General features: G+C 34.1%; 2 protein-coding genes across 2 annotated transcripts; one reads left to right on the plus strand and one right to left on the minus strand.

The window, feature by feature from the left end:
- Positions 1 to 38,580: 38,580 nt before the first annotated feature.
- LOC129216154 (reticulocyte-binding protein homolog 2a-like) lies at positions 38,581 to 48,369 on the minus strand. Its single transcript, XM_054850318.1, has 4 exons — positions 47,808 to 48,369; positions 47,480 to 47,615; positions 38,940 to 39,471; positions 38,581 to 38,592 (listed from the first exon to the last, which is right to left on the minus strand). Exons 1-4 carry the CDS (start codon positions 48,367 to 48,369, stop codon positions 38,581 to 38,583), a joined length of 1,242 nt encoding a protein of 413 aa, XP_054706293.1.
- Positions 48,370 to 50,100: 1,731 nt separating this feature from the next.
- LOC129221918 (tyrosine-protein phosphatase non-receptor type 4-like) lies at positions 50,101 to 119,824 on the plus strand. Its single transcript, XM_054856301.1, has 13 exons — positions 50,101 to 50,178; positions 93,136 to 93,219; positions 95,260 to 95,403; positions 95,625 to 95,697; positions 96,710 to 96,864; positions 102,066 to 102,156; positions 105,252 to 105,319; positions 107,817 to 107,900; positions 109,028 to 109,219; positions 111,008 to 111,156; positions 117,169 to 117,304; positions 117,390 to 117,435; positions 119,302 to 119,824. The coding sequence occupies exons 1-13, from the start codon at positions 50,125 to 50,127 to the stop codon at positions 119,337 to 119,339; spliced, it is 1,314 nt and encodes a 437-aa protein (XP_054712276.1). The 5' UTR covers positions 50,101 to 50,124; the 3' UTR covers positions 119,340 to 119,824.
- Positions 119,825 to 144,179: the final 24,355 nt, after the last annotated feature.

A 144,179-nucleotide genomic window follows, 5' to 3' on the forward strand; every position in this document is an offset into this window, starting at 1 on the left:
AAGACTTCAATAGAAACGTACAAAGGACTAGACAGCAGAGCCTTTAGGCCCTGCTGTTAAAAGGGCTCGTTGGCGAAGGGTCATAAACATGCCGCATCTTAGTGGGTTTTGTACCCTGTAGGTGTCATTGACAGGAACGCGTCCCCAAGTTGGATTGATCATCAATTTTCCTTTTCATTTGTGAATGATAGACAAACAAGCGGAGCTACCGCCTCGGAAAGAGAACAATATCAACAGTGCTGTACGAACACATGTTTTCGTTTCGACAAAGTTCTAAAAAAACAGTTTTATGCCTTTGGTGTTTTTTTTTTTACTTTCATTGGCAGAAGAGGAGTAATTTTGTCAAAAGAAGAGCGAATTTGGATTTGCACTTCAGTGCTCATTCACACGCACTATCTTAGCGGTTCTTTGATTTTTGTGATGACATCACTCTGGTAAGTCATTTTTCAAAATATTTTCACATCTAATTTAATCTTAAATTTATGCTTTATATTTCAATGCTGATACTTTTTAATAGGTATATAAGAGAAAAAAGTTTGCATTTAAAGATTTTAAAAACATTAGTTTTAACCTTTGTAAAAACACTTGTTTTTGAAACGGAGAGATAAAAATATCATTATAAAATGCTTATGCATGTGGGGGGAAAAATAATGCCTGGAAATCATAGCAAAACTTATTATACTCATTTTTACTTTTAAAAGTGTTTTCCAATTATATTGCTTTAAGAGTGTTCAAGCACCATCTTGAGGACCTCCTGACCAAAAATTTGCAATACTTCAATACGACAGTAAAAAGCTGTTGTCAGCACTAACTTCTAGAATGAGCCACTATGAAGAAACGGAAGCATTTCAAGTGGCTTCATTTTTAGACCCAAGGCTCAAATGCAACTGGTACGATTCAAGCACAAAAAATAAAATAAAAGAAATTATCAAGGAAGAAATAATGTCAACAAAGACTGTCATAACATTTGCACTGAATTAGAAGATAAGGACACAAAAGATGTGTCATCAAAACAGCCTGCAAAAAAAGGGAAATTGTTCGCATTTTTAGAAAAACCAGCCAGCACTTACAAAAATAATAATTCCTTAATACAGGAGAAAATCGAAAGCGAAATAAATGCGTATGAAACTAGCGCACCAAATGAGCATAATATTGATCCCCTAGAATACTGGGGATCCAATATTCATGTATACCCATTACTGAGCAAAATTGCTCCCAAGTACTTGCCAATTTGTGCATCATCTGCACCTGTTGAGCGGTTATTCAGTATTGCCTGAAAGTTTTATACCTCACAGAGAATGAGGATGAAACATGATACATTTAAAGCATTGGTATTAAAATGCAATAAAAAATTGTCTTGATTGCAGTATTTATTATGAACATTTATTTTCCTATCATTTATTTATATTATTTGAATATATTTTAATACTATGCATGTTTTGCAAAATTAAATACAAAGGTTTTTTTTTTTTTTTTTTTTAATAGGTTGAATTAAATAATATTATAGCAAATTGTAGAGAATAGAATGTAGAAATGTAGTACATAAATTTTAGAAACTGTATTGGTTGCATGAAAAATAATAATGAAAATTTAAATCATGTACAAAATGCATTATAATGTGGCAAGTCATTTGGATATAGGACACCTAATTACCTGTGCAGGATATATGGTCAAAATAGTTATGTAGCATTTAAAAGCACAATAAAAAATCATAATTTTTTAACTATGACATTGTTGCCGCAAAATAATAATGAGAATAATATAGTATATGTGTGCATGTCATTTCCTCTCACGAGTCTGTAATCGTAATCAAAATCGTAATCGGCACATCGTAATTGTAATCGATTACATTTTTGACATAATCTAATCGTTGCTGTAATCGTAATTACGTTTTCGCAGAGTATTATAATCGTAATCATAATTGTAATCTCCTATTTTTCAAGCTGGTAATCATAATCGTAATCGATTACATTTTCTCGTAATCAACTCCAAGCCTGGATGGTATAAATTACCTAATTTAGAGACATTTCAAAACAATTTATGGCTACTGTTAGGGGAAAAAATCGAATTTCCAATCGTGTTTGTTGTTTTCTACGCATACCTGCCGTTTTAAAATAAGCAGAATATTACGGAATAAATAGACAAAAAATTAACGGCAAATGACTGTACAGTGTCATTATAATGCAAAAATAATAAAAAACCCACATATGATAATTTTAATCATGAATTTTTTCGCAACTCCAACGAACTATAGGGAGCACTGAAGTCACTGTCTAATGGCGGACTAAAACAAACGCACATGGTAACGAAGAAAATGCTAAAAGTGTTGTGATTTTTGTTCGTACGTATGATTTTTTTCGCTTTATTCTTTTTAAATTAATTTTCAAAGTCTTGTGGATATTCTGGCCCACGTAGAAAGAAATGAGATTTCAAGAAGCATTACTAAACGTCAAAGATTAATGCAAACTACGTAGTTCGTAGTTCTAAGCAGCTATTTCCACGATGTTGAATTCGATATTTATCAATTCTTGATAAAACTAAATAATAATTGTGGCCTGACAAGAATAACAATTAATGCTAGAAAATTCAATATGACATTACAAATTGTTATCGAAAGAAGATGATACTTTTTTGCCTTGCTTGGCTAGTGCTTATTGTTTTCCATTTATAGCTAAATTATTTCTCTCGAATTCCCGAATCGGTTAATTTAAAAATTTACTGTTTCGATTTTTCTAATTTCTGAGTTACGATTTAATTGTGTCATGTTATGCAAATCATCAACAAAATTCTCATGGATATATGGTGGTAGTTTTCTTTTCAGTTGATTGACCATTATTTCTTTTCACTTATCGAATTCTGTAATCTTACTACCATTTTATTCCACTCATGATAAAAATTAAAAATGGTTTGGAATAAAGTAAATTCTTTCTCGGTTATTCATTTTGTTCTACGATAATATATTCAAGAAAATATTTTGCATCCTGTCCATTCCAACTAAATGCTGCTGTAAAATATGGTAAGTTTAATTAATTTGAGATTTAAAAAAACCCCATATTCTTACAAATTCATACAAAACAATAAAATTTTTTACCTTGTATAACGTTATCCAAGTTTGTTTATCCAGAATTTTCGCTTTCACCAATTATTAAGGAAATAATGAAAACTAACATTATTTTGAAAAGCTCGAGAATACTACTAAGGGACGAATTAATTTCTGTAGCTGAAAGCAAACTAAGACACATCGATTGCGTTAATAAATCCTCAGAACAAACTGCCTGTGTTTACGTCAACAGACACACGTGGAACGCAACGGCAATGTTTTAGTTTCATTTGCAGTTTTGTAAATCACCGCAAGGTAGCGTATTCGAGCGCTAGAGTTCCGAATTAGAAAATATTTCAGTGTACGATGACTTTTGTGGTCTACTTTTTCTCTTTCTCTTCGTTTTTTGACAAATTTCAAAAATAAAATCTGGCAATATTTTGAAAGAAACTACTGGGTTTTATTCAGAATGGCATAGGAATGGTGTGAAAAAAAATTGGACTTCTTATTCGAATTCAGTTTTGCGTTATTTTGGTTTTACTACAAAACTTCAAGTTGTACGAACACTTTTGGGAGCCACTGTAAGTAAATATTTTTTATTATTTTTTAATGGTTAAAATGCTGTATTCATTCATTAAAACCTAATAAGCCTAGTAAATTTTGTTCGTATGCATGATTTTTTCGCTTTATTCTTTTTAAATTAATTTTCAAGTCTTGTTGATTTTCTGGCCCACGTAGAAAGAAATGAGAATTCAAGAAGCATTACTAAACGTTAGAAATTAATGCAAATTACGCAGTTCGTAGTTCTAAGCAGCCATTTCCACGATGTTGAATTCGATATTTATCAATTCTTGATAAAACTAAATAATAATTGTGGCCTGACAAGAATAAAAATTAATGCTAGAAAATTTAATATGACATTACGAATTATTATCAAAAGAAGATGATACTTATCTTTGCCTTGCTTGGCTAGCGCTTATTGTTATTTCTTTCAAATTCCCGAATCGGTTAATTTAAAATTTTTCTGTTTCGATGTTTCCAATTTCTGATTTATGATTTAATTATGTCATGCTATGCAAATCATCAACAAAATTCTCACGGATATATGGTGGTAGTTTTCTTTTCAGTTGATCTACCATTATTTCTTTTTACTTATCGAATTCTGTAATCTTTCTACCATTTTATTCCACTCATAATAAAAATTAAAAATGGTTTAACCAACATGTGTAATCTCGCCAAGGCTACTTTGCTCCCACAATACTAAAACTATAACCCTAAACAAATTTGGCGAAATCTTTCAGCTTAGAATAAAAGCAAAAAAGTAAATTCTTTCTCGATTAAACATTTTTTATTTTGTTCTACGGTAATATATTCAAGAAAATATTTTCCGTACTGTCCATTCCAACTAAATGCTGCTGTAAAATATGGTTAGTTAAATCAATTTAAGATTAAAAAAAAAAACCATATTCTTACAAATTCACACAAAACAATAAAAAAATTTACCTGGCATAAAGTTATCCAAGTTTGTTAATTCAGAGTTTTCTTGTGTTTTCGCTTTCACCATTTCTCAATCAACTCAGTTTTTAGAAGGAAATAAGGAAAACTATCATTATTTTGAGAAGCTCGAGAATACTACTAAGGGACGAAACAATTTCTGTAGCTGAAAGCAATCTAAGACACATAGATTGCGTTAATAAATACTCAGAACAAACTGCCTGTGTTTACGTCAACAGACACATGTGGAACGCAATATGTGGCAATGTTTTAGTTTTTCCGCAATTTTGTAAATCACCGCAAGGTAGCGTATTCAAGCGCTGGAGTTGCGAATTGCAAAAAACATAATTTGAATTCAAGATGTCAAAAGTCAAATTATTATTATTTTTTTTTTTTAATCGCGGACAAATGTAGTCGTTAATATCTTTGCATTTGCAAGATATGAAGTGTCAAGTTGCAATTTACTAGCTTGGTAAAATGATTCTGATTATTTTCGGATAGTATTTCAAAAGATTGCTGCTGCATTTCAAGAGGTAGATTTTTAGCATTATTTACTCATTTACGTTGCACGGTAGGCAGAGAGCGTTTGACCTAATTCACACATTTCATTTCAGTCAATTCTAACACCTAAAATGGCAAGTGTGAATTTTAACCAAGTGCAAATTGAAAGTTTCATCATTTGTTTTATAAACGAAGAAACATTTATTCTTATTGCAATCTTACATAGTACGTATCCTATTTGGGTAAGGAAATCTAAACTTCAAACTCAATCCGGAGGCAAAAAAGACTTATCAGAATGGAATAAATTATCACACATGGTAGTTTGAGACCATTTAGCACCTTTTAATTCGCAACTCCAGCGCTCGAATACGCTGCCTTCTGGTGATTTACAAAATTAAAGAAAAATGTAAAACATTGCGTTCCACATGTGTCTGTTGGTAAACATAGGCAGTTTGTTATGAGTATTGTTACGAATTCTGTAAATAGTAATTATTGTAGTAACGTAACCTGTAAATAGTTTCTTGTAATGAATATACACCCCCTTTACATTCGGCTGAAGTATACGACCCCTATTTCCTTTTTTTTTTCATTGATAAAATTTGATAACGGTCTACGCATTTTGAGAAGCAGTAAGAATGTTGTGGAAACATTTCAATGTTTATAAAAGCGTCCCGCGTGATAAAAAGTTGAGTTTCGATTGAGAATTCAAACTGAGAGTGTATTTGCTCTGTTTATTGCGAGGCATTTCGCTGTGTTGTTTTTCGTATTTGGAAGTAAATACATGTGTAACCGTTGAGTTTACGGTGTTGAGTGATACTTGTTTAATTGCTGATGATTAATTTAGCAGTTGTTAACGATTTCTCCTGTACATAGTGTAAATAAAGCTCCTGTGTTTTTATCAAGAACTGTGTCGTCCTTTCAAGAAAGTTGGAAGTCTCGCCGGATCCGTTACAATTGACGCCCAACGTGGGGCTTCTTGTGGACTTTCTTGGAGTAAGTTTGACTTTGGACATTTTTTTCATAAAGACTTTGAATTTATAGACTTCGTTTTTTTTATGGTGATTACTCACGTAATGGATGATCAATTAAAACAACTTCTGGAAGCAATTAATGCTGTGAAAAATGATATGGCGGCTAATCAAGAACAATTGAAAAATTAATTGGCGACTAACCAGGAACAGTTAAATAGTGATTTAACTGCTAAAATTACTACTAGTCAAGATGAAATAAAAAGTGACCTAACGCCGATGAAAACCATGATGGAGAATTAACTAACCGCCGTGGGAGATAAAGTTGATGCTCTGGAAGAAAAATTTGATATTGTGGAAGAGCGCATCGCCAATGTGGAAAATAAGTTAGAAGAAGACAAGAAATTTACTTCATTTAAGGAAGAAATAATTAAGGACATAAAAAGGAGATTGGCGACCGTAGAAAGCAGCTCTGTACAGTTTGACGCACCCACATCGGTTGCTCGACCGTCCATTAAACTTGCCACATTCGATGGGAAAATTCCGTGGCAGGTTTACAAAACTCAATTCATGATAGTGGCGGAAGCGAACGGATGGGACTCTGCTACCAAGGCCTGCCACCTTGCAGCATCCCTGAAAGGTGACGCAGCGGACATTCTTCAGACTCTTCCGGACGGCCAGCGCCTGGATTTCGCCGCCCTCACATCTGCGTTGGAGCTTCGCTTCGGTGAGAAGTGCCAGAAAGATTTCAGCCGACTCGAGTTGAAGTCCCGTTTCCAAGAAACGGGGAAACCCTGCTACCCTGCAAGAGCTTGCAGCGGACATCGAGAGACTGTCTCATCTTGCTTTTTGCGACTGCCCTGCGGATGTTCGAGACAACCTGGCACTCAACTACTACATCGACGGGGTTCGAGATCCGGAAATCCAGAAAGCTCTACGGATGGCGGATGTCAAAGACCTGAATTCTGCTGTTGTGTATGCGATGAAGTTGGAGGTCGCCCAGCAAGCAACCCGTGTGGATTGCCATCCCATCCGAACTCTGGAAGCTGATGAGTTTGATTCCTGGTCGTCCCATCTCGCTGAACTTGAGAGACAACTCGGTGACTTGGCAAGACATCTGAACAGCATAACAGCCCAAAAGAAACAAGAGCAGAAGTGCTGGAAATGCGTAGTGAAGGGCACCTGCGAAGGAGTTGTCCGGCTCGCCAAGCTACGCGAGGGAAAGAAATCACCTCCACCAGAGCTCTGCTGATTTCCTCTGCTAGTAGTGGCAGTGATGGACTTTTCATTTACGCACATGTAAATGGGAATCCTTGCAAACTGATTGTCGACACTGGACCCAATGTGACAATCGTTAGGACAGATGTGGCTCGTGAATTTGGATTGAAACTGTTGTGGACATCGCCACGCGTATGTCTCCAGACTGTGACAGGTGACAAAATTGAGATTGAGGGTAAAGTGGACTTGGAAATAGTGTTTGGGAATGCCACCTACCATCATACGGCATTGGTCGCTAATATCACGGACCCCTTCATTCTCGGATTGGACTTTTTGAAGAAATATGACTTCACTCTCAGCTTCAAGACTAACGAGCTGCACTCGACGAGAGAAGACATAGCCGTTTTCCCTGCAGAAAGTGATGTAAAATCCGCTCATCAAATAATAGCCCAAACAGATTTATCGATTCCCTCAAGGTCAGAATCATTAATACCTGGCTCCCTTGAAGAAAGCAATAGTTTTCGATTTGGACTCATTGAATACCCTAACCTAAGCAATAACCTAAAAGGAGTGCTGGTAGCATCTACGCTTGTGGACCTTTCTAAGGATGTAATTCCCGTGAGAGTCGCCAACGTGAGTGAAAGGCCAAGGAATATCCGGAAAGGTGAAGTGTTAGCAACTTGTACTCCAGTAAGCTGCATCATTAGAAGAATCAATTCCCCCGAGACTGTGTCTTCTGAGTCCTTAACATCGTAGTTAATTGGGAGTGCGCCATTATCGAAAGATCAAAGATGTGCTGCGGAACAATTGGTGGATGACTTCAAGCATCTGTTTTCATCTACATCGGAGGATGTGGGCCGGACGAATTTAACGCAGCATAGGATCTACACTGGAGAACACCTCTGCAATGCACCAGCTACGTTCGAGCGTCTTATGGAGACAGTGTTAAGAGGACTTTCCTACGAATCCTGTCTGGTCTACTTAGACGATATCATCATCGTGGGACGCAGTGTCGAAGAACATCTGGCAAATCTTAGGAAGGTGCTGCAAAAGCTTAAGGAAGCCAATCTGAAGTTAAGCCCGTCCAAATGTAATTTGTTCCGCCGGGAAGTGAACTACCTTGGTCACATAATCTCTTCTGAAGTTGTACAAACCGATTCAGAAAAGGTATCTGCGGTCAAGAGTTGGAGTCGTCCCGAAAACATCCATCAGCTGCGAAGTTTCCTGGGGCTCTGCACGTAGTACAGGAAGTTTGTGAAGGGTTTTTCCAACATTGCACGACCTTTGCATAAGCTGACGGGGAGAGCAAGCAAAAGTTTGAATGGTCCAAAGAATGCGAAGATGCATTTCTACGACTGAAGGAGGCTTTAACATCAACGCCTATCCTCGCCTATCCTCAGCCTGAAAAATCCTTCATCCTGGACACTGATGCGAGCAACGACGGCATCGGAGCTGTTTTAGCCCAAGAAATTGACGGCAATGAACATGTCATCGCTTACTGGAGCAAATGCTTATCAAAGTCGGAGCGAAATTACTGCGTCACCAGAAAGGAGTTACTGGCCATAGTGAAAGCTGTAGAACACTTCCATCATTACCTCTACGGCCGAAAATTTCTGCTTCGGACAGATCATGCCTCGTTAACTTGGCTTTTGAACTTCAAGAATCCAAAAGGCCAGATAGCCAGGTGGATACAGCGGCTCCAGGAATATGACATGGAGATCAAGCACCGAAAAGGGTTGTCTCACGGTAATGCAGACGCTTTATCAAGGAGACCCTGTCCTGAGAACTGCAATTATTGTTCCCGAATCGAGAAACAGTATGGAACGACTAGCCCTACCGCCTATCAGGTGACAGTGACTCCAACATCACCAGAACGTGATCCATGGAGTGACGACCAAGTTCGAAAAAATCAACTTGAAGACCCCGACATAAAACCAATTTTGGTGTTCATGGAGAGTGACAGTCGGTGACCTAGCTGGCAGGACGTTTCCATCTTCAGTCCTGCATCAAAAAGATACTGGGCTTTATGGAACTCACTCCATTTACGGAACGGCGTACTGTACCGAAAATGGGAATCTGATGACGGGAAAACATCTAGGTGGCAGTTACTACTTCCCCGATCAAGGATTTCAGATGTTCTGAAAGAAATACATAGTAGTGCGACTGGAGGACATTTTGGTGTCTTGAAAACCCTCAATAAAGTTCGGGAGCGCTCCTTCTGGAGCAAGGCGAAGGATGACGTGGAGAAGTGGTGCCATTCTTGTGACGCCTGTGCTGCTCGTAAAGGACCGAAGAAGAGAAGCAGAGGGAAGCTACATCTGTACAACGTTGGAGCTCCTTTCGAACGAATTGGGATCGACATCCTGGGTCCTCTACCAAGAACTGCTGATGGGAACAAATACATTCTTGTTTCCATCGACTATTTCACCAAATGGCCCGAAGCGTATCCCATTCCAGATCAAGAAGCTACCACCGTAGCAGAGACTCTAGTCCAACATTGGATCTCGAGATATGGAACACCTTTGCAGATTCATTCCGATCAAGGGAGGAATTTCATCTCTGCGGTGTTTAACGGCCTATGTCAAATTTTCGGAATTGAGAAAACTAGGACAACACCACTACACCCAAAATAGGACGGCATGGTGGAGAGATTTAACCGCACAATCCTGAATAATCTCTCGCTTATGGTATCCAGAAATCAACAGGATTGGGACAAGAAGCTACTTTTGTTCCTGCTGGCCTACCGCAGTGCTGTACACGAGACTACCGGATTTGCCCCATCTCAGATGCTCTTCGGACGAGAGCTTCCGCTACCCTGTGATCTCGTCTTCGGTCGTCCTCCGGATGCGCCTTCATCGCCTGAGGAGTACATCCGGGATCTCCAGGCCCGGTTGGAAGACGTTCATAACTTCGCACGAGAGCGAATCAACATCGCGGCGGAGAAGATGAAGACCCGATACGACACAAGGTCTCAGGGGCGTAGCTAAGGGGGGGGTTTTGGGGACAAAACCCCCCCCCCCGAAAAGTTAGTCTCAAAAAAAAAAAAAAAAAGAGAAAAAGAAGAGAGAAGAGAAAGAAAAAAAAAGAAGGAAAAGGAAAAAATTCCAAGCGATTATATATATATATATATATATATATATATATATATATATATATATATATATATATATATATAAAAGAAGTAACCCCCCCCGAAAGTCGGGTCTAGCTACGCCACTGCAAGGTCTACTGGACATGATTTCAACGAAGGCGACAGGGTTTGGTTTTGGAATCCCATCCGACGGAAAGGTCTTTTACCCAAATTGCAGTCGCATTGGGATGGACCCTACGAAGTCCTTAACCGACTGAATGACGTCGTAGTGAGGATCCAGAAATCACCTAATGCAAAACCTAGGATTGTACATTATGATCAGTTAGCCCCATACTATGGCCATAGTTCATGAGTATTACGTAAACAACCATGGTTGATAATATAAAAGTTGTAGATAATTTTTTTTTTTTTTTTTTTTTTTTTTTTTTTTTTTTGCGTTTAATGTTTAGTAATATTTCTTGTTATTATTGTGTTGCCTATGCATTATTGGTTATTATTTAATGTGTGTATTTGTGAACTTGTGATAGAAGTTTGGCACCTTTTCTGGGGATTGTACTGCCCGGGACGTGCAGTCCTTAGGAAGGGGGCAATGTTAAGAATTCTGTAAATAGTAATTATTGTAGTAACGTAACCTGTAAATAGTTTCTTGTAATGAATATACAACCCCTTTACATTCGGCTGAAGTATACGACCCCCTATTTCCTTTTTTTTCATTGATAAAATTTGATAACGGTCTACGCATTTCGAGAAGCAGTAAGAATGTGGTGGAAACTTTTCGATGTTTATAAAAGCGTCCCGCGTGATAAAAAGTTGAGTTTCGATTGAGAATTCGAACTGAGAGTGTATTTGCTCTGTTTATTGCGAGGCATTTCGCTGTGTTGTTTTTCGTATTTGGAAGTAAATACGTGTGTAACCGTTGAGTTTACCGTGTTGAGTGATACTTGTTTAATTGCTGATGATTAATTTAGCAGTTGTTAACGATTTCTCTTGTACATAGTGTAAATAAAGCTCCTGTGTTTTTATCAAGAACTGTGTCGTCCTTTCAAGAAAGTTGGAAGTCACGCCGGATCCGTTACAGTATTTATTCACACATTCAATGTATCTTAGATTGCTTTCAGCAACAGAAATTATTTCGTCCTTTAATGGCATTCTCGAGTTTCTAAAAATAATGTTAGTTCTCATATTTCCCTTTAAAAAGTGAGTTGATTTTCTTAAATGGCGAAAGCGTAATCCAAAAAACTCTGGATTAACAAACTTCGCATTATCAACGAAAATGCTCGTCTGTTCGACGCATTTTTTTTTTTTGAAAGAGGATAACTTTATATTAGGTTTTTTTTTTTTTATTATTGTTTTATGTGAATTTGTATTAATATGGGTTTTTTTTTTTTTTAAATCTTAAGCTCGAAGGATGGATTTGATAACATTAGCAGAAGAATTAGTGCTTTCATCTCCGCCTAGTTTAAAAATAATTAATTTAACTCATCTTATTTTACTGCAACATTTAGTTGAAATGGACACTATGCAAGATATTTTCTTGAATATATTATCGTAGAACGAAATGAAAAATGTTTAACGCTGAGAATTTTCATCGCCAACTTTACTTTATTGCTTACATTATCAGCTGAAGATTTTTGCCAAAAATGTTTAGGGTTATAGTTTTAAGTATTGTGCGAGCTAAGAACCCTTGGCGAGATATCGTGTGTCAGTTATAAACCATTTTTATTTTTTATCATGTGTGGATTAAAATGGTAGAATGATTAACAGAATTCGATAAGTTTAAACAAATAATGGTAGATCAATTAAAAAGAAAACTAACCACCATATATCCGTGAAAATTTTGTTAATGATTTGCATAGCATGACAGAATTAAATCGTAATCCAGAAATTAGAAACTACAAAACAGAAAAAAAATATAAAATTAACCAATTCGGCAATTTGAGAAATAACTCAGCTACAAATGTAAAACAATTAGCGCTAGCCAAACAAAACAAAAAACTATCATCTTCCTCTTTTGATAACACTGATAAACAAAGGTTTTGCTACACGAAAGATTTATAGTGTTCATATGGCCAGAATAAAAAGTTCCAATAGTTCCATCAAGAATTGATAAATTTCGAATTCAACATCGTGGAAATAGCTGCTTACAACTACGAACTACGAAATTTGTATTAATTTCTAATGTTTTGGCAATACTTCTTGAATTCTCATTTCTTTTCACATGGGCCAGAATATACACAAGACTTTAAAATCTAAATTTAAAAAGAATAAAACAAAAAAGTCATGCATACAAACAAAAATTACTAGCCTTATTAGCATTTTCTACCCTACGACGTGCGTTTGTTTTACCTTTTCCATCCGCCATTAGACGGTGGCTGCAGTGCCCCCTATAGTTTGTTGGACTTGCAAATCCCCTACACTGTTAAAAATTACGTCCACCGTTGCACCAAAGAAAGGAGCAAATCTGCTGCAACCTATATTCAGTGCACGAGTGAACCAAAACAGGGAGTTTTATATCACTCCCAAGTTTCGTGCGTAGTTGAACCATATTCGTCATTCCATCTTTCTCCAACCATAGGAGTTAATCTGAACCATGTATCGTGTTCTCCTTTTCCCCTATAACTGGAGCGGAGTAGAACCATAACTCACGTTTTCGTTCGTCGCATTCTTGGAGTGAAATTGAACCATAACTCGGGTTTTCGTTTCTTGCATTGCTGGGATGAAGTTGAACCATAACTAGCGTTTTCCGACTTTCATTTGTTGGTACGTGGTTGAACCGCTAACAATATTCTGATTTCCTCATTTAGGTGTTAAATTTAGCCATTTGCTTTACTTGATTTATATTTTGTTTTCGTGGAAAATAAGTAATTTTGTGAGGATTTTAAAAACTTCCCTTTTTTTCGATTTTCTTTAGAAAAGTTAATATTAGATGTACTCGAGAACCCTTTATAATATTTTCAGTCAAAATTTTACATTGTTCTCAAGAATAGATTACTTAAAATTAGCATCTTTCATCGTCAAAATGACCACAGGTTTATCATACTCTTTAGTGTTATAACATTAACGCAAAAGGTAGAATTTGCTATGCAGGCAGATATTAAACAACTATTTATTTATTTTTTGTGATTTTTGCTAAAACCATTAACTGCATTAAAAAATGAGCAATTGGAATAAATAAAGATAGATTAAAAAGATTTTTAACGTAAGTATGTGACAATTCCTAATTAAAAACTTAATTTAAAAAAATATACATTATTTAAAATAAGAAATTATCCTTTTTATACATTTCTTGATATTTTAAGAGTTGCATAGCTGGGAGGGAAAAAAGAGAAAATATTGCTATTGCAATTACAGTAAAACCTGTGTAAGTTGACCACTTGCACTTTGATGATCAACTAGACAGGTTGTCAACTTATAGAGGGTAGTAAGGAATTTTTTTTCTTTTTTTGTCATTTCTTGTCTCATGCATTCATTTTAACTAATTGGAATACTTTAAACTCACTTTCATTGTTTAACATTACTTTAAAACAATAAGAAAAAATGTTGTTTAAATATTTTTAGAGATTATTTACCAGAATGACTCGTAAAGTATCATACAAATTTAAAATTTCTGTGAATCAATCAAAAAAAAAAAAAAAAAAAGTGTCGTTACTGATGAAAAACAACTTACTTGATATTAACAATTCCAAAAAATTCATAAGTCGAAAGTTACTCAAATTCTTCATTTGATTTTTTCTTGAACATTTGTAACCATGGTAATAATCTACTTTTCAACAAAATAACTCCTTATTGAAGTTTGGCGCATTTTCTGGGACATAACATCAGGCCAATGTTTTTCGATGGAAACATAAATATTCATAGGATTTTCTAAAATGTCTGGTTATTTATTTGAGGCATAACTGATGAAACCTCTAGTACAATTTAATGCTTTTGCCTGTTGGTCAACTTACAAAGGGTTTTTTTTAGGGATGCACCAGATAGTGATTTTGCCGGATACCGGATATCAGATGCCCCCTTACCTGCCGGATTCGGATACCCGACGGATATCTCTCACATTTTTACCGGATAACTGCCCGATATCCTGCAAAAAACTGTCGGATATCCGGATCCGGAGTGGTTTGACGGATCGGATACCTCATAGTTCCGGATAGTTAAAAAATCAGCCGGATACCGGATATCCGGTGCATCCCTAGTTTTTTACATTTCTCCAAACCAAAGCTGGTGTATATTAGTGGTCAAGATAGAGAGGTTTTCCTTCATTATATAAGATAGGACTAATTCAGTTCCTGACAAAAGCGGTCAACTTAGACAAGTGGTCAACTTTACAGGTTTTACTGTATTCCTAATTGACATTCATTTTTTATCTTTATATTTTTTTCCTTAACATCAATCTAATTGTAATCTGAAAAAAAGTTAACTACATTTCGAACCATTTTGACAATCAAAATGCATTAATAAAGTAAAAAAGAAATTAATACCAATAAGGTACTACAGTTCTTAAAATAGGTTACGATTTATTGTTCTCAAAGGTTTTATAATTTCTGACTTAAGGAGCCAAAATTTTTAACTGATATGCTGTTTTTAGAAGATACCTAATTTTTATTATGTTAAAATTTCCAGTCAGTTATTAGTTGAGATACTATGCATACAGTGGCAAGAACATAAAATATTGATAATTACAGAACTCTGCTACTTATTTTCCTTTAGGAATGCAGGATATTGATTTTTACAGGATATCCAGCACTAGATGTTTTTATGGGGGCGTACATTTATTTTTCACTTTACGCCATCACACAGCAGTAAATTATAACTTATCTGACGTCATAAAAACCTTCTATATGTTTCGAAATATAATTTACAACAGCTGTCTCTTTCAATTATTTATATTAATAGTGTTGCATTAAAAGTAATTTACATAATAAAATATTCTGCTTTTTTGAAAAACAATTTATTAGTTGTCTTATCCCCTAACAAAAGAAAAATTGCAAGACTTGCTCCAAAGGAAAAAAAGTTCTTAATTTACTCTTTACTGTAGTTAGCTTTAAAAAATAGCAAGATTAGCATAGTTCTACCAATAAATTGCATTTTTCATCAAATTTGATAAATCTTTTTAATTTACATAAAGCATGTTTAAATAATGTCTAAATTCCAATAGTGAATTTTCCAGCTTCTGTCTTTGGTATCAGTTGGTTCTCTGTTTAACGACTTTCAAGTGACCACAAAAAATTGTCCTTAAATAGAATGCTTTTAACACTACATTGGACCATCTGGGAAGGTGAAAAGCGGTTGTTGAATAGAGAAAGTCGTTAAATAGAGTGTCGTTAAACAGAGAGCCAACTGTACTTTTCTTTTTCATCCAGAAAATTACCAGTAGTTGGATGATCCATACTTTTTTCCTATTAGTATTGTTTGTTTTAGTTTTTAATTAAGAATTATTTTTTAATTAATAAAAAATTTTCAGTAATGTTTATGAGGTACATCAAGAAAAATATCTAATTTCAAACTCTACTTATTCTTTTTCCTGAATTATTGTATTAGGGGCCGTCAAATGAAACCCAATCAGTGTGTCTAACTTTGCAAAACACGTAAGGGGATCCATGTAGCTGCATGTGTGGTGATTCCGTGTATTGGTAGAGAGACTGATGCAAGCACAAAGTTTGACTTTACATAGCGACAGTGTGGCTGTACGACTAAGAGAAGGTTGACACTCAACTTTTCGTCCACAACAGAACAGGCGAGTTCGCAGGGACATTCAACTGAAACTCGGTCAATGCGTCTAACTTGGGCATTAGATGTAAGGGGCAACGTCTACTGCAAAGTCTTATGTCTAATGCAAAGTTAGACACACTGACCGTGTTTGAGTTGAATTTTCCTGTGAACTTGCCTGTTCTGTTGTGAACGATAAGTTAAATGACAACCTTCCCTTCCTCATGTAGACATAGTCACTATGTAAAGTCAAACTTTGTGCTTGCATCAGTCTCTCTACCTATACATGGGGTCACCACACACACAGCTACATGGAGCCATAAACGTCTAATGCAAAGTTGGACGCACTGACCAGGTTTCAATTGAACAACCTAATACAATAACACAATTAAAGTTGTCTTTCATTAAATTTTTCATTCATCAAAAAATTTTCATAGCATGCATGTTAGTACAATACAAATTCAAACCAATAAAATGTAACCGAGTTACGACAAAGTGTATATAAAATGCTGAAAAAATGAGTTGAAATTGAGTTTGATACACACGAAACTCCTCAAACATAAATTGGAAAAACAAAATTTTACTAATTTAACCAGTAAAAAAAAATTTAACTATTAATCAGCAAAAAGTTATTGGAATTTCATTTCACTGGTTAATGGTAAAATAATCCTAGTAAAAAATATCTATCTTGCAATTTTTTTTTCATTTAACATGCATGTCATGTCAATTTTATCCAACTGCAACGAATTCTAAGGGTGGAACATTTCAACCAATACAAATTCAAATCAATAAAATGTAACACAATTATGACAAAGTCTATATGAAATGCTGAACAAAATTTATTGAAATTGAGTTCGATATACAAAAAACTTTTCAAACATGATTTGAAAAAACAAAATTTTACTAATTTTACCAGTCGATAAAAATTTACCTATTAAACAGCACCCTATATGGGCGCCCATGGTGAGGCTTACGGGAACTCTTCTCTGTCCTATTCATAAGTTTTGAGGTGGTTAAAGACCTCTAAAGAGGGCGGAGGGTTCAAGATAAACAACGCTCTAGGCGACTGTCAACCAGCAAAACCGACAACAATGTGGCTTGTGTTCCTCAATTGTTAGACTTTGACCCTCGATTGACTATCAAGATGGTTGCAAATGAACTGAACATGTCGTCTACTGCTGTGTTTCGCATTACTCAACATTTAGTGATGAGAAAAGTGTGAGGCAAGTTTGTGCCGAAGCACCGTACCATAATGAGCTGCGAGTCCACGAGTATTTGTCCAAACCCCAAGTGAAAATGCTGTCCCAGCCCCCTACAGTCTGACAGACTTCTTTCCTCGGATTAAGGTAGGCCTGAAATGAACCCATTTTTCACCCCTAGAAGAGATCCAATCAGCTATGAAGAAGACCTTATGGGGAATTCCCCAAAAATGCCTTTCAGGGCACTTACCAGTCATGGCAGAAGCTGAAGGACATTACTTTGAAGAATTTTAAATGTTTGTGCAAATCTGTTCAATAAATTACTTTTAAAAAAAATTGCGTTACTTTTGAAATAGACCCTGTATATATTCGTAGTGGAATACACAGAGAAAAGTATTTTAGTTGAATATAAATTTTTGAAATAAATACCCCGGTAAATACCCACTTTAGGTATTTACCCGGGTATATACCCTGGGTATTTACCTCTAAAAATAAATACCCAGGTATTTTACATCACTATTCTGAGGTGACGATATTTGGTAACCTTAGGACCTTTAAAAACTGAAACAAATCCGAAACCACGTTTAAGCGATTTTTGGATGCAATTTAAATGATGTTAGGTATTTGGGGCATTTTCTGGAAATTTAGCAAAACTGAAGATCTGAACGCAAAATTAGAGATGCTCCGTAATTTTATTGGCACAGCGAAGGGGGGGGGGGCATCTGGAGTAGTAGCATTTTGACGACTTAGTTTCAGACAAACTAGAAAAAAGAAAAAAATTGCTTCGAAACTTCAAAGAGAATGTTTTTTTTTTTTAAATGCTGTACACAAACTTTAACCTTAAAGTTAATTTTAAGTCAAATATGTACTTTTCTTTGGTTTTTTTATTATATTTTCCCCATTGGGAGGGGTTTAACCCCCAAAACCCTCCCCTTGGACACAACCCTGGACAAAGTGTATATGAAATGCTGATACAAAATATATTGAAATTGAGTTTGATGTACACAAAACTTCTGTAACGTAAAAAGGAAAAAGAAAATTTTACTAATTTAACCAGTCGAAAAAAATGTACTTATTAAACAGCAAAAAGTTACTGGAAATTTCATTGCATTGGTTGATGCTAAAAGAATCCCAACAAAAAATATCTAACTTTCAAAATGTTTTCATTTAACATCAGGGAAGAGAGTGGTCAGAGAGCAAAAAGCAGGAAATCCCAGAAAATTTCGTAAAAGGCATGACATCCAAAAAAATTTCATAAAAGTGCAATTCAAAACTGCATCAAAATAAAACCTAAAAGCCATGATATTTAAAAATTCAACAAAAGTGGCTAATTTACCGGTTTTTAAAGTAATACGTTTTTAATTAAGCATAAGTAATAATTTTGTACAATTTGCTGGATTGTACCATTTTTTGCAACATTGTTTATTCCTAAATACAGTAGAAGACCGTTATAACGCCAACCTATATAACGTAATTCTCTATAAAACGCACAACTTAGTAAACAATATGTTTTGAAGTTTAAAAAATCCCTCTGTTTTGCTTTGCAAGCACTAAACTTGTAAGGAAAATCAAATTTTGAAATAGTTTCTCATCTTTCCATCTTAATTCAAAGCTTTTAAGAGAAAATTAGTACTTACAGTAAATAGAAAATACCAGATGGCTCTTGAAAATGCAGTTGTTATGCAAACCATGAACCAACAGAAGTGCAGGATGATGCACTTTCTTTTGATTGTGAAACATATTTATTTGTGAATAACTAATTGTAATATTGGTGCTTTAATACTCATTGCAGATAAAACTCATTCTGAAGTGCTAATATATGATATATTCTGAATATTAGTTTCAAAATTTGTGAAATGATCTATATAACGCAAAAACCTGTATAACGCAAAAGCTCTGGTCCCAAGGTGTATGTTATAACGGTCTTCTACTGTAAATCACGGTCGGCCATGTTTATTTACTTACCGGGGCGCAGCGCTAAGTACGAAGTTACAATTCTTAGTTTTGTATTATTTTGATGCAGTTAATGCTGCTCATGATTACTTTTGGTTTTCACATTTAAAATAAAGGGTGTCCCAAAATTAACGCAAGATTTGAATTTGCCACAATTTTTGCTGTGAATTGTTGGCAGCCATGGAAAAAGAACAATTTGACAGCTGGGAGTTTAGGGTTAGTAAAAATGGAGTGTTATGCTATTATACAGCCAGCGAAACAATTCAATCACTGCATCAGGAATTTCTTGTTCCTGTACTCTCTCGTTTCGGTGATATGAATTATACCCTAGATCGTGTGATTTTACATCATTAGATTTCTCCCTATGGGGTTATTTGAAGTCAAACGTCTATGTCAGCAATCCCACAACCACCTGCACATTACCTAATTGCGATATCGAGCGCCAATAACAGTAAACTGCTTGACCCGCCCAAACTTTCATTATTTTTCAAACAATTGTTCGATAATGAAAACGCATTACAGAATCGAAAACGCTCGATTTGTAATAACCCTAGACCCTCAGCTGCCAAATTGTTCTTTTTTCAAGATTGCCCACAATTTATTGCAAAAATGGCGGCAAATTCAAATCTTGTGTTAATTTTGGGACACCCTTTATAACAAATGCAAATAATGTAGACTATAAAATTTTTGCATACCCATTAGGGTGGGCCGAAATAAGCCGAAAAAAATTTTTTTTCGAAATCAATTTTTGGATAGCGCGCAAAAGTTGCGTAGTGAGCTAGTTAGCACTCACAAAAAATTTCTTGGATATTAAAAAATATCTAGCCGGCGCTATTTGACATTGAAAAACCGTAAAAAAAGAGAAAAATGAATTTTTGTCGAAATTTTTTTAAGAAACTAAATTCCAAATATTTTGCTGGAATGCACCGAAAATGTTATATAATGAGCCAGTTCGAGCCCATAAAATGTTTCATTGATTTTAATGAGCATTTAACCGCTCCTTTCCAACATCAAAAATTGGAGAAAAATGAAAAAATATTGAATTTCTTTAAAAACCAATGTGAAAATTATTTTTCAAAATTAAATCATAGACTAATTAATTAAATAGCACTATCAATCATAGTAATTATTATCACGCAATAGTATCATACATTTTCTAGAATTACATATATAGATAATAAAATTTTAAAAAAGAAATCTTCAAATTTGATTTATAATACCTCATGCATAATGAATATTATTTTTTGGAATAATATTGTCCCTTGTTATCAAATGATGGAAGTTCTTTCCTAGCATGAAGTTTTGCACGAATGTATCCATCTCGTGCAGTTTCACCACGAACTTTTATTGCAGCTTCGGTTGTTAGTTTCACACAACGTTTCACAGCTTGCGTGTGACAGGGAAATTTCTCGAAAGTAAACTCTGTAGAATGTTCTTTGCACATTTCTTTCCATTGTTGGTCTTTTAGATGCATTGTAAGAGTTGGCTCTGTTACAACACAGTTTGCCCAATCAACTAAATCAACATAATCAACGGCTTCAAAATTGAGTTTAGGACACTCAAAAAATCGTACACCATCCGAGCTCTTCGTCTTCTTATTTCTAGAGTTCAGAATGCGCCTAACAGCTAATTCCCGAATGTATTTTCTTGAGTCAAACAACATTGTCAACAGTAGCTGTTCAGGATGAGCGAAATATGCATTACTTGAGAGAACTTTGAAAATTATCTCCTTAACGCTGTCTGGAAACTGCCTTCCAAGAGAAATCATTTTCCAAAAATGTTGGGCGCCGTACTGGCAGTTCGGTTTTATTTTTATTTCAAACCACATTGGAGCATAAACTAACATTACATACTTTACAAGTATTGTAAGATTTTCTGATGGAGTTGGAGTGCCTATATACAAGCGTAACAAATGGTTTGCAGTTGTCAGCCATCGCGCACGACTGGCTGAGTTTGCCTGGGCTACTGTCAGCCACGCTTGAAGGACAACTGACCATCTTTTACAGCAAGACAGATTCTATACAAATATTGTTAATCAATACTTAAATTTTTTATATCTTCCATGTCCAAAACCAGAAGATTGCAGTCAATTTTATCAAATTTGACCACCGGATTTTTTTATAATCTCTAAGAAGTTGTTCGATAGCTCCAGAATATGAATGTGACCACTTTGTGCAACCGTCCAATTCAGTATAAGATGCCTCAGTGGCAACTCATTGTGGACATTGGACGCAAGAGAGCACCCCTTTAATTGCTTAACTCCCAGCTGTGGAGGTGTAGAATTACAGCATTTCTTAAAGAAGAATACTTGCGTTCAATTCATTAATCAGTTTAAAGGACTTCAGAGGATTCACATTTTTTTAATACTCAAGGGCTCTATTTGTCAAATATATATAAATAGTTATAAAATAATCTTAGGAATAATAGAAGTAGTTGAGCACCGTTTATTATCCCGAAGAAACTACTGGAACCAAAGATTAAAAAATTAGCAACTATTTTTTATTTGAGTGTGTGCATTTTTTAAAATTGGCGTACAAATGTCGCATAAAATTGATTGAATTTTCACTGTTTTTTCTAGGTAACGTATTGCGTAACATTTCAGAACTTACTTATTTCGAAACTACTTTTAATTTTTTTTTTTTTTTTTTCGTTTTTCCAATGTTTCAGTATTAAAGGAGCGTAGCTAAATATTCTACGAAATGTATAAAAATCTTTGAGGATTTCAACTAATGCACTGACAGATACTTCTAATGTTTGTTGAAACTAGCTTCAAACTTTTATTTTTGCCTCCCCCCCCCCTCTTTTTTTTTTTTTTTTTTTTGAAAAAAGTGCATCTTTGTCCTTTTTTTCCGTTTTTCAATGTCAAATAGCGCCGGCTAAATATTAAACAAATTTAGCGAAATTTTTTATGGGTAATAACGGATCCATATAGCAACTTTTCCGCACTATCCAAAAACAGATTTCCAAAAAAAGTTTTTTCGGCCCACCCTAATACCCATGGTAATATCGACTTAAATAATGCATTTTGAGGTTCGCGTAGGCTTAGCTGTATTATATTTAGAGCTTATAGTAAATGTTCCAATTTGTGAACTAATGGTTTTAAAAGAGGTTTTTGATGATCAACTTAAGTACATGAAATACAACTTGTTCGATATTCCATGTTTACTTTTAATGAAGATTGAGGGTTTTTGGTTTGAAAATAAGTTTTAATCTGAACTTATCTTGCGGCTAGGTTCGAGTAAATTAGAATGCTACTTTGCGACATGCCTACGTCACAACCGATCACGTGAGCGAGAATCTCGATCTCGCAAGCTGACGAGCTTGGAATGACTGCCCAGATCACTGGGTGCCGCAGGAGGAGGTGAGAGGCGTGGCAAAGTGTCCATGGTAATAAGAATATGTACATAAAACTAGAGTAGGATGCCGTGAGAAAATTCTAATTCTTCAAAAGGTGCTGCAAATCGTTAAAGTTTGGGAATCCTGCGTTAGAAGGCACCAGGCGATGGCGTGGTGTTCAGAAGGAGTCAGGGGTTCCGAAACCCTTACTCAAGAAAAGAACGCATCTTGGGAAAGCGAAGTTATTTTAACAAAAAGAAAAGCAAATAATGTTGGGGGGAAAATTCGATTCCTTCAAAAAGAAATCTTTAAATTAAAAATATTTCACAGATGCAGTTTATTGCTTTGCAACTTAAGTTCCCCTCTCTTTCTTTCCACCCCCCCCCCTTCTTTTTCCCTAGTCAGTCTGAAAAGAACGGTCTTCAAAATTTTTCTCTCCTTAACTCTCGTCCCCTGCAAGAAATTGAAAATAAGTTTTAGTAGTTCGATTGGAGTAATAATGGAAATTGATGTCCTAAAAATGCATTTATTCAGGCGCTTTTCGACCATCAATTTCCAAACATTTCTGGAGGAAGGTCCCTGGATCAACATCCTTTCACTAAGGTAACGACCCTTTATTTTTAAATAATTTAAAAAAAGCAAAAGTAATTGGTCATATTTACATACGATTTCCTACCCAAACCAATAAATCAAATTTATTTTACAATTCCAATACAAGAATTACCCCAAACTAAACAACCAATTGTAAAATAAACACCGATTTTAAATATTATGCGACAAAGTATTTTAATGCCTAACTAATTATATACAATCTCTTAATTTTTATTCACCATTTGAAGTCTGTGCCTCCTATAAACTACTAGCTAACCTAACTGACAACCCACCTTTCGTGTTAGTCAAATTAGTGTTTAGCTCAGGATCCGGTGGGTTAACCCTGAGCTAAACACTAATTTTACTAACACGAAATTAATCTTTGAAACCAAACCTAGTGAGTTACAATAGGTAGTAGTTTATAGGATTTTAATTTTGAAAAACTTTGGAGGAAAATCCCTAACCTCTAATTACTTCGAAAAATCTCCAAAGATAACCTGAAATTGAGTTTTATCTTTCAGGAGAGGATTCTCTCTTCCTTTCCAAAAATTACCTAATGTTGTGGAAAAATCAGAATTGCTTTTGAAAAGAACATTAAAATAAAAAATTTCAAAAGTTGCCGACTATTCATTAGGTAATCATGCTAATGTTATCAAAACCGCTAACGTTTCCAAATATGGTCCGCAATCACGTTTTTCACAACTTCAATTATGAAAAAAATTTGGACGACGCTCCGACTGCTCTCGTATGAAATCTGAAAATGAAAAACCTACAATTTTGAAAAGTGGAGAGGGTTTAAATCCCACCACCTAGTATCACTGAATATCTCTTAAAAACTTTGACTTCGTTTTTTAAGACTTCAATTTCAAATTTGTTTTTGGACCAAAAACCAAAACCGCACTATCCATAACATCATCAAAGTTAGTCCGAAACTGCGTTTATTAAACTTCAATTTCGAAAAATTGAACAGAGGGGTGATGGATTTCTCTTTCTCTTTTTTTTTTTTTTTTTTTTTTTTTAAGAATTGAATTGGGCAAGCAATTTAAAGAAGTTTCGTTCCTTTCATTACCCTAGTGTCAACAAATAGTTCATAATAGCATTTTTAAAATTTTAATTTCTAAAAATTTTCGCAGAAAGCCCTCGAATTTTCCCTCACCGTAGCATTACCAGAATCTGTCTAAACCTGCGTTCTTTGCACTACAATATTTTGGACTAATCCCCCCCCCCCCCGCCCCCAAGTAAGAGTTTTTTAATAGTGCACTCCTTTTTCTTTGGTTGCGCCACTGGGTGACAGTGTGAAGTCCTTGCCCCACCTCGAAAAGAATGAAAAGATCATGGCATTGTTGCTCCCCCCCCCCCCAAGAAAAATGGAAATTGCAAAAAGGGGAAAGGGGGAGGAGGAGCTGATCTTGGTTTTGGGCCCCCTCTAAAATAAAAACATATATACGCCACCGATTCTAATAGCTCAGTATGCCGATGATACATGTTTCATCTCAAAAAATTATGGCCAATCGTTTGCCGCCCAATTAGGACTCTAAAAACAGACGTTCAAAATCAACAAATGGTTCAATACATGGAGAATACAGATTAATGCTAGCAAAACTACCGTCATCTTTTCGCTAGAAGAGTCCCCCTTCGCTCCCCACCCAAGCTTAGCTTAAAACTTATTTTCAAACCAAAAACCCTCAATCTTCATTAAAAGTAAACATGGAATATTGAACAAGTTGTATTTCATGTACTTAAGTTGATCATCAAAAACCTCTTTTAAAATCATTAGTTCACAAATTGGAACATTTACTATAAGCTCTAAATATATCTCTAAACATACAGCTAAGCCTACGCGAACTTCAAAATGCATTATTTAAGTCGATATTACCATGGGTATGCAAAAATTTTATAGTCTAAATTATTTGCGTTTCTTATATTTTAAATGTGAAAACTAAAAGTAATCATGAGCAGCATTAACTGCATCAAAATAATACAAAACTAAGGATTGTAACTTCGTACTTACCGCTGCGCCCCGGAAGGTAAATAAACATGGCCGACAGTGAGTAACTTCATTTCACTTCGTTGGTTGAACAGAAGCTCTGATTGGCTGACGATGAAAGCACCTAATTTTGGTGCTTTATGTTTTGATTCGAACCTACACGTGACACGCGGTGGTTGATGTGAACACAGTTGAACCAAACTATGGTTACATCAACAGTGGACTTTCAGTTTGAACCGTATTATGGTTAAAGGTTGAACAGATATTTTTTACAGTGTACCCCTTAACATTTCGGAGAAAAAAAAATTTTGACCCACCCTAGTGTGTTCGTAGTTATTTTACGAGAAGCAAATAATAAATGGATTTGGAACTTCAATGCAAAGAAACTTTAAATGTTCTTAATTAACTTTCTTTTTAATGGAACTTGAATGCAATTTAATGGCTTTTTCTAAAAAATTTCGCTAATTATACACTTAACTATTATCTAATCAAACAGGATTCCTGCCCAACTTTTTGCAGGAAGATTTCAATGGTTGAGGCCCTTGGCAAGTTTTTCAACTGTCACTGTTTTTGAAGCCAAAGATTACGTACGTGTTGTTTTTCGGCTTTCACGATGTAACCGAAATATCGCCATTAAAAGAATATTTAAACCATTTTATAATCCGCCGGCTAAATTAAGCAAACTTTAATCAACGCGAAAACTTCAACTAATTTGTCTTTTTGCTTCATTTCAAACAATCGCCAAATTTTATCACTAATTTTGGAAACATTTCGAATGAAAATTTTTAGCATCATTTTATTATCACCAAGAGTATCTCAGCATTTGGCGACAATGTCTCTTTGACAAAAATTTGTGACAGACCGTTTTTCAAAGTAGGGAGGGGCAGCATTATCCAAGGTATATCTCAAAACGATTACCGCAAATTTAGTGTCCTTTTAAATCGCACAAAGAAGCTACTATAATTGAAGTTTCCCAATATGACTAACGCTAGTACAGGGGGGTTACGGGTGGCTACATTTTTTAAAAACAGGTTGTACTTATAAATAGCCATATAGGGAAAGTTTTAGACTATGTTAAAAAATGATAATAATAATATATAACATAAATCTTTTTAAACAAGTGAAAGTGGGGTTAATACAACTTTTTTACGTCCATGTAGATAAATTCATGCATTTGATGATAGGTGAGATATGTTGCATTAATATACAACTCTTTAGCTCCGATTTAGGGACACACACTACAAATGCTGTCATGCTTTGAGGAGGAGGCGGTTTAGTGGATCATTGACTTTTTGAGGGGGGGGGGGGGGAGCAGTCAGTAATGTTTTTAAAAATTGTGACATCATTCATGGACAGCACCTCATAGTATTTAAAAACTCTTTCGTCGAGGAAAAAAAGTTATTTTTAACGAATTTCATAAAATTAAAAACTCAGTAATTATGAATTAAAGAATTCAGGCAATTTCCGCATAAGAAATAAATTGTAGAGACTGTATCCCAGGTAGCACACTTAACATTCAACCGTTTCATAAACGTTTTAAAATGGTTGTCAGAACGTCAGCAACAATTTAAATCGTTTGTTGGTATGGCTCCAGCAGTCCTTTTGTTAGAAATTAAGCCCTGATTGCACTCATCTTTTCAGCTCAAAGGACATTACGCTTCTCGCTCAACCTTCCATTGATTAATTTGGCTGAAAAGTCAACTCGGAATATTCAGAATCATTGATTCATGTCCTCCGTTTATTAAATCTGACCGCTTTTCTTCTAGCTCTTCATTCAGTTTCTTTCAAGCAAGCAGTGGCGGCCCGAGTGTATGCATACCACTTAATTTGCGATCTACCTACTTACGGTTTGAAGCGTGGCCGCCGATGTTGAGTAATCTTCGAGGACACACCCTTGTGAGGCTTCTTTTCGCCTTTTTTATGCATTGGCAATTATTTTAAAACACGGTCCGGTGAGATAGGTGTTGCTGAATGTCGTCACTCACAAATTGTTTGAAACAAGACAGAATACGAAGAAAGAAAATCTAGTGAAGTGTATATTATTGAATTGTGTGTGTGTGTGAAATTAATTTTCGTGCGACCCTTAGAAGGAACGTTTGCAATAATAATGCAAGTGAAACCGAACGTCTTTGAATATTCTGTATTTGCTAATGAGAACTCTCTGCAGTATGCAAATTTCTTTTGGTAAGTAATCTCGCTATTTTTTTTCCCTCGAGAATATAGCCATCCATATTTTGTTCCCTAATGACTGCATTGGACGGAAAAAAAAAAGTGTACATCATCCATAGTTTCTAAAATCGAGCGAAGCCCTTTTTGTGTTCAAGGAGAGGAGAGAGGGGAGCATTAACCATCGAACTATTACACATCGATGGGATGTAATTAAAAGAAAAACAAATATAGTGTATTGCCGTAGTAAAAGTACTTCATTTCATTTTCAATCTTATTTATATTTGTGGCAGTGAAAAGCAAAGGGATGGCCAAAATTAAAAATTTGGAGATAATCAGTACAAATGATAGGTGAGCAGGGGCGTGCACAAAAATTTTGGGGCCCGTCATAAATGACTTTTCCGGGCCCCCCTCCATATTGTTTACCTGTATATTGCACGCATGGTTTTAAAAATATTTGTCCCCCTTTAGGCTCAGGCCGGGCCAACAGGTGCCTCTTCTCTCTCCTCCCCCTGTGAACGCCCCTGTAGGGAAGCCACTCTGTTTTTGGGCAAGATATAGTACTAGTAGCCCTGACAGATGCTGCTATACAGCAGGGATGTCCACCCCCCTATACATCGAGAAGAGCCCCAAAAGCAAGAGCCCCCCCCCCCCCAAAAAAAAGTTAAAAGTAACCCTTAAAACACACCCCTTAAAAATTTCAATAACGCAATCTGCGCCATGACCCTTTTTCTAAGTGTGCACACCTTTATACAGCGTGATTTAGAAAAAAATTTCAATGAAAGCCTACCTAGGACCGAACCTAGTAACTCGTTTTACTCGACACTTGAAAATGTCCACCCTTTGCTTCTCACTTCCTCATTTGTGAACTAAAGTTCAAACAACATAATTCATACTGCATGTTTCTTCACTAGTTTTGCAGTGCGACTCATATGCTAGGTGCCGCCTCCAACCCCCCCCCCCCCCTCCCTTCCTGGGTATAATTTCGGATTCGAAACACACAAGTGATGCAGATACTTTGAATTTTACGTTAAAAAATGTTTGAAAAAGTTGAGATTTTTTTTTTTTTTTTTGCTGAGTTTTTTTTTTTTTTGAATTTATGTACAGGTATCCCTCGTACAACACAGTCAATTCGTTCCATGTAGTATCGAAACCGTGTTATGTGAGACTTTTTTATAAATGTTTTTTTACTCATTTTTTTAACCTAATGTACATATCATAAATCATGCCAATGTGTACCGTGATATATCGAAATCAAATCATAAGGTGCAAATGTAATAACAGCTGAAATTTCAGCTCAATAGAACATACAAACGAAAACTGGCAACCAGAACATACAAAGACCCACTGATTTAAAAGTAAGAGTTGTTATAAACGATAAAACTTAATTATTTTACATACCTCAAATTAAAACTGTTATGCACGAGAAAAAACTTTATCCGCTTTTCTTTCTGTAAGGACAAAACGCATTCCATAAAAAAAAAAAAATCTGAGCTTTTCTGTAGCATTAAAGTTTGTCTGAGCAACAACAACAAAACAAAATTTAAAGTAAAATAAATAGAATCATTTCTATTTATTTTATTTCATACTAGTGGTACCCGCACGGCTTTGTCCGTAATAGGAAAATTAAAAGATCTTTTGGTTCGCCTGTATATTTACAAATAATGTATGGTGAATTTTCTCGCCAAATTGGCTTGTGCCCATGTTACGGTTCCACGTTATGATAATTTCGTAATTTATTCGTCCATCTTATGATAATTGGAATAGAAAAACAACCACATCGAATTGTCGAAAAATCGCTTTGAGGTGCACACCCCTATGCTACAAACTATCTTTGTGCCAAATTTCATGAAAATCGGGCGAACAGTCTAGGCGCTATGCGCGTCACAAAGATCCTGACAGACAGAGAGAGATCCGGACAGACAGAGATCCTGACAGACATAGAGAGATCCGGATAGAGAGACTTTCAGCTTTGTTATTAGTAAAGATTTTGTTTCGACTACATTTTTTATTTATTGTTTGCCAGATTTAGCTTATGTGTAATCCTAATTCGCAACTCCAACGAACTATAGGGGGCACTGTAGCCACTTTCTAATGGCGGACGAGAAAGGTAAAACAAACGCACGTGGTAACGAAGAAAATGCTAATAAGCCTAGTAAATTTTGTTCATATGCATAATTTTTTCGCTTTATTCTTTTTAAATTAATTTTCAAAGTCTTGTTGATATTCTGGCCCACGTAGAAACAAATGAGAATTCAAGAAGCATTACTAAACGTCAAATGTTAAAGCAAACTACGTAGTTCGTAGTTCTAAGCAGCCATTTCCACGATGTTGGATTCGATATTATCAATTCTTGATAAAAACTAAATAATAATTGTGGCCTGACAAGAATAACAACTAATGCTAGAAAATGTAATGTGACATTACGAATTATTATGAAAAGAAGATTATACTTCTTTGCCTTGCTTGGCTAGCTCTTATTGTTTTGCATTTTTAGCTGAATTATTTCTCTCAAATTCCCGAATCGGTTAATTTAAAATTTTTCTGTTTCGCTGTTTCCAATTTCTGATTTATGATTTAATTATATCATGCTATGCAAATCATCAACAAAATTCTCACGGATATATGGTGGTAGTTTTCTTTTCAGTTGATCTACCATTATTTCTTTTTACTTATCGAATTCTGTAATCTTTCTACCATTTTATTCCACTCATAATAAAAATTAAAAATGGTTTAACCAACATGTGTAATCTCGCCAAGGCTACTTTGCTCCCACAATACTAAAACTATAACCCTAAACAAATTTGGCGAAATCTTTCAGCTTAGAATAAAAGCAAAAAAGTAAATTCTTTCTCGATTAAACATTTTTTATTTTGTTCTACGGTAATATATTCAAGAAAATATTTTGCATACTGTCCATTCCAACTAAATGCTGCTGTAAAATATGGTTAGTTAAATCAATTTAAGATTTAAAAAAAAAACCATATTCTTACAAATTCGCACAAAACAATAAAAAATTTTACCTGGTATAACGTTATCCAAGTTTGTTAATCCAGAGTTTTCTTGTGTTAACGCTGCTTTCACCATTTCTCAATCAACTCACTCTTTAGAAGGAAATAAGGAAAACTAACATTATTTTGAGAAGCTCTAGAATACTACTAAGGGACGAAACAATTTCTGTAGCTGAAAGCAATCTAAGGCACATCGATTGCGTTAATAAATACTCAGAACAAACTGCCTGTGTTTACGTCAACGGACACACGTGGAACGCAATGTGACAATGTTTTAGTTTTTTTGCAGTTTTGTAAATCATCGCAAGGTAGTGTATTCGAGCGCTGGAGTTGCGAATCTTATTTTCTTACAATGCATTGGAAACAAAATAATATTCATCTTTTTGCTTTTAGAACACTAATGCGAAAAATTAAGTATGTATTTAAAAGTTAAATGTTAGTGTTATACGGGGTAACCAAACCTTTGAGCCCAAGACAGACAATTTTTCGTAAAAGTTTCATAAAAACAAAGTAAAAACTTATTACAGATGTTAACATACATTTTATGACAGTGTATGGAACAAAAATTCTATATATCTTTATTTCTATACTAATAATAAAGTTGAAAGTCTCTCTGTCTGAATCTCTGTGACGCGCATAGCGCCTCCGGACAATTTTCATGAAATTTGGTACAAAGTTAGTTTGTAGCTTGGGGGTGTGCACCTCGAAGCGATTTTTCGAAAATTCGATTTTGTTCTTTTTTTGTGTCAATTTTAAGAACATTTTCCGGAACAAAATTATCATAAGATGGACGAGTAAATTACGAAATTATCATTACGTGGAACCATAACATGGGAAGAGCAAATGAACATAGCCAATTGGCGAGAAATTCATCATCCATGATTTGTAAATATACAGGCTAATCAAATGACATTTTAATTTTCTACTACGGGCAAATTCGTGCGGGTACCGCTAGTATTAAAGTATTTTTAGTGAGAAAAGTCTCCGAAATCTTACTACGAGTCTCTTAATCTTAATTTTTTGAACTTTTCACCTCTCTAATCGGTCTTTCAAAAGAACTGTCTCGGTTAAAACATTACTCCCCTCTTCTTGAAGTCAAACGAAATCATGGCCATGAAATGTTTGAAGAAAAAAGCAGGGGGGGGGGTGCTGGATTACTTTTATTATTACTAGTGGTACCCGCACTGCTTTGCCCGTAATAGAAAAAATAAAAGGTCTTTTGGTTCGCCTGTATATTTACAAATAATGTATGGTGAATTTTCCCGCAAATTGGCTTGTACCCATGTTACGGTTCCACGTTATGATAATTTCGTATCTCGCCAATTGGCTTGTGCCCATGTTACGGTTCCACTTTATGATAATTTCGTAATTTACTCGTCCACAGAGATGGGCAGATTCGTATTCGTAAATCCGAATCCGAATTTGATTTACAGCACCTTAACGTGTCAATCCGAATACGAATACGTTCGTATTCACAAGTGTGAATTCGAATAGATTCATGTTTGCTAGTGCGAATCCGAATACGAAATTCGGATTCATACCTATGAATCCGAATCCGAATCTATTCGGATTCAGACCTATGAATCCAAATCATTTCTGATTCACATCTATGAATACGAATCCATTTGGATTCACACTTGGATTCACTGAAAAATTCAATTTAAAATGCCAATATAAATAAATAAATGTTTGTCTGTACCTCGCTACAGTTCGAGTTTTGGGTGTTAGCGAGTTTTTGGGTGTATATTTATTTGCGTCAAACTAAGTAATTGACCCGAAAATGAACTACCTACTATTTGGAGCCCCAAGTCGAATATGACTGGACCCAGGTTTTAGAAGTCCATAAAAAGTTAAAAATCATGATTTTATGGTCATGAACACTAAAAGTTTTCGCTAATTTTTCGTACAGTGAAGTACCCATGCTTGGGACAGTTTTGAACTTTTACCTCTAGTAGCATATTAGTCATACGCTTTCCATTCGAACGAAGTATTCTATTTTCAGGATTTGCCTTACTACGTCCCTTCAAGACAAGAAATAAGTGTGTAGATTTGTCCCTTTAAAAATAAAACAAAAAAAAAAAATGTTCATTCTCCCAAGTTAGGGACCTCTCTAGGGGGTTCGTGATAACGAATTCTTCATTAGCAGATATAAGACTAGCTTTGAATTCTTCCACAGTATCAGTGGAGTGGTATCGCTGTAAATGGCGTATTAAATTCGAAGTATTCAAAATGTTCACCTGAACTTCTTTAGTTTTTGAGGGAACATTCGCATCACATTTTAAACATAAAGCTCGAATAGATTTATGAGAGGCTCTCTCTAGGGAAATAGCATCGGCATTATCACTCACCGGCTTGAAAAAATCACCACTTAGTGCTGATCTGAGCGAAAATCGCAATTTCTGAAAAGGGTTGCATTCCGAATTCAAATAATTGTTCTCGGAATAATAAGTAATCTTATTAAAAGAAACAAAAAAAAATCATATTATTATTAAATAAATGTAATTGAAACCGAAGAAAAATATAAAAAAATCATAGTAGCAATATACATTAAAAAAGAAAAAAAACTTGCAAAGTATATATATATGAAACGAGATTACCTTTCAATGAAATTAAAAATAATAAATTAAATTGGATACGTACCTATTAAGAGTTAAGCTTAGAGTGGTTCAAAAAAACTTTTTTTAGCTAGAGTCCAGGACACATTCTATTTTTTTTTTTTTTTTTTTTTCAGATTTACTAATAGTATTATGCTGTAAAAGTTTCAGTTTCTTACTCAAATTTTAAGAGGGTGATCAATTTAACATTAGTCGTAACATGGAAAATGTCACAAATTTGGAAACATTTAATTTTCCCAGCTGTGTTTTTGTAAATATTTTTTTTTTTTTTTTTGCAATGTATATTCATATTACTTTTGTATATTATAATATGTAGCATTGTTATTTCAATGCAATTTTTAACGCTCCTCCCCATACTTACGATGTTTGGGGGAGGGAGTTGAGCACTCTCTTTCAGTTGAAATAAGAAGTCAAAATTCTTCCGGTATATTACTGTCCACAAGTCTAAAAATATTGAGGGGTGTCCTGTTATCTATTAGAAACTTTTTTTACATGTATTTTTGAACCATCCTAGTTAAGCTATTTACTTATTCACTAAAAAATAAACATACAATCCTCCTCAACTCACAGTACGTCAAAACAGTGAGAAAAAAAATATGCATGCGTTTTATAAGATAAGAAATCTGAAAAACACTCTTCTTTTCAGTCCTTGATGAGTTTTATTGGGGAGTCAGTACCCCCTATACCATCAATGTTAATTTGCAAAGGTTCATGTACCTTATTCTGAAAATCTATTAAAGATACAATAATGAAATTTTTTCTGTACCTTAAGTAGACTCTTTTCTCTGTACTAAAGTAAAATTTTACAGAAAGGAATCTTAGTTTTTATTTAAAAAATTCTAATTTCGAGATATTGCAATTTAAGGGGGAAAATCATACCTTATCAACATATGTTTACCTTTTTTTGAATCACTTTTTAATTTTCTTCTAATATGAGCACGATCAAGAAATTTGTATCATTAAAAAGGTATTGAAATGGAGTTTCAAAATATATAAAAATCAAAAAATCAAATTTTTGAAAGTATTTAGGGTACTGACTCCCCTTAAAATACAAGAAGCATATGGTTTCCTTTTTTTCTTCGTGCATTTTATTTCAGGTGTTATTTTTCCAAAAAAAAAAAAAGGAAAATAATTCTATGTTCTACGCTATTTTTATTTTCTCAGTTTATGTACTTCCATATTATTTCCTTTTTTTTCCTTAGAAAAAAGAAAAGTGTTATTTATTTTGATTGTTAAAAAATTTCTGGGAAATACACCCATATGGATATGGGACTTTATATTGTAGCAAGATTTTATAAAGCTCAGATGTGTAATCATTTTTTACTGATTTCTGAATTACTCAAACTTAGATTTTATGAATTTTTAACCATATATAGGAAAAGAATGATCTAATTTAACATCTAACTTGAGCATTTTAACTTGTTAGTATCAAATACTATAATTAAATTTAAATTTCAAAAATTCTATTTAATTCAGAAAAATCAGGTTTAAATAAAAAAAAATCCGAGTTATATATATATATATATATATATATATATATATTTTAAAATCCTGATTTTTATCAACCCTGTTATGAAGTAAGATCCAACAATTTAAACACTATTCTATAATCTGCTTAGTAAAATATGTAGAGTTTTTGTTGTTCTTGAGTACTGATTAAAAACTTCCCGATTTATCTGTTGATAATCACTGTATTCTGTCAGTGCATTATGTTTTTATACATTATTCATTAAAACTTTTTGTACAGTTTAACCTCAAATTATTTCACAAAAATTCCCAGCAGATTCCATCGTTATTTCCATTTGAAATTGCATTTGAGGAAAAATATGAGCAATTTGACGCAGTAAAAAACATTTATCGCCGCTTGAATTTCATTACATTTCATAACGAAACTACCGTTCTTGCCACTCTAATAACTCTCAAACCGGTTTCCGTGCTTGATCATGGCGGCCAATGGAAGCAGTATACGAGTCGTTCCTCTACCCTATTATAGAACTCTTTGGTACAAACAAGAACGTTTTCGCATTAGTCAACGGTTGCGATAGTTGAAAATAAATGCGAAATACAAAATACAACCTAGCTTTCTTTTACGCATTTTCTGTTTTTTCGTGAGAAATTTGGTTAGTAGAACTATTAGTAAATAATTATCTTTGTGATCGATGGTTCCTTCCGGAGATGGAGTGGTTCAAATGTATGTTTGTATTATTGAATAAAAACCGTTTTCTTCCATCATAATACAGTAGAACCTCTCAATAAGGGACACTAAGGGGGCCAGACAGTTTGTCCCTTAAATAGAGGTGTCCCTTATTTGGAGGTGGATGAATTGATGTATGGCTGTGTACTTAGTAGTATAATATCACAATAAACATTAACACTAAGACATTTAACCCTTATGATTAAATACTGAAAATGTTAGTTATATGCTAAATAAAATTCATAATTATTCTAATTTCTAAGTTTATATTAATTTATTAATTAAAATTTAATCAAAAATTTTGTAAAGGCAAAGTTTTGTAGCATACAGAAATAATTTTGAAGTAATTCATTACATATATTTGCTTTATGTTATGTAAATTACAATGTAATACTATGTGAATTATAATTAATGTTCAATTTTTTTAAGTTTTATATACACAGCTAATTAGTTGCTGTGCACTCTCCGTCAGCCCTGAACCTACTTAAAAAAGTTGTTGAGCGGACAAACATGCATGTTAATTTCAGCAAGTTTTTTTACAATACATTACTTATTTCCTTCACATACTTATGTTTAAGTCCGACTTAACTCAAATTATATTTTTAGAGGAAAATTGAAACTTGAATTCCAGTAAATTCACTATTTCATATGCGCTTATATATTATTTTTTGCATTTTTTTTGCTTTGTAACTGTCCCTTAAACAGAGTGTCCCCTTAATTAGAGGTAAATACATGGAAGTCCCTATTCGGACTGGGACCAGGGGCGTAGCTAAGGGGGGGGGGTTTGGGGACAAACCCCCCCCCCCCGAAACGTTAGTCTCAAAAAAAAAAAGAGAAAAAGAAGAGAGACGAGAAAGAAAAAAAAAGAAGAAAAGGAAAAAATTCCAAGCGATTATATATATATATATATATATATATATATATATATATATATATATATATATATATATATATATATATATATATATATATATATATATATATAAAAGAAGTAACCCCCCCCCCCCGAAAGTCGGGTCTAGCTACGCCACTGACTGGGACCCAAAAAAATGTCCCTTAAATAGAGGTGTCCCTTAATGGAGGTTCTACTGTATATTTGTTCTTTTTTTTTTAAACGAAACGTTTCAAAGAGAATCTGCATTTTCAACGGTACAAATATCTGTAACATCAACAAATTTTTACAATCAAATTTGGTCCTTTGTAACATGAATCACTGTATATTCATTATATTTTAAAGTTGCGAAATTGAGATAAATTATCTGTGGTAAAATTGTATAAACAAATCAAGTTTCAATTTGCTTGACTTTGGCAGAATTCCACTTTTAAAATTTTTAGACCCATAACAATATCGTCACTTTTCTTCAGAAATTCACTAACACCGAAAACTCGACCTGTAGCGAGGTACAGACAGACATTTATTTATTTATATTGGGCTTTTGAATTGAATTTTTCAGTGAATCCAAGTGTGAATCCAAATGGATTCGTACTCATAGATGTAAATCAGAAATGATTTGGATTCATAGGTCTGAATCTGAATAGATTCCGATTCGGATTCATAGGTATGAATCCGAATTTCGTATTCGGATTCACACTTGTGAATACGAATGTATTCGTATTCGGATTGACACGTTAAGGTACTGTGAATCAAATTCGGATTCGGATTTACGAATACGAATCTGCCCATCTCTGCTCGTCCATCTTATGATAATTTCGTTCTTAAAATCGGAATACAAAAAAAATCACATCGATTTTTTGAAAACTCGTTTCGAGGTTCACACCCCCATGCTACAAACTAACTTTGTGCCGAATTTCATGAAAATCGGCCGAACGGTCTAGGCGCTATGCGCGTCACAGAGATCCGGACAGAGAGACTTTCAGCTTTATATTAGTAAAGTTAGTTTTATATTAGTGAAGATTATTATTTTAATTTTAGAGCTGCAGAAAAGAAACGGAACACTCGCCAGAGATTGATTAATTTATTGGATACATTAGAAATTTTAGATTGAAGGACATTTTTGTAGTTACTCAGTTCTATAATCCTTCCATTGCCTTTACGCAGAAGTTTTTGTTAGGGAGGAGGGGGAGGGGAGTGCAAAACTTGAATTCCAAATATTCCGACCAAAAAGTTCATTGGAAGTTGTAATTTACTGACATGCTTCAACTGTGGATCCAGAAAGGAGTTATGAATCCTCCCCCCCCCCTCTTAAGCGAACAAATATAGCCTAAAAGTGCATTTTGGAGACGAATATTTTGAAAAATTCTCCTAGACCCTCTCTTCCCTTCCTACAGAAATTCTGGCTTTTCTCTTTCAATTGAACCCAAAAGACAAGTTGTAGAATATCTTCTTTTTTTTTCTCTTTTTGTGACTTCATATTAATTATTCCTTTGTTCAGTCATTGTGTAAAACTTAAAGCTTTTATTCAATAACAACGTAAACATCAAAAACGTTACATCACTTAATCATCAAACGTAAATCTCTTTCTCAAACCCGATAATTCCGAAAAACATCAAACGTCTTACAAAAATCGTAGTTCCAATCCCCATCGTTGCCATTCTCAATAACCCAAGTTCTTGCTTACAATCGGCCATCCTACAATCTAGTCGTCCACGACCTAGAGTATATAGTCTTGCAAGTGAATAGGCAACTTCTTGGCTCTTTGCTTACGGAATGTATATACTTCGTCGTTCATATGCTGTGTAGTCTCATCAGTCTCGGGAAATGGGGAGATGAGTTCGCTCGACGGTAACGGTTCGCTAGCTTGTAATTCATCATCTGAATAGCTGCACGTCACATTGTCTAGTGTGCTATCTTCTTCGTTCACAATGTGAAATAGTTTGATTTGTGAAGCGTGTGCAGTAGTCGTATGTGGCCGCCTTTTTGCGCCCTTGCCCTTGTGTTCGGAAGTCCGCAACTTGATATACATCTGATGGTAGGACTTTAATTGTTGCAAAAGGACCTCGATACTTGACTTGAGTTTTAGTGCTACTTCCAGTACATTCTGGCGCTCGTTTTATCACAACCTCATCGCCAACTGAATACTTATAAGCTTCGCAATGACGTTTGTCAAAACCATGTTTCATTTTCTTCTGAGCTTTCAAAATGTTTTCCCGGGCTTCTCCTGAGTATTCATCGGAATCAGGCAACAAATCTTTTGGAAAATCTCCAAGCTTCACTGATTTAAAACCGTATAACAGTTCAAAGGGTGGTTTACCTGTCGATTTGCTTCGGGTCCAATTTATACACCGTTGAACATCAGACAGCGTTTTATCCCAATCTTAGTGAGAATCCTTTCGAACAGCTGACGATATCATTGGGATAAGAACACGATTTATTCTCTCTAGTCTTGACCGTTTGCTTGTGGTCTTTGACTGCAATTCAATGTATGTTTTATACCATACTTTGAACAAAACTCTTCAAAACTATCTGACTTGAAACATTGTGCACGATCTGTTACCACACGATTAGGACTTCCAAAATCATTTATCAATTCTTCAAAGTGTTTTAAAACACATTTAGATGAGCAGCTGGAACAAGGACGTAAACGTACAAATTTTGTCAAGTTATCAACAAATACCAAGAGTTCGTTATTGCGATTTGAATTTAGAACAAAAGGACCCAGAAAATCTAGATGAATTATGTCAAATGGTCGTTTTCCTGGTGGAATAGTGTTCAGTTTTCCTTGAACTTTTCCTGATAGAATTTTCGCAAAGGCACATGTTACGCATTGTCGTATATGTTGTCTAATGTAGCTGATCATCCGGGGAAACCAAAACTGTTGAGATATTAAAGAGACAGCTTTATCTACTCCAAAATGTCCAGTAAAATCATGAAATCGTATAGCAAGATACTTTCGCATCGACTTGGGCATTACGAATTGTTTTCTTTTCTTCCCATCTACAACTGGCACATGGTATAAAATGCCGTTGATAAGTTCAAATTTGGCATCAAGATTCTTCTGCTTGTTCAGTTTAGGGTTTTTCAACATTTCAATAATAGCTTGCAGTTCCTCATCTTGTGACTGTATCAGGGCTACTTTGTCCTCTTCCGTAGCAATGTATAACACTATAGGCTCCGACTGATTATCTTTTCCCTTGTCTTGCCTACACTGATTTTCATCATCAGCGTTTTCAATTGGAGCACGACTTAGGGCATCCACATGCAGCATTTGAGATCCAGGTCTTTGTTTTACTTCGTAGTCATATTCGCTCAATTGCTCAGCCCACCTGGCAATTTGTGGTTTTATATTTCTTTGACTGTTCAAATAAGCTACTGCAGAACAATCCGTAACTAGTGTGAATCTGAGATCAAGAAGCAAGGGTCGAAGTCTATTAACGGACCAAACTACAGCTAATAATTCTAATCTGCTAGAGTGATACTTTTCTTCATCTGTGGTTGTTCTCCGACTAACACAGTAAACAAGATGTAACAAATTATTTTCATCCCGTTGAAGTAACATACCCGCCAATCCCAAAGAACTTGCATCAGTATGAAGTTCAGTTTCATGACGTGGATCAAATAATTTCAAAACTGGCTTTGACGTTAATATTCTACGAAGCCTCTCAAATGCTTCTTGGTGCCTATAATTCCAGAGAAACGATTGGCCACTCTTCAATAATAGAGTAAGTGGAGCAGCAATGGAGGTATATCTTTTAATGAATCGTCGAAAGAATCCTGTCAGTCCTAAGAATCGGTGTACTTCTTCCTTAGACTTTGATACAGGAAATTCAGAAATTGCAGAGAGTTTTCTCGGTCCAGGTCGAATACCTTCTCTGGTCACAACAAATCCCAAGTACTCAACTTCAGACATTCCAAACTCACATTTTGATAATTTCAGAGTTAATCCTGCATTACTTAAACGTTTAAGCACTTCTCGCAGTTTAATCATTATGGTTTCAAAATCTAAGCATTCAAAAAAAATATCATCCACGAAACACGATACACCATTCCACAATAAATCTCCCAAAGCTAGCGACATACACCGTTGAAACACGGAAGGACCATTCGCTAGGCCGAAAAACATACGTGTTGGTTCAAAATGCCCATCGGGAGTCGTAAATGCTGCTTTTCGAGAGGATTCATTGTCCATTGGGATCTGGTTAAAACCTTGGCAAGTGTCAAGTATGCAAAACAAATTATAACCAGATAGTTGGTCGAGCAAATCATCAAGGCATGGTAAGGGGAATTTATCTTTGACTGTTTGAGAATTTAATTGCCTGTAATCGATTACCATCCGATATTCTCCCGTTTTTTTCTTTACTAGCAAAACTGGACTACTATATTCGGAAGAGCTGTCTCTAACTATTCCTTGTTTTTTTAATTCTTGAATAATATGGCGTAACACTTCCCGTTCATGATGAGAAGCACGATAAGGTGAGCGAGCTACAGGTGAGCTACCTGGTTTTTCAGAAATACACATCAATGTATTATTGACGCATCCAAGTTCATCCGGTTTTAGTGCTATGCATGCTCTGTATTCAGTCAATAAATTGCAAATTTCCTGTTGTTGTCGAATGTCTATACAAGGGCCGATTTTAATGTCTTTACGTGTAATCTTTTGCCTAATGACTTCTTTTGCCATCAAAATATTAATTTTTCTACTGTCTTCTACTGAATCAGTTTCATTAGAGATTTGGTCGATCTTGAGAGGCTCAGGTTGTAAAATCCCTCTTTTAATAACGTGATTTTTTTTGAGATGCATAGTTTGGTAACTGAAGTTGGCGACTGGTAGTATTGTTTTACCACCATCAAGGTAAACTGCTGTTTCAAGATCTTCACATAGTTCCTTAACTAACACAATTCCATTTTTCTGATCAACGTTGCTTACTACATGGCTTAATTGCACCGTACGGGGTTGTATTTGAACAGGTTCGGAAACTCTGAATACAACTTTTTCTGGGACTTCATCGACTTCGATATTGCACATCTTCTTAAACTCACTGATGTGAAACAGTTTAGACATTCCCTGCTTTCGAACCATGACTAAATTGGGAAAATCTATGTCATTTCCAATGAGAATATTAGGTCCCTCAAAAGTGCCATCGGACACCACATAAAGCTTGACATTTGTCAAATTTACATTGTCCACTGTTACTTGTGCTGTGACTATTTTAAAAGACTCCGTAACTCCACCGATACCCCGTACGTTGGTTGAAATTTTACTCAAGATGATCGCATTTATTTTAGTTACAAATGTTTCTTTAATCATTGATATGTCTGCTGCGGTATCCATAATTGCCTCCGTAGTGATGCCGTTAATAACGATAGTCTTAGTACTTACGTTTCTGTCCGAAGGATTCGAATGAGAAATGTTCACTAGAGGAGAAATAGAGGGTTTTTGTGGACAATCTTTTGTTCCATGACCTTCCATTCTACACCTGGTACACAACTTGGGTCGTCTCAATTTTAGACAGTCACGAGAAAAATGTTCCTTTTCATTGCAGATATAACATACTGTAACGGATCCGACGAGACTTCCAACTTTCTTGAAAGGATGACACAGTTCTTGATAAAAACACAGGAGTTTTATTTACACTATGTACAGGAGAAATCGTTAAAAACTGCTAAATTAATCATCAGCAATTAAACAAACATCACACAACACCGTAAACTCAACGGTTACACACGTATTTACTTCCAAATACCAAAACAACACAGCGAAATGCCTCGCAATAAACAGAGCTAATACACTCTCAGCACAAATTCTCAATCGAAACTCAACTCTTTATCCAGCGTAACCGTTTATATACACACCGAAAAGAGAGCTCTCAAAGATTCCAGAAAATGCTACAACGTTCTACAACTACACTTTCATTGATAAAATCAGTGAATGAAATAAGAAAAAAAGAATAGGGGATTGTATACTTTAGCCATATGTTAAGGGGTTGTATATTCATTACGGGAAACTATTAACAGGTTACGTTACTACAATAATTACTATTTACAGAATTTGTAACATTGCCCCCTTCCCAAGGACTGCACGTCCCGGGCAGTACAATCCCCAGAAAGGGTGCCAAACTTCTATCACATGTTCACAAATACACACATTAAATAATAACCAATAATGCATAGGAAACACAATAATAACAAGAAATATTACTAAAATTAAAAGCAAAAAAATTATCTACAACTTTTATGTTATCAACCATGGTTGTTTACGTAATACTCATGAACTATGGCCATAGTATGGGGCTAACCGATCATAATGTACAACCCTAGGTTTTGCATTAGGTGATTTTTGGATCCTCACTACGACGTCATTTAGTCGGTTAAGGACTTTGTAGGGTCCATCCCAATGCGACTGCAATTTGGGTGACAGACCTTTCCGTCGGATGGGATTCCATAACCAAACCTTGTCGCCTTCGTTGAATTCATGTCCAGTAGACCTTGTGTCGTATCGGGTCTTCATCTTCTCCGCCGCGATGTTGATTCGCTCTCGTGCGAAGTTATGAACGTCTTCCAACCGGTCCTGGAGATCCTGGATGTACTCCTCAGGCGATGCAGGCGCATCCGGAGGACGACCGAAGACGAGATCACAAGGTAGCCGAAGCTCTCGTCCGAAGAGCATCTGAGATGGGGCAAATCCAGTAGTCTCGTGGACAGCACTGCGGTAGGCCAGCAGGAACAAAGGTAGCTTCTTGTCCCAATCCTGTTGATTACTGGATACCATAAGCGAGAGATTATTCAGGATTGTGCGGTTAAATCTCTCCACCATGCCGTCCGATTGTGGGTGTAGTGGTGTTGTCCTAGTTTTCTCAATTCCGAAAATTTGACATAGGCCCTTAAACACAGCAGAGATGAAATTCCTCCCTTGATCGGAATGAATCTGCAAAGGTGTTCCATATCTCGAGATCCAATGTTGGACTAGAGTCCCTGCTACGGTGGTATCTTCTTGATCTGGAATGGGATACGCTTCGGGCCATTTGGTGAAATAGTCGATGGAAACAAGAATGTATTTGTTCCCATCAGCAGTTCTTGGTAGAGGACCCAGGATGTCGATCCCAATTCGTTCGAAAGGAGCTCCAACGTTGTACAGATGTAGCTTCCCTCTGCTTCTCTTCTTCGGTCCTTTACGAGCAGCACAGGCGTCACAAGAATGGCACCACTTCTCCACGTCATCCTTCGCCTTGCTCCAGAAGAAGCGCTCCCGAACTTTATTGAGGGTTTTCAAGACACCAAAATGTCCTCCAGTCGCACTACTATGTATTTCTTTCAGAACATCTGAAATCCTTGATCGGGGAAGTAGTAACTGCCACCTAGATGTTTTGCCGCCGTCAGATTCCCATTTTCGGTGTAGCACGCCGTTCCGTAAATGGAGCGAGTTCCATAAAGCCCAGTATCTTTTTGTTGCAGGACTGAAGATGGAAACGTCCTGCCAGCTAGGTCGCCGACTGTCACTTTCCATGAACTCCAAAATTGGTTTTATGTCGGGGTCTTCAAGTTGATCTTTTCGAACTTGGTCGTCACTCCATGGATCAGGTTCTGATGATATTGGAGTCACTGTCACCTGATAGGCGGTAGGGCTAGTCGTTCCATACTGTTTCTCGATTCGGGAACAATAGTGGCAGTTCACAGGACAGGGTCTTCTTGATAAAGCGTCAGCATTACCGTGAGATAACCCTTTTCGATGCTTGATCTCCATGTCATATTCCTGGAGCCGCTGTATCCATCTGGCTATCTGGCCTTCCGGATTTTTGAAGTTCAAAAGCCAAGTTAATGAGGCATGATCTGTCCGAAGCAGAAATTTTCGGCCGTAGAGGTAATGATGGAAGTGTTCTATAGCTTTCACTATGGCCAGTAACTCCTTTCTGGTGACGCAGTAATTTCGCTTCGACTTTGATAAGCATTTGCTCCAGTAAGCGATGACATGTTCATTTCTGTCAATTTCTTGGGATAAAACAACTCCGATGCCCTCGTTGCTCGCATCAGTGTCCAGGATGAAGGATTTTTCAGACTGAGGATAGGCGAGGATAGGCGTTGATGTTAAAGCCTCTTTCAGTCGTAGAAATGCATCTTCGCATTCTTTGGACCATTCAAACTTTTGCTTGCTCTCCGTCAGCTTATGCAAAGGTCGTGCAATGTTGGAAAAACCCTTCACAAACTTCCTGTAGTACGTGCAGAGCCCCAGGAAACTTCGCAGCTGATGGACGTTTTCGGGACGACTCCAACTCTTGACCGCGGATATCTTTTCTGCATCGGTTTGTACACCCTCAGAAGAGATGATGTTACCAAGATAGTTCACTTCCCGGCGGAACAAATTACATTTGGACGGGCTTAACTTCAGATTGGCTTCCTTAAGCTTTTGCAGCACCTTCCTAAGATTTGCCAGATGTTCTTCGACACTGCGTCCCACGATGATGATATCGTCTAAGTAGACCAGACAGGATTCGTAGGAAAGTCCTCTTAACACTGTCTCCATAAGACGCTCGAACGTAGCTGGTGCATTGCAGAGGCCGAAGGGCATCACTTTAAACCTCCATAAGCCTTGTCCAGTTGTAAACGCTGTGTTCTCTCGGTCATCAGGGTGTATCTCAACCTGCCAGTAGCCGCTCTTCAAGTCCAGGGTCGAAAACCACTTGTGTCCGGAAAGAGTGTCCAAGGTGTCGTCTATCCGTGGAAGAGGGTAACTGTCTTTCTTGGTGATTTCATTCAGCCGTCGGTAATCGACACAAAATCTGGTGGAGCCATCTTTCTTTCGGACTAAGACGATGGGAGAAGCCCAAGACTGGATGACGGTTCGATTACATCATTCTCCTTCATCTCTTTCAGGAGGATCTCAACTTCTTCCTTCTTGGCGAATGGTAGTCGTCTTGGATGCTGTTCAATAGGGGGGTGTTCTCCAGTGTAAATCCTATGCTGCGTTAAATTCGTATGGCCAACATCCTCCGATGCTGATGAAAACAGATGCTTGAAGTCATCCACAAATTGTTCCGCAGCAATTCTTTGATCTTTCGATAATGGTGCACTCCCAACTAACTTCGATGTCAAGGACTCAGAAGACACAGTCTCGGGGGAATTGATTCTTCTAATGATGCTGTTTACTGGAATACAGGTTGCTAACACTTCACCTTTCCGGACATTCCTTGGCCTTTCACTAACGTTGGCGACTCTCACAGGAATTACATCCTTAGAAAGGTTCACAAGCGTAGATGCTACCAGAACTCCTTTTAGGTTATTGCTTAGATTAGGGTATTCAATGAGTCCAAATCGAAAACTATTGCTTTCGTTAATGGAACCAGGTATTAATGATTCTGACCTTGAGGGAATCGATAAATCTGTTTGGGCTATTATTTGATGAGCGGATTTTACATCATTTTCAGCGTTGAAGATGGCTATGTCTTCTCTCATCGAGTGCAGCTCATTAGTCTTGAAGTCGAGGTTGAAGTCATACTTCTTTAAAAAGAGTCCTTTTGAGGATTCCTGCAATTTCTTTTATTTGCTTTTCCAGTTCAGCAAAGCGTGACGAAACCGGATCAGGCTCATCAGTTTTCACGTCGCGGATTGAATGGCGATCCTTGCGGGTTGCTTGCTGGGCGGCCTCCAACTTCATCGCATACACAACAGCAGAATTCAGGTCTTTGACATCCGCCATCCGTAGAGCTTTCTGGATTTCCGGATCTCGAACCCCGTCGATGTAGTAGTTGAGTGCCAGGTTGTCTCGAACATCCGCAGGACAGTCGCAAAAAGCAAGATGAGACAGTCTCTCGACGTCCGCCGCTAGCTCTTGCAAGGTTTCCCCGGTTTTCTGGAAACGGGACTTCAACTGGAGTCGGCTGAAATCTTTCTGGCACTTCTCCCCGAAGCGAAGCTCCAACGCAGGTGTGAGGGCGGCGAAATCCAGGCACTGGCTGTCCGGAAGGGTCTGAAGAATGTCCGCTGCGTCACCTCTCAGGGATGCAGCAAGATGGCAGGCCTTGGTAGCAGAGTCCCATCCGTTCGCTTCCGCCACTATCATGAATTGAGTTTTGTAAACCTGCCACGAAGTTTTCCCATCAAATGTGGCAAGTTTAATGGACGGTCGAGCAACCGATGTGGGAGCGCCAAACTGTACAGAGCTGCTTTCCGCGGTCGCCAATCTCCTTTCCATATCTTTAAAGATCTCTTCTTTAAATAGATGAAATCTTCTATCTTCTTCTTCAAATTTATTTTCTACAGCATTGAATCGGCTTTCAACGGTATCAACTTTTTCTTCAATAGCATCAACTCGATGCTCTATGTCATTAAATTTATTTTCCATCACAGTCTTTACCGAAATAAGGTCGTTTTTAATTTCTTCTTGGTTAGACGTTAAGTCCTTTTTCAGCACCGTTAAATCGCTTTTTAACTGGTCTTGATTTGCCAACATACTTGCAGTCAGATCACTTTTTAATCGTTCTTGATTAGCCGCCATATCATTTTTTAATTGTTCTTGATCAGCCACCATATCACCCTTCACAGAGTTGATTGCGTCAAGAAGTTGTTTTAATTGTTCATCCGTTGCGCGAGTAATCACCATTCAAATAAAGTCCAAATTCAAAAAGTTTTTATGAAAAAAATGTCCAATGTCACACTTACTCCAAGAAAGTCCAGAAGAAGCCCCACGTTGGGCGCCAATTGTAACGGATCCGGCGAGACTTCCAACTTTCTTGAAAGGATGACACAGTTCTTGATAAAAACACAGGAGTTTTATTTACACTATGTACAGGAGAAATCGTTAACAACTGCTAAATTAATCATCAGATTAAACAAGCATCACACAACACCGTAAACTCAACGGTTACACACGTATTTACTTCCAAATACGAAAACAACACAGCGAAATGCCTCGCAATAAACAGAGCTAATACACTCTCAGCACAAATTCTCAATCGAAACTCAACTCTTTATCCAGCGTAACCGTTTATATACACACCGAAAAGAGAGCTCTCAAAGATTCCAGAAAATGCTACAACGTTCTACAACTACACTTTCATGGATAAAATCAGTGAATGAAATAAGAAAAAAAGAATAGGGGGTTGTATACTTTAGCCATATGTTAAGGGGTTGTATATTCATTACGGGAAACTATTTACAGGTTACGTTACTACAATAATTACTATTTACAGAATTTGTAACAATACTATGGATTCTGTAGCTCTAACACGCGAAATGTCTTTATTCCAACTTTCGTTTGAAGTATGATTCTTTCTCAAAATAAACTCTGGACGGTCATTCACTTGAAGTTTACCCTTAAAAGAATTGTTCAGTTCTATGTATTCATCTATCTTATTAGTCAATTCAATTGGTGTGTTTAATGATGACCATGTGCTTAAATAGTAATCTCTTACTGCAGAAGGAGCCACCTCTTTGATACGATCAGAGATTATCAGTCCTTTTAAGTCGTTCACACTCTCAATTTTCAGTCCTGTAGTCCATCCGGTAAAATATGTTTCTAACTCATAATAATATTCACGCCAGCTCTTTCCATCCTTATGTGAGTAAAATAGTTGTCTGAACTTTTCGGGACTTAATTTATATCGCTTTAAAAGCAAATCTTTCACGTAAGCAAAATCTTCGGCATTTTTTTCTGGTTCTTACAGAATTAATTCAACAATATCACTTGGCAATACTCCAGTAAGACACGCCATCCACAATGTCGATTAAATTTTAACTCGCGTCATCACTCTTTCGAAATGGACAAGATACAACCCTATGTCGTCGTTAATTGAATCGAATTTTCTTAACTGAGCTTGCCAATCCACCTTTGGTAATTCTGACACTGCGCTGCTGGTCTTTGCTTCTGACTCTAATTTCTGTAACTGAAGTTCGTGTTGGCGCTTTTCGCGCTCAATTTCATTTTGGCGCTTTTCTCGCTCAATTTCCTTTTGGTACTGGAGCTGTTCCCTTTCAAATTCCTGTTGGCGTTGCAACTTTTCAATTTCCTGTTGGCGCTGTTCATTTTCATGTTGGCGCTTTTCCCGTTCGATTTCCTGTTGGCGCTTTTCCCGTTCGATTTCCTGTTGGCGCTTTTCCCGTTCGATTTCCTGTTGGCGCTTTTCCCTTTCAATTTCTTGTTGGCGCAGTTCATTTTCATGTTGGCGCTTTTCGCTTTCAATTTCTTGTTGGCGCTGTTCATTTTCGTGTTGGCGCTTTTCACGTTCTTCTTCACTGAGTCGTTCGACATCTAAGCTCGAAATGATGCCCTTAACTATTTCTTCTTCATAATTGTCATTACTTAAGATAACTTTGATCAAACGTATAACTGTTAGGTTTTTAACATCATCTTCTCCTAACTCAGTGGCAATATATTGCAAATCTCTCTTCCTGACTTTTGATAAATAGGACATTGCTTCAAAAAAAAAATTTCATCATCCCACTTCTGAAGTGTAAAACTTAAAGCTTTTATTCAATGACAACGTAAACATCAAAAACGTTAATCATCAAACCTAAATCTCTTTCTCAAACCCGATAATTCCGAAAAACATCAAACGTCTTACAGAAATCGTAATTCCAATCCCCATCGTTGCCATTCTCAATAACCCAAGTTCTTGCTTACAATTGATTAAACCTCTTTGCTAATAATAACATACTTCCTTCGTTCCTTACTCTAACTAGTATGTTGTGGCCATCACGAAACTTTCTTCTATATTTTTCTTTTTTTTTTTTCTGATCCCTCCCCATGCTTGACGAGGAAGCAATATTCCCAACAAAAACAAAATGACACATGCAAAAACTTGACGACTATCCCAATGTCTGAATTATTGCAAAAGCAAAGCAAAGAGCGAAAATTGAAAGTTATTTTAAAAGCCTTGCTTGAATGAATTACAAATATTTTATTTGTTAACAAACATAAGATGGCAACAGTTAAAAATTTTAAATCATTGAGATAATATTTCCTATCATTTCCATACAATTAAAATCACGAGAAATACGCAGACGACAATCTATTACGATTTATCTTTCTTATTGTTGCATTAATAAAAATATTTTTATTCGCAAAAAAAAAAAAAAAAAAAAAAAAATCAGCACCTCTTGGAGCGATCGGCGTCAAAATAGAACCAAAGCCTGTTTACATATGGATTCACATATATTCCAAATTTCAACCAGAACGTAGCATTACTTCTTGAGATAGGGCACTCAAAATGGAAAAAAAGAACGGGTGATTGCGCTACCTCCTTTTTAGCTGTTGACACAAAAATAAAATCAGTTCTTATACCCACTAAGGGCTACTTGCCGATAAATTTTTCTTTCATTCCGTTCATTATTTCTTGAGATACAGCAGTCACAATTGACGACAAAAACGTTCTATAGCTCAACCCCCGTTTGAGTTATTGACACCAAAATTGAATCAGCACCTGTTCCTGTTAATACCAACATATGGACCAAATTTTGTTTGATTCCGCCAGTAACTTCCTGAGGAATAGCAAGCACGCGTAACTCGAAAAACGTCCCATTGCTCCACCCCCCTTGGAGGAATTCGCGCCAAAAACTAATGGGCACAAGTTCACATAGGGGCACATATATGTACTAAATTTCGTTCGATTTCATGCGGTAGTTTTTGTTGTAGAGCGGCCACAAAAAACTGGTCACACACAGACGTGACACACATACATACACACACACACACACACACACACACACACATACATACACACACACAGACAGACAGACATTTTCCAAAAATGGTCGAAATGGACTCAGCACACCTCAAAACGTTCGAATCCGTCAAAATTCGAAATTCGAAAATTTGCACGAATCCAATACTTTCTTCTATATATTAGATATAGAAGAAAGTAAAAATAATGCGAAGTCCGGGTACAATTTTTCGTCTCGTGAATCTACGAGATGGTTCGTTCGAAACAAGAGTCATCAAGCGAATATCTGATCACCCTCCTTACTACTTCTCCAGTTCCCAACAATCATAATCCCTCCTCCATCTACGCTTATCGAATTCGCAACGTATCGTTTTCTTAAACGGTGTCTTTCTAAGTCGGTGATAAAATCGAGACGTAGGTTTGGTGCCAACTCGAATGTTATCTATTAACGCTTTAGTGGCTGGGAGTCTGCTCTACTAAACTCATCTTGTGTTTTAGGAACCTCCAATGGTGTGTAATTTGTGTGCATCGTTTCTCCGATGTGGGCACTACAGGGGAGAGGTAAAAATTCTCTGATGATACATTACTGACTTTTAAGATGAGGTGATTGTCAGAAATGATTTTATATGTCGACGTTCGTGTCTTCTAATATATGTACTGAAATTAAGGCCCTTATATATATGAGTCGCACATCAGCTTCAGATCAGCCTTTTTACTTTCTTCTATATCTAATATATAGAAGAAAGTATTGGATTCGTGCAAATTTTCGAATTTCGAATTTTGACGGATTCGAACGTTTTGAGGTGTGCTGAGTTCATTTCGACTATTTTTGGAAAATGTCTGTCTGTCTGTGTGTGTGTATGTATGTGTGTGTGTATGTATGTGTGTATGTGTGTGTGTCACGTCTGTGTGTGACCAGTTTTTTGTGGCCGCTCTACAGCAAAAACTACCGCATGAAATTGACCGAAATTTGGTACACATATGTGCCCCTATGTGAACTTGTGCCCATTAGTTTTTGGCGCGAATTCCTCCAAGGGGTGTGGAGCAATGGGACGTTTTTTGAGTTACGCGTGCTTGCTATTCCTCAGGAAGTAACTGGCGGAATCAAACAAAATTTGGTCCATATGTTGCCCCTAACAGGAGCAGGTGCTGATTCAATTTTGGTGTCAATAGCTCAAACGGGGGTTGAGTTATAGAACGTTTTTTATCGTCAATTGTGACTGCTGTATCTCAAGAAATAACGAACGGAATCAAACAAAATTTTTTTGACAAGTAGCCCTTAGTGGATATAAGAGCTGATTTTATTTTGGTGTCAACAGCTAAAAGGGGGGTAGCGCAATCGCTCGTTCTTTTTTTCCATTGTGAGTGCCCTATCTCAAGAAGTAATGCTACGTTCTGGTTGAAATTTGGAATATATGTGAATCCATACGTAAACAGGCTTTGGTTCAATTTTGACTCCAATCGCACCAAGAGGTGTTGATTTTTTTTTTGAATAAAAATAGTTTTATTAATGCAACAATAAGAAAGATAAATCGTAATAGATTGTCGTCTGCGTATTTCTCGTGATTTTAATTGTATGGAAATGATCGGAAATATTATCTCAATGATTTAAAATTTTTAACTGTTTCCATCTTATGTTTGTTAATAAATAAAATATTTGTAAATAATTGAAGTAAGGCTTTTAAAGTAACTTTCAATTTTTGCTCTTTGTTTTGTTATTACAAAAATTCAGACATTGGGATGGTCGTCAAGTTTTTGCATGTGTAATTTTGTTTTTGTTAGGAATATTGCTTCCTCGTCAAGCATGAGGAGGGATCAGAAAAAGGAAAAATATAGAACAAAATTTCGTGATGGCCACAACATACTAGTTTTGGATCGGAGTGCGTGTTTGAGTGGTTGTCCTTTCTGGCGAGTAATCGCGTTTAGTGATTGTTCGCTGCCATCGATTATTAGGGACACGTTTTTGTTTATTAAATAGGTGAAACTCGAAACTTTACTGTGGTAACCCTAGCAGCGCAAAAATGAAAAATCCGATCCAAAATGGCTAAACTTAAGCTGATGCGTCGGCCTATCTATATAGCGGCTCTAACTGAAATGAACCCGAATTTGTAACGGGTTTACATCACCATTTCTGTCTTTTTGAATTCCTTTCATTAGTATTATTATTTTTAGTAGTCAAAGAATATAGAATATTCAATAGGCGTACACGGAAGTCATGTAGTGTCCACATTATTTTTTTAATCCTAGTATAATTGATGTTTTGTCTTAACTTCGAGCATGATTTGTGTACACAGGTTTTTTATGCACCTTGTGCCATGTACTGTTTTCCAACCCATTTCTTTTCAAATCGATCACGAAACTGCTTTATTTATTTATTTGTTTATTTATTTAATTTTCATTTTTAATAATTTTGTTATTTATTTTTATCAAGTTCTTTTTGTCTTCGAGTTGGAGCAAGATTTTAATATTTTTCTAAATTTGATGAGCTTTTGCAAAAACTATTTTCTATGAGAAGGGGAGCGCGATTTTTTTTTTTTTTTTTTGTTCTAACCGTAGCGTGTATTTTAATCTGATTCTTTTAAATCTTCCCTAACCAAACAAGAGCAATCTTCGGGATGGGTGAACGGCAGCGAGCAGAGGGCGGAGCTTCTTAGTTGTAAATATAATACGAATGCAATATGAATTGGTTTCAAACCGGCTTTTCTTTTGGTGAGTCCCCCTAACCCGATGTTCGAAATGAATAAACATGTAAATGAATTAATTTTTGCAATAGTAGTTACAGAAGCTTTTATACGTTAATGATATATTAGTTCTTTTTTTTTTTTTGTCCATTCCAGCTTACAACGTTAATTACGTGTTAGAACGCAGTAGGAACCAATTGATCTTATTTCGTGATTCTGTAACGCAGGACCTGATTGCTGAATAGGCCACGGCCTTGGGCTCCCGCTTCTTAAAGGCCCCCAAGTAACTGAAATTGTTTTAGCCCGAGATAAAATTGTTTCAGCCTACTGTAAGGTTTGACGACATGAGAGATTTGTGTTGGTGATTATTGGCCATCGTGTGAGTTTTATGATAGTCGTTATTATTATTATTTTTTAATGTACTTCGATTAATTTATATAATTCTGCTTTCAACCGACAATCGTAAAATAAACTGACGAATTTTTTTATCTTTCCCTTCGCTTCCTTCATCGGCCTCTCGAACTATTATTTTTACTCGCAGCACGCTTATGTTTTGCTCGAATTGTGAAGACAGACTGAACAATCATGTTCTGGAAGAAAAGAAATGAAAAACAAGAGGGGGGAAAAATCTGAAGTATGTATGTGATTTAAAAAAAAACATAATGGAAGCATTCAGTCTCTTGAATGGTTGCGAGTAATAAGTGAAAGCTTTTGCTTAGAAAACAGGATCCTGCCTAAATTTGGCTCCACACTTAAGTGCCACTCATAAATTGTAACGTCAAGTCAATGGAAATTCAAAAGCCTGCTCAAAGTGTTGGAACACCAACTCCTTTCTTCTCCGGCATGTTTGGCTGCTGAATCTTTTGCTAAAATTTTTTAAAAAGTTGTTACTATTTCATTCATACATTTGTAGTTTTATTTTTCCAGCAATGTATGTAGTGTATTTTATCCCAATACTTTTTAAGTATTTTATAATTTTGATACATGGCAGTTCAACTTCACATCTAGTTGAAATTAATTAGTTCAACCAGGTGTGCTCCCCCTCAGTGGCGGATACAGGGGGAGGTCATGGGGGTCGCTACGAAGCACCTCCCAATACTCAAGAACGCCCCCTCCCCGATATGGAAGTTGTGATTTGCTCCTAACAAACTTTGTTGGAAAGCGCTCTTGGGAAGAACATGCTCATAAGCAAGTGTTCAAAATGAACGGGTATGTTCGTTAAAAGTCCTTTGAGTTGTACTTTCATGTTTGAATTTAGCTTTATCCAGTGATGTTTCCATCAATTTTTCTGAGCGTATACTCCCAGTAATCAGTTATACACAATATGTGTATGTGATCACATATATAATATGAAATTTTTTGAAACTTGAGGGTATACGCTATATGTCTAAAAAAAATTTGAGAGTATATGGCGTATTTATTTTTCCCCCTATGGGAACTACCACTAGCTTTATCTAGTTAGTAACAGAAGAAATAATTTTATCTCCAAGTGGAGTTCCAACGAAAATATAAATGTACTTGCAGATTTTTAATTCCTTTATTTTTTGTGACATCTGTGCACAAAAATAAAATAATGATGTGACTAATAAAACTTAGTCCTGCTGATATAAAGAGGACGTTTTGAAAATGCACTTTTTGTGATTAATTGAAAAATTACTGAAATTTAACGTTTAGTTTTAATATAACATTCATATACTTTTGCAGCTCTTCTCTCACCGAAAAAACAAAAAACTTTCAATATTTCTCATTTATATGAGTTAGGTCGAATCATATATTATTAGGCGACCCCTACCGAATCATTTTATTGAAGATCCACAGTTTTATTTATTTATTTTATTTTACTTTTTATCCTTGTGAGTATATATGACTCCAGTAATTACCTAATCGAATACATTTTATTTGCTAATATTTCAAAAGTTTTGTATTTTAATTTAAGTAATTTATGGCAATCAACGTTTGAAAAAGAGCTTTCATCGTGCAGAATTTTTCTTTGCATTACATCTACATTTTTTGTAACTCTCAAATCCGATAATTTTCAAGAATGTTACGATTACGAATCATTTCCCTGTGAGTTGCTCTTCGTCATGCATGTGATGTCATGCTTTCTGCATATCAGTCCGTTACGTAATCAAAAACACGTGTTTTGAGGTACGTTGGCGTAAGTTTTTAGGAGTTGTGGTTTGATTGTTTACACTTTCTCTGTTGTAGTTCTGTAGGCACGCTGACCAGGTTTTGAAGTAAACGAACTGATGTGTGCATCACATGACTTCCTCTTATGCCAATTTAATGCTTGGAGTAAACAAAGAAACACTTTAAATATTTTTGCTCCACGTTTGTTGCGAACTGAAGCAAAAAAACGTTTTATACAGATTAATTTTCCCAATATTTCACATTTTAATGTGATTCAATGGAAAACTCTCTAAATATCGCCAATAGTGACCAAAATGAAACCAAAAAAAAAAAAAATCCGCCAAAAATTTGACGTTAAGTTGGCGAAGAAACTTGGCGACCAAAAGCTTGGTGATATGTCGCCAAGTGTTTGCCAAATTATAACACCACTTGAGTTTGCATTGATATTAACAACGATTTCCCCCCCTCTCCCCCAAAAGGTGCAAAAGACCCTTTTAGGAACATCCGAATGCAACCAAAAGGGGAGGTGCACACTGCACAACTAGATCCCACTAGGAGTCTAGATATCAAATTTCAACTTTCTATGGCATACCGTTTTTGAGTTATGCGAGATACATACGCACATACGTACATACAGACGTCACGCGAAAACTCGTTGTAATTAATTCGGTGATCGTCCAAATGGATATTTCGGGTGTCTATACGTTCTTAGGCACATATCCGCGTGTGGTCGGGTTGAAAAAAAAATCAGTATTCATTCGGGGGCGAGCAAAATGGAAATTAAGGCCAATTTTTTGGTGAAAATTTTTTTGCAAATACAATACTTTCTTTACTTCGTAAAAGGAAGTAATAAAATTTGTTGATTTTTTCTATATGTGTTAAAAAAAGTAGCACCAACGAAATTGTGAAAGGATGTCTGTGGCGCGTCTGCGTTCAGGAGGCATTGAAATTTGGTACTACCAAAAAATTGCTTCGAGCTCCAGGGAGTTGCACCTCGGAGCGGTTTTCTTTTCTTTTTTTTTTTTTTTTTCGAATTAGCTTTTTGGGAATTAAATTTCGGATTTTTTTTTTTTTTTTTTTTTTTTTTTTTTTTAAAGCTAAAATTTGCATAAAATGCTTATCAAAGGGATTGAAAAAATTTTCACTCCCCATAAAATTCTGTGTCGCTCGAAAGACCTTTTTTCCCCCACATCAGATTAAGCTTGTTCCAATTTTCTCAACTAGTTAGAACAGCAGATATAAAGGTTGCTATTTTATCGAAAGTCATATGCTAAACTCAATTCAAGCATAGAACTATAGCACAAAATGTTACTCGAGCCCATAAATCTGCACCTCAGAGCCAGACTGACGTAAGTCCAAAAATGACAATTTTCAGGTTATTACAGCTTTATGCGTCGAATTTTATTCCGCATCGAGTCAGAACAACTTAATTCTGTAAAAAATTTACCAGCATAAAAAAAGCCTTTTCATTAGTCTGGCTCTGAAGTACAGAAATTTGTAAACTACTTTTCAAACGTACAAAGCAGCCGTTTTGCAATGCTGAGGAGTCTCTTATGACCAAGAGCTGTGCAGGTTGGTACAAATTAGTTTGAAACCCGGGACAAGGGTGTTCTTCAAGGTCTTAAAACATAACTTGGATATTAGGGTGGTTGAAAAATACATGTAAAAAAAGTTTCTCTTAGATACCAGGACACCTCTCAATATTTTAGACTTGTGGATAGCAATGTACAGGAAGAATTTTAGCTTCCTATTTCCACTGACAGAGGATGCTCAACCCCCCTCCCCCAAACTTCATCAATATGGGGAGGGGTTAAAAAAAATATATTGAAATGAAAAAACAACGCTACATATTATAATGTACCCGACACGAGTATTATGCATATACATGGCAATAAAATAATTATTTACAAAAAAAGTGGGGGAAATATAAATGTTTCTAAATTTGTGACATTTTCTATGCTACGGTTTATATTAAATTGAGGGGTCATTGAACACCGTCTTAAAATTTGAGTAAGAAGCTAAAACTTTTACAGCATTATACTATTAGTAAGTCGAAAAAAGGAGGTGTCCTGGACTTCCAGCTGAAAAAAAGTATTTTTGAACCAACCTATTGGTTATGTTTATTTCCATCAAGTTCTGTTTGTCTTCGGGAGGGAGCGGGATTTTTATATTGTTCTAATTATAATGAGCTTTTTTCTTAAGTTATGTTTTCTACGGAAAGGGGACTGGTATTTTCGTTTTGTTTGTAACGGCTATTTTAATTTGCTTATTCCTAATAGACGAATAAAGTCTCCGCAAACAAAATAAGATTGCGAAGCAATCTTTGGGGATTGGTGAGTATCGGGGAGCAGAGGGCGGAACCCTCTAGTGTAATAAACAAAAAATTATCTTTGAAAAATTTATATCAAGAGAAAAAATATGCTTATGCTTGTTGTTGAAAACAACAATACTAGTTCATGAAAAACAATGCGAGCTCAGTCATTTCCAGCCGAGGACTGCAGTTTCGTGCTTATTAGCACTCGTCAACCCGGCATAGGAAGTTACTGAGCTGGAGGTGGAAAACCTCTTAAGGAAGACAAGAGTACCAAACAAACTGGTAGCTAATACAAAATTAGCACTGATTAGACGAGTGACCGAAGCAATGATTCGGTTCAACTCGAAGATTGAAGGCAAGGCATGGTATATTCAGTAAGTTACCGGCCCTATAGCGAGGGCTAAGGCACATACATTCCATGTATTTCTGCCTTAGCCCTGGCTAGAACCCCTATAAGTACTTACTATAGGGGCCTTAGCCCTGGCTATAGGGCGGTAACTTACTGAATAAACAATACTAATTGTTGGAAAACTGTCAGGATTCCCCCCCCCCCCAAACACACACACAGCCAATGGGGATGAGCATTTTTAAACTACGTGTAATAATTAAAGATTGAGGGTTACAGAAGTTAGCTAATATACATTCGCTAGTCGGGTGTGTTTAGTGAAGTACGGATGCACTTCAGGTTTCAGTTTATAGGGCATGCAGTGGCGCTCTAATCCAGGGGCGGCAAATAGGGGGAGCAAGAGGGGGCGGTTGCACCCCCAAATATTTTGCGCAGAATATTAAGAAATCAGGAAATTCAATTTACCTAACGCGCAAATCAGTGATCATATGCAATAGGAAGTTAAAAAAAAAAAAAAAAATCTACAGATGATCTTTAGTAAAAGTTGATGAAACTCGAGACCTGTCCAGCCACGAGCAAGTGTTTTTCGCTATTTGGATAAAAACTTTGAAATTCATGAATCATTTTCAGAACTTTCATAATAAAAAAATAGATGGAGAATAAGTTTGTTTCAACTAAAGAAGAAATTTCCTCATATGGTTTAAATGCCTCATACAGTGAAACCTGTGTAAGTTGACCACTTGCGGTGCAGTACTTTGGTGGTCAACTTAGACAGGTGGTCAACTTATAAAGGAGGTAAAGTTTTTTTTTTTTTTTTTTTGTCATTTCTTGCACCATGTTTTCATTTTTTAACTAATTGACACTTACTCTTTCTGTTCAACTCACTTTCATTGTTTAACATTACTTTGAAACAAAAATGTAAAATGTTATTCAAATATTTTTAGAGATAATTTTCCCAGAATGACGTATAATGTGTCATGCAATTTTAAAATTTCAGTAAATTGATCAAAAAAAAATCTTATATCTTATTTTTTATGAAAAGTTACTTGTTTGATATTAATAGCTCCTAAAAATTCATAGTTATTCAAAAATAACAAATCTTTCGCTTTATTTTTTTTCTCATATACATTTATAACCATGATGAACTATTGTTCAACAAAATAATTCCTTATTGAAGTTTCGCGCATTTATTAAACTCTAGTTTTAGAATTTCCATATGTGTCAGCTAATTTTCTTTGGATTTCTCCCATTTCAATTAATTTTAATATTTCATACTTCTTATCAATCTCAAGTTCAACTAACTTTCTTTTTGAAGGTATTTTATGTAAAACTGTAACACAAAGAATAACAAGATGGACTTTCGTAGTTCAAAAAGGCTGTTGAAAATGAAAATTCCCTATCTCTTAATCCCTTGCACAGAAATACTGCAATGCAAGTAACTTTACTCTTTAGCACAAAATATTGCAACTGGAAAAAAATACTTTGTACTTTTCTACTGACACATGTTTTCATTGAGCAGAGAGTACAAAAGGCAATCTCAAATAGAAGAAAAGAAAAACAAGTTTGGAGTATAAAAGGGTTCTTAGTAGTTTTCCCATGTTGTTAAACTCACAAGGAGGTTTAGTTATGCTGCTGTTTTATTTAGTTGGTAAAATGCTGGTCTGGCATCGAAAATATTCTTGGAAAGATATAAAATAAATAATAATATAAAATAAAATAATTTACTACATTAAGTTTTAAAAAATAAACCAAGTGGTCAACTTACAAAGGGTTTTTTACAATACTCCAAACCAAATTTGGTGTACATCAGTGGTCAAGATAGAGAGGTGGACAAATTATAATGAGGTTTTCCCTCATTATAAGACTCCCTCAATATAGGATAAATTCCGTTCCTGACAAAAGCGGTCAACATAGAGAGGTGGTCAACTTACAAAGGTGGTCAACTTTACAGGTTTTACTGTACTTGTAAGTGCAGTGTTAAGATGATGCTTCTGCTTCCAATGTGAAAGGGCAGTGCAGTGTGACTGGCCCGATTTTTACGAGAAGTTTCTTGGTATTTTGAGTTCATTGTTGAGCTCATATTTTAAATATACGTTCAGTTAGTGAGTGAACATTGATTCCTCCTGTTAAGAGGCATATTTGAGCAGTTCAATATATTGTGTACTTTCATGGAAACGCTATTTTTGAAAACAATTCCTGCATCAACAGATACTTTTGCTGGATGAGGTACAAAATGGTCTTCAAAAGTTAAAGCTAGAACTCTTCATCGAGCTCCTATTAAGAACTTCTTGTTAATTTGGATTTATTGGACATATTAAAAAATAAATAAATAAAAAAGTGACAAAAATCCACATGATTATGCAAAGTCAAATGATTGACTCAATATTTTGAATCAAATAATAGATTCATTCAGTTTCTAATGAAATTAACACAAGATTTAGTGATAAATCTAAGTTCAATAGTATATGTGCTGGTTAGTGAACAAGATAAATAAAATATTTCAGTTACAAGTAAAAGTTGTTGAATGAATCAAAAGGAATTGTTTTGCGAAGAGCCAGTGTACTTCAATGATGAAAAATGAAGACTAGAGCACAAATTTTAAACTTGCATGATTTTTTTTTTTTAAAGAGAAAATTTTTAAAGATGCGTTTTCTAACATAACTTTGTAGCTTCAGTTATTTTTTCACCGATTCCAATCAACTCAGCTAACTGTGAAAGATCATTTTCGTGTCTCAGAAGGTTAGAGAATTTTTTTTTTTTTTTTTTTTTTTTTTTGGTGCATGATGGGACAAGCGAGACCTTCATCTTCAGCTATACTGCCAAGAGCATGCCGCTGGATATTGACGGAATATAGTACCAAGATTTCCTCTTCTTCTGGATTCCAAAAATCGTGCATTAAAAATTTACTTTAGAAACGGTACTATCAAGATCTTTTCTGTTATAGCTGACTATAAAATAAATTAAAAATGTGGATATTAAAATTTGAATTTCTTTAATGACCTTACTTTAAAAAAAATGTACTCGCATTTTATTCCACACTGAGAAAATTCATGTTTAAAAAACTCGACCCCCCAAATGAAATGTTGAAATGCCGCCCCTGCTCTAATCGGAGTTCACGAGAGGTCACTGTGACTTCCTAAAAAAAATTTCTTATTTGACAAATTTTGACTGACGATTTAGAAAAATTGGAGACAGTGCTGTAATAATATTGCATTTTGAATTTAAAAATATTTATTTTTACTTCTTATTAATTAATCAATTTATCAGACAATATTTTTTGACGCCTTATCTCTTTTATCAGACGCAGGGGCGGATACAAGGGAGGGTCATGGGGATTATGCCCTCCCACTAAACCGTCGACAATACTATCTTCCCACATAGTGTTCAAACATTTAATGAATAAATAGAACAGTTTTCAGTTCTTTTCAATTCATAAATATTTTTTAATGTAAATTTTTGAAATACACTTCTTTTCATTGCTTAGTAAATTAATGAATAAATTTTATGCTCTAATAGGTGCCTTATTCCTGACCGATTTGGTTCTTTTGTGACCCAAGCAAGATTCGGTAAAATTTAGTAAATTGAGATTTTGCCTCCTCCACGAAAGCATGCCAATCAGAATTTTTGAAATAATGTTGAGTCTTCTGATGTTAGCTCCAAAAAATTTTTCAAAAATTCCGCGAAATCATCTCTTTTTTATTCCCAAAGATGTCGCAGTCGCCTGCTGCATTTTAAAATCGTTCGCTCACGACCGCTTCATTGAAATCCCGCGGCTTGCCCGTCGGCCTCTCATTTTTTTTTGCTCTTGCGATTCATCCGTCCGTTCGCGCTGGTGACGTGTTGAGAGAGAGCCAGCCCGTTTTCCCGGTGATTGTGCGAACGAGTTCGATCACACCGGCAGGCGAGGTGGTGGATCACCACTCACACGCACTCATGGAAGTGCTCGACGCTTGGGAGCTCGTTGTAGGTTCGGCCTGCAATTGGCGCCTCGAAGCTTTTCCTTGGGAGTTACTTCTCAGGTATCGCCGAAAGGTAAGAATCATGCCTATTGTCGAAATCTATGTGTAGTATGGTACATTGATCACGGTTTGCCATTGAGATTTAACATGCAGCACTAGCTGAGAGCCCACTAAGTTCAGTTCCAGTTTTTGGACACAGTTTTAACATTTTTAAAGGGAAGGGAGTAATGTTTGTTTATGTTTTTTATTCATTTTAAAATTACGAAGCATGTTTCTTTAGATTAGGGGTTTTTTTATATATACATACTAATAACTAGCGGTACCCGTAAGGCTTTGCCAGTAGTAGAAAATTAAAAAGTCATTTGGTTCGCCTGCATATTTACAAATGATGGATGATGAATTTCTCACCAATTTACTATGTTGATTTTCTCGCCCATGTTACGGTTCCACGTTATGATAATTTGGTAATTTACTCGTCCACGTTATGATAATTTGCTCTGTAAAATGTTCTTAAAATTGGAACAAAAAAAAAACAAAATCGAATTTTCGAAAAATCGCTTCGAGGTGCACACCACCATGCTACAAACTAATTCTGTGCCAAATTTCGTGAAAATCGGCAGAACGGTTTAGGCACTCTGGGCATCGCATAGAGACATCCAGACAAACTTTGAGCTTTATTGTATTGGTAAAGATTTCTTGACTCGTGCTGACTTATATATTTCAATGGAATGAGTATAACTTTTTAAAAGTTATTTTTTAGGATGGCAGTTAATTATTCTATTAATTTAATCAGTTTGTTGTTTATGTTTTACTAGTAGTACCCGCACGGCGATGCCAGTGCTAAGAAGTTATAAGAAGTTCGTTGAACAAAAAAAATCCACGCCCCCTCCCCCTTCTGACGTTAAATGATCATTTTTCTTCAACTAAAATGCATACACACCTTTTCAAACGACCTATTAAAGTCTCTCTGGAATTTAAAACCATTCGCCTAAACACATAAAAAGATTAACAGTAGCTTTCAAACTCAAAATAAACCCTCAATTACATATATTCAGTAAATTACCGCCCAATAGCCAGGGCTAAAGCAGAAATACATGAAATACACCGCCAGCTCAGTCTTTAGCCCTGGCTATTGGGCCTGGTAATTTACTGAATATACCATGCCTTGCCTTCAATCCTCGAGTTGAACCGAACCATTGCTTCGGTCACTCGTCTGGTCTGCGCTAATTCTATATTAGCTACCAGTTTGTTTGGCACTCTTGGCTTCTTTAAGAGGTTTTCCATCTCCAGCTCAGTCACTTTCCTATGCCGGGCTTATGAGTGCTAATAAGCACGAAACTGCAGTCCTCGGCTGGAAATGACTGAGCTGGCGGTGTATTTCATGTACCTCAATTACATAGTTCATCGCTTAATGCACCAAGCAACCACGCTACCGTAACCCTGCCCCTTAGCGAGTGAAGCGGTTTTTTTCCCCCTGCAATTTAAAGTATTGCGCCAAATCTATTCCTTCTCAATGAATACGACAAATCAAACTATTTGCTTAGATATGTAATAGAGGTGCGACATCGATAGCAAAACATCGATGTTTTAAAATATCGATCTTTTTATCAATGTATAACATACATTTTTGAATATACTACACTAATTTAAGCAATACAAAAGAATACGTGCCCGACGAATATAATGAAAATACTGAACCTCAAATCATGAATATAAGAATAATTTCGCAACATCTTGGTATTATAATAGGACAAAAATTGGTAATAAGACAAGCACCGATTAATACAAACTAGTTATAGTAATAAGGAAATATTCTCAAACTGAATGAAACAAAGTAAATTTACTTCAAAAAAGAATCGAAAGAAGAGAAAGAAGAAAAAATGTATCATAGCAATTACCGTCAGTTCAATGTTGAGAAAAAGTTGTGCTAATTATTTTAAAAATACTAAGTTAATTCTAACAATTATTTTTAAGAGCATGAAATATGTATTGTACTGTTAGTTAATAAATAATTAAACACAAATTGTAAGCAATATAGGGACGACTTGTTAGGGGAAATCGATAAGTAACTCCGAATATTGGTGTTGACAGTTGGAGAAAAAGAAGTTAGTTTACTTTGTTTCCCTAGAAACGCATTTCTCTTTTCGCAGACTCTTGAAATAGACTGCAAGTTCTGGCACCAGACTACCAATGTCAGTTTCTTCCAATATCTTTGACCTCTTCCTCACTCTCTAGTTAATCTTCTACTATCTTGTAGTGATCTTCCCAAAAATCATCCTCTACACAGAAAAATTGATCTTATAAAATGGGTTTAAATTTTTTTTTTTCCTTTTTTTGGCAATTCCATAATTAAACTTAATTACCTAGCGAGAAAATTGGAGCAAATTTTATGATAATTTTCCATTAAAATGCAAAACCGTCAACATCGAAAAAGCATCGAAACCAAAACATCGATGGTCCAGAAACATCGAAAATAAAACATCGATGTTTCCAAAACATCGACATCGATGTCGCACCCCTAAATATGTAACTATCTTCAACTATAAGAATAAAAACAAACGTTGAAGAAATAAGGAAAACAAAACTCAATAGAAAAATCCCACCAAAACAAATTATGTACCTGAACATGGGGGGAAAAAAAACGCATTCAAAAATCTATTCTCTGATCACACCAACGTAGCATGAGCATGGTTTCTCGCAGCAATCGACACTGTCGGCCAGCGCCCTCTCGAAGAGTTGACTTACCCCACTATTTATTAGGAATTTATAGAACTGAATTTACCCCGCCATCTACTAGGAATTCACAGAAGTAAACAATTAATTAAACATTTAATTTGCAATAGCAAATATTTCGGTCAATCTGGTTTTAAAAAATAGCCTAAGTTCTAAATCCTCAATAAATGGGCTATTCAACACAAAAAGAATTTTTCAATTCTCAGCAGTAGTTCCCGAGATTAGCGCTTTCAAATAAATTTTCAGCTTTATAATAGTCGTATAGAAATATATTTTCCCGTTTTCATAACATTTTTTTATTGCTGCTGCACTCCTATTAGTCATAGCGTAATGTTATATAGCTTATAGCCTTCCTCAATGGATGAACTATTCAACACAAAAATAATTTTTTTAATTCGAACCAGTAGTTCCTTATATTAGCGCATTCAAACAAACAAACTGTTAAGCTTTTTTACTTCCTTTTACAAAAAAGGAAGTATTGTATTCGCGAAAAAATTTTCACTCAAAAATCGCCCTTAATTTCCATTTTGCTCACCCCCAAATGAATGTTGAGTTTTTTTTTCGATTCGACCACATGCGGAAAAGTGCCTAAGAATGTATAGACACGCGAAATATCCATTTTGACCATCACCGAGGTAATTACAACGACTTTTCTCGTGACGTCTGTATGTATGTGCGTATGTGCGTATGTGCGTATGTATCTCGCATAACTCAAAAATGGTATGTCCTAGAAAGTTGAAATTTGGTACATAGACTCGTAGTGGGGTCTAGTTGTGCACCTCCCCTTTTGGTTGCTTTCGGATGTTCCTAAGGGGGTCTTTTGCACCTTTTTGGGGGGAAATCATTGTTAATATCAATGCAAACTTAAGTGGTGTTACAATTTGGCGGACACTTGGCGATATATCGCCAGTCTTTTGGTCGCCAAGTTTTGTCGCCAACTTGGCGGAAAAATTGGCGATTTTTTTTTATCTGGTTTTAATTTGGCCATCGTTTTTAATATTTAGAGATTAAACTATTGAATCACATTAAAATTGCCAATAATGGGAAAATGACATTAAAATGGAGTAAAAGGAAGTCATGTGATACACACATCAGCTCGTTGATTAAATAATCAGGGTTCGTACCATTGAGAAGGAATAGATGGAGAGAGTGCAACCCTACTATCCCGATACGGCAACAGTACATTGTGACCTTGGAAGCAATTTCGAGTTGACCGTAACCGCTGAAGAAGTTTTCATTAGCTGAAGCCATGCATGATAACAACCTTTAACTGTAGAAGAGAAAATTTAGATTTCTAGTAATAGTGCAATATTCTAGCATTCTAAACTGCGAGGAAAAAGCCACACCTGGAGGTCCAGTAACTTTTCCCTAGCATGTACGAATGGTTTTTGAATGTTTGGGTCAGATAAGATTTCTACCATTATCTTACTAATTATTGAGATTTTCATTTAGTTATAACATGCTTTGAATACCGCTGATCAATTCAACGTGAACATTGATTTAAAAGAATGCCTTTTCAAGTACAATTCCCCATACTTCATATTTCATCATGATTCGCCACAGCGTCCCAATAAGAATATTCAAAATAACGCAGTTGCTATCATTCGACTGCTAGGTGTTTCCACGAATGGACCACCTGACAAAGTGGTTCATTCAAAGAAAACCTCAAATATTGTTGTAAATTCAGCTCAATGACCTTTGAAAATTGCTCAGTTGTTTAAAAAAATATTGTTACGAGTTCAGCCACTTCAAGAAATTCTTTAATGACGACACAGTTCTTGAGAAAAACACAGGAGATTTATTTACAACTATGTACCAGAAATGTAATTAACAACTGCTAAATTAACCATAGCAATTAGGCAAATATCAATTAACACCATAAACGCAACGGCAACACAAGTATTCACATCAAAATACGCAAAAACACAGCGCAAGGGCTTCGCAAAACAGAGCTACACACTCTCCAGCACAACGGCTCATTCAAGACTAACTTTTTATGCCGCGGAGGCTATTTATAAATCCTTGAAAGGTTTCCACAATATTCCATTGAGAAATTTCGATTACGTTCTGCCAATTCCTCATATTTTCTTTTTATTCCATTCACAAATCTTATCTTTCGGAAATGGAGGGACCATATACTTGATTCGAATGTAAGGTGGTTGTATATTCATTACAAGAAACTATTTACAGGTTACGTTACTGAGACAATTTTAGTTGAAAGATAATAGATTAAACGCCAAATTTAGCCAGATTACAACAAACTAATCATAAAAATAATTACTATTTACAGAATTTGTAACAATATGATAATAATGAAAAATAGTTTCTCAGTAATTTATGAAAACTCTTTATTATGATTTCAACTCAATATTGTTTATAAAATTGATTAAAAATTTAAAACATAATAATAGTTTTAAATATGGTAATAGTTAGTATTAATAATGGTTAGTTTTTTTGCTGTTCTAGAAAAATGCAAAAGTTAGTAAAATATGGCCAGTGTACAAATGAGAGCATGTAAAGTTCTACAGTAGCTTATAGAAATAGTGGCATGGACTTGAACGAAGTCTGCCGACAATATAGAGTCCCGAAATAACTTTAAACAGTCGCATGGAAGATGAAAAGCAATTTGTTACTTAGTAGAAATTTAGGGAAAAAGCCCTCCGAAATAGGAATATAATTAGAGAATCATATTTTGAAACTAAAGAAGATGATTTTGGAATTACTTCCGAAAAATTGGGGGAATTGTCCTTACATGAGACTGAGAAAAATAACATGTCCCACAGATTTAATTAAGATAAAAAGTCTTTTGTACAATATTCTCTGGTAGTGTGAGACTTAAGCTTTTGCTTTCAGTAATTAAATGTCAATAAGTTCTTTGGCATTTTAGAGAGCTAGTACAATCTTGCGTGGAACGAAAATATTCAAAATGGATTTAACAAAACTCTAAACAGTTTAAAAGAGGTCAAAAAGATATTAGCTAACTAAGAACGCTGTTGCACAGGTTGGAAAAATATGAAGTGGTGAACGAGGTGTGATGAGACAACAACTGTGTGTTGTGTGAGACCTGATGTTTTTTTTTATGTTCCTCTTATCCGAAAATAAAACATTTTAGAAAATAAATCTCTTTTTCTATAACTTATTTTTATTTGTAGTGTTTATTGATCGCCTGTTATAAATATTTATAAGTTACGCATTTTTTTTTATTTGAGAATGTGGTCCATCGATGGAAACTCGAAGGTCCATCCATAGCAACCGGTTGCCATGAATGGACCATATGCTAAAGTATATTTTTAATTTTCATTCTTTATTGTGTATATTTATCATGAAAGTGAATATTATTATTAAAAGAGAAATATACTAAGAAATTTTTCCTGTAACTAACGTGAAATTTGAGTTGCATGTATTTCTTTTCTAAAACAATCCAAAACTGTTACAGTGGCTCCCAAAAGTCTTCGTACACCTACGACTTTCAACGAAATAGGCCCCAATCCATTGGTTAGAGTTAATATTTCGGAATAGGTATTTAATTATAAGATCTATGATCAATTTTTAACAAAACTACATGAAAAGTTTTTAAAAAATATTAAAACTTAATTTTTTAAAAATCAAAAACCAAAAAGTGCCAGAAATTTTATTTCACAAAAGTCTTCGTACACTTTATAAAATGTCTATATATTATTGAATAACCTAACTTTTGATTAAGTTATTAATTAGTAGAATATCATACAGTATTCATAACACCTTTTAATCGTCTGGGAATAGATTTCATTCTTTTTCTTTCTTTTGTTTTGCGTAATTTCTGAGTAAGTGTTCAATCACACTTCGAGTCTTACTGTTTCTAGCTCTATTTTCGTTTTAAAGCCCTATTTTCGTAATTTATCCTCCAGATATCTCTAAATACGTTACATTAAGTTAAAATCTGGAGATTGAGGGGGTATTTTCTAAACTTTAGGACAATTTTCGAGGCACTAGACGCAAACGTTGAAAAACGTGTGCTTCTTATCGTTATTTTGATAAAAAACAAAGTTGTTTCCAATAACCAAATTTTTGGCTAGGAGTTCAAAATTGGTTTTTAAAATATTTAAATGAACAGCATGATTCATTATTTCATCAAAAAATTACAAACTACCAAGTCCTGATGCTGATATGCACCCTCACACTAGAAAACCTCAACCGTCCTGATTAACTGATCCAAATAAGTTCTTAAGATTAAGTTCCTAATTTTTTCTTCCACTTACAGTAATACAACAATTTAACCCAAAATGTTGAATTTATTTTTATCTGTAAGTAAGACGTGATTCTTAAACGTTTTGAGCTTATTTATCATTGATTTTGCGGCGAAAAGCGTAAGCTTTCTGTTTTTCGCACGACCAAGAAAATTTGTGCGGCAAGAGGTCCCGTTTAATCCAGCTAATCAGAGAACTTGACGAACAATTTTAGGTGAAAATTAAATTTAAAATGTTTCATTTAACTCTGCAGAAACTTTTACAGCATTCAAATGTGTATGTTTCATAAATTTTTTAACTTTAAATCTCCGATCACACGTTTTGTCAACTTTGCCGGTTGGCCTTTTTTTTTTACCTTGTTTTCGGTCCGATTCCTTTCTTTAAAGCATTTTATCAAGCACTTTACTATACAAACAAATAAATTAACTAATTTAGAGACATTTCAAACCAATTTACCACTACTGTGGGGAAAAAATTCAAACTTTGAATGGTGTTTGTGGGGTTTTTACGAATACCAGCCATTTTACATTAATAAGCACAATATTAAGGAATAAATAAACAAAAAATTAAAGCCAAATGACTCTTGAGGGTCAACACAATGCAAAAATATCAATAAAATAGCATATGATAATTTTAATCATGAATTTATTCGAAAATATTCGAGTGCGATGACTTTTGTGGCGTGTTATTTCTCTGTCTCTTCGTTTTCTGACCCATTTCAAAAAGAAGATCCGTCAATATTTTGAAAAAAACCAATGGGTTGTATTTAGAATGACATAGGAATGATGTGAAAAAAAAATTGAACTTCATATTCGAATTCAGTTTCGAGTTAGATTGGTTTTTCTAAAAAATTTCAAAGTGTACGAACACTTTTGGGAGCCACTGTATGTGGTTCATTGACGGCGACCTTCCCCTATATGATCGTGTTTTTTGTTGATTTTCGATATAATATTCAACGAGCATATACCCTTTCACCCCCCCCCCCCCCGGAAGTTTGAAATGACGGGTTTGGTTTTATGCCATATTGTCAAGTAAGAACTGTTATGACTCCCGAAGGAATATTCTTTGGGTACTCAAGTGAACAATAATAGTAATGCAAAGGAAGTGTCATCAGAACAAGGAACAGTAATGGATTTTCTTCTGCACCAATTGCTTCGCAGGGTAATGTAACTCCTCTAGGAGGTTTCATGATGTCTCAAATCAGCGAGAGCACTTGAACTTCACATCGGAATACTTCTACGCTCACAAGGTATGGGTTATGTGCTCAGGGAGTATAGTGAAGAATCATGCTTAGGGAGGTACCTACATGTTTTAAATTGTCTTTTGTTTTCGTTTTTGCTGTGATCGATATAAGTTTTTTAGTTTTGCCCCAGAATGCCATATTAGCAATTCTTAAATGTGTGTAGTAAGCAGTGGAGCTTGTTTTTTGGGATGGGGGGGAATTCTTAATTTACCGCATGGAACTCTGAATTTTACCGAATAATTAAATACGAGCATTTCGCATCTGATGATAAGAGACATTAGGCATCATTAAAATTGAATAAATAACGAAATCAGTAGATATCTTTATATATTAATAGGCAAGCCGTTTTCTTTCGGTACCGATTCCTCCTCTGTTTGTGAACCGATTTCCTTCATTCTTTTTTTTTTTTGTTCAGTAGCTATTGCCGAGTTTTAGTGTCATCAACAAAATTTTTTGAAATCGAACACTAATTAACGGATATATTAATTAAAAACGCATTTTCGTCCTAAATGGCTCTTTCTACGCGAACGGATGGTCCATTTTTTTCGAATTTGATATGGCTGGAAAGGTCTTTAAAAAATACTCCTAACGAAGAAAGGGTCGGGGCGCCCAAGATCCAATAACCTAAATCCACTAGAAAAAAAGTTATAAATGTTTTTAATTAGCGAAACTCAAAAATTTAAATTTTATCTCTTTTCCATTGTTGAAATTCATTGTTGGAAGCGTGAAACATAAAGTTTTAATTCATTTTTTAAACCGCTTTTTCTACACGAAAAATTCATTTTAATGCTTCGAGCTTGGTATGGTTGGAAAGCTCGTGCAAAATACTTTGAAACACATTCTACCCGGTTTACCGAGCGAAAACACCAACCGGCTAGAAGCGCTAAAAACAGCGCTAGAAGCTATTAAAAGTTAGTGAAAATTCATTTTTATTTGCTTTTTCACGCGACATAGTTAGCGTGAAGAAATTGCTGGATGATATTGTGGTGTTGCCAATTCTCGCTTGAGCATAGAGAAATGAAATACTTGCATTTGTTTTTATTATTGAGCTTTTTGGCTAACTACAAACATTTAAAATATTTTCATTTTGATTATGTTTTTGCGATTTTAATATTTAAATAAATTATTTTACGGAGTGAGGGACGACTTTCAGTTCCAGCTCCCAATAATACCTGCATTTGCTATCACCACGAACAGATCTCAAGGTGAAACTTTTGATAAAAGTGGCTTATTATTACGACGTCCAATGCTTTCGCATGGACAATTATATGTTGCCGTGAATAAAGTTCGTTCATTTGACTGTTAGAAATTTTATATTTAACCGCAAGATCATGCCTACCCTTTTAAAAAATATTGTTTGTACAGAAGTTTTACGTATTAAGGGAGTTTTGCGACATCATTTCATTCAGAACGACTTCCGTAATTGTGAAATTGGCAAACTTTATCCATTTTGGCACCAATGCCAGGACGAGAAATATTTTTCTTTTGCTTTCGTAAAAAAAAAAAAGGAGTAGAGAAATGTCTATTTGCAAGGAACTGACTACGAATGAAGTCCCTCTTTAAGGTGGGGTTCATTAAATTGTAATCGTTCGTGACAAGGCGGAGGAAATAAATGACAAGAGGAACATACACTGAGGAGAATGGGACATCAAGTTTTTTTTTTTTTTTTTTTTGATAAGAACGTTTATGAAAAACAGTGTGATATGTGGCAAAGGGAAGAGGGGTTATGGTGAAGTGTGAAACTTTGCGACAAAGGGGGGGGGGGATCAAGTTTTTCCTACACCGTAAACAAATCACAAACACGATTTTTAAAAAATTATGCTATTATTGCGACGTCGGCGTTTTTGAATGGACAATTTTGCAATGTTGCAAATAGGATTCGATCATTTGATTGTTTGAAATTTAATAATGCTAACGGCAGATGTCAAGGCAACTTACTCAATAATATTAAACTTATTAAAAGAAGCATTGTTCGTGCAGAAGTTTTACATATAATCTGAGTTTCGCAGGATCATTTCAATCGGGAAGATTTCGATAATTGTTAAATTGGCGGGCGTTGTTCATCTATTGGCGTCAAATTTTTGGCGCCAATTACAGCTCGAGAAAAGTTTTTACTTTGCATACGAAAACAAAGAGTAGGGAAATGTATATTTGCATACGGTTGCCACAAAATAGCTGTCCACGAAGTGGATGTCCACGAATGAAGTCCCCCCCTCGTGACAAGGGGGAAGAAATAGATGACAAGAGGGACATCAAGCCTTTTTTTGATAAGATCGTTTATGAAAACAGTGTCACATGTGGTAACGGGAAGAGGAGGTATGGTGAAGTGTGAAACTTTGTGACAAAGGGGTCAAAATTTTTGAAAAGTGCATTAGTCAGTTATCTTCTAAACCGTAAGCAAATCACAAACACGATTTTTTAAAATAAATTGCACTATTATTGCAACGTCCAGTGTTTTTGAATGGACAATTTTTAATGTAGCAAGTAGGATTCGTTCACTTTACTGTTTGAAATTTTATATTTCTAATGGCAGAGGTCAAGGCAACTTACTCAATAACATTAAACTTTTAAAAAGAAATATTGTTCATCCAGAAGTTTTACGTATAATCTGAGTTTTGCAGCATCATTTCATTCGGGAAGATTTCGAAATTGGGAAATTGGCGCTCTTCATCTATTGGCATCAATTTTTTGGCACCAATTGCAGCGCGAGAAATGTTTTTCTTTGCATACGAAAACAAAGAGTAGGGAAATGTATATTTGCTTACCGTTACCACAAAATAAGGGCAGTCCACGAATGAAGTCCCGCTTTGAGGTGGAGTTCACGAAATAGTAACAGTTTGTGACAAGAGAGAGGAAAGAAATGACTAGAGGAACATACAGTGGGGAGAATGTGACAACAAGCCTTTTTTTAATAGGAATGTTATGAAGAACAGCGTGACATGTGACTAAAGGAAGATGGGGTATGGTGAAGAGCGAAACTTTGCGACAAAGGGGGGAGAGTGTCGAAAATGTTGAAAAGTCTAACATCAGTTATGCACTGCCCTTAACCTTAAACAAATCACAAAGACGACCTTTTTTAAAAAATGAACTATTATTGCGACGTCCAGTGTTTTCGAATTGACAGTTGTCACGAGTCGAGTTCGTTCATTTATTACTTGGAAATTTATATTTCTAATGACGAAGAAGCAACTTACTCAATAATAGTAGACGTTTTTTTAAGTAATATTGTTCATACAGAAGTTTTACTTATAAACTGAGTTTTGATGCTTCATTTCATACGGGAAGATTTCGAAAATTGGATGATTGGCGATTTTTATCCATTGGCGTCAAATTTTTTGTTTCCAATGCCAGTGCAAAAAATGTTTTTCATTTGCACAACAAAGAGTAGAAAGATTGTAAACAAAGAGTAGAAAAATATTTATTTGAATAGGGTTAGCACAAGGTATCTAAAATAAGAATTGTTCAAACCAAGAATTTGACGACCACACAAATTTTTCAATGGGGTTGCTTCCTACAGCAAAAAATACTACTTTTAGTCACTGAAATTGATAGAATAAGCAAAAAAAAAACGTGGAACCGGAAAAAAAAAAGCTTTTCACAGCAGTTATTTTTTATTATTATTTTTTTTAAAGTCCGATTCTGGAAATAAGGCGCTGGCTTTATGACGTTACAAGTGATGTACTTTGGCGCACTGCTCCATTGCCGCTATCTTTGCTGTCAACCGCGTTTCCAGGTTATGATAGTTTGCGATATGTGCACTAATGGCATCAGTGAATGGCATTTCATCGCTTTTGATGCAATGTGCAGAAGCGTAAAAAATGAATTTCAATCTGCGCACCAATTAAAATATTTGTTAAAAAATATTTATTTGTTTTCAAACTTTAAAAAATGGCTAAAACCCATGTTTTTAAGCATGCTCTTTCAAAAAGAAAAATACTTTTAAAATTTCAGAAATGACCCCATCACCGAAATATCCCCTTTCACCCATTTATTTTGAGATTAACAGACAAAAAGTAAAATTGGAATGATTTACTACTGTTTCGTATTGTATGTACATATAAAAATTGTACTTTTCCCCAATATGCAGTAAATATGAGTAAGATTATAAATAAAAACGTTGGAAATAATTAAATTCATTCAAGTTTTCTCAAATATTCATTTATGAATATGGTCGAGTTTCGACCACTGGGCGAGCACTAGTGTTAATAAATAGGTAAATTAAAATTTGCAACATTTCAATGGTCTCCAAATTTTTCCGAAGAAGGACATTTTGTTGGAAGTTTCACGATGGCCTCCCGTGACAAAATTAGCATTTTTTTATAGCAGATTATAACTGAACTCCTCTGCTAGTGAATTTATAGCTTGCAATAATTCCTCAAAATCCTGCTAATATATATACGGTAAAGTTGCCCTAAGCTGACACCTAAAAACTTCCAAAAGCATAAAGCTGATACTTTTAAGTAAAACAAATAGCTAATTCATTACCAAATTTTCTTAAATATTTTTTTATGAGTTTTCATTATTCAAGAAAAACATAATCTTAATAATTTTGGAAAACCAGTGACGCGTTCAGTATTTGTTTTATTTATAACGATGTCATCTTTAGGGATTTTTTTTAGGTGCCAGCTTTAGGGCACTTTACCTTTAATACTTTAACGAAGTGTCGTTCGGTTGTAAAGAACTAGCACAAAATTCAGAAAAATAACCAAACATATTAATAACTAGTGGTACCCGCACTGCTTGGCCCGTAATGGAAAAATTAAAAGGTCTTTAGGTTCGCCTATATATTTACAAAGAATGTATGGTGAATTTTTTCGCCAATTGGCTTGTACCCATGTTACGGTTCCACGTTATGATAATTTCGTAATTTACTCTTCCATCTTATGATATTTTTGTTTTTAAAATTCGAATAGAAAAAGAACCACATCGAATTTTCGAAAAATCGCTTCGAGGTGCACATCCCCATGCTACAAACTAACTTTGTGCCAAATATCATGAAAATCGGCCGAACGGTCTAGGCGCTATGCGCGTCACTGACATCCAGACAGAGAGACTTTCAGCTTTATTATTATTAAAGATCAAGATAAAGAAGAACTTTATACAGTCGAACTCACTTATAACGGGAGCAAAGGGACCGCGATATTTGCTCGTCATAGCCGGGTGCTCGTAAAAAAAAAATAAAGAATTCGCGAAAAAATCCTAAACATTCATCATACAGTTGCTTTTTTTCCCCTTAGTATATCAAAAGAAGTTGATAAATTTGTTTTGAACTGTATAAGTGTCTCTTTCTTGTGTCATTGTTTTGAAGAATACACGCATTTTTAACTTTTTAAATGCTTGTTTACTCCATAAATTAAACTAGTATGTTGTGGCCATCACGAAACTTTCTTCTATATTTTTCCTTTTTCTGATCCCTCCCCATGCTTGACGAGGAAGCAATATTCCTAACAAAAACAAAATGACACATGCAAAAACTTGACAACCATCCCAATGTCTGAATTATTGTAAAAGCAAAGCAAAGAGCGAAAATTGAAAGTTACTTTAAAAACCTTACTTGAATTAATTACAAATATTTTATTTATTAAAAAACATAAGATGGCAACAGTTAAAAATTTTAATTCATTGAGATAATATTTCCGATCATTTCCATACAATTAAAATCACGAGAAATACGCAGACGACAATCTATTACGATTTATCTTTCTTATTGTTGCATTAATAAAACTATTTTTATTCGCAAAAAAAAAAAAAAAAAAAAAAAATCAACACCTCTTGGAGCGATTGGAGTCAAAATTGAACCAAAGCCTGTTTACGTATGGATTCACATATATTCCAAATTTCAAACAGAACGTAGCATTACTTCTTGAGATAGAGCACTCACAATGGAAAAAAAGAACGGGCGATTGCGCTACCCCCTTTTTAGCTGTTGACACCAAAATAAAATCAGCTCTTATACCCACTAAGGGCTACTTGTCAAAAAAATTTTGTTTGATTCCGTTCGTTAGTTCTTAAGATACAGCAGTCACAATTCACGACAAAAAACGTTCTATAACTCAACCCCCGTTTGAGCTATTGACACCAAAATTGAATCAGCACCTGCTCCAGTTAGGGGCAACATATGGACCACATTTTGTTTGATTCCGCCAGTTACTTTCTGAGGAATAGCAATCACGCATAACTCAAAAAACGTCCCATTGCTCCACCCCCTTGGAGGAATTCGCGCCAAAAACCAATGGGCACAAGTTCACATAGGGTCACATATGTGTACCAAATTTCGTTCAATTTCATGCGATAGTTTTTGCTGTAGAGCGGCCACAAAAAACTGGTCACAAACAGACGTGACACACCCACACACATACACACACACATACATACACACACACAGACAGACAGACATTTTCCAAAAATAGTCGAAATGGACTCAGCACACCTCAAAACGTTCGAATCCGTCAAAATTCGAAATTCGAAAATTTGCACGAATCCAATACTTTCTTCTATATATTAGATATATAGAAGAAAGTAAAAAAGTGCTGTCATCGATTGTTCTCAGGATTTAATGATTTATCACTACTTTTCGTTGACTTCGAAATGCTGAAGAAAATTTACCAAAAAAGAATAAGCTGAGCTGGAAGTGAACAGAAATTTTATGAATGACAAAAATATTGCTCGCTTTAGCGGAGTTTGCTCTTTAAAAGTGAGTTATACTCCCGTGCACTTAAAATTGTATCAATCGAGTTTTTCCGATTGCCTCGCCAAATCCGGATTCTCGTTGGAAAAATGCTTCGTTATAAGCGATTTCGACTGTATTTAGTTTCAAAGATTATAATTTAAGTGTCTTCAAACAGCATAAGCGTGCAACGATAACGTTTTAGTTTCTAATTTGTTCTAATAGGGAACTTTTTGATTTTTCAATTTTATTTTTATATGATAGAGTAACATGTATGAACATCATAGTTGAAAATATTTTTGCAATACGATAAGTATTTTTTTTTAATTAATTTTTAAAGTTCAAGCGATTGTGACGTCAAATGGCACAGGAAGTGACGTCATGCGCTCTTCCGCAGCGGGAGAAGCCGAAGGTCATGCAGTTGACTTCGAAGATGAAACGTAAAGCCCTGGTTTCCTAGAAGCAAAGGCGCCAGTCTTCGGCGTCGCTCTACGCCGAGGAGAAAACTTGATTCTTCTGCGCATGCGCGCCCGAGCTAAATCGACGTGGTGCATCGTCACGTCGGAATCAACTTGACTTCGATTTCAGCGTCAAGCGTGAGATCTACGCCGGTGTAATCCAATCAAAATGTCGCTAGATTTTTTTTCCCATAAGAAACATTTATTGAGATGGTTCAGCTGAATCCTGTGCTATATAACGTATCGAAGAAAGGATACAAGGACCAACTAGCAAAAGAAAATTGCTGGAAAGCAATTTCAGAATCGATAAATGTTCCACGTAATTTTAAAAGTTAATAATTATTTTTAAAAAAATACTGTTTTCATGTCTAAGAAAATGAACTAAATTCATTATTCTGTAAACGATGCATATAATTTGATTTTCCCTGCCTCTAAATAAGAATATGTGATCAAACGTTACTTAAACAATTCACCTTCAACGTACTCTGGAAATACACGAATTAAAGTTCACAATTGTTTGTATTTAATGTTATTAGTTCTTCATTTTCTTCCTCTTCCAGCAGCAATGCTGTAATAAGACTTTTTTTAGTTGCAAGATCCATTTCTCGTTTTGTGTCTCGATTTGTTTCAGTTTTGCAACGCAACTGCTCTCTGGCGAAAAAAACTCGTTCAGATTTCCCGCGCGCGATTGGGGTTGCCTAGGAATCCACTTTGGCGTAGCTCCTCGCTGCTCTTCAACTCGTCGCAAGCTGACGTCGGCGATGGGCGCGGTTAACGCGACCTAGGAAACCAGTGCTTAAGGCTTACCTCCTCGCGTTTCTGGAATATTAAACCTCTCATCCTCTCGGAAATATTCGAATACCATCATTGATGTTACTTGAGGGAGATTATTAGATTGTAAATTGATTGAAAAGTGATACCTTTGTGCAAGGTAAATTAGATAAAAATGGAACAACGTTTAAAAGCACAAAAATGATAAAAAGTTTTTAAAAACGCAGACATGTTTCGGAGGCAATGGAAGGAGGCTATTGTCTCCGAAACATGTGTGCGTTTTTAAAAACTTTTTATCCTTTTTGTGCTTTTAAACGTTGTTCCATTTTTATCTAATTTATCTAATTATTAGAGTGTTCTTTAACGAATCCGGCCTTCATAGTGTGTTCAAAAGGATTATTAAATTTCCAAAAAATAAAAATAACAGCGCGCTCAAAATGTCCGTAGCGAAAACAAGGGACCTTCGGCGGAAGGCTGTCCATTAGTGCCCTGTGACGTAAGCGCGTGACGTTTCAGAAGAGCGCACTTTTGCGCGTGGATTTTTAAAAATTCATTAAAAATCAATCACGGTGTTTTAAAATTCGGCGATGGTGAATTTTTTAGTTTTAAGTGTCAATTAACAATATCCAATAGTCAAAATATGAACATTTAATAGGTTGCAACTTCCCTATTGCATTGCATGATTTTACGTACATATCTGATGAGTAGGAGCAGACTAGCTGATCGACGTTGAATTTGTATCTGTGCTTAATTATAAGCAAAAAGAAATTAGTGTTTTGATAACTGGCTACGTTCAAAACGGAAAGTTTTTTTTTTTTTAATTAATAAGATTATAAGTTTGCTACCAACACACGAAGCGTTTTAATTACTTTGAACCAAACACTTCCGACTCGCCACAAACAAGCCGTGTCACATCTTCAAATAGATTTTGCGTGCACTGTGAACACTAACAAAGAAAAGATTCACATGTCTCTCGAGACCTTGTGCTAATGCCGCAACTGGAGCATAAATGCATGCAAGATGGAAGTGCACCTAACTCCTAGTGTGAATTAATGATCTAAAGCTTTTAATTGAACACATCACGCAGTAGGCATTAGCGCTAAGGCTTAGGTGATTTTTATTAGGTGGATGGATGATCATTATGGAGTGTATGAGATATATTTGTCACAAAATTAAAATGAATAAAAGGACAAATGATAAGTGATGCTACTTCAAAACTCTGTTCCAAAAAAATTCGTTCAATGATTATTGTACACTCCAGCGCAACTTATTTTTTCTCATACTAGGGGGCTCTGCCCTCTGCTCGCTAACGCTCACCAACCCCAGAAGATTGCTTCGCATTCTTTTTTGATTTGCAAAGATTTAAATCGTCAATTAGAAACTGATTGAAAACGCATTATGAGCTCCCTTTGGAGAAAAAAAAAAAAAAAGAGCACCCCTTACCCGAGTTTCAGAATAACTTGTACCGACTTGCAGAGCCGTAAGGGCTAAGGGGCTCCTGAGCATTGGAACACTGTAGTTTTGTACGTTTGAAAAGTCGCTTTCATATTCGCGGTCTCTAGTAATACATTTTGCATTTTAGCTCGATGCTTGAGCTGAGTTGAGCCTAAGATTTTCCGTTAAAATCGAAACCCTTCAAGTTTGTGAATAAGAAAGAAGAATCAAGCGAATCGAAAAGACGTAACTAAGGCAACGCCAAATGAAACATCTATAATTTTAATGGGTGTGAGATTATTCGAACTTGATTTTTAACGGCTTGTAACTTTTTTCCTCTGGAGATAGACTCTTAGTTTTACGACCATAGGTCAAGTTAGATCTGGAGTAAAAAAATCCGCTCTTTCCAGTGATGTCAAAAAGAAAACTGTGTGACAATTCCTTTGCTTTTTACTGATAGATTTAGTAAAGAAAGTAGTGCCTAAATTTTAGCTAAGCCTAAAACAGTTCGAGCTAAAAATGCAATTAACTCCCGCCGCATTTAAGTCAGAGCATTGAAATAAATTGCGTAGAACGCGGAAAATTCTACCCTTTCCAACGATATATAATATTAATATATGCAAGTAATTTTCCGCCCCTTTAATAGGCAATAATGGGCAATTTACACGATTTTTAAGCTTAAAAAATTAATTACCAAAAGAAAATAATAATAATTCGAAATTAAAAAGATAAAACCCCAGGTGCACACCCCCGGGGCTTGAAGTAATTTTGTACTTAATTCCAATGCTGTAGGTGCTACGGGGTCTCCTGGACGCAGGTCCGGCACAGACTTCCTTCCAGAATTTCTTAGAAACCTTACTTTTATTTACTACTAGTGGTACCAGCACGGCTTTGCCCGTAATAGAAAAATAAAAAGTTATTTTGGTTCGCCTGTATATTTACAAATAATGTATGATGAATTTTCTCGCCAATTGGCTTTTACCCATGTTACGGTTCCACGTTATGATAATTTCGTATCTCGCCAATTGGCATGTGCCCATGTTACGGTTCCACGTTATGATAATTTCGTAATTTACTCGTCCGTCTTATGATAATTTTGATCTTAAAATTGGAATAGAAAAAGAACCACGCGAATTTTCGAAAAATCGCTTCGAAGTGCACACCCCTATGCTACAAACTAACTTCGTGCCAAATTTCATGAAAATCGGAGGAACGGTTTAGGCGCTATGCGCGTCAGAGAGATCCTGACAGACCGAGATCCGGGCAGAGAGAGTTAGAGTTTTTAACAGACAGAGAGACTTTCAGTTTTAGTATTAGTAATAAAGATAAAGATAAATAGATAAACTATTTCTATAGATTAATTAGTACATTAAATAATATTTAGCATCTCAATACAAAAAAAAAAGAATCGGATCGAATAAATTATAAATGTTTCAGAAATATCGGAGATACCTTTTACTGAAGTTGAAATGTCTTCAATTACATAATCTTTAGACTACACTGCACGAATTTCACTTCATTTTGATCAGTTACCATACGAACCTTTATTTTCAGTCTCTTTCCGCGTCGCAAGGCCTGCCATCTGGCGATACGTCAGCAAGTTCAATTATAGAAATATATCATGAAAATGGAAACAATTACACTTTAGATTGTTCGTGCAATCAAAACTTACGTTAGAAATATAATTGAATAAATAGAATTTTACTGAAAAGTATAGCTTTTAGAAATGTAAATACAGTGAAACCTCCGAATAGTGGACAGTCAAGGGACTAGAAGTTTTGTCCGTTATTGGGAGCTGTCCGCTATTAGGAGGAACTACTTAATTTACCTTTTTCAAAATGGGCTGTTGTTCCCTTTGTAGAACACAATCGAAACAATTGCGAAAGGTTTACTACATTTTACGTTAAGCGTAATTAATCTGTTTTTTCCTTATAAAGGTATACTGGCAGCACACACTTGTCTTAAAAAGCATTTAATGAATTAAAGTAATCAATTAAAAGTTTGACATCTCTTTTTTGCATTACAAGCCTGTTTCTCAATATAAATATTTAAATCATTTACCTTAGCAAGTCTTTCAGTGTCCCCTTTGCTCAGGAAAAAGTTTTTCAATTCTTTACTGTATTTCAGTGCTTCCGAAAATTCTCTACTTTTTATGGTTAATTTATTTATTTTATCTGGAGTATCACTATTCGGAACTCCAGCGCTCGAATACGCTACCTTGCGGTGATTTACAAAACTGCAAATGAAACTAAAACATTGCCACGTTGCGTTCCACGTGTGTCTGTTGACGTAAACACAGGCAGTTTGTTCTGAGTATTTATTAACGCAATCGATGTGTCTTAGTTTGCTTTCAGCTACAGAAATTAATTCGTCCCTTAGTAGTATTCTCGAGCTTCTCAAAATAATGTTAGTTTTCATTATTTCCTTAATAATTGGTGAAAGCGAAAATTCTGGATTAACAAACTTGGATAACGTTATACAAGGTAAAAAAATTTATTGTTTTGTATGAATTTGTAAGAATATGGGTTTTTTTTAATCTTAAATTAACTAAACTTACCATATTTTACAGCAGCATTTAGTTGGAATGGACAGTATGCAAAATATTTTCTTGAATATATTATCGTAGAACAAAATGAATAACCGAGAAAGAATTTACTTTATTCTTTTTATTCTCAGCTGAAAGGTTTCGCCAAATTTGTTTATGGTTATAGTTTTAGTATAGTGCGAGCAAAGTAGCCTTGGCGAGATTTCGCGTTTTTAGTTAAACAATTTTTAATTTTTATCATGAGTGGAATAAAATGGTAGTAAGATTACAGAATTCGATAAGTGAAAAGAAATAATGGTCAATCAACTGAAAAGAAAACTACCACCATATATCCGTGAGAATTTTGTTGATGATTTGCATAACATGACACAATTAAATCGTAACTCAGAAATTAGAAAAATCGAAACAGAAAATTTTTAAATTAACCGATTCGGGAATTCCGAGAGAAATAACTCAGCTACAAATGGAAAACAAAAAGCGCTAGCCAAGCAAGGCAAAAAAGTATCATCTTCTTTCGATAACAATTTGTAATGTCATATTGAATTTTCTAGCATTAATTGTTATTCTTGTCAGGCCACAATTATTATTTAGTTTTATCAAGAATTGATAAATATCGAATTCAACATCCTGGAAATAGCTGCTTAGAACTACGAACTACGTAGTTTGCAATTAATCTTTGACGTTTAGTAATGCTTCTTGAATTCTCATTTCTTTCTACGTGGGCCAGAATATCCACAAGACTTTGAAAATTAATTTAAAAAGAATAAAGCGAAAAAATCATACGTACGAACAAAAATCACAACACTTTTAGCATTTTCTTCGTTACCATGTGCGTTTGTTTTACCTTTCTCGTCCGCCATTAGAAAGTGGCTACAGTGCCCCCTATAGTTCGTTGGAGTTGCGAATTAGGATTACACATAAGCTCATGAAAGAAAGTCGTTTTTGAAATGAATGAAAGGAGAAACTACACTTTTAGCACAAAATACATTAGAAAAACTGATATCCTTTCCAAATGAATACACAGTGAAATCCCGTTATACAAGGAGTACCAAAACAACGAAATATCCGTTTCAACGAAATACGCTTTCAGACCCGATTTAATTTCCATTTCAATGTTTGAACTCCATTACAATGAAATTCCTATTTCAACGAACAAAATTGTTGGTTCCTTAAAGTTCGTTGTAACGGGATTTTACTGCAATTTTTACCAACCGATTGCACTGAGTGGCATGAAAATTGCTTCTGACACTATTCCTGCTGATCCCTTACTTCAAAAAACTCCAGAATCCAAATATGACCACCGTTTTTCCTCATAATAACTCACTACCTTTTGGAGATAGTTATCCCCAATGTTTTCAGTTTTCGACAGTTTCATAGCCATATTTTTGATTTAGAGGGGAAGGGAATCTATAAGTTTAAAATCTGTGCGTGTGTCTGTAGCGTGTATCTCCGGGCTGTCAATGTCTACCAAGTCAAAACTGGTACAATTGGATACAGGACATTCTGTCTCACCCCTCTAAACCTTCAGAGGCAGGACATCCAGAGGTAAAAACTTAAAAATCATCAATTGCCTCCCGCCGCAGACGGCATTGAGCCACTGCAGGTGCCGGGCAAGGAACTGAGTCCCTAGTATTATATGTTAACTGTTAACATCCTTCTTAAGGGCTAGAGAGATGAAAAGTTCAAAAATATGAACATTTGAAACAAGGAGAGGAGACTTAGGGAGACTTTATTCCTCTTTAAAATATTATGATTTTATTATTTTTTCATCAATGAAAATCTTTGATAACCCCTATATGAATATCTTCTGCTCTAATGGTCATGATCGAAAAGAAAACAAGTTTGGCATTTAGAATCATTAGGCACTGTGAAATCATTTTTGCTGTCAAAAGAAAAAGACCTGTGCCACTTCCCCCAATTAACTCTAATTTGAATTCTAAAACTTTGAATTCAAATTATGTTTTTCGCAATCACGAGTTGCGACAAGACTCTACTCATTAGAGTTATTGTTTCTAGATATGACTCCCCCCCCCCAAGCATGTCCCTCCTCCTGAGCGGTTACGTATGTATAGCTGCGTGTGTGCGTGTAGACTTAAGTGCGTGTACGTAGGCGTGTGTATATGTGTAAAGGCGCGCGCGCGCGTAGGCGAGTGTGTATGAGCATGGGGACATGGACGCCACCACCCAGCATAAGCCGCCGCACAGTGGCATGTTATAATGGATTTTTCTCGATTTGCTTGTGCTCAGGGTCCAAAGTTCGCAGGTTTACGCAGCTAATTCTTCTTCAGGGTCTTTCTACAGACCATTTATGACTAATTAATATTAATTTCTAAGAGGACATAAGAGGACATTTTTTTGTAGAGTAGTGTATTTTGAAAAAAATAACCTTGAATTCCGAAGTTTTGGTGCTGATCAAAACCGATTATTGGTTTGAGAATTCGATTACTCTTTTTTTTGTCCCATTACTATCGTTGGACACGAGAGAAATTAAATATACCCACCTTTAATAGGAAAAAAAAATTATAGACTGCTTAAAAGTAATTTTTGCAAATTCCCGCACTCTTGGTTCTTCAACTTTCTAAAGGCTCCCTTCAGCTTTGTAATGGACGAAGGGCTCTAAAATTCCAGTTCTGATTGCCTAAGAGATAGGCCTTTGCAAATTTATTAATCCTCAATTGGTTTACTATAGGAAAAAAACCCATTCATAAGCGCTTTTTGGCGTTTTCGCCCCACTGTGCGCCGCCGGTGGGCGGTGGTGCTTCAGAGGCCCCTGGTCCAACCTGAAAAAGGAACCACAACATCAAGGACGGTCAAATGAGAACAATAAGCAATCGTGATTGCTCAAAAAAAAAACAAAAAAACTCCAATTAGAACTTTAAATTTAATCATTATTTTAATATGAATGTCCTCTCTAATCCAACTGTTATGTCAGTAATTTAAATGAAGTTCAATCTATGTCCATTGACACTTTAAATATTATTTGAAATTGATCTTGAAAAAATAGTTAATTCTTAGTGAATACTTACAATTTGAGTCTCGATAAACTCTGCATAAATCTACAGTGACTCCCAAAAGTTTTCGTACACCTTGAAATTTTGTAGCAAAACCAAAATAACGCAAAACTAAATTCGAATATGAAGTCCCTTTTTTTTTCACATCATTCCTATACCATTCTAAATAAAACTCATTAGTTTTTTTTTTTTTTTTTTTTTTTTTTTTTTTTTTTTTTTAACATTGCCTGATTTTATTTTTGAAATTTGTCAAAAAACGAAGAGACGGAGAAAAAAATACGCCACAAAAAAAGTCATCGTGCACTGAAATATTTTAGAATAAATTCATGGTTAAAATTATCACATGTCGTTTCTTTTATTATTTTTGCATTACATTGACACTGTAAAGTCATTTGGCTTTAATTTTTTGTTTATTTATTCCTTATTATTCTGCTTACTATTTTAAAATGACTGTTATTCGTAAAAAACAACAAACATCATTCGAAATTTGATTATTTTCCCTCACAGCAGCGGTAAATTGGTTTGAAATGTCTCTAAATTGGTTAATTTGTGCCATTCTATAGTGAAGTGCTTTAAAAAAGGCTTTAAACAAAAGAATTGGTGCGAAAACCAGGTAATCAAAGGTCAACCGGTAAAGTTAACAAAGAGTGATATAGCAGATTTACAGTTTAAAAAAATATGAAGCATACACATTTGAGTGCTGTAAAAGTTTCTGCAGAATTTAATAAAATATTTTAAGTTTAATTTTCACCTAAAATTGTTCTCCAAGTTCTCTGATTAGCTGGATTAAATGGGACCTCCTCCCGCAGAAATTTTTTTTGTTTGTGCGAAAAATAGATTTTAGTCGCAAAATCGATGATAAATAAGCTGAAAACGTTTTGGAATAACGTCTTACGTACGGATGACAATAATTCAACATTTTTGGTTAAATTGTTCTATAATTGTAAATAGAAGAAAAAATGAGGAATTTAATCTTAAGAACTTATTTGGGATCAGTTAATCAGGATGGTGAAGGTGTTCTTGTCTGAGGGTGCATATCAGCATCAGGACTTGGTAGTTTGGAATTTTTTGATGAAATAATGAATCATGCTGTTCATTTCAATATTTTAAAAAACAATTTCAAACTATTAGCCTAAAATTTGGTTATCGGATGCATTTTTTTTTAATCAAAATAACACAAAAAAGCGCACTGTTTTCAACGTTTGCGACTGGTGCCTCAAAACTTGTCCTTAAGCTTAAAAATAGGTCCTAAATCGACGGATTTAAACGTAACGTAACATATTTAGAGATATCTGGAGACTAGATTACGAAAGTACGGTATTGAAACGAAAAGAGAGCTAGAAACAGTGAGACTCGAATGTGGTTGAACACTTGCACAAAGAAATTGCACAAAAAAAAAAAAAAAAATCTTTTCGCAGACGTTCAAATGTTGTTGTGGACGTTGAATGATATTCTACTAAATAATCTTCTTTACTAATAACTAGCAGCACCCGCACAGCGATGCCCGTGCTAAAAATTTAATGGAAGTCCGTTGATTAAAAAAAATTGACGCCCCCCCCCCCTCTGATGTGAAATGATCGTTTTTCTTTATAAAATGCGTACACGCCTTTTCAAAAAAGAAAAGAAAAGAAAAGAAAAACTATTGTAAGTTTCTTTGGAATTTAAAACTTTTCGTCAAATCATTAAATTAGATTTACAGTTGCTTTAAAACTCTATTTAGCGAGTGAAGCGGTTTTTACTGCAATTTAAAATATTTCGCCAACTAAACAAAAAAAGACATCAAGTAATATCGTTCAAATTTAAAAATAATTCCGCAGCTCTATTGTTTATCGCCAAACTAGCCCAGCAACCACGCTATCATAATCCATCCGTCTAACGAAAAGCAAAAAAAACATCCCGTGGAACATTTAAAAATCATCGTCAGAAAAAAAGAAGAAAATATCGTACATTTCACTCGGATAGAAACAAATCAAAAGTTTCTTTTCTTTCAAAACAAATCGCCAAAACAATGAATTACATTGCCGGTTACCCTAAAACAATAATCCTAGACTGAACTGCTCAGCGCCTAACGTACCAAGCGACCACGCTACCGGAACCCAGCCCTTTTGCGAGTGAAGCGAATGTTTTTCTTTGGCAATAATAAATGTTTCGCCAAACAAACAAAAAGGTATAAAATCACATTAACAGTAGCTTTCAAATCTTCATATATTAAGAGCTACTTTGCCCGGTTTACCTTGAGAACAAAAATTGTGTCAAGTGACATATATTCAACAATATTTTAAAATAATAACTTAATAATTTAAAGACTAACTTAAATAAAAGAAAAAAAAACACCATGCTAAATTGCCCTTTCAAACAATGACGACAGATATTAAAATACTTTTAAGAAATTAAAATGCGAAAGATGGATTTTAAAAGTGTAACCATGGAAACATGAAATAAAATAAGTTTTGTGGAAATCTGATGCGAAGTAAGGAAATAAACAATGGATTCAAAAAGCGTAACCATGGAAACGCGAAAATAAAATAATTGACAACCTGAATCAAAATGACATATTTCGAAATTGATTTAAAAACGCTTGTAACTTTTTTTCCTTTGAAGATAGAAGCTCATTTTTTCGACCATAGGTCGAGAAAGATCAGGAGTAAAAAATCTCGCTTTTTCCAATGCTGTAAAAAAGAAAACTGTGGGACAATTTCTTCACTTTTTATTGATAGATTTAATGAAGAAAGTATTGCCTAAATTTCAGCTAAGCCTAAAAGAGTTCGAGCTAAAAACGCAAATTACGCCCGCCGTAATTAAGTTAGAGCATTGAAACAAATTGTTTAGAATGCGGAAAATTCTACCCTTTTCAACGATACATAATATTAATATGTGCAAGTAATTTTTCACCCCTTTAATAGCCAATAATAGGCAAATTACGTGAAATTTGGGTTTAAATTTGAATAAAAAAAGAACTATTTATCGTTTTTTTTTTTTTTCGAATTATAGCCTATGTTACTTAGTAAGAAAGCACCTTTCATGTAGGGAAAGAATTTTTTAAATAGGTGCAGTTGTTCCGGAGATTACCTCGAACATATAACACACAAAAATCCGCCCTCTCTCTTTATCATAATATAAAAAAATCTGTGCGGACGTTTGTCACCAAAAGGCTTTTAAACGGCTGGACCGATTTTGATCAAATTTTTCGTGTGTAATTAAGTTGTGGCAAGCATGGTTTCGAAGCGCGATGGATCGAATCGGAAACGTTTTTGTTAATTAATTAATTAATTTAAACATTCGATATTTATATCGCCCAAATGATTAATATTTATTTTAACCTATTGTTGAGCGAGAATTGAAATAAATATTTAACTCGTTGCCAAAGGACAATAAGAAAGCCAGCTTTGCTTTTCGTTATGAAATTTCCTACTGTGATTCGCAACTCCAATAAACTATAGGGGGCGCTGCAGTCACTGTCTAATGGCGGATGAAAAAGGTAAAACAAACAAATGCCGTAACTTATAACTTGCTTTGACGCTTAGTGAATGACAGTAATCTTTCATCGTGTTTGTGGGAAGCTTACTTTTCTATTCTTCTGAAATTACATTACACCACAAACTGTCTGAAGCCCGTAATTTACCCCAAAGAAAACACGTGGAATGGAATGTTATACCTTTTTCTTTAGTATTGTTAATCACCGCAAGGTAGCTTATTCGAGCTGGAGTTGCGAATATGTCAGTTGCGAATAGATAAAACGTAGAGAGAGAGAGTGAAGCCTTCATTTCTTGAAAGCAACGATTTTAGGACCCGTGATGTATTTTAAAGTAAAGTACTGGAAGGTTCACGCAAAACGTGTGTTCTGTCGTCGTAGTTGAACCATGTGACCGGATCGGTGCTTTAGATTTTCCTAACCTGATCAGAAAATACTGTACCTAGCAACATTTGTTTCTCGGCTCAAATCCTTCTGAGTTCTGGCACCAATATCAAGAATACTTTAAGGATTATCTAACTAATCAGTACCTTATTAAAGGAAAAAATAATGGAATTCTAAGACGAAACAAATTTTATTTTCTTCCAGATAAATTACAACAAGGTAGTTCCGTACACAAAAGATCAGGACAGTGGAAGAACTTTATCTTTGATGGAAGGAACAAATTACGCAATATAAAAAGTTTTAAAAGTTTTCGTTCAAAAGATCGGACTGCTAATCGGTCGGAGTTGACTTCGCTCCCTGATCGGCTGTATTACTGTAACGTGGTGGCTTGGCAACTTTGGCTATAAACAATAGAGTTGCGTGATCATTTGTTTACATTTTAAAGATACTGTTAATGTAATTTATTGTATTTTTTCTCTATTTGGAGAAATATTTCAAATTACAAAAAAGTACTTTTCGTTTTTAAAGTTTTTAGTCATTTTAGTTAGAATGTGTTTATTTTACATCGGGTGGGGGGGGGGCGGAGGGGTGAGTTATTTTCGCTTATTCAGAGGACTGTTTTTACCTTTATTATTTTTTAAACGATATCCTTCGATTGTTTTATTCTATTTCGTATTGGGGATGTTGCAGCGGGATTTCCCGTTTGTTCTAGATGGGTAGTTAGTTTTTTACACTTAAAATCTGAGGACGCTTTTTATCATTTGAGTATGGCTGAAGAAACAAACCATCAAGTACGGGGAAAAAAATAGTTAATAAAACAACTGCTCAGTGGGCATTAGATAAATCAAGTTGTAATAAATATACGCATTCTGACACCAAGCAGCTTAAATCATTTTTTTTTTACTTAATTTTTTCAACAAAACGTTTCAAACACTGGATAGTTCATTGAAATTTTTTACATTTTCAATTTACAAAGTTTGAACAGAACAACGTCTGTCAGGTCCTCTAGTAATATTAGTAAAGATAAAGACGAAAGTCTCTCTGTCCGGAGGATGTCTGGATGTCTGGATCTCTGTGACGCGCATAGCGCCTAGACCGTTTGGCCGATTTTCATGAAATGTGGCACAAAGTTAGTTTGTAACATGGGAGTGTGCACCTCGAAGTGATTTTTCGAAAATTCGATGTGGTTCTTTTTCTATTCCAATTTTAAGAACAAAACTATCATAAGATGGACGAGTAAATTACGAAATTATCATAACGTGGAACCGTAACATGGGCACAAGTCAATTGGGGAGATATGAAATTATCATAACGTGGAACAGTTACATGGGTACAAGTCAATTGGCGAGAAAATTCACCATACATTATTTGTAAATATACAGGCGAACCAAAAGACCTTTTAATTTTCCTATTACGGGCAAAGCCGTGCGGGTACCACTAGTAGCTTAATAAAAGTTAGATTATTCAATAATATATAGACTTTTTTTAAAGTGTACAAAGACTTTTGTGAGATAAAATTTCAGGCACTTTTTGATTTTTGATTTTTAAAAAAATTAAGTTTTAATATGCTATTAAAATTTTTCATGTAGTTTTGTTAAAAATAGATCATAATAATAAAATACCTATTCCGAAATATTAATTTTAACCAATAGATAGGGATCTATTTAATTGAAAGTCGTAGGTGTACGAACACTTTTGGGAGCCACTGTATTTCATATTTAAATGAAGAAGATTAAAACTTGCATCGAGATGCTACTGTAGGTCGAATCCATGTCAATTCAACAAGGGCTGTAACATGATGGTCTCGGATTTTTTTGAATTTAACATATGTTAAAATTCATAAAAAGTTATGAAATACTTTTTTTGTTTTGCCTTAAAAAATTCCTGGGCCGAGATACAGGCCGCCAAAGATGGCGGCCCTGTCATGATTTCTCACTTGGGATTTTCGTCAAAATTTTCAAAGTATATTATCTCAGGGACGGTAGAACATATTTTGTTGCGGTTTGTTTTATTTAAAAGGATATTTTTTCTTGTTTAAAAAAATATTCAACATTTTAAAACGTGTGCTTTAGTTTTTTCCCCAGTCTTTTGAAAAAAAAGTTTAAAATAATTTTTTTGATTTTTCTCAAATATCTCAATTTAAAAATTTTTTCATTTTTTTACAGTTTCTTAGTACCCCTGAGCACTATGTTCCCTGAAAAGGAGAGCTTTCCCTTTTTCGTTTAACAGATTTTTGAGGCATTTGAAAAAAAAATGCGGGTTTTTAATAAACTTTTAGGTAAAGGAAGACCTGAAAATTCATTTTTTTTTTATTTTCACAGCAAATGGCCAGAAAACACTTTTAATTCAGTCATATAGCGAAACTTTCATTTTGAGTCTTCATTTTGTTCAGGATACTGAATTTAGTGAGAACAAGATGGCATATTGCGCTTAACGATTCTTTCGCACTACGCTGGGAAGGTTACCTGGGGAAATGCAGCGAATCGACTGGAGACCGAGTTCTTGTTTTCATAAAAAATAAAATTTTTGAGTAAAGTAGAGACTCAAAATGAAAATTTCTCTACTTAACTTAATTAAGAGTGTTTTCTGGCCACTTGTTGCGAATTTCTTTCTTTTTTCTTTTTTTCTTTTTGAATTTTCAGGTCTGCAGTTACGTCAAGAGTTAGTTCCTTAAAAACCCTCATTTTTTCAAATGCCTCTAAAATCTGTTAAACTGAAAAGTGGAATCTCTCCTTTTCAGGGAACGTAGTGCTCAGTGGTACTAATAAACTAAAAAACTGAAATTTTTTGAAAATGACACATTTGAGAAAAATCAAAAACATTATTTTAAACTTTTTTTTTTTCCAAAGACTGGAGAAAAAACTAAAGCACACATCTCAAAATGTTGCATACGTTTTTAAACAAGAAAGAATATCCTTTAAAACAAAACAAACCGCAACAAAATCATTCTGCCGTCCCTGAGATAATGTACTTAAAAGATTTTGGCGAAAATCCCAAGTGAGAAATCATGACGGGACCGCCATCTTTTGTATCTCGGTGGAGGAATTTTTTTTGGGCAAAAAAAAAAAAAAACGCATTTCTTAATTTTTCATGGATTTTAAAGTGTGTTAAATTAAAAAAAATCCGAGACCATCATGAAACAGCCCTTGTGGAATTGACATAGATTCTACCTGTAGTTGTTTTTTTTTTTTTTTTTTTTTGAAAAATGTTAGATAATACTTTAACGCTAAGAGAGGTAATCGTAAATGATTAATTTCACTCGAACATTTTCCTCACAGTGACGCATGTGACAAATAGTTTTTGTTTCCGATCGCTGGAATTCTTGTGTAACTCCATACACCTGTATAAAATTTTCATAATAGATTTTTCACGAGCGCATTCGTTGAAAGGGGATCATCTTATATACATCATTAGTATGTCATTAATATTTTGTAGTAGCAATTTTTGGGGGGGATTTTTGCCATTGTTTTCGATTATTGGTTGTAACTTAAAACCGTTCTATTTCTTGAGTGCAGCATACTTCCCATCTTCGTTCGTACTTGGGATTCGCGTGCATCAAGTGGAGCGTAGCTCGGAGGTTTTTTGCTTCCGATAGCAGGTCAAGCAGACAGGACTTTTTTTTTCTTCTTTCTGATTGTTCGATTTGTGATATCGGTGAAAGTGCCGCTGATTAGGCACTCGTAACGAACGTTGACCGCGCGGAGTTGAATCTCCGTTTTGGACATTTTCTCCCGGTTTAAAAATATAACCTTTTCAATTTCTACCATTAGTTCACTTTCTCCCCAAGTATATTTAGACATCGTGTTCAAATTTTCGATCGATAAAAAAATACTTCTATTCATCCACTCAAGTTCAAAACACATTTTCTAAACTTGTTTTGACACTTGATGTTGATGCAGTTTTTTCATATATTAATTCATTAATTAAATTTAATTTCTATTTTGCCACTTAACATTGTGATTCTGTCATAGGTATTTATATATTTATAATAATTGTAATTATTTAATGATAAGTAACTGAATTTTTTAAAAATATTTGTGTGTTATTTGTTTCTTGTTTATTTCCATAATTAGTTAATAAGATCACTTATTTTGCATTAAAAAAGTGGTTCCTTGCACCCCGAAACACGCGTTTGCAGTAATCTTCCATTTTGTGCAATTATATGTTGTTATTTTTTATTTTTTACCGTGATTTAGGTTTCAATCCTTTGCATCTTAAAAGTAAAAGTATTTTAGTTATTTTGAAACAAAGTAGTTATTTTAACCCAATGCTTTTTTATACATAACCCTATGCTTATTTAATTTTATATTAAAAAACAATTTTATTATTATTTTTTAAAACTTGATTTAACATTGCTGTTTAAAACTTAACTCATTGGAATAAATTTGAAAATGAACTACTTCTACTCCTAATGCGTTCAAAATTAAATTTTAATGAATTACACGTGTTTTGCTGGAAATTATTTCTTTGCAATGTTTTGTGAATTTTAATCCATTTTGAAGATTAAAACTAGATTTACGAATTTTTAAAGATGTCAAACATTTGGATTGAATTTCCCTGCATTATTACTTGTATAAGTGAAAATCTCTGGTTTTGCAGAAGGCCAACATCGAAAATACGTTTTGTGCTATTCTTGAGGTTTCAAATCATTTGCATTCTGTAAATATTTCAATTATTTTGAAAGTTAAAAGAAATTTGAAGTTGCCCTAATTTCCTATAGGTTGCTGTAAATTTCATTTTAATGCTCTTTTTTTTTTTTTTTTTTTTGTAATTTAATTGTAGATTGTTAAATTATTAGTACTCACTTATTTTGGGCAGAATACTAAATTTTTATATTTACATTTTTTTTTTTTCAAAATAAATTTTATGTGCAAGGGTGCTTATTTCCCTTAAAGTGTGTACTCCTTTAAAATTTTCAATAACACAGTCTGTGGCTCCCCTCTCATATTCCAAAAGTTTATGAAAATTAAGAGGCATCTATGCGTTTTCATTCCTTATGCAATAGAATTTTGTAAGAATGTTAGAAATTTTTGAAACGTGTTGTAACATTTAAGTTTTTTACACAATTTCAGTCAACTATTTCTGTAAAATTTTTAAATATCTTTAGATTCATTCAACATGTTCTTTTTTCTTTTGTTTTACAGACAAATGGACATGAAGAGTCGCCAGGATTAGCAACAATCAGAATGAAGCCTGATGACCAAGGGCGATTTGGATTTAATGTGAAGGTAACAGTATGAATTCATATCCAAATCTTTTGAATGTTATGATACAACTCAATCGCTTGTAATCAGTTTTTGCATTAGAATTTTATAACGCAATTATGCTGATTAAGTATTAAGTGAAGTGATGAAGAATGACAAGTTCCATGCAATCTTTAAAAACTGAATAGTGTCAATATTGCTTAATCCTCGGAGTTCGATATGATGCACTTAATTTACTGTGCCCATTAGTAATTTTTGTCACCTTTGGTTAAAGAAGCACCCCAGCAAGATATGGTGTTAAGATCAAGATGAGGTTATAAATGAAGTTGAGCTTAGAGATAGCAAACCAAAACTGCATGCTAATGAAAAAGTGTTGTACTGCATAGGAATTTTTATTCAGCCAAATTGGTACAGGGTGTGGAGGAAGTTCCCACAATATTATTAGTAGATATTTCAGTAGGCTGTAACTAACACGTAATTCAACAAATCAACAAGTTAAAGCAATAAAAACTCCTTGTTGAAACAATAATAATAACATTAAACAAAAAAATTATAACAATTGTTCGAAATTGGCTCCTTGGGCTTCAGTACATTTACGGAGCTGCAGTCTGAAATTGCTGACGATGCTCGCGCATGCATCCACCGTTATCTCATTCCAGGCATTTTGCTGTGGTTAGACGACCACTCCGTGGACTGTTGGCAGTCACTCCAGTCTCCTTGTAGCGTTTTACATCGCCTTAGTGCTTTTACTTTTGAATCCAATCGTTCGAATAATATCCGCTGTTTTCATTCCCTTGTGTAGTTCAAGGACAGTAACACGCACATTTTCGCAATTCATAGCTCATTAACTCAATGAACTAACAAAGTGCAAATGATTAAACCTCAAATACTTTTAATGCCAATAAACAATATGTGCCAAATAAATCGCAAGCATACGATTTTAACGCCAAAAAAAAAAACGTTTTAAACAAAATAGTGGGAACTTTCTCCGCACCCTGTACACAATCAATGCTTTAGGTTGGTGATAGGTGTTTTTTTTTCTTTTCTTTTCTTCTTTTGTTTAAATCAACTAAACCAATGCATATTTTTTTTTTCTAAATCATTTTTTAAAATTTCCCTATTGTTTAGAACTTTTTCATAACTTTTTCTTGTTTAGAAAAGTCACGATGCTATTTTTAAAGTGTTCAGATAGTTTTAACAAGTTGTTTTACACTGCTACCCCTCTACTCATGACATGCTGATGTCAATGCATGGTAATCAGCACGCAATCACATTAAAGGTAATTGGAGAAAAAGGAGTAATAGGTTGAACTGTGTCAGTGCCTTTGTTGTCTTAATTGCTTTAATGGTCGGACAATTGTGATAATTCCAGAGATTTTGAAACATTTTTACAGCTATAACTCTTAGAATTTTACTTGGAAAACAATAAAGAAATTTGTAAGAGTATGCAGTGCTTAGTTTCTACCAAAAGAAGCTTAGGAGCCCCATAATCCCCACAACTTATTTTTAGGTGTAAATAGCTTATTTTCATCTAAAATGTTAAAAATTTGAATAGGATTGAAAAGAAGTGCAGCTCACATCCTATGAACTCCTATGCAAAGTAAGCCTTGGGAGGATGGGGTGTTACAAATGAAACAGTGTGGGATCCCTATAGTTTTCAGTACTTATTTTAATGTGCAAATGACTTGTAATACCATGAGCTCCCATGCAAACGAAGGCCTGATCATTATGATATTTAATGTGGTGACATATAGATGTGTTAAACAGTGATTTGCATTTTGAGTTACAGTCATGGATTTCTATTTATTTGTTTAGGTTTTAACTGATCAGTTTGTAGCTTAGGTCGGAAGCCTACTAATGTAAGAAATTCTCGCCATTACTTGGCTGTTTCTAGTCTATGGGCCAGTATACTTCAAGATTGCAAACTTCCATCTTTTGTTGAAATGTTTCTATTATTATTGGCTTGGTTGGTGTGCACTTTACATTTGCATGTTCATTCAGTTATAAACATGTAGTGAATATATTTTTGGATAATATACTAATTCTGTTTTTTATTACTGTTTAGGGTGGTGCAGATCAAAACTTACCAATTTTAGTTTCAAGAGTAGCTCCGAACACTCCTGCTGATACTTGTACTCCTAGGTTAAATGAAGGCGATCAAGTACTTATGATAAATGGTCGAGATGTAAATGGATTAACTCATGATCAGGTACTTTCTTTTTTTCATGAATTTAGGTACTATTCTTGGAAACTAATTTTAGTAGCACATTTTTTTTTTTTTTTTGTAATGTGTAATTGTACATATTTGATTGATGATTTGCTGCATTAGTAATAGTTTCTGTTGACATGAAAAAGTCCCTTTACGTATCTTATTTTAAGTTAATATTTCTATATTTTTTTAACAGAAATGATTTCAATAATTACTTCTAGGTTGTAAAACTGATAAGAGCCTCAAGGGAAAGACATCCTGCCGAGCTTGTTCTAACTGTTCGTCCAAATAATGGTAAATATTTGTAGCAATGAAAGCAATTTCTTTATGGATTGCAGCTCTTAGTGTATATTAATACATACGCTGTTATCTCACGTTAAATAGTTAAGTATTACTGTAACCAGTGATGTGGTTGTAAATAAATATTAAGGGGAACACACCCCTTTTTATAGGTTAGATGTCACAGTTGAGGGATTTTTGTTAGACTTTTTAGATTACTCATGCCAGCTTTAATTAAAAAATGAGGCATTTCTTTTTTTAAAAAAAAGGTGTTTTGAAGACAATTTGCTTTAAATTTGCATTATTTTTACTGTAATGAACCAAATATTTCAGGGAACAGTGCCCCGACTCCTCCTCCTCCCAACTACATCACTGACTATTAACTGTGTAACAATACAAGTAACAAAAGTCGTGTTATTTTTGTATTAAAAGATACAGAGAGTAAACACAAAACATGTAATGTCTCAACTAAAATGTATTAAACTTAAAAAGGACAAAACAGCCCCTAGTTTTTTTTTTTTTTTTTTTTGAAGAAAAGATGTATTGATGTAATATTTTGTGCAAATATTTACTGCTTGAAATCTTTCTTTTATTTATTGAAAGAAATCTGGTTAATTTGCTTGAAAAAATATCAGCAACAAGTTATACTCCTTTATTTATTGTTTGAACAATACAACAAATTTTAACATGATAGTAATGAATTGCTAATTTTTGGTTTCATTTATAACACTGCTGATTACATACAACTGTTAGTTCCATCCACCTATTTGCCCTGTTTTACATAAGGAATTAAAAAGTCACACTGTATCATTGGAACAGTTTATTGAAAAATCCTATGCATAAGTCGAAACATTATTTAGTTTTAAGTGGTTCAAGTTTGAGTCAAAAATAATTTTCTTTTGAAAAAGTTGCTAACATTTGATTTCTTGTAGAGAGAAAATTGAAAGATTCATTCTCAAACATTTGATTGTGAGAAAGCATTGAAAAAATTTCAATTTTTTTTAAAAATTATTTTTCCTTTCAATAGTATATGTGGGAGAGGATGTTGAAGAACCAGATTTTCAGTATATACCTGATGCTCCTCATGTATCATCAAAAGTTCCACGCTCTGATGTTCTGTCAGAATCTATGTTGCTTCTCAGTGAAGGTCTTGAAAGTGGAGCCCTTGTTGCACAATTTGAAGTGAGTTGTTTGATCTTCTTCTATAACTCTCATTTTATTAACAGGGTTCGTATGGGTCATGGAAATCCTGGAAAGTCATGGAAAAAAATAAATTTCAGACCTGGAAAAGTCATGGAAAATTAGTATTTTCATTAAAAGTCATGGAAATTTATTTTAAGTCATGGAAAAATGTCTTGGGCAGTAATAAAGAACTGTAGAAAATTAAAATTTTGAGTGATTCAACCGTATTGCATGTAAAAGCTATTAATACTCAAAAATTGAACGATCTCAAAAACGAATCTGAGTTCAGGAATCTTTTTGCATTCGCTTCTGCAACACTTGCCCGCCTTTTTTTGTAATGTGATTTTACTGCTGAAACATCCCTAATTTTTAATTCACCATTATTTTTAGAACTTATAGGTTATATTCTGTAGTAGTGGGCTTATCATGTTCTTGATTTTACCACACCCACTCAAAACGTGTAATTTAATTGCATCCTAGTTTATTTCAACCACTTGTAATTGTCAGAATTTATCTTAATTTCTTGAAAGCTTTAGAAAATGAAGACTTTAGTCAGGCGATAGAACATACAAATAGGGGAATTCTAACAGTCAAACAGTGGTGCCCAACATGCAGCTCACAAAATTGATCCATGTGGCCAGCTGCAATATCTGGTTTAGAAAAATGAATTTACTGATAAACATGACTTTACTTCAATGATTGAAATTACTGTCAAGTTACATGATGTAAATTTACGATCGGAAACTTAGTAATAACTCATTCCACTTTTGTCCCATTCATTACTATTTTGCCCTATTTATGAAATAATTATGAGACATTTAAAGATCAGTATATTTGCATCCACTATAATTTTACTTAACTGAAGTTTATATGATAAAGACAAATAAGAATAGTTTATTAGTTTCTGCAGTGTGCACTGATTTTTTTAGTCAACTAAGTGCTTTGATGTAATAATGGTATTTATGTAAAAGTTTTGCCAATGCCCACTTCTGAAAAAAATGTCAGATTTGACATTAAATAGTACCATTCTCTTTGTTTAAGAAGGTCATCAAAATTTTCACAAAGTCATGAGAAACTCTTGGAAAAGTCATGGAATTTTTTCATCCGAATTGAGTTGAACCTTGTATAAATATTTTTTATTTTATGTGTTTTTAAAGTTCAAGTTTTTCGGAAAATTATTATTTAATTGGTAATATTTTTCAAAATGCAGAAATTTGATTTTTATGGGCTTTATTTCAGATATCATTGTTGAATCAAAACTGCATCCCCCCTCCTCCTCCTCCTCCCATCTTTGCCTAGACAGCTCAATTGAAATGTGAAGTCCTTTTACATTGTTGAAAATTGTCTTTCTTAAAGTGCTTCTTATTCAGAACTGTTGTATGAAAATTTTATTTTATTTTTCCACTCTTTGATTTTGGAAAGTATGTTTTATATTATAAATTGTTGAATTAAACGCACCAATGTTTTTACCTGGTGTCTATGTTTAAAAGCTAGATTTTAGATTTGGATGTATTGGAAACAAATATAAGTCAAGTCATAAGAAATAGGAGAAATAATGGATTGATCACGCATCATCAAAAAACTATTCATTGAAATTGCTGCTACAGGAAATAAATATTCTCTTTCTTCCTTTTTGTGAATTTCTCACGTTTCTGTGCCTGATCACTCAACTGCTTTCATTTTTATGAAGATAACAATAGGTATTTATGATTTTTAAATTGATTTTCTATTGCAGTCCTTTTAACAGAACAAGCACAACGATTCCTAGTTTCATTAAATATATAACTAGAGGACCCGACAGAGGTTGTTCTGTTCAAACTTTGTAAATTGAAAAGTTAAAAAATTTCAATAAACCATCAAGTGTTTGAACCATTCTGTTGAAAAAAATAAGTAAAAAAAAATGTTGTAAGCTGCTATAGTGTCAGAATACGTATATTTATTACAACTTGATTTATCTCATGCCCACTGAGCAGTTGTTTTATTAACTATTTTTCCTCCTATACTTGATGGTTTGTTCCTTCAGCCATACCCAAAGTATAAAAAGCGTCCTCAGATATTAAGTCAAGTGTAAAAATCCAACTACCCATCTAGAACAAACGGGAAATCCCGCTGCAACATCCCCAATACGAAAAAGAATAAAACAATTGAAAGGATATCGTTTAGAAAAACGATAAGGTAAAAACAGTTCTTTGAATAAGCGAAGCCCCCCCCCCCCCTCCGGATGTAAAATAAACACACTCTTCAACTAAAATGACCAAACACTCTTTAAAAATGAAAAGCAATTCTTTGCAATTTGAAATATTTTGCCAAATAAGCAAAAAATACAATAAATTACATTAACAGTAGCTTTAAAAAGAACAAATGATTATGCAACTCGATTGTTTATAGCCAAAGTCGCCAAACCACCATGTTACTGTAATCCAGCCGATCAGTGAGCGAAGCCAACTCCGACCGATTAGGGGTCCGATCTTTTGAGCAAAAACTTTTAATACTTCATATATTGCCTAATTTGTTCTCTCCACCAAAGATAAAGATCTTCCACTGCACTGATCTTTGTGTACAGAACTACCCTGTTGTAATTTATCTGGATGAAAATAAAATTTGTTTCGTCTTTAAATTCTATCATCTTTTCCTTTAATAATGTAGTGATTAGTTAGGTAATCCTTAAAGTATTTTTGACTTTGGTGCCAAAACTCAGATGGATTTCAGCCAAGAAACAAATGTTGCTAGGTACGGCACTTTCTGATCATTCGATTAGGAAAACCTAAAGCACCGATCCGGTCACATGGTTCATCTACGACGACAGAACACACATTTTGCGTGAACCTTCCAGTACTTTACTTTAAATATATCACGGTACCTAAAATCGTTGCTTTCAAGGAATGTGTATGTGTGAAGGCTTCACTTTCTCTCTCTCTCTACGTTTTATCTATTTTCAATTGACATATCACAGTAGGAAATTTCACTACAAAAAGCAGAGCTGGCTTTCTTATTGTCCTTTGCCGACGGGTTAAATATTTATTTCAGTTCTCGCTCAACAATAGGTTAAAATGAATATTTATCATTTGAGAGGTAGAACCATCCAATGTTTAAATTAATTAACTAACAAAAACGTTTCCGATTTGATCCTTCACACTACGAAACCATGCTTGCCACAATTTAATTACACGCAAAAAATTTGATCAAAATCCGTCCAACCGTTTAAAAACCTTATGGTAACAAACGTCCACACAGAAGATTTTTATATATTAAAATACTAGTCGCCTTCAGCAACCAGCTGGTCCGCCTTTTTATGCCATTCGCCTTTTTGGGCCAATGTTGCTGCCTTCGGCGGCTGCTTAGACAATTTAGCGACAGTATTAATCAATGTTTCTCTTTATATATCAATATTATCATTCACCTTTTTATGCCAATGTTGCCGCCTTCAGTGGCTGCTTAAATAAATTTCATGACGGTATCAATCAATCTATATCTATCTATATCATTAGTAGTTTGAACAAAATATTTTCTAGACCTATCTCCAGTTCCGTCGTTTGGAATACTTTTAATGGACGGGAGGAGAGACACAAACGGCGTACTCTTCATGCAAATTTTTTCGAAAAATAATAAAAAGCACTCCCACTTTTATGTGAAAGCATTGTTTTTTCAAAGCCATGGTGTGTGTGTGGGGGGGGGGCATTGGCACCCCGTTGAAGTTCCTTAAATGACGGGCATGTCTCTTTCTTGCTGTCCATCTACTATATCTACCTCTATATTTGTGTATCTATCTATCTACCTATACGATCTATGCATACCTACCTGTGACAGTAATTAACAATCTTTTTTTATTTATATAAGTATTAATTCGAAAAAAAAAAAACATTTTTTGTTCACTTAATCTCGATCTATCTCTGTATCTACCTAACCTAACCGCCAATCCGTAACAGAAACACAGGTCATGCAAAAAATCGAGGGCTTTATTTATTTAATCAAAATAGCCCTCAAAAAAAAAAAGGCTCTATGTATGTAGGCAAAAAAAGTATCCCCGTAGTGTGCAAAAAGTATCGCTTGCAAAAAAATAAACTAAAAAAAAAAGTGAAGAGAAGGCAAACGATTTCAATTGGATCATGTGATGAGCTAAGTTCGGAACTCAGCTGGCAAGCAAACAGCTCGCGTTGCGTTCTGCATTTAAAAAATTGTAAAAAAAAAACTATTGCGTATTTTTAAAAACTTTTTTCTTCTGAAGGGGGCAGAATGTTTTTACTATTTCCAACTAAAAATTTAGAATTGAGGGTTCAGTACTTTTTACGGGATGGGTTTTGAAAAAAACTAAACCCCGAAAAAAATGCAAATTAAAGGTTTTTTCAAAAATCTATAAAAAATACAAAAATTACTCTATCTTCAAAATTTTTTCATTCATCATATTTAAAATTAAATTTCCTACACTGTAGTACAAAAAATATTCGTTTGGCATGATTGGTTCGGGGTCTGTGAGGTTAAAAGTGCTAAAAAGTGCTAAAAATCATATAAAACATTAAATAACTTTTTTTCTAATTAAAATATCAAAAATCGAAGCCCAAAATGCATATCTTCCTCAAAAACTACACCTGTATACCAAATTTCATCTTTCTAGACCTTACCGTTTTCCTGGGATGCGCGCCACAAACACACACACATAGAAACATCTTATTTATTATATGTATAGATATCACAGCTCTTATGCTATTTCAGCCCTACCTACTTTCATACTACAGTCTACTCGGGATAACTTAAATATTCCTTCACCTTGAGTTTGTCATTAGGTCTCGAGAAGGTTGTGAGAACTTCCCATAACTCAAACTACCAACAACTAAAAGGTTTTAGCCAGTCCTTTGAGATCAGTGATGCAGTCAAACGAGATAATTTGGAGGTCACTGCCCCCACTCCCTCCCCCAGAACCCTTGATTTTAACACATATCACCAATCCTGAAATGGTAGTTTTTTACATATAAAGCCTGTTATGACCAAAAACCCCACCCAAAAAGAATTTCTAGCCGTACTTTGAGTTATAGAGAGTTGACTAGTTCTTTTGACCAGTAAAATTTCTGAAAGTTATAGTGCTTGCACATGTAGTGCAATACTTTTCCTTTCAACTCCACATTTAAGTGAAATAATGCAATGTCATACATATTTATGCGTTTTGAAGTACATTAATATATCATCTGAAATATTTTTTGTTGTAGCAATTGTACAGAAAGAAACCTGGTATGACGATGAATATGGCAAAATCATCAGAAAACCTTGTAAAAAACAGATATAGGGATATTTCTCCTTGTAAGTTTATTTTGTTGATTTTTTTTCTGTATTCAATGTGAGAAAAAAAAGTTGAAATGTTTTAATAGTTGACCTAGTCCAGGGGTCGAAGTTGTCCTATATATCCTATATTTTCAAAAAAAGCATCAAAATTGTCCTATATTTCCTATATTTTTCAAAAATGTCTTATATTTTCTATATTCCCTTTTTTACTCTATATATCTTTTAAAAAGAACAGTAAATAAACTTTCTGACATCGGATTTTTCCCTGAAAGTACGTGCCCGAATGAATTTCAAATTAAAAAACGCAACTGACTAAATCCTGCAACAGGCATCTTCTCTCATTGTCTACAGCAATGTGACATCACTCTATAGTTGTTGGAGTTTCGAGAACTAAGTCTGAAGTTGGTTTTAGAATTTTGCGTTTGGGGGGCAACAGCCGTTTGTTTTGTTTTCCATCATGGGGGTTTTTGTTGGTATAGGGGCCTTGGTGGTCGTGTGCCTTCGCCAACTTGCTTTGTAAGCAAAGAGGCGCAGGTTGGATTCCCGTCTATAGCCATGAGTGTTCTATTATTCCTATGTAATTTACATCTTTCATGTGTATTGTCCTGGAAATAAAATATGGAAAAAGGTTGTGGATTATTAGAGGTAAAATCTTCTCCGCTGAGAATAGCTGTATACCCCAATGTGTGTTACCATAAATCAAATCAAATCGTTGGTATATTTTTGTGTTCAGTGCATTTTCTAATTGGAATTTTCTAATATTCTTTTTGCAATTTTTTCTTTTTGTAAAATTTTGGGATCATCGAATGTTAGTTCCTTATGACATTAAAACGTAGTTTGTTGTATTAAGTGGAATTATAATGGCGAAATCGCATCGCTGAACACAATTTTGTGTGGTGTGGTTGAACCAGGAGGACATTAATTGTACAACTTTTGGTGCATGTGCACTAAAGGAAAAGATGATTTTACCGCTTTTTGCCATTTTTGCAACTGTTTGTCATTTTGCAACCATTTGAGACAACATGCTAAAACATTCAAGCGTAAAAAAAACGTCCGAAGGATCCTCCTCAAGCTCTGTTTGTTCTTAATAGAAGTGGTAAAAGGTTCAGTTTAGATATAAAATCAAATAATAGTGGAATTTGTACTTGGGTCATGAGTGAGGAAGAAAATTAAAAGTCAGCTTTGTTCAAATTTTGTTCAGTTATTTCGTCTATAAAGTACACTTTTTTTCAAAAATTATTCTTTCAACTACAGGAAAGTCATTTGAGATGTAAGTTATAATTTTGTTTGAGGGTTTTTTTTTTTTTTTTTTTTTTTTTTTTTGAGACAAAAACATTGATAAGAATAACTAAATAATATATGATATGTATTATTTCTTTTTTCATAGCAAAATTATTCATATAATGTGTCTTATATTTGTCCTATATTTTTTGTGGAAAATGTCCTATATGTGACAAGTCGGTCACTTCTACCCCTGCCTAGTCTGTGCAAAACTATTCTTGAATGTTAAACAGTTTGAAATATTTCTGATCCAAATTGCTTCATAAAATTTACTGTTTGTACGCAGCATAGTTATTATTAGCTTATTATTAACTCATTTATTTATTGATTAATTTTTCTTATATTTATACCAATATTTATGTATGTGTATTATGTTAATGTGAAGAAAAGGATTTGGAAAAACCAAAGCAGTTATCCATGTACACCTTGTCTCTGTTTAACCTGCAAGGCCTCTATTTTTTCAACCCTTAGTCCTAAACACATACTTCCAGTTGCAAAAATAGTCAATAGGAGATGCATAGTTAAGATGTTAAAAGTTTGAAGCAAAAAAAGACTTTAGGGAAAAAAAAAACAAAGAAAAACTTTTTATATGGTTTCTATGTCCCCATTCATATTTAGGGAAATCGCAAGTATCCAGAAACAATTCAAACAAAAGAGTTTTGACTTCAGTACGATCAATCAATATTCACTGAGATATGAAATGAAGTGTTTTGTGACTTATATCACTTTATACTTGTAGTTTTCGGGAGTCATATAGTATCTTAATAAATTTGTTTTTTTTTCTTCTCAAATTCTAGAATTTCTTCTTTTGTAGTATGTTTTTATGTATCATAGTAAAAACATTTCCTTTTTCTCAATAGCAATGAAAATCATAAATATCTACCACTGTCTTTTTTTTTTTTTTTTTTTGCTTCAATAACGTTGTAACAGTGTTCTTCAATCAGGACTATATCTCATCTCATTTTTGGTATGTTCCCTTAAGATTTTGAACTTGAATCGATATTAAGCGCACTAAAGTCAATTTTTTTGTGATCAAATTGATTATTTTTACACATGTGATTTTCTTGGGGGGGGGGAGGGCATAGGGACCATATAATAAGTTAAATTTTGCATTAGTCAATAAGTGATTTGAAAAAGGAATCTTGCCCATGCAACAGATGTTGAAATATATTTCGACGTTAATTTTTTTCTTTAAAAAAAAAAAGTCCAAATTACAAAAATAATAAGATGCTCCTTTCTTATAAGAAAGCAAGGGGAGAAATCTCACCCAACTTTGTTCCCTACTATGTACTATGATTTTTTTTTAAATCCAAATTGAACTAAACACCGCATTGATTGTAACAAATGACCATTAGAACAGAAATATGCACCAAAGGACCATCATTGTTTTTAAAATGCTGTTTTACAGTTCGAGTCTTTTGAAGCGATTGAAATGAGCATCAAGGTGTTAAAAGAAGACAGGTACTGAAGGTTATAATATGTTAGCTTTAAGTAACTAACTCTTTATGAAAAACTCAGGTTTTTGTTATGATTTCTTTCTGTTGCCTAACATGTAGAATTTTTTACATTTAATAATGGTATATACTTCTAAAATGGCAGCAAAATGAATTTTTGAGCGTAGCAAGAAAACTATGGAATAAGCTAAACAAAAAATGTGGCTATTAATATAAGAGTTCCTCCAGTGAATTTTTCATTGAAATCATATTGTTTCAGATAGAAAAAAATTCAACTACAAATTTTATTACAAGTTATGGCTTAAGATGTATAAAATATGTTGATGTTTTTGTTATTTATTCACCTACATCACAATATTGTTTCTTGTTTGTTCACAGATGACAGTACCAGAGTAATCTTACTTGGAAGTTCAACTGGTGATTATATAAATGCTAGCCATGTTCATGTAAGCTATGCCATGTTTTTCAACTGTTATCAATGTTTTATGCTTTTTTTTTGTATAATTATTTATTCGACCCTATTTTCTATATTTTCCAAAACATAACATTCACCCATGAGATTTAACACATTCAATGTGTGAAGTGTGACTTTCAAAAAATAAAAAAGAAAAGCTTAAAAATAATTTTTAATTGTAAACCAAACTTTCAAAATCCTGCAATTACCATGTTGTTGTCATTTTTTTACGAATTTATCTTCACTACCATCAAAGACATAACTGATTTCAAAGCTGTAAGAAAAAATTAACAGTTCATTCATTCATTTTCAAACAAAATCAGGTGTCTCAAGCCAGTCACCAAATGTAAAATCAAGTCAGTAGAAGTTTTAAAAATGGATGACTCGATTTATTTTCTTACTTAATATAATGGGTGATATCAAACAGGTTTATTGCAAATGACTGGTCATAGATAGATTTCTAGATGATCTGCAGTAGCTATTCGATAACTTTCATACTGAATATTGTCTTCTTTAAAATTTATTAATGAAAAATAACAAACAATAGGCATCATTCTTTCTTAAGAAAGGCCCACAAAAGAGTATTTGAGATTGTATGTGTCTGCATTTATTCCACAATATGACCTATAATAGAAAAAGTAGAAAGTTGTCTTTGATTGATCTGTTTGAATGCATCTGCATGATGATTGTTGTACCAGTTTTCTTTTTTGCTTTATTTAATAAATATTACTGCCTCGTCAATCTCTTTTAAAATCTTTTATTTTGATATTTTCTCTCACCATCTAACAAAAGTTTTGAAGTTATATCACAACTGGACAAGTAAGAGCAATTCAATGATGAACTTCAGGATTTCAAAATCACAATCTAGGCTAGTCATATCCAAAATGAAAAAAAAAAAAAAAAGGAAGCATGAGGGATGCTTGGAAGAATTTACTGAGAAGTTATTAAGACTATGATGTTATTTATTTATTTATTTTATTGCTCTTTAAGTGATAATGTGGCAAATATAGAAACGGTTTTCACATTAATAAGCAAAAAAAATAAATAAATAATAATAAATAATAATAATAATAAAATATTGTTTTCTGTTGCCTTGCTCATTTGCATTTGTTACCCGATACTTCATGATGAAAATTTATTAAAACTATTTTTAATACACACAATTAGTGATGTAGGGTGGGAAGGTAAATATATTTTTTTTTTGGGGGGGGGGTATTTCCCCTCAATGTAAATCCCCTAGTAATTGCGCATTTTGCCAAAAAAAAATTTAGGTGGTATCAAAAGGTGATGATTTTCTTTTTAAAACATAAACTGTAAAATGAAAGATTAAAAATATAAAAATTTATATAATATAATTTTTTTAATTAAAGGCATAATGAAATCTTATCAAAAAAACTCAGAATTTAGAATGAACTATTCTAAAACTTAAATAGGATGGTAGGATAATTTAATTTTTTATGGGGTAAAGCAAAGGTATTTAAGTTTAATTTTGTCGCATAGATGGCACTAACACAACTTATCATCTTTGATTTTTCATGATATCATGCTAGCAGTTAGTTTTGGCTTTGATTTGTGGTCAGTTTGCCCAAAGCCTCCTCAATACTAAATGCCTATCACATTTGCTTTAAAAGTGATCCTCTGCCGGTACACAAACAACGCTACCTGACGGCAATACATGGATGTTGTTGCTATGACGATGGATCCAAACAATTCAAATCAAATCGTTAATTGGTTAGTTTTAAAATTTAAATTTAGAAGTTAACCAATTGTTTTCTCCCCTTTTAATTTCTAATGCTTTCGACCTTTGATATTTGGCAGTATTCAGAAGACCGAAATTATACTTACTGGGAGCATTTTGCTCTATGTTAAAAGGGAGAACGCGATAGGCATTTAGTATTTAGGAGGCGTTAGTTTGTCACTCACTTTGTATTTGTACTGGTAAAACTTTAAATTTTGCTTTGAAAAGTGAAAAACAAAAAAGAAAGATGAAGATATTGATTAGGCATATCCAACACATTTAATGGGAATATCATATTAGATTGCTAAGTTGTTTCACACAATAATTCTTTAAATATGTGATCAAAATACAATTTTTGGGCAAAAATTTATTGTTTTGTATATGGTTGGTTATATATATACTTAGTGGAACACAGACAGAAAAGTATTTTAGTTGAATATAAATTTTTGAAATAAATACCCGGGTAAATACCCAATTTGAATATTTACCTGGATATATACTCTGGGTATTTACACCTAAAAATAAATACCCAGGTATTTTACATCACTAATCACAACACAGTTATCAACACATTAAGTCAATCCCAATGAGCCACAAGTTACACATACATGTTATAAAATATACTAATTTTTGAGATTAAATTTTGAGGCACAAAACATATTCGGAAAAGTGGTAAATGCATTTTAAAAATTCATGTTTCTAATATACATTTCTTGTGTAAAAAAGCTGTTTTAACGTTTTCCCTCTTTAGATGGAAATTCCTACGTCAGGAATAGTGAATAGGTATATAGCTACTCAAGGTCCACTTCCCAACACAACTGGTGATTTCTGGCATGTAAGTTGTAACTTATAGCTACATCATAGTGTTTCTATGAAAAGCTTGTAGCTAGGCTTGAAAATTTTCCAAAATTGATGTAGGGAAAAATGTTTTTTGTATTATTTTGTTTCATGTTTCAATCAAGTTGTGTAAATAGTGAAAAGTTTTTTTCTAGTGCATAATTTCAAGATCAATTGTATTGAAATTTTAAAATTACTTAGCTTTTGAGACAAGTTTTTAAAATATTTAAATACAACTGAACAGAACTGGTAAAAACATTTGTTAATTATTCAGAGCACCAAATTTTTCCATTCATTATAAAAAAATTGCAAAGAAATTAGTCAGTATTTCAGAAAATGTTAAATGTTGATAAAAAGAATAAGTATCAAAATGAAGCAATCTTAATTGGTAATTTATGTCAAGGCAGGAATCCCATAATAAAGGGTGTTTTTTTTTTTTTTTTTAGAAGTAGAAAACTTTAGGTTCAAATAAAACACAGTTAAATGTTGTTAATTGTCATAAATGTTGCTTTATTCGAAAGATGATTCTTTGCCATTTTTATTTAAATATGATTTCTGGCATATGGCCACCTCGGCTGGCTCGAAGAAAGTCCAATTGGAAAGTCTAATTTTCTCACTTTTTGCAGCAATAGAGGCCGTATGTCAGTAATAAGGTAGCGAAAGTTCTCTTCCAAGGCGTCAATCGTCTGTGGCTTATCGGGGCAGACGAGACTCCACATAGCCCCACAAAAAGTAGTCCAGCGGTGTTAAATCGCATGATCTTGCAGGCCAATTCACTGATCCATTACGCAAAAGTATTTGTTCACTGAACGTTTCTTTCAATAAATCAGTTGTGACATGTGCTGTGTGGCATGTTGCACCGCCTTGTTCTCTATTCATGGACAAACCAAGCTGAACATAAAACAAGTGACAGCTATCAAAATGGCACACATATCAAATAGTGTTGCCAATTTAAAGTTCTATACCTCTAAAAAAAACACCCTTTACAGTGCAAGAGGGAATAAATTCATTAGCATATCTACAAAATTTTTAAATGTTAATATTAATGAAAGTGAACTATTTTAAATTTTATAGCTTCTTATAAATTGTGATATATGTTTTATAAATGTGTTGTTTTCTTTATAGATGGTTTGGGAACAACAGTCAACATTAATTGTGATGGTTACAACGATAATGGAAAGGGGGCGAACAAAGTGCCACAAATACTGGCCGAAATTGTATGACACATTGGATCTAGGAATTCTTCGGATATCTTGCATGAAAGAAAGAGAAAGTTCTTCATTATCATTTAGAGAGTTTACATTAATTAACTCTGAGGTAGATATTTTTCGTTATTAAAGGCAGCAAACCATTATTTTAATTTCTTCACTTCAAGTAATACTATTTTAAATTTGTGAGCATTAAAAAAAAATTATATATAGTCAGGATCATTATATATATATATATATATAATTTTTTTTTTTTTTTTTTTTTGCAAATTCCACACACTAAATATAGCACTTATACCATTAATTCACAAGCTCTCCAATACTTTTCAACAATAGATCTAAAGTAAAGATCAATTTATATTCTTTCAATTGCTACGCAAAGTAAAATATGTTTAAAAATGCATTAAGGATTTTCAGGAGGTCTGAAATCAAAATGCAAAAGAGAAAACTAACTCTTTTGAATTTGATTAGAAAAATATATTAATTTTTTTCCAAATTTATTGGATAAATTTTTGAAAATGTTTTTGAAATCCAATTTGCAATTTTTCTGCAAATGAATAAAATACACTCCTTCAATAATACTTTTTTCATATACATTTTATTCTTTCATACTAATATAAACCAAAAGTGGAAAATGCTTTTAAATGTTTTTTTTTTCCCTCCCAATTTCTTTTTTGCATCATTACTGTTTAGTGTTCAGAGATAAAAAGTCGGAGGAAAACTCTTGGTAATTTCAAATTTGCAGTTCAAATTGTGTTTCGAGATCATTTATTTCAGTTAGCTCGGAGACATTCAATGTCATTTAAAAATGTGTATTACGTTATTTTTTTGCATTTCTCACCCATTAAGGACCAAAAAAAGAAAAAGAAAGCATGTTTTTTAGCGATACCAAATATTCGGCTGGTATTTGGTACTCTCATGCTTCTTTATAGTTTCCAAAAATTTCACTTTCTTCAGAAAATATTATTTGAGTCTACTATCACCCCTCTGTAGGTCGATCGGCCTTCACCCTCTTCTTCAGCTCTCTCCTTTGTTTAATTTAGATATAGTGATGCATAGATAAGCAAAAAATGAACAAAGAATTTAAAAAAAAAAAAACATTCTAATTGTATTTTGAAGTCACAGTTCTTTTATTCATTTGTTTAATTATTTATTTAATTATTTTCTAGTTTCAAATTTTGAAATTTAATATTTGCAACAAATCCTTTGGTGATGAGAAAAAAAACCGCTTTTCTCGGGTTCAGCTCTTAAAAATAATAAGAATCTTCTAACAAAATTTAAGAAACAACACATTATCAAAATTTTAGTTTAGCTGTATGAATTTTTTTTTCGATTGACACACATTCTTTGCTGATTAAATATTGTGCTTGACAGGGCCGGATATGGAAGTGTGGAGGCCCCGGGGCAATGAAGGAGTGGAGGCCTCTAATCAGGGTTCGAAAAGATCATCATATTTTCAAAAATATCCGATACTTTGATATATATCCGAATATTTTGACATATATGTATATATTTGATATTTTCGACCCGTGAAAGTTAGAATATTTCGTAAAAAATTTATTGTAGGGTCCCCTTTGTTAAGGAGGCCCAGGGGCAGTAGCCCCGCCTGTCCTCCGTTAAATCGGCCCTGGTGCTTGATCCCTAATCTAGAGGTTGGTTCATTTTACCACCAAATTAAAAACAAAAAATAACTCATGTTTTTGCCACATTTTGATACCTTTCAAAGTTTTTAACCATTTTTTCCTTGTTTCATTTCTTTATTTAAATAGAGGCATATTTCAATGTGAGGTACCCATTTAGGAAGGTGCTGTTGTAGTTTTTTTTACATGGAAACTGTCTGCAATTTTGTTATACATTGTATCAAAGTAGGTCTTTCTCACAAAAATATTATTTGCAGGATAATGAAGAAAGACATATTACACACATGCAATACACAGCATGGCCAGATCATGGAGTTCCTGATGATGCCTCTGATTTTTTAGACTTTGTATCTCAGGTTAGACAAAACAGAGTTGGAATGGTTGATTCCACAATAGTCCATTGCAGGTAATTTAATACTTTGCCTTAAAGTATCTATCTGTATAATTGAACTAGAAACTGTTAACTAATTTCAATTTAGAGAAAGACAGAAAGCACAAATTGAAAATTAAAATATATGTAGAGCCTTTATTCCACTTACCGACTGCACTTGTAGCAGAAACAGATTGACACTGCGACGTTTGTCGCAGATTCTTGAAGAAATCTGCCGACTATTTCTGAAAAGTTATTTATTGCTTACTATACAAATTTGTAGAATAGGGTGGGCCAAAAAACTCAATTTTTTTATTTCAAAGTTGTGCGGAAAAATTGCAAATTATAAAGACAAACAAAGGAAAAAAAGAATTATGGAAATCAATTGATATCTTCCGTTCGCGCATGCGGCCTAAAGTTTGACAAAATATGAAAAGAAAAAAAAAACATTTGAGATTTTTTAAAAAAAATTTTAATTAGATGTTTTTTAATGTAATAGCTTGTAACGTCTTTAAACAGAGCCTCAAAACATTGTGTTTAAATTTGACTTTGATCAGCTAATATCTTTCAGTCGCACATGGGCGTCAAAATTTTCCAAAATAATTAAAAAGTTTAAACTTTTATGGGTTTCCAGTATTTAATGAATAATCAGTATTTAAATATAATAGACGAAGTATTTTTTCAGTCAAACTGAAAATAAGATAGAAAAAAACTGTCAGGTTCATTCAATGTTTACCGGTCACGCAAAGCCTTAGAAACTCTTGTGCGCAGACGTCGGACAGCAATCCAGACAACGTCACTCGCCTGGATGGGCGCTCTCCTTCCCGCCATTCTAGAACCACGTTAGCTGTCTCCCAACATTGTTTTTGCAGTCTGCATATGTCAGTAGTGATCTCAGTAAACTACTATTTAGTTCAATGTAGCTGTTTTAGTTCTGCAACTCTGGTAGTTTTCTATCATGATATATGAGTGTGCAATGAGCAGTTTGTCTCTTCCATTTCAATAAGGTGCCATTCCACCACATGTTTCAGCTTTTGGATGGCAAGACAACAGGGTGTAGTACCTTTAAAAGGTCAGTTGGGGGAAAAATTAGTTGACTGCCAGAATTGTCTGGTAGTTAACTTTCAGAGCATTGATTGCCTGGTCCTTGAGATGGACCAAAACTCCTTCAGCAAAGTTCAGCATCATTAGCTTGATATTTCGAAGGCAATTGAGTCAAGAACCTGTAAAGAAGATATGGCTGTACGAAATAATCTGCGTTTATCACATTCGATGTGGTTGACAAAGGCAAATAGAACTCTCAGATTGTGTATACAGTGAAACCTCTCAGGAGCGACCACTCTCCGTTCCTGAAAAAAGTGGTCGTTAATGGAGGTTGGTCGCTCTTAGAGGTAATTAGGTCATTTTTTAACATGCAAAGGTAATATAGCACCTATGGAAATTATTCATATTCTTCCTGCAGGGTAATCAAAAACAAAAGAATAAAAATGTTTAAACAAAGAAACTTCTATTTTTTTTGTTAAAATTTTTAATGTAAAATACACTTTTTACATGATTTTTACATTTAAACATTATTAAGTAGCGTTAAAATATGTAAAGAGATTTGCCTGCTTCAGGCTTTTAGTTTTCTCTGAAACAACTTTAGATTCTAACTTAGCTTTTAGCTGTAAAAATAAATTATTAATGTCCTCACCATTAGTGCAATCTGAGTGCAACATAAGATTATCTATTTCTGTTAGAGTTTGTTGAGCTGACAGCCTTGGTCATACAGCATCCGTCAACCCCGTGTTTTCATCACCTTCATTTTCCTCATCGGAATCTGATTGAGTGCCTGAAAGGCAAAAATATTTTTTAACCGAAATGTACTCGATTATTATTTGCTAAATAAAATTATCAAAAATGAACTTACCAGGATTTGCGAAACTTTCCATCAGGCGTTCTTCCCAATTGTCGTCATAGCATTGAATATTATCTTCATATTCTGCGGCTTTTGGATCATATTCCATTTCACAAATCGTCGAGAGTTGCATAAGCTCATCTTCAACATTATCTTCGACAACTTCAGGAATGTTTCTTTCAATTTCTGAGTTCGTCATACCACAAGAAGCAAAACAATTCTTGATAGTGTCTGAGCTCACTTCTTTCCACGCCTGTTTAATCCATTGCACAGCATCATGTATAGTAATTTTTTTGATAAGTTCCGATGATGTCAGAGAGTCATCCAGACGGGAAATTATAAACCTTAGAACTAATTTCCTGTACTCCATCTTGAAACATTTGATAATCCCTTTATCTAGGGGCTGAAGTCTTCCAGTTGTGTTAGGTGGCAAGAAAACTACTTTTACATTTTTTAAATTTAGGTCGCGAGAGTGACAGCTTGCGTTATCAAGGACTAAAACAACGTTTCTCCCTTGACTTGCCATTTTCTGGTCCAAGTTTTTCAGCCATTCTTAAAAAATTAAACTCGACATCCAAGCCTTTTTATGAGCTTTGTATGTCACGCCTAGGCTGTTCAAGTCTTTACCCTTAAAACACCGTGGTTTTGCAGATTTCCATATCACCAAAGGCTTTTCCTTTACTCCCGTGGCACTGACACAGAAGGCAACAGTAAGTCTTTCTTTCGGCAATTTTCCACCTTTTGAATTTTTGTATTTTAACACCAAACTTTTATTGGGAAGAGCTCGAAAAAAAAGGCCCGTTTCGTCCATGTTTAAAATATCCTTGTCGTCATAACCTGCTTGCTGAGAAGTCCTCAACTCCCAATGCATCGGCAATTTCTTTAGCTTTTTCTTTTAATAAGGAACCAGTTATGGGGATTTTTTTCAGTCTAGCGGTTTTGAACCTCTCAAACAAAACTTCATTTATGTTACCAAATTTTTCTTGACGTAATCGCTTTGCACCACGCGATTTAAAATTTTCCCATTCTTTTAGAAGAGTTGCCTTTTCTTTAATAATTTTGTTGATCTGAGTTTTACCACAGCTAAAGATTTCCGCTAATTTTCTTTCCGATTTTCCCTTCTCATGTAAATGTATAACATCAATACGTTTCTCGAGCGTGAGATAAACTCGCTTTTTCGACATTTTTACTGAGATGTTGATCAAATGGAGATCCAATGCAACACTGAAACCAATCCTTTAGCTACTCGAATGAGCTGTAGATTTTGTTCACTCTAATGACCTAGGATTGGACCGTTTCAACCCCCCCCCCCTCCCGTAGTAACCAAGAAATTCCAAGAAGCAATCCTTTAGAGAACTTCTATTCTTATCACCCTTCCTCAATGGGGAACGCACGCCTGACTTGACTGGTGATATACCTATGCAACCTTTTAACTTCCCAAGGGTCCGAAAAACTACGCCCTCCTTTTTGTGACATTTTTGAGGTTTAGAACAGGAGAAGACAAGAAAGGAACGTTTTTGAAACCACAGGAGAATAGATTTTAATCCCTTATTCTGGTTTCTTTCCACTTTTGTTAACAAGAGAAGACTGATATGTGTGTAAACTAAATGTTCTATTGCTTTTCATTTGTTCTCTCTCTCTTTTTTGGTTTCTAACGAAAAATTCCTAGCATTTGTTACAGCTGAAGTTTTTGATATGCCGGTCATTGTAAGAGGTTTCGATGGTCTTTCTCAGAGGTATTTTGACATTAGGTATATACGGGGGAAAATCGGTGCCATGGAAAATTGGTCGTTAATAGAGGTGGTCGCTGTATAGAGGTGGTCGTTCATAGAGGTTTCACTGTATAAGTGAAGAAAGCCTCACATCTGAACCTCAAGAATTAGTATAGTTTATATTGAAATCATTCATTCCAATGTGGTTTTCTATCAAACCATCTTAAGACGGCCCAAAACTTGTTTATCAAGCTATACAATATATCAGGTACTTACCAAAACCACTGTTTTATGTTGTCAACCCTGTGATTGAACGGAATGGTTTTTTCACTCACCCAGAAAACTTTACTGTTAAGCCATGACTCAAGACAACAATAAATAAATAAATGTTCGATGTTTGAAGAATTCTGAAGTCAAGACAAATAGATCCAAGAAGGAAAACAGTTAGAACATTCACGCAAAAGTCAACTTCTATGTGCAAGCAGAAATGGTCAACTGGATGTACTGTGAATTATCTTCTTCCCCATTGTTGGTACAAATCAGTAACGACGACGACATCGAATCACACATTGACAATGTCTCAATCCCCGACTTTGAAGACCTATTTGCTGGTGAAGTTAGGTATGGATGATCTGGATAGTAGGGTGGTTGTTATAAATCCGTCTCGAGATTCAACTCTACAAACGTTTCTTGAGACTACCGTGACGAATTTTACGCAATACGCGTTCAATAGTCTTGTGTGTGCACTGGGAATTGCTTGAAAGTAATGTTCCAGACATCCAACAAACTTTTCACCAAGACTAATTGGCCCTTTAGATGTACTGGGCTCTGTTGTCTTGCCATCCAAGAGCTTAAACTTGTGGCGAAACGGCAACTCATTGAAATGGAGGGGACAAACTGCCCAATGCCTTGGCATATATCATGACAAAAAACTAAAAGAGTTTCAGAACTAAAACAGCTAGATTGAACTAAAGAGTAGTTTACTGAGATCACTACTGACATATGCAGATTGAAAGAACAATGTTGGGAGACAGCTAACGTGGTTCTAGGATGGCATGGAGGGGAGTGCCCCCAGCCAGGGGAGTGACGTTGTCTGGATTGCTGTCCGACATCTGCGCACTAAGCCGAGAGTTTCTAAGGCTTTGCTTGACCGGTAATCATTGAATGAACCTGACAGTTTTTTTTTTTTTTTCAGTTCGATTGAAAAAATACTTCCATCTATTATATTTAAATACTAATTATTCATCAAACACCGGAAACCCATAAAAATTTTAACTTTTTCTTTATTTTAGAAAATTTTGAAGCCCATGCGTGACCGAAAGATATTAGCTGATCGAAAGCAAATTTAAGCACAACGTTTTGAGGCTCTGTTTAAAGACGTTACAAACTATTGCATTAAAAAAAACATCAAATTTTAAAATTTTTTAAAAACCTCAAAAATGTTTTTTTTTTATATTTTGTCAAACTTAAGGCCGCATGCGCAAACGGAAGATATCAATCGATTTTTATAATTTTTTTTTTCCTTTGTCTGTCTTAAAATTCGCAACTTTTCCGCGCTATTACAACTTCGAAATAAAAAAATTAGTTTTTTCGGCCCACCCTACTGTAGAACTTAAAGTAGAAAAAATACTGCTTAGAATGAAAGAGAAAGAAAAAGTAAAAACAAAAAAGTCACTAAATCTATGAAGGAGAACTCTGTGGTTGGGAGGTCATTAGCATTTTCTGTGCGGCCCTTGGGTAAAAAAAGATTGGGCACCACTAATATATGCAATGTGGCACACATCTCATGTGCTAGCACTTTCTTTCCCACCCTATCTTTAGCATCATGCTTTAAAATTGTTTTATAATTTTCGTTAAGATAAAAGGCCTGCTTTAAATGGCTACTGAAAGAAAAATGTCAATGCTACACTAAAAGTTTCAAAAACAACAACCTACTGGCTAAATATTTGAAATTTCATGTCTAGTCAACAACATATAATTTTGTTCATAATAGTAAGATGAAAATTACTTTTTAAAACTTGGATACAATTTTAAAACATTATTTTAAAAAAAAAAGTGGGGAAAAATACATTATTGCTAACCGAAAAAAAGCAAGGTATTAACTAATTTTTAAGAGTTGAAGTTGTAGTTTAAAAAAAATAAATGCTGATTGAAAAATTGTAGTATTGAAAATAATTATTACTATAGTTAATTAGCATCGACTGATTATTTTTTACCGATTAATTGGAAGTACACCAATTTGTTTATTGGTGCATTTCTAGTGTGTATGAGGCTGACATGTCTGTGTATATTTTTCAGACAATCTCACCATTTAGTTTTTATAGTACTTTATGATTTGTTTATTCATTATATTTTATCTAAACATATAGATTTATTGAATATTAGACGCTATACTTCCTTTCATAATGTTTATTAAATTACCAATTTTAATGTTTTTAGTGCTGGCATTGGGCGAACTGGTGTATTAATATTAATGGAAACAGCCATGTGCCTTATAGAAGCCAATGAACCTGTCTATCCATTAGATATTGTGAGAGCAATGAGAGACCAGAGGGCAATGCTAATTCAAACTACTGTAAGTTTTAAAAAAAAAAGATTATAAATGAACGTTTGTGATATTGAAATAGGAATTCCAATTACTGATCTCTCTTTTTTTCCAGAGTCAATATAAGTTTGTCTGTGAAGCTATTTTAAAAGTTTACAATGGTAAGCACATTTTAATTATTTTTAATATGTAAATACCATAAAATTTATTGTTAGAAGCATTAATCCTAAGACATTCCCAACACTAAGTCATTTAAAATAAAGCAAATGATTCTTTACATTGTATGCTCCTTTTCATACTTCATGTAGTTTGATACATGACATTACATAGCTAAAACAGTGAGTAACAGTTTTTATGCATTTTTCAGTGAACAATTCATATTTTGCTCTAAAATTGCAATAAGTGGGTTTTATTTATTGATTAATTTTTACTTGGTAAATTTAATTGAAGCTCTGTTCTTTCTTTAATTTTGAAAGATAATTTTTGAAGACATTTCTGTAGTTCAGTTTCCTTTTTCTTTCGGTTCACTGCTATCATTTTAATACCTGGCTACTTGTTTAGTATCTGTTTTCGTGCACTAGTCTGTGTAGCATCTGGTGCAATGTGTTGTTTGTCATAAGAGGTAAAACTTAGTTAGCAAACCCCAATGAAAGTTTATCACATTGTCACTTAGCAAAGAAAAAGAATTCTTTTCTTCTGCCAGGTCATTGTCATAACTACGTAGTTTAATGCAACTGAGTCTTAAATTGACTTAAAAATTAACAATTGATGCTTATAATGATTTTTTTTTGAAAGCCAGATTTGATTTAGTACTTTTTTCAATGCATTTGAAAACTTTCTTTTATTTAAATGGAAATAAATATGTACTCAAAATGGGACAGAAATTGACCTTAAATTCTAGAAACATCTATTTAATGTTGTCAGATTAGCACAGTACATTAATGTTGGCATGAAATATATCAAGACATGGTACAAAGCGATATCCTGTGTGTCCTAAATGTACTGGTGACAAAATATGTCAGTAATTTCTTCAATGCACTGGATTCTCTATGGAGGATATCTTGAACAGACTATCTTCTGGACTTTTTGAAAATTTCTCAACTCTTGGACCTGGTTTATCATTGGTAGATCAGATGGGATAAGTACCACCACCAGGCTTGTTATTTGGGGGTATTGGAGGATTTGAGAAATTGTTTTTATATATCAGTTGGTGTGGTTTTCCCGATAAAATTTGCATGGAGTATATACACTCTTTGCCTCCGCCCCTTGGAAGCATTTGAAATGACACACCTAGCCGCCACCATCTATCAGGACTTCCAAAACAAACAGACTATCACAGAAACATATCCTTTATTTATTGTGATACTGTGTGTTTTATTTTACTAATTAAAGAAATTGTAAGCAAAATTACATTTTGTTAAACATGGTCAGTATATAATATGTATGTTCAAGGATTAATCATTTTATTAACAATGCTGAAGAACTTAAGGTTTTGTATGCATGTAAAATTTTTAGTACGATGTGACATTTTGCAAAATACTTTTTAATATGGTTTTATTTCAGTCTAGTTAAAAGGTTTTAAATTGTTCTTGAATGTTTTTATGAATTAATATTATTAACTTATATTGCTAATGTATAAAAGGCAAACATGCCTGTTTTAGTTTAAATACTGAAAACGTAAAGGGAGAAGAGAAAGTAAAAATTCTGTGTATTGAACAAGAAATACAAAATTCATAATTCTGGGTCTTAAAAATAACTACTTTGATCAGTTTCAAAATGTGTTGTACAATTTTGAACTTTAAAAAAAAAAAATCCACGTTTTTGTACTCTTTGTTCACTTATTTTATAATTGTTTTGCAAATTTAAATCCCGAAAATCAATATCTGTTTTTAAAATTTTTTACATTGTTTTATGAGATATATCATTGTACACATGAATTCAAGCATACTAGCTTGATGGTATCTATTTCTAACTTTGAACAAATAATTAAAGCCCTTTTTTTAAAAAAAGATCCTTTTTTTTTTCAGAGAGAATAGTTAAACCTTTAGAAGAATATCAAAGGTGAAACTTGCTAAAGCAGTACAGATTACTCATGTGATTCTTCTTATGCTGTCTAGTGCCTATCCACATATTTGTATATCAATTAATTGCCTCTGAACATCCATTTTTATGGTGGCTTGTCCTTTGTGCTGGATTGGTCAGACCCTTGCCCCAATGACGTACCTTGAGTGGAACTTTGTTAGTGACATGCTTTAAAGGGTGAACGTGTTGAAGTGTCTGTGTGCTGTTAGTGTGTGTGGGCTTTGAAGATTTTAAGTTTCGGTTAGCTGTTGCAAAAAGCTGTCTTGTTGGTGCTTCCGTTGAACGTAGTTAACCCACTTTGATTGTCATTTTCATCGTGGGCATAGTTCTTGGTACATTTTTATGGGTTTATTTTTGTAGAACACCTATACATTGTACATAAAAAAAATAAGTGTAGATAATTGTACTCTTGGGTACATCAAGCATTTTCATTTGTACAGTATATGTAGTCTTCACAATCATGGTACCTTGCTGTGTATTGTACTTTCTGTTATAAGTGAGAACTCATACTTTAAACCTGAAAGTATTATTGTAAAAAAATGTATGTATAATGTAAAGTTAATTTAAACTGTATATAAAATTACTTTGAAATTGGATGCACAATTGCACATCTTTGAGATGTGCTTCCAGTGTTTGATTTTCCAAATATAGGGAAAATTTTAAAAGTTTTAATAAAAATAAAATGTTAAAAGTTTTATTGGTTACAACTATCTTTTTTTTAAATTTAATAACTTATTGAATTGAATCATAAATGTGCCATACCAAATTTAATGAATTTGTGTTACTTAAACCCAGTTAGCAAACAAATGTGTAGTCAAGATATTTAAAATATACATAGTAAAGTGATGGATGTAATGTCTAACAACTAATTAACAGTAGAACACCTATAAGTTTAATTTCATTTATTTATAAAGTTGAAATGGTAAACCACAAAATTCCGGCGATAGTTTTTCAGAACAGTATGGTATGTTAAGCAACTGGGTTTCATCAACAGGAGGATATAATATCCTTGTATTTCACTCTAAAAAAAATAAAAAGAGGCGGGGGGGGGGGGGGGGAGAGAGAGTGCAAAATGAGAATCATAAAACAAGGAAAATAGATCATGTAAAAACAAGCATAGAAATATCTGAATACAGTTCTGATTCTGAATGCTTTGTTCTTTGATTGACTGAATGACTAATCATCTCGTGCACTTATGTTTGGCGAACCAAGCCCTATATGTATTGCTTCAAGACCTACTGCATAAATTGAAGTCCCCACAGGCACATAATTGCAAGCACTCTACTAATGATTTTTCTTTGCTGGGGTTTCAGTTAGGATTGCTACCATATGAGCTGTTTGCTCTGAATTGCTTATTATGATTACAAGTATTTCCTTGAATTCTTCTGAGAATTTATCACTCTCGCCAAAATTGCATAAAGCACAAACAGTTTGAGCATGATATCTTTGGTTTGCTTTATTTTAAACTAGTGGTACCCGCACGGCTTCGCCCGTAATAGAAAAATTAAAGGTCTTTTGGTTCGCTTGTATATTTACAAATAATGAATGGTGAATTTTCTCGCCAATTGGCTTGTACCGACGTTACAGTTCCACGTTATGATAATTTCGTATCTCGCCAATTGGCTTGTGCCCATGTTATGGTTCCACGTTACGATAATTTCGTAATTTATGATACTTTTTTTCTTAAAATTGGAATAAAAAAAGAACCACATCGAATTTTCGAAAAATCGCTTCGAGGTGCACACCCCCATGCTACATACTAACTTTGTGCCAAATTTCATGAAAATCGGCCGAACGGTTTAAGCGCTATGCGCGTCACAGACATCCTACGGACATCCTACAGACATCCTCCGGACAGAGAGACTTTCTGCTTTATTATTAGTAAAGATAAAAATAACCACCAAGTGAAAACTTTTTTTTTCTTTTTTTTTTTTTTTTTTTGCATCAATTAGAGAATGTAGCTTCTCTAGTTACAAAAACTTAACAGTTCATAACAGGCAGTCATTCATTTTTGGTAGCTTAAAAAACATTGAAATATTAAATGTGGTTTTGATTTGTAAGTTTAAAGTAGCATAAGAAAAGCATTTAATGATGTTGTTATCATGGTAGAATCAATGTCAATTCATAAAGAGCTGTAACATGATAGGCTCAGATTTTTTTGAATTTAACGCATATTAAAATTCATAAAAAATTAAGAAATGTATATATATTTTTTGTTTTGCTGAAAAAAAATTTTTGGGCCGAGATACAGGCCACCAAAGATGGCGGTCCTGTCATGATTTCTCACTTGGGATTTTCATCAGAATCTTTGAAGTACATTATCTCAGGAACGGTAGAACATATTTTGTCATGGATGTAGGAATAGCAGGATGGAGCACAGGGGGAAATTCTGGAAGCGATAACCGTAACCGGCCCCCATCTTGGGTGTATCGAGAAACTGTGTCTACAATGTTTAAGATACGGAAATTGTCAAACTTTTTTATTGAGTTTCAAACGGACGTTTCGACTTTATGACGTCTTGTGTAGCCTTCAACTGCACTAATAATGCACGTAGGAAGGAGATTCCTAGCTAATTTTGTATAAATGGATAAATAATTTCTCCCATAATATATGATTAAAAAACAGATAATGATGGTGACATATAGTGTCATAAATAATCCTACATTTATCTTAGTTTCAAATACAAACCCGAGTTGCTTAAAATAGCATTACAAATTCAAATTTATTACTGTGATTTGCTGCTACTCTTCGGTAACTTATAAACAATTCTATCAATAAAATTGTGAAATAAAATTCGAAACATTGCCAGATGCTTTCATTTTTTCTAATTAAGTGTAAATTAAACTTTGATTACAAAGATTAATTTTAAATAAGTTGTATTTTTAAATCAATATTCATTATTTCATCTGGTGTAAAAATTAGAAATTAAAATGCTACAAAATTTAAAATCCAAGTGCTTATCTTTTTCTAAAAAAACAAATATTAGCTGGATATTTTATTCATGGAGGTTACAGGTTACTACATCCATGATTTTAAGTAAAAAAATTAGCAGTTAATGCAATCTAGTAATAAAACTGACATTATGGATTTTTTCTGGTTATTGTGTCATATTTGTTTATAATAGTAAAGCTAATGTAATGTGTCAGAAGATTTAATTAACATTGAAAAGCAACAAAATTTAAATGTGAAGTCTGAGCATTTTTTCAAACATTAAAATTAATTTAGATGTGACAAAATTAATAAGTAAGAATTTTAATTAATATTGTGACATGGTACAATTATACTAATACTTTCATTCATTGCATGAAATGTTTCTTTGGGAGTTTTCGAAGTTTTAAATTTGTTTACTATTTGGTTGCCGAATATTGAAGTACTCTGCCAAACCAAATATTTGGTTTGCCTGACAATATGCAGTATACTGTATACCAACCAAGTATTCCGTGCATCTCTAAAAAAAATAAATAAATAAAGAATGAATCATCAATATTTAAAGAACTGGATGGGTAGGCTTTCAAAAAGTTGTTTAGAATGTTATGCTATTTAACATTTATGTACATGGGATTCCTTTTTAAAAAACTATATCTAAATTTTGTTACAGTTTTATTTTAGTTTTATCCTCATTCCATCAACTTTATTCAAAATTTTAGTTTTCATTTATGTTATTCCTTTATTTGTCTATTGTGCTGTATTCTAATTTCATAATCTGGACATAGACTGCAAAGTTTTGATAATTCTGTATTCTTATCTATGGGAAAGTCATTTTGTTTTATTCATAAAATTAGTATTTTAAAACCAGTTGATCATTCATTTGTCACTAAATTAATTTTAATTAACTAAAGACATTAATTATGCAATTAGTTTATTGTTTGGAAATTTAAAGCTTGAAATATAATTGTGTTAAGCATTACTTTGTTATTTATTTGGTAGGCAAAAAATACTTTCATCATCAATTTGAGAGAGAAAAGTAAAGCACGGGAAATTTTCGCCCGAGTAATACCAATCTTTTTTCCCCTTTCTCACCACCCAACGTGGCTGTCGCTCTCTCACAGTTACTTCAAACGCGACAATGGGAGTAGATACGGTATGTTCCCTCCTGTACTCCTACCTCCATGTATTTTGTTGCGGTTTCTTTTATTTAAAAAGATATTTTTTCTTGTTTAGAAACATATGCTACATTTTGAAATATGTTCTTTAGTTTCTTTTCCACAGTCTTTTGAAAAAGAAAGTTTAAAATAATGTTTTTGATTTTTCTCAAATATGTCAATTTCAAATTTTTTTATTTTTTTACTGTTTATTAGTACCACTGAGCACTACATTCCCTGAAAAGGAGAGCTTCAACTTTTTCGTTTAACAGATTTTAGAGGCATTTGAAAAAACGAGGAATTTTAAGGAACTCTTTACATAATTGAAGACCTGAAAATTCAAAAAAAATTTCCACAACAAGTGGCCGGAAAGCACTTTTAAAAAGTTTATATAGCGAAATTTTCATTTTGAGTCTCTACTTTATCCAGGAGTTTTACATTTTGTGAAAACCAGAACTCGGTCTCCAGCCAATTCCCTGTATTTCCCCACTCAAATTTTCAGTGTAGCGCTGAAAGAATCGTTAAGCTAAATGTTCTCACTAAATTTCATATCCTGAATAAAATGGCGACTCAAAATGAAAATTTTGCTGTATAGCTTAATAAAAAGTGTTTTCTGGCCACTTGTTGCAAAAAAATTTTTTTTGAATTTGCGGGTCTGCAATTACGTAAAGAGTTCCTTAAAAACCTTCATTTTTTCAAATGCCTCTAAAATCTGTTAAATGAAAAAATGGAAGCTCTCTTTTTCAGGAAACGTAGTGCTCAGTGGTACTAATAAACTGTAAAAAAAAATGAAAATTTTTAAAATTGACATATTTGAGAAAAATCAAAAAAATTGTTTTAAACTTTTTTTTTTCAAAAACTGTGGAAAAAAAACTAAAGCACATATTTCAAAATGTTGCATATTTTTTTAAACTAGAAAAAATATCTTTTTAAATAAAAGAAACCGCAACAAAATATGTTCTACCGTCCCTGAGATAATGTACTTTAAAGATTTTGATGAAAATCCCGAGTGAGAAATTATGACAGGACCGCCATCTTTGGCGGTCTGTATCTCGGCCAAGGGATTTTTTTGGGCAAAATAAAAAAAAAAAGTATTTCTTAATTTTTTATGAATTTTAACATAGGTTAAATTCAAAAAAATCCGAGACCATCCTGTTAACTCACTAGTGTAGTGGAGTAGGTTACCATGTGTGTTAAGTGCATTTTGAAAACTTCAAGCATTTTTTAAAGAAGTTTCTAGGATTCTTTTTACGTCATCAACTTCCGGGCTTGTTTGTAACGTTTAGATTTTTAAAAAAATATTTATTTCCTCAGCTTGCCATTTCTATGTTTTGTTGTCATGTGCCAGCTAGGCTGGCAATTTGGGTTGTGCTGCTTCACTTTTCCAACTGTACCGTAATTTGGTGTGACGTCTGACTTCCACAGTACACACATGCTACCCTTGACAGGGTAGGCAACCATGCACTGCACAACAACTCGCAAAGAAATAAAAGTCTGGAGAGAGAAAGTACATCCATTCCTGAGCAGGGACTCGAACCCAGGACCTCCCCATCTGTAGTCAGACTTCTCTGACCTCTAGATAAGATGGTAAACGCCATTTCTATCGAAATACATAATTTATCTCATATGGGCAGAATGCTATAGATATGTTACAGCATAAATTTTTTTAATATAGATAGCCATCTTTAATTTACAACTGATGGCCAACTAGTTTATTTTGTAAGTTAAATCCAATATATTCATTCCAATAACCCTTATTCATAAGTCCAATGGATTATTAATAATTCGTCCAAAATATATTTTAGGTTTAATAAGAACATTTGCATGTTAGCTGGGAAAAATTTTTCTGTTGCATTTATTGTTTAGTTGGTGTGCAACATAGTATTTATTACCATAGTATTTACACTTTGGCTTAATTTATGTCTTCAAAATAAAGATTTTCGTTTCATTTTTGTAAGGTACTGAATTTTGACTCAAAAAAAGCAGTCTTTTTTTTTTCAGTCTGAAGCACTTGCTTCAAACTTTTACTTAAATTTGTGCTATAAAGACTGAAGGTTTTTTTTTTTTTTTTTTTTGAATAAATTATACATGTAAACATGTTGGTATGAGAAATTTTGTAATAAACAGATTTTTTTTTCCCCTGACCCCTCAGCTGGAAAAACTTCCTTCAGTAATCTTTACAACTTTGATGAACAATAGTATTTATCTTCCCCCTTTTTTGTTTATTTATTAATTTAATTAAAATCTGAAAGTATGAAAGAATAATGAATGTTGTGCAACATCATACATTTGTTGAGTGGCAACTTTTTAGCTGATTAACAATTTCTGCATGTGGCAAGCCTAAAAATCATGATTGATATTTTAAATACTAAATTTTTTATGTATATTTTTTTTTCTCTACAATAAGCATGTTTTCCTTTTGAAAAGCTTAAGCTAAGCAAATAATTTTAATTTGCTGAACAAAAAAGTTTTGAAGAATTGAAAACCCTTTGAAGCTGAGCGATTTCACTTTAATGAGATCAAATAGTGCGTTGAAATCAGTATGACTTCAATCTGACTCCCCCCCCCCCCTTTCATTCATAATTTTGTTTTCAATTAATAAAATTAATTGATAGGTTCAACTATAAATAAAGTTGCTGTATGATTCAAACTATAAAATGTTTACCATAAAAAAGAGTGCACCATACACCATCCTTGTACAGTTCATTTGTTACAAATATTATTCTTCCATTTTGCTTGTCATTTTGTTTTTTGCATTTTGTTCTATCATTCTGTTTTTAATTTAAAGCATAATTTCATCTTTCCCGACATTGTGATGTATTTATGATTAATATTTAATCTAAAAGCTTCAATTTATTCTAATGTTTTTTTAAGGTTTTTATGAAGCATTCTAGGGTCCGTAACCAAACTTTTGCTTCAGAGAGGGTCTTACCAAACACATTTTTCAAAAATATATAATCAAACAAACTTGATTTCATTCGTATATTCTATTGATTTTTGTTACAATATTTTTTTTACTGGCTAAGGGGGGGGGATGTTTTTATAAAAGAAAAGGTCATACTTTTTGCATAAATGAATTTCTCAATAAATAAAAATAACTACTGCTGATAAAGCGCTGAGTTTATACAATAATTCAGTGGTACTAATTTCATTTTTCAAACAAAATTGAAGTAATAATGAAAACAATTTTGATTTTGTCACCAAATAATAATAATAATAACAAAGAATAAATAAATAATGGAAAGCGTTTGTTTGGAAGAAAAATTTTCGAAGCGGTTTTGAACCCTATAAACCACTCCCTTGCATGTGGCCCTGATGCATTTTTTTGTTTTAATTCTATTGCATCCATTTTTTTTTAACCTGAAACAATTTTATTTTAAGAATATTAATGAATTTTCTTTTACACAATTTAGTTTAAAACTGAATAATGTTATTTTATTAATGAAAAAAAAAGTACTGAAGGACATGTAATAGGAAATATGAATTTAATCCTTTTTATATTCAAAATATTTTCAAACCATTTACTGTAACTTTAGCATATCATTGTCGTCAGTTTTATATTGAATGTGTATTTACATAATGAGGCAATAGTATGTACTTTTGCAAGCACACACAATCACACTAGAAATTTAGATAGCATTTATTTAGTCTACTTTCCCTTCAAATAGTGAATGTCACTTAATGTTATACTTTAGCTGTTAAAATTTTACTGAAAATAAATTATTCCTAGGGGGGGGGGAGCATTTTATGTGATGAATTTCCTTTTTTTCTCTACTTTGAAAGCAAGTATGACAATTACCTTTTCATCATCATAAGTCATATTCTATGTTTGAAATTGAAAATAAAATAAAAAGGGAATCTCTTATCAATGAATATCTAGCTAGATACTTCATAAAAAATAATGAATTTAAAATGGTCGTTTAAACAAAAGCTTTTACTGAAGGTTGAAATAATTGTTAAAAGCACATATAGCTATAAATATTTATACATGCATTTATAAATTGCAATGAACTCCTTTTTTAATGCACGTGAGCTTAGGGTCAAAATATGTTTGACAAAAGGCTTTAGTCTCAATTTAAATTGGAGTATCTTTATCAGTGACAGATTTACTGTGTCGCAACTGGGAGGGCCTTCTATGTTTCTGTGACTTTTATTTCAAAATTGATGGACTATAAAGCCCCTAAACCTGTAACTCTGCCACTGATCTTGATACAATCCGCAAGAGTCTTTTCAACCGTCTTTGACAAAATGCATTTTCATAAATTATAATCTGAAAGCTTCAAAAATAATAGGCTTATCGTAATGTTATATGCTTTAGATGTTACCTCTTGCTGTCCTATTCTTCTCAAAAAGTTCTTCCTAGGTCTGACACAATTCTTAAAAGCGATGACACACTTAAAAGAAACTGAATCCTGAGATTTTAATGTGTAGAATTTTTATTTTCAAATTTCTAAAGTTGATTACTTATGATCTTTTCCTTAAGCATTATTTTATTACTAAATGGAATGTAGACAAAAATAAAAAAATTTTGAAAAAAAAAAATAGAACCGACTTCAAAATTGCTCAAAAAAGTGAAAAATAATTTTATTCTTTAAACATCATCGATAATGCTTTTAAACATAATTTTTGAAGTTGGCGCAAAAACGATAGATAAAATCATTCACAGCCATAACTCAACTACAACTATAAATTTAACCAGGCCCAGTTTCTTCACTATCACATACATTATGCATTGCTGACAACATATTTGAATAACGATATAAATGCTTCGTTCGTAACTTTGAATGCTTTTCTGAAAAAAATTATGAACGAAGCATGGTTACACTGGATTTTACGTTTTGTTTTTGCGCCAACTTCAAAAATTATGTTTAAAAGCATTATCGATGATGTTTAAAGAATAAAATTATTTTTCACTTTTTTGAGCAATTTTGAAGTCGGTTCTATTTTTTTTTTTTTCAAAATTTTTTTATTTCATTCTTTTTAGTGTAAATGTAGGTATTTCAGAAATATTAAGAAGTTACCATCACGAAACTTCACTTTATTTTTTTCATAAAAATGCACCATACTAAAAAAAAAAACTATAAACAAGCTTTAAACTTTAAGCGATTGGCACTAAAAACTTATCTTTCTTCCTCTCTGGAATTCATGTGTAGTTAATTTATTTATAACTATTTAGGTATTGCGTTTTTCCGAACTAATTTTCATTTCACAGCATCTAAGTTGCTTATTATGCAATGCTGTGTCTTTTTACTTAGCCTTAGCCCCGATCATCTGTTATTGGCATAGACGATAACGATAAAAATAATACTGTGTGTAGTTGAGGCAAACCTAATGATAGCATTGTGAAGGCTAAGCAGATCCTAATCACTGCGTCACCTCGCTTCCAGGTTAGGTTTACCCCACTGTGGAGCAATAATACTGAAGAAGGGAAGAGTTCGATAATTCACATAGGGTTACTATAAATCAGCAGCGTTACCAAAATAAAATTATTTACGCCAAAAATGAGACGACAGCGTCAGATTCCCGATTATCGAAATATCCCCCTGAAGAAACTTGATGCTTGTTCAGAGAAGCCTTCATTCAAAATTATCATTACAATTGCTATTAATGTTACTGTCGTATGGCACCAAACTTTCATAACAATGGGTTTTAAATTTTATCATTTAATAGGGAAATTGCATGAAATTTATTGTTTTTTGCCCATAACTTTTTTTCTAAAAAACAAATATGGTCAAACAAAGTAAAGGGACCTAAGTTGAGCCATCCCCTATCCATTAAAAAAAGAATCATCAAAATCGGTTCACTAGGTGAGACGCTGTGAGTGGACAAACAAAAAAAAAAAAAACATACATACGGTATGAACTGATAACCGCCTCCTTTTTGAAGTCGCTTAAAAAAAAAAAAATAGGTTGACCTTGAGCAAGTGAAGAAAGTAGAGGAGCCATTGCAAAATTAAGAAATTGGGCAAACCACTATAAAATTTTTGAAATGTCCCCTCTGCAAGTAAAAATTTTACCTTGGTTTGGCTCATATATATGGATAATATTTTTTGGCCAATGTGAAACACATAGGGGGGGGGGGAAACCCTTTATACTGGCCAAACCGTTTTTTTTTTTCCTATACTTTATTAGTGTTTGACCCAAGTACCTTTCAGTTTCATGTACCTCTTACTTTCTCATTAGAAATGTTTGTTTTGCAATTTTGGGACAAGTTCCAATACAATGAGACTGTGGATAAATTTTACTAGATGTTTGGGAAACGTTTAATTTCGATCAAAACTTCTCTTGCAGTTTTTTTTTTTTTTTTTTTTTTTTTTTTCTCTTTCAAAATAAAACCCGAAGCTACGTTTGTGTCTGATAGATGGCATTCCTTTTGCATATTTAAGAATTATAATTACATCAAGTGACATTTATATTTCATTGTGGTGCTTTCATAAACTGAAACTGTGTTATATTATCTATGCCATTTATAAGACTTGAATAATATTGTAGATTTCTTAAGCAATTAATCACTTTGTAGGTTAACATGTACCTAAATTAATGAGTTTTTATTTCGATAAGCAGCTAGCTGTATTCCTCATAAATTATCCTATTTTTGAAAGTTTTGTATTTATCATGAATGAGCTTTTACTTAACTGCCAATATAAGTTACATGAAGGTACTTATTTTTAAAGTTATTTCTATTCTTTGGAATTAATGTTTTGTGTTTATTAGCTTTCAAGGTGTACAATTTTATATGCTAGACGATTTTACCATTTTAAAAATACCTTAAAAAATTTGTACCTTAGATAAAGAATACTGTAAATCACCTGATAATAAAATTGTTGACAAAAACGAGCCGTTTTGAATTCGTGTGAAATTTATTTATACATTTTTTTTTTCTTCTTGTATATGAACAGTACATTAAGAAGCACAGTAAAGACTGGAGCAACCTAAAACGTTTTTCTTGTCGATGTTGCAAATTCTTCAAAGCTAACTGTGTTTAATCCTCTCCCGTTTGCTAATTTAATCATTTCCTATCAAAAAAAAAAAAGGAAATATATATATATATATATATATCATTCTAAAAACTGATGGCAAACTGTTTCAAGTTTCATTTATTAAAATTTTAAAGCACTTATCTATAAGTATGACTCTAATAACAATTTGATCTTGGACGAATTAATTTATCCTTGTGTTGAAAGAGGGAAAATTTTTGTATTGACCTATAATCGGTACTGACAAAGCACACTAGCTTTCCTCAACTCTATTTTAGTGAATGGAATTATTGAAACCTCAGCGCATCAAAAGTTATCTTTTCAGAGTCTGACTAGTGTAGTGGTCTTCGATACTTTGAGTGTGCTTTATAAACTCTTGTTGGCAAAGCACGTCAATTGATTTTTTTTTTTTTTGGAAACCCCATCCAGCCCTTGGAAAAAGCTCTCTTTATTTTTTTTAAGTGTATTTTCTTGACCTTGCAGAATAGAATTTACACTAAGAAAATGAAAATGGGCGCATTTATCTACATTCAGTTAATCATCAAAAATTTGAACATGTGAAAGACTGCGGATAATCGAGAGTTTACTGTATTAAAAAAAAAAGTAACATCAAAGGAATTGTGGAATTCTGTTTGTGGCGAGCCTGCGTCCAAGAGAACCCATAGCACCTACAGCCTTGAAATTATGTACAAAATTGTATGTGCCGGTATTGTGCATCATGAGTTTACAACCAACCAGGAATATTACAAATGTATTCTTCTGCGTTTGCACGAAAAGGCATACATTGTGGAAAGACTGGTTAGGTGCTCCACCATGACAATGCACCAGCTCATTATGCCTTCTCAATCGTAGAAATTTTTGACTAAATTTAACATTCCTGTGCTTCCACATGATATAGCACCTGCAGACTTCTACCTGTTTCCTAAACTGGAATTTTCACTGACAGGGAAGCGATTTGACTCGATTGGAAGACATCCTTCATCGTCGAGCGTCCTTAACACTTATGAACAAAAAAATTCTAGGAATGTTTCCAAAAGTGGAAACACCGTTGGAATCTGTGTTCAGTCAGAAGGGGACTAAATTAAAGGAGATACATCACAGTAGCATGTAAGTACCACCATTGTCAAATTACAAGCCCATTCTTAAAACTTTCCAATCACAACTTGTATTTTAAGAAAACTGCTAAATAATTATTTTTTAACATTGTATTTTTATCTGTCCTCTTCAGCTCTCACTATCCCACGAAAAGTTTCGTACCTTAGTCCACTCGGGAAATTCAACCTAATGGCAGACAAGTTGATCACTGCAGGTACTGTAAAAGCACTTCTTTTGCAAAGCTTTAACTTTTCACAAGTTCGTCGTAATCGCGAAAATAAAGCCTTGCGAAATATTCAAACTTGATACATTTTATGAACTTTCGGTTTTGTTCATATGAAATTCGCGAAATGTTCAGCTTACGAAAATAAGGGTTTTTTACAGTATGGAACGCTTTTTTTTTTTTTTTTTTTATCGGGTTGAAATTCTTACTTCTATTTCTTCATCTGCTACATCAACGTTCAGCTCTTCTGATATTTTCTTCACATCGCTAAAAGTCAAATATCCTCGGTTGTCGGAATCGAAAGATCTGAATGGATTGATTAGTTGCTCGTCGGAATCAATATCATTAAGGATGTGACCGATCACTTGTTCATACTCCTCCCTTGAAATCTCACCTGTTTTTCCAAAATAATTGTCCTTAAAACGGGTGTTACAAATCTAATATAACAGGCAACGATAAAATTAAAAATTTCAAAAACTCCCGACTGAGTCGTAACTGTCGAATCAAGATGGAAAAATTGAAAACCCTTTTAAGAGCCTTATATTATTAAAAATCAATGTCAAGTATTTTTGCTAACGAACAGAAACTGGCAAAAGATAAAAATTTTAAATCATTGCGTTTAATTTCCTTGTCGGCCAACAATGAATTCGGTGATCAATCGCGTGAATCAAGGCTTAGCCGTTACTAAAATCTGCTCTAAAAAAACATTATAATTCGAATTCTATGAAACATGGAAGTTCCAAACACATTCTATCAGACACGGAAAAAAAAATTCTCTTTATTTTGGTATTAAATTTTTTTTATTTTACCTATATTTTCACTGCAAAAATTGCGAAAAACCTTTTAGAGATTTTTAATTAATACCTTCGTTAATTAATGTCATCCAGAGATGAAACCTAGCTAAGAACATTCTCGATCAACTCTGCTTTCGAGCATTTTTTTTTTCCCCCAAAATCGGTCCATCCGTTTAGGCGCTAAAATGCCACAGACAGACACACAGATACACAGACACGTCAAACTTAAAACCCCCTTCCTTTGTTAGAGCCGCTATATAGACTTGACGTTAAATCCCGGTTATCACAAATTTGCCCTTACAACTGCGCTTGCGCACGGACTTAGCTGATTTCAAAACTCTTGCTAACATTTTAAATTTGTTAATAAATATGAGATAGCAACATATAAAAATTAGAAATCACAAAGCTAACTCTGGTTTAGTTTTTAGGCCTCGGTGAAGATTGAGTTTTGAGTCTTATTAATGGATTCGGAGTCTGATTTTTCTATCAATGGCCCTTTTCAGGGCTAAATTTTCAACCTCAGAAGAGCGTACTAGAATTGCAGCATCACTTCTACTACAAAGCCGAACCATCAACCTAAATAAAAATGTATAATACTGCTAGTTAAGCCTAACGTAAAATATCCACAAAAGACGGACATCTGTGTACTCATATTCCAATCATTTTTGAAGTACCCAACGGTTTACGTTAAGTAAATATTTTCAAACCAATAAATATTGAAGTGTCATTTTCCCCTTTTCATTATAAAGATTATTAGGTATTCATATCCGCAGTTTTATATAATATATCACGAAATCGCAGTGAAAATATTCTAATCGCAGTCATTAATTTGTTGGGACTCTAGCTCAGCATAAATATAAACAAGCAACACAAAATCTTAAAACAGAAATCCCAACAAGCTAAGTCCGCGCGCAAGCGCAGTTGAAATGGCAAATTTGTGATAACCGGGATTTAACGTCTACTGCTATATAGATTAACCGACGCATCAGCTTAAGTTTAGCCATTTTGGATCGGATTGTTCATTGCTGCTCTGCTAGGGTTACCACAGCAAAATTACAGGTTTCAGACAGTTTGTGATGTAATTTCAGAAGAATAGAAAAGAAAGCTTCCCACAAACACAATGAAAAATTGCTGTCATTCACTAAGCGTCAAAGCAAGTTATAAGTTACGGCATGAGTTTGTTTTACCTTTTTCATCCGCCATTAGACAGTGGCTACAACGCCCCCTATAGTTTATTGGAGTTACGAATCGCGATCTAAAAAAGACAACCTCTCAAACATGCGCTCCGATCCAAAATGGCTCATCTTAAGCTGATGCGTCGACTCGTATGTATAGGGGCCTTATCCTTTGTGTGTCAGAGGTTAAAAGTGGATGTTGGTAAATTTGTGGGTTTGTTTGTTCCCCAAGATCTCAGAAACTACCCGGCAGATTTGGCTGAAACTTTCACCTTTTGTTCCTTGTGGTACTGGGAAGGTTTATAGACCAGTTCAAAAAAACTCCGGTTGATAGTTCCTTTTTTATTCCAATTTAAATCCCAATTTTTTGCATAAATTCCTCAATATGGGGCTTTAAAAATTCGTTCACATATTAACATTATGCATCCATCAAAAGCGTTAATTTTTCTGCTGAAGATGGCATCTTTTACGAAGTTCTAAGTTGTATTAAAAACGAGTTATGAGCTTTTTAGTTCCATGTTCGAAGGCTTTCATCAACCCAAGTTATTATCTAGTGTGTCAATCTCAACTCCCAAGAATTGTTGTATTGTTGAATATTTTTGCGTTTCGTCTGACTGTTCGAGACTTTTCTCAAGTGAAATCTTAAAGTAACGTTTTCCCGCAAGATTGGCTAATAATAAATGGATTTGGCTGATCATTTTCCATTTAAACAACTTTAATGTAATTAATGGTTTTTATTATATTATTTGTGCTGATAGGACACTTACTCATCATCCAATCAACCAGCAGAAATCTCGCCAAAATGTTTGGAGAAAGATTTCAGTAGCTGATGCATTTGGTAGTTTTTTCAACTATCGCTGTTTTTGAAGCCAAATACTACGTAATATGTTTCAGAGAATCTTTTAAAAACTTTTTTTAATGAGTTAAATAATTCACCAACTAAATTAGGCAGAACCATAATAAACAGCACAAAAACTTCCATTAATTTTTCTTTTTGCACAATTTCAAACAATCGCCAAATTGTACTACTTGTTTTGGAAACATTTCGGAGGAAAGGGTTTAGCGCCATTTTATAGCGACCAAAAATATCTCAGCATCTAGCGACAATATCTCTGTAACGAAAATTAGTAACATATCGTTTTACAAAGTAAGGAGGGGGAGCATTTAGCCCAGTAAATTAATGTCAAACATAAGGTCGATGTACCACAAATTTATAATTAGCCGAAATTTTCAAGATACGTTCCTGATCCTGAGCATGTGTAGAACGAATCCTGTAAAGTCCCCTTAAGTTCCCATGTGAGCTATCCAAAATGGTGGATCAAAGATGGCCGCCTGGTACATTTTGCCTCCCTTATATCTAAGTCAAAATTAAAGATTTTTCAGTTCTGAAAAAACCTGCAGGTTTTAAAAGTAATAATGTTTCGATACATAACCTAAAACAACCAATAAAACCTTTTTTGACATTTACTTTGACACCAAAAGCTGACATTTCTGTGTTCTATACGTAATATATGCTGCACATAAGCTACTAAAATAAATAATTTTTTGTGATATTTTTAAAAAAATATTTTCCCTCGCATCTTAGTCATTAGTTTTTATTCTTCGATTTTGAAAAATGCTAATTACTCTCAATTGATAGGTACTTGTGTTTTTTCCGACATTTCTCCATAAAAAGCAATAAACATATAGATCTGCAAATTGTGTTTTTTGTCTGAAATGCAAAATTTTCCTTTTGAAAAATTCATTGCTGATCTGCGTAGCTCCTTAAAACTACCATAAGGCGTAAAATGGTTTTAAATTCCTTTTTTGATATTAAGTAAAAATTATAAAAAAAAAAAAAAACTCACGGTAGCTTTAAAAATTAGTCAAAAATGGTTCAAAACTTTTATTTTTAATTAAAAAAAAGGTCATTGTTATCTCAAAATCATATTTTTTGTGCATTTTAGGTAGCAAATAGTTTGATGCAATAATTTGATCGAGATCATCTCAAATATGAATTTGCCCCTCAACTTCCCTCGCTTTTTGATCGGGTTTCTCTGAGAAATGATAAAAAATCAAGTGTGGCAGCCATAATTACATCAGTAAAAACTTCTGTTTAGCCGCCACCAACCTATTCGTGTATTTATAGAAGAAGGATTTCTTATGCACACGTTGGCATGGGAATGGGACGAGACAGATAAAAAAAAACAAAAAAAAAACATCTACCTCCAAATAAGTCAGGTTTCTTCAGAAAAAACTTGTCTTTATGTGAAGCTTTGGTTTTTAATGGATACACTGGTGCATTACCAACTAACATTGTGGAGAAACAAAGTAGGGTAATGGCGAAAATATCTGAGACTATTACTTTTTAAAGAAAATGTAGTGGCAACGACTAAATAGACTGACTTTTTGCAGAATTCTGAGACAAAATCATGATTAATTAAAACTATGATGGAATACTTCCGATTAGAAGGAATCACTCTTGTGCAACTGGATAGGTACGCCTATATTATGTTGCTCAATTGCAATCAAAACATGCCATAACAGCTCCAGACCATTCGCAGTAACAAGTACTTACACAGTACAGGCTGCTCTTGATTCTAATTGAAATAGAAATGTCTGGGACATCACTACTTTTTACCCTCAAATTAATTTAGTACAACGAAAAATGTTTCAAAATATTGAAATAAGCCTTGGGTCCCCTTGAAGGAGCATCTTCTTTTTCTCCATGCAGCCATCACAAGATGCAACTCCACGCCAGCTATATTCAGAAAGGGTAAATCTCCAGCTTTCAGTTTGCTACAAGAAAATCTCAAACTGCTTTCTCTGATCTCACAGCTTAGTATTTTTTTCTGGATGGATCAAGTTGAAAACATCACCCAGATTGCAGAAGTGTTACTGAATCATCTTTTTGGTGGGAGTAACATTTAATTCTCTAGACATCTTACGATATAACCGCTATAATAATTAAGTAACCAAAACTCCTCCAAAATTTAAAATCTGGCAACTCTTCCCCTCCCGAGTGCAGTAGCTTCACATCATCCATTTGTGTTTGTCCAAAAGTACAACATTGGCTTAAGAAAAACATGAATTCAATTAAATGGGGATATGTTATGAAAGAAGGTGGACTGTTCACAAGGTTTTTGTCACTTCCCGAAGCTTCCGAAGGAGTTCTGCATTTCATGTTTTGTGACTACAAATTAACAATAATTATGTGAGACTGATCTAGATGCCAATGAAAACGCAGACCTTTAATGTTCCAAGTTTTGCATGCATTGTTTTAGTGGAACATGTAAAAATTCAGTTTCTGTGCACAGTTTTGAAGATGAGGATGATAATATGATGCTTTTTATTTTCCTCTAGATTTTTACTGACATTAATATCTTCTCTTTACATAGTTTATTCAACAAGATATTGTATGTCAGTTTTATAGTACGAAATGAATGATATTCTGCATTTTTTTTTTTTTTGAAAATTCTTTATAAGTTCTACTTTTTTCCCTTATCATATTCTTATTCCAAAGTTGGAAATAGCAAAATTTTCTTCAGAAATGGAATAAAAGCTACTTTGTTATTCAATAAATGGAATATATCGATCATTTTGCAGTTAATATTTTAAAAAGAATACCATAAAAAAATCTTCATTTTAGAAGCTTATTTGTTTTGCTGCTTATTCTGTAGAAAACAGAAATTTTAGCTTTTGGTATCAAAACAATTGTTTGAACTTTTTTATTGGTTACTAGCAGTACCCGCACAGCGATACCCGTGCTAAAAATTTAATGGAAGTCCGTTGAATAAAAAAAAAATTGACGCCCCCTCCCTCTCTGATGTGAAATGATCATTTTTCTTTGTATAAAATGCGTACACACTTTTTCAAAAAAAAAAAAAAAAACGATTAAACTTTCTTTGGAATTTAAAACTTTTCGTCAAATCATTAAATTAAATTTACAGTTGCTTTAAAACTATTTAGCGAGTGAAGCGGTTTTTACTGCAATTTAAAATATTTCGACAAATTAAAAAAAAAAAAAGACATCAAATAATATCTTTCAAATGTAAAAATAATTTCGCAACTCTATTGTTTATCGCCAAACTTGCCCAGCAACCACGCTGTCATAATTCATTCGTCTAACGAAAAAAAAGAAACAAAAATTAATTTGAATTCTGACATTTTGAATTTAAATTATGTTTTTCGCAAACACGAGTGGCGACAGTACCCTACTCATTGGAGTTATTGTTTCTAGAAACGGCTCCTGTCCCCCCATGAATACCCATCCTCCTGGGCGGTTACGTGTGTATAGTTGTGTGTGTGTGTGTGTAGGCGCGCGTTCGTGCATGAGTAGGCTTGTGTGTGAGCGTAGACCTATGTGTATGCACATAGGCGTGTATGTGTGTAAAAATGTGTGTGTGTGGGACTTGGACGCCACCGCCCAGGAGAAGCAGATTTCGGAGAACACTGCGCAGGACCAAAGGAGGCGCGCCTGCAGCGAGCGGTGGGCGGTAGTGCTGCAGAGGTTCTCAGTCCAAGCTGAAAAAGGAACCACAACGCCAAGGATGGTCAAATGAAAACAATTAGCAATCGTAATTGCTCAAAAAAAAAAAAAAAAAACATCCCGTGGAACATTCAAAAATCATCGTCAGAAAAAAAGAGGAAAATGTCGTGCATTTCATTCGGGAAAAAAAGTCAAAAGTCTTTATATATTAAGAGCTGCGTTTCCCAGCTTTGCCCAGTCTACCTTGAGAATGAAAATTGTGTCAAGTGACATATATTCAAAAATCAGGCTTAAATAAAAGAAAAAAAGAGCACCATGCAAAGTTACCCTTCCAAACAATGACGGCAGATATTAAAATACTTTCAAGAAATTAAAATGTGAAAGATGGATTTTAAAAGCGTAACCTCGTAACCATGGGAACACGAAATAAAATAAGTTTAAGAAATTAAATGCAAAATAAGGAAAGAAACAATGGATTCAAAAAGCCTAACCGTGGAAACGCGAAAATAAAATGGTTGACAACCTGAATCAAAATGAAAATTTTCGAACTTGATTTAAAAACGCTTGTAACTTTTTTCCTTTGAAGATAAAAGCTAAGATATCTGGAGTAAAAAATGTTTCTTTTTCCAATAGTGTCAAAAAAGAAAACTGTGGGACAATTCCTTCACTTTTTATTGATTGATTCAATGAAGAAAGTAATACCTAAATTTCAGCTAAGCCTAAAAAAGTTCGAGCTAAAAACCCAAATTACTCCCACCGTAATTTAGTTAGAGCATTGAAACAAATTGTTTAGAAAGCGGAAACTTATAACCCTTTTCAACGATATATAATTTTATGTGCAAGTAATTTTTCCCTCCCATATTCGGGAATTTATGTGAAATTTGGGCCTAAATTGGAATAAAGAAAGAACTATTTATCGGATTTTTTCGAATTATAGCCTATGTCACTCAGTAAGAAAGCACCTGTCATATAGTGAAGGAATTTTTCAAATAGTTGTAGTTGCAGTGGTTCCAGAGATCACCTCGAACATGTAAACAAACAAAAATCCGCCCTCTCTCTTTATATATTAGTATAGATTTTAGGGTATATATCGAAACAGTATTACTCTTAGAGCATACAGGTTTCTTTAGAACTGAAAAATCTTTATTTTTGACCGAGTTATAAGGAAAACAAAAAGTACTAGGCGGCCATCTTTTGATCGGTATACGCCCAAAATGTCGCGGGACAAAATGTCGCGGCCAAAATGTCGCCGGTCCAAAATGTCGCCGTCCCAAAATGTCGCCGGTCCAAAATGTCGCCGTCCCAAAATGTCGCCAGTCCAAAATATCGCCAGTTCAAAATGTCGCCGGTCCACAATGTCGCCGGCCCAAAATGTCGCCAGTCCAAAATGTCGCCAGTCCAAAATGTCGCCAGTCCAAAATGTCGCCGGCCCAAAATGTCGCCGGTCCAAAATTCGCTAGTTCAATTGGTACGAAAAATTTAAATGTACGTCGATGCTTTTCAGCATAAAAGTTGCGAAAGAATACTAATTGCCTTTCAAAGTAAGTTCCTTCAAAAATTCCAAACGTTTTCTCCTGTCTTAATTCGTAAATATTAGATTAATTCCAGAAAATTAATAGTTTTCAGAAAAACATACGTTTTTCTGTATACTATTACAAACGTAAACGTGCGAAAAGCTGCTGCAACGGAATTCTCTTTCTCGTTTAATCTGATTAACAATAATACTCAAGATGTAACGCAAAGGATCAAGATGTAACGCAAGGATTCAGACAAAAAATTGGTATGGAAGTAAAACTAAACTGTTCTAAACGCGAATGAAAGAATAGTGAGGCGCAATGTGAATATGGCAAGAGAGTAGGCAGTTTGTATTTTTTGGCGTAATGAAGTGAAAACAAATAACTCCTTCACTCTAGCATATTATTACGGTAGCGACAGAGCAGCCATTTAGGGGATCAGGCGGAATGGCCCCCAACTTTGAATTTTTTTTTTATATACAAGTGGAAGTGGTTTGTATAGCAATCCTATGAAATTTGCATTGGTTATACGCCCGTTATCCTCCCTCTCCCCTTTCACTGAAAAAATTCGAAATCACGGGCCAGGGTGGAAATAAAATAGAAAAGTATCTTAATGAAATTTAATTTTCTCATAGATTTATTAACATCATCCTAAGAACTGTAAAAAAAAAAAAAAAAAAAAAAAAAAAAAAAACTGTACGTTTTCAGTGAGATATACCGTTGGTTAAAGTAAGATCAAAACTGTTCCGAGACTTTTTCTGGAATTGAAATTGAAGAAGTTTAACAAGACTGCTCGAGACCTTCCTCTGAGAGGACATTTGTATGTCCTTTGCGACCGGGATTTACACTGTTAAAAAAATTTCCTGAAAATAACGGATAAAGTACCGGCAGCAAAGTTGCCGTAAATATTACGTTTCCGTTAAATTATTTTCCGTGAATTAACAGAAGTTCCATTTCTCATTTCTCCGTTTAGTTCTGTTCTTCCATTTATAAATTTTCCGTGATTTAACGAAAATTCCATTTCTCTTCTTTCCGTTGATCTATTTTTCCGTTTTTAAATTTTCTGTATCTTTACAGAACTTTCGGTTCTTGATTTTTCGTTGCGCTATTTTTTCGTTTCTCATTTTTACATATTTTACTGAAATTTCACTCTCGTTTTTCTATCCTATGTTTAAAAAAATATATATTATAAAAATAGTTAACCATTCAAAAACTATTATTTTTTTAATTTGTATTTATTACTTAAATATATTTTAAGTGAAATTTTTGCTTGATAACTTACCTTTCAAGCATCTATCTTGAAATTTGCACCTTCAGATGAATAAAAATAATCGAAAAGTACCAGCAAGGAAATTAGTGGATTTGAATATAACACCAATTTTTGATGCTGATACTGCTCGATATTTTCTTCCATATCTCCTCGTACATATTCTGGCATGGCATGGAAAAGCATACATGAAAAATAGAATATTTTTTTTGCAGAATGAGTCAAATAAAATACCATTAAAAACCGGTTGACTTTATCTTGGAATAATATACCTGATGGAGAGTACCGCATACCAATTTACTGTGTTTAAAAACAGAATCATTGACATACACGTGAAGAATTTTTTGCTCAGATGATGTATACCCCCCCCCCCCCCGGTGATTTCCGCGTTAGAGCAAAAACAGTAACTTTATAATAGTTCTATAAATTCTAAATCAGCTACCATCGGAATTCTATCAAATGCATATTAACAAGAAAAATACATTTGTATATTAACATGTTCAAAGATATTCTACAATACTTACATGTGACCAGCGGTGCTAAGTTTAAGTGTCTCCATTGCGTCTGTACACAAGTAATCCAATAGCCTTTATTTTAAATGGATAACACGAGATTCTAAAACTATTCTCACCGCTAGAATACACAATATGACTAACGAACAGAATTGTTCGAAGTATTGAGCAAAATAATACACCACAATAATATTCTAATACTGACTCAGTAAAACTCACATCAAATCACCAGGGCGATCAAAACACAGCTGCCTGTCTGAAAATGGCGCAAACATTTTTCCAAACTTACAAAGTCCAAAGGCGTAAAAACAATTTCGACATACGAGTATATTACTTTCCAGGCATGAAATAGCAAGCTATCTATTTTGTTTTCGACATCTGAGTTGTTATTCTAAATAAGCTTTTAATTAAAAAATGTAACAGTGCGATTTAATAAGCACTATCAAAAAGCGATGTTTATCATAACTTGAAGGCTAATCAGGATACTAACAAAGTACAGCACAGCGGCAACCCTAGAAATGGAAAAATTCTGTTTTCGTTACTTCCTTTCGTGATATTTCTGTTTTTGGAAGGAAAAAATACGTTTTGAAGCATTACAGAAATATTCTGTTAAAATCAGTCAGAAAACTACCTGAACTTTCAGGTTTTTTTGAACAGTGTAGAGACAGCAAAACAAATGTTTAACAGAGATGACAGATTATTGCCGTGGGAACTCCCATCTCTTATGAGTAAAATTCTGAAATTACGTCGAAATGTTCACCGTGAAATCTTTTGAAATCAATGAAACCCATAACTGCTAAAACAGGTGTCTTTCACTCAGATCTTTGAAAAACGACTCTACGCGATGACAAATATTTTCAATTCTCAACATTCATGAAATTTATATATTCGATAGAACATTCAAGGGACAATTTCAGAAGAGCTATTTTATTGAAGGTTTTCAAGAGGATACTTTCATGCTTGCGAAGTAGCGCTTGTCAGCTGAATCACATTTTCCAATTTTAAGTAGAAAAGAAAAAATTTCATAATGTATGGTGAAATAACTGATATCAATGAGATTATTTAGATCAATTTTGACCTAGACTTATTTTTAAAATGAGTTTCAAAAAGTAATAGTTTCAGCTCAATATAGCTTGGTAATTCAGAAAGAAAAGAATATTGATAATAATAATAATAAACAAATAAGTTTTTCTCTCTCAGAAAAAATTGCTGTTTTAATTAGTGAATTTTTACTACGCAAATTCTATAAGAATGCAAACTCAGTTTTTATTTAACACCCACGCTAGTTAAAGTGCTACAAAAATGAGAGGAATACACGGCTAATTTAGATTTTATTGATATCTTGCTCAACTTCTCATATTTATATTCAGTATATTTTTCATTGTTTATTTAATTACACTGACTCACGTAAACGATTACGAAACTCAACTTAGAACGAAAATAAGGCTTGTTTTCGTTTAATTTCACTTGTAACTACATTTTTGTATGAATCCTCGCATTACTTCTTGATATATAGCAGTCACATAAAACGATAAAAATTATTCGGTGATCCATCCTTTTGGGATGACTGAAGCCAAAAATAAATGAACAACTCGCCCTTTAAGATATACCTGTAGACCAAATTTTGTCTTAACCCTTGTACAGTAGACCCTCGTTTTACGCGGGGGTTATGTTCCACGGAAATGTTGCGTAAATCGAAACCGCGTAAATTGAGACCTAATATTAGTGTCAAAGTAGGGATTAGGTTCCGTATGAAAAAATACTTCATTCTAGTGATGACTAATTGTATAATAAGTTTAATGTGTACTTATATCGATTTTTATGCATAATATGCTTAAAGAAAACAAACTAATTTCGTGTTCTGTTTATGAAGAAGAGCTGGCTATGATAGTCTTTTGGTAGTCATTAAGAATTTTTCTCTAATTCTTTGCGGAGCATTAACGCATCCATGATCACTTGCGTCATTTCCTTGATAGAATCTTCCTTCACTAACAAATCAGAAAGATTATTTCTATTGTCTACGAATGGTTCAAAATTTTCAATGTGAGCGTTTTTGGTTATCGGAGTCGGTATCCTCGTTGGTTTTGACCTCCTTTGTCACTCTTAAAAGCTCTTTGTCCAGTGAGTTCTGAACTGTGTGAGTTTAATCACTTTACTTCTGATGGAAAAAGCTCTGGAACCAATCGCATAAAATGTCTCCAAGGACCCAAGTTCAATTATTAGCACGCCAAAATGCAAGTAGTTACGTGTAATCTTTAGGAGCTTAGGTTTTGAAAGAGAGGAAAATGTTACCCGTTTGCATTGCCGCATCTGCTTAAAACCGAAACTCATCTGCGTAAATTAAAATAAAGGCATCAAATCTTCAACCGCGTAAAATAAACCCGCTTAAAACGAGGGTCTACTGTATTACTTTTTGAGATATATCAGTCACAGATAATAAAAAAAGAAAGAAAAAAAACATTCGATTGCTCCACACTCTGGTGTTATTGGCCCCAAAATCTGTCCCCCTGCTGCTTCCTAACATTTTATTTGATTCCGTTCATCATTTTTTGAGCAATGACAGTCACGCATATCGATGAAAACGTTCAGTTACTCCACTATCTTGAACGAATTGACGCAAAAAACCTCGCAGCCCTAAATCATATATGGGTACTTGCGGGTATCGTTCGAATTCTTACTACAGGTTTTGACGTAGAATGGCCCCAAAAAATCGGTCA

The sequence above is a fragment of the Uloborus diversus genome, chromosome 1, assembly GCF_026930045.1.
Source record: "Uloborus diversus isolate 005 chromosome 1, Udiv.v.3.1, whole genome shotgun sequence".
Taxonomy (NCBI): domain Eukaryota; kingdom Metazoa; phylum Arthropoda; class Arachnida; order Araneae; family Uloboridae; genus Uloborus; species Uloborus diversus.

Coding starts and splice junctions, on each gene's coding strand:
- LOC129216154 (XM_054850318.1), bottom strand. CDS start 48,369: ATGTCCTATTTATCAAAAGTCAGGAAGAGAGATTTGCAATATATTGCC. Junction 47,616..47,807: donor GTCAGAAGCAAAGACCAGCA/GCGCAGTGTCAG, acceptor TAATTCTGTAAG/AACCAGAAAAAAATGCCGAA. Junction 39,472..47,479: donor TGGCGTGAATATTATTATGA/GTTAGAAACATA, acceptor TTACTGTGTTAG/TCGGAGAACAACCACAGATG.
- LOC129221918 (XM_054856301.1), top strand. CDS start 50,125: ATGGTGTGTAATTTGTGTGCATCGTTTCTCCGATGTGGGCACTACAGG. Junction 95,698..96,709: donor AACTGTTCGTCCAAATAATG/GTAAATATTTGT, acceptor TCCTTTCAATAG/TATATGTGGGAGAGGATGTT. Junction 117,305..117,389: donor CAATGCTAATTCAAACTACT/GTAAGTTTTAAA, acceptor CTTTTTTTCCAG/AGTCAATATAAGTTTGTCTG.